At 51.4% G+C, this 125615-nt stretch overlaps 2 protein-coding genes and 4 long non-coding RNA genes across 9 annotated transcripts; 2 read left to right on the top strand and 4 right to left on the bottom strand.

Moving 5' to 3' along the window:
* Positions 1–4020: 4020 nt before the first annotated feature.
* Positions 4021–13210, bottom strand: LOC131378697 (uncharacterized). 3 transcript variants are annotated; one of them, XR_009208474.1, is made up of 4 exons: positions 13108–13210; positions 8838–8942; positions 5054–5211; positions 4021–4326 (listed from the first exon to the last, which is right to left on the bottom strand). It is a non-coding gene; the product is annotated as an uncharacterized LOC131378697 (long non-coding RNA). The 3 variants fall into 3 exon arrangements; XR_009208476.1 differs by lacking the exons at positions 8838–8942; positions 13108–13210 and adding an exon at positions 6220–6339; XR_009208475.1 differs by lacking the exons at positions 8838–8942; positions 13108–13210 and adding an exon at positions 5598–5699.
* SC5D (sterol-C5-desaturase) lies at positions 5844–9171 on the top strand. Its single transcript, XM_040085300.2, has 5 exons — positions 5844–5889; positions 6494–6711; positions 7024–7156; positions 7562–7662; positions 7930–9171. Exons 2-5 carry the CDS (start codon positions 6502–6504, stop codon positions 8392–8394), a joined length of 909 nt encoding a protein of 302 aa, XP_039941234.1. The 5' UTR covers positions 5844–5889; positions 6494–6501; the 3' UTR covers positions 8395–9171.
* Positions 13211–13404: 194 nt separating the features above from the next.
* SORL1 (sortilin related receptor 1) lies at positions 13405–62046 on the top strand. Of its 2 annotated transcripts, none has more exons than XM_040085298.2 (48): positions 13405–13623; positions 22397–22513; positions 22816–22941; positions 23222–23383; positions 24091–24158; positions 24413–24593; positions 26435–26536; positions 27208–27377; positions 27518–27710; positions 27909–28026; positions 28512–28585; positions 30171–30259; positions 30377–30555; positions 31506–31692; positions 32670–32798; positions 33028–33113; positions 34694–34866; positions 35035–35166; positions 35296–35387; positions 36008–36254; positions 36667–36805; positions 37902–38075; positions 38233–38346; positions 39363–39485; positions 39839–39958; positions 41991–42113; positions 42360–42467; positions 42913–43044; positions 43257–43388; positions 44034–44168; positions 44439–44594; positions 44973–45122; positions 45496–45624; positions 47038–47164; positions 47681–47850; positions 48088–48200; positions 48492–48596; positions 49500–49572; positions 50685–50767; positions 51006–51102; positions 51700–51884; positions 52685–52804; positions 52887–53051; positions 54378–54552; positions 54974–55080; positions 55977–56169; positions 56666–56878; positions 57869–62046. In XM_040085298.2, the coding sequence occupies exons 1-48, from the start codon at positions 13405–13407 to the stop codon at positions 57934–57936; spliced, it is 6573 nt and encodes a 2190-aa protein (XP_039941232.2). In that variant the 3' UTR covers positions 57937–62046. The 2 variants fall into 2 exon arrangements, with proteins under 2 accessions (XP_039941232.2, XP_039941233.1); XM_040085299.2 differs by having other exon boundaries at positions 13571–13623; positions 41988–42113.
* Positions 16924–20359, bottom strand: LOC131378698 (uncharacterized). The gene is made up of 3 exons (XR_009208477.1): positions 20265–20359; positions 19649–19724; positions 16924–17969 (listed from the first exon to the last, which is right to left on the bottom strand). It is a non-coding gene; the product is annotated as an uncharacterized LOC131378698 (long non-coding RNA).
* Positions 62047–86372: 24326 nt separating the features above from the next.
* LOC120762524 (uncharacterized) lies at positions 86373–92826 on the bottom strand. Its single transcript, XR_005703915.2, has 4 exons — positions 92349–92826; positions 89001–89059; positions 88034–88087; positions 86373–87382 (listed from the first exon to the last, which is right to left on the bottom strand). It is a non-coding gene; the product is annotated as an uncharacterized LOC120762524 (long non-coding RNA).
* A 2732-nt stretch (positions 92827–95558) lies between these two features.
* LOC120762523 (uncharacterized) lies at positions 95559–113139 on the bottom strand. The gene is made up of 8 exons (XR_005703914.1): positions 113070–113139; positions 110218–110423; positions 106804–106864; positions 105908–106152; positions 103695–103877; positions 100855–101201; positions 97646–97931; positions 95559–96517 (listed from the first exon to the last, which is right to left on the bottom strand). It is a non-coding gene; the product is annotated as an uncharacterized LOC120762523 (long non-coding RNA).
* Positions 113140–125615: the final 12476 nt, after the last annotated feature.

Genomic DNA, 125615 nt, shown 5'->3' with positions numbered 1-125615 from the left:
AGGACACCAGGGCTGCAAGGAGTCCCTGGGAGGGATGCACAGGGAGCGTTGGGGTGCCAGGCAGGGGCACACCAGAGCTGAGGGCACGGCATGGGGCTGGAGTGCGGGTCTGGCAGGTTCTCCATGAGGCGGGCTGGGATTAGGGCAGAAGGAGCAGAGGAGATTTGGGTTCTGGGGCAGGAGGGCAGCTGGTTCCCTTGCCTCAAGAGGTGGGTAACAGGATGTCACGGGCTCTGCTCTGCTTGTTCTCGGCCTCTCAGCTCCCTCTCTGTGCCTTTGTGCTCTGCGTATTGGCTCTGAATTCTTTCCTTCACCCCTCTTTTCTCCCCGTGACTGCCTCTCTGCTGCTTCATCCCCCCGTCTCTGTTCCCAGCCTGTGCCTCTCCTGTCTCTGCTCTTTCTGTGCTCACTCTCTGCCCTCTCTGTGCTTTTTTTCTGTCCCTCTCCTGTCCCTGCTGTCTGCTCCCTCTCTGAGCTCGCTCTCAGCTGTCTCCAGCCTCTCTGCCTTTGGTCTGTTTGCTCTTCGTGCCTCTTTGCCCTCTCTCTCCCCGGATTTTCTCTCTGCTCTCTCTGCCTCTTTGCCCTCTGCACTTCTCTCTTTGCTCTCCAGCTCTCCCATCTCCTTCTCCAGTCTCTCTCTGCCACGTCTCTCACCTTTATTTCATCATTAATTAATGACCTGCTGTGGTGGGACACCCCGAGGATGGAGAGGCTCCCTGGGGCACTGGAGGTGCTGATGGCGCTGGCTGGCCCTCGCTGGGAGAGCAGGTGGGTAAAAAACTCACGGTGGGCTGGTGGGGAGCACTGCCAGGGGGTTGTGGAGATGTTAATGATTTTCCTTTGGGTCTTTAAAGGATTTGATGGATTGTCCAAGCAGCGATGGTGAGAGCCCAGCTCTGGGGATTGCACTGACCACTGCACTGACCACTGCACTGACCACAACTTCATGGGACTTAATTACCATGGAATCACACAACAGTTTGTGTTGGAAGAGACCTAAAATCTCATCTCATTCCACCCCCTGCCATGGGCAGGGACACCTTCCACTGTCCCAGGCTGCTCCAAGCCCCTTCCAGCCTGGCCTTGGACACTTCCAGGGATCCAGGGGCAGCCACAGCTTCTCTGGGCACCCTGTGCCAGGGCCAGCCCACCCTCCCAGGGAGGAATTCCTTCCCAAAATCCCGTCTCTAACTCTGCCAGCTTCACCCCGAAGCAGAGCTGGCTTTTGCTACTTGGAACCCAGACTAGTCTGTAAAACTGGTCCTGCGATACCAAACTCTGATCTTCGTCAGGTTGTGATTCAATGTTTCAAAATTGACCTGCTCGTAAGCAGAAGCAAAATTAGCACCTGCAGCTGGCCCAAGGTAAATCCAACCATGGGGGCTCAACTGGGGGGATGTAAACACGACCTCAAGGCTTTCAAATACTACAGCTGTGTTTAAAAAGAACAAATAAAAAACAAAAACTCACTATCCCAACTGCATGCTTTCTTTTGCAGACTTCTGGCTGACTTAGCCCAAATTTATTAAAGACTGGTTTCTTAGCTGTGTATTAGCGATGATTAAACCCAAACCCCGGGTGATGTGTGCTGTTAATGCCGTCAAGTCCAATAAAAATTGGTTTAAAGTTTCAAACAGCGTTGGTGTCTTTTAAATCCATCCAAAATCTGCAGCTTCAGAGGGAGAAGGTGTGGGGGGGACAGAGGGAGATTCAGCCAGTGGAGACACAGCCGGAGACTTTGAGCCGCTCCAAATGCGCAGGAATTTCATCGTCTTGGACTCAAACGGAGCACAAGAGGAGCTGACAAGCAGGGGAGGGCCAGGGACTCGTCAGGAATAATTTTAATTAAGAATTTTGTTGCCTCCAGATAACACAAATGAGCTGCAGAAACCCCAAATCCTTCCTGATTAATCTCAAGTATTAACAATCTTAATCAGTTTGGGTTTCTTGAAGGTCAAACCCGCTCTCTGTAGACCACTTTGGTATTATTTCGTATCGTGTTTGGGGTTACTCGAGGTCACTTGGAGGTCACTTGGAGGTCATTGAGGTCATTTTGAGGTCACTGAGGTCACTTGAAGGTCAAAACTTAGAATTTGGGGTTACTCGAGGTCAAACTCAATTTCCCGAAAATTCTGGGGTTACTTTAGGTCACTTGGAGGTCACTTGGAGGTCATTTTGAGGTCACCGAGGTCACATGCAGGTCACTTTGAGGTCATTGAGGTCATTTTGGGGTCACTGAGGTCACTTCAAGGTCAAAACTTAGAATTTGGGGTAACTCGAGTTCAAACTCACTTTTCCCAAAAATTCTGGGGTTACTTTAGGTCACTTGGAGGTCACTTGGAGGTCATTGAGTTCATTTTGAGGTCACCGAGGTCAATTTGAGGTCACTTGGAGGTCATTGAGTTCATTTTGAGGTCACCGAGGTCACTTGGAGGTCACTTTGAGGTCATTGAGGTCATTTTGGGGTCACTGAGGTCACTTCAAGGTCAAAACTTAGAATTTGGGGTTACTCGAGGTCAAACTCAATTTCCCGAAAATTCTGGGGTTACTTTAGGTCACTTGGAGGTCACTTGGAGGTCACTTGGAGGTCATTGAGGTCATTTTGAGGTCACCGAGGTCACTTGGAGGTCACTTTGAGGTCATTGAGGTCATTTTGAGGTCACCGAGGTCACTTCAAGGTCAAAACTTAGAATTTGGGGTTACTCGAGTTCAAACTCACTTTTCCCAAAAATTCTGAGGTTACTTTAGGTCACTTGGAGGTCACTTGGAGGTCATTGAGGTCATTTTGAGGTCACCGAGGTCAATTTGAGGTCACTTGGAGGTCATTGAGTTAATTTTGAGGTCACCGAGGTCACTTGGAGGTCACTTTGAGGTCATTGAGGTCATTTTGAGGTCACTTGAAGGTCAAAACTTAGAATTTGGGGTTACTCGAGGTCAAACTCAATTTCCCGAAAATTCTGGGGTTACTTTAGGTCACTTGGAGGTCACTTGGAGGTCACTTGGAGGTCATTGAGGTCATTTTGAGGTCACCGAGGTCAATTTGAGGTCACTTGGAGGTCATTGAGTTCATTTTGAGGTCACCGAGGTCACTTGGAGGTCACTTTGAGGTCATTGAGGTCATTTTGGGGTCACTGAGGTCACTTCAAGGTCAAAACTTAGAATTTGGGGTTACTCGAGGTCAAACTCAATTTCCCGAAAATTCTGGGGTTACTTTAGGTCACTTGGCGGTCACTTGGAGGTCATTTTGAGGTCACCGAGGTCACTTGGAGGTCACTTTGAGGTCATTGAGGTCATTTTGAGGTCACTGAGGTCACTTGAAGGTCAAAACTTAGAATTTGGGGTTACTCGAGGTCAAACTCAATTTCCCGAAAATTCTGGGGTTACTTTAGGTCACTTGGAGGTCACTTGGAGGTCACTTGGAGGTCATTGAGGTCATTTTGAGGTCACCGAGGTCACTTGGAGGTCACTTGAAGGTCAAAACTTAGAATTTGGGGTTACTATAGGTCATTGCGTTTATTCGAGTCCAAACTCACTCCTCCCGAAAATTCTGGGGTCACTTTTGATCATTGGTGTTCTATTTCTCCCTCTCAGGGGACCAACTTTCATCATTTCATCACACACAATATGATTTTTTTCCCCCCGTACCAATTTTAGTCGCTTTTACCATTTCCTTCCCAATCTAGTTTGTTCTCTGATCCCACCTCCATAGGATCCCTGTTATCATTATAACTTGAGAGGGTTTTGGGGTTTTTTTTTTCAAGATTTAGTATTTCTATTGCTTTGGGTTTCATCTCTCCCCGGCACCTCCATCCAGCCACTCTGAGCCACCAGCTTTCCCCCATAAGTTAAGGATTTATTTAATTCTCTGCCTCAGACTTCCACCCTACATTTGTGAACATCAGCAGCACCACCCCATAAAAAAAAAACCAACCCCCCCCCCCATTTATTTTGGTGGAAGCCCCACTTGTGTCAAAACAAATAAAAACGTCTCTATGTTCTAACAAGAAGAGCAAACAAGACTGATTTAAAATAATTTTTATTGAGAAATAATAATTATTTGCCAGTTTGTCCCTGATGAACCTGATTTTTAACTTAGACCAAATACTTTCCCCCCGGCTGAGCTCAGATCCATTTTATTCTAATGGTTAAATAAAGATGATTCCAGAAGGAATGAACGTTCTGGACGGGATTTTCTCATGGAGCAGTTATGGATTTTCCCTCCACCATCTTTCCACACCAATATCCTGCATCTGTGCCAGACAGATAAAAATGTGCATCAAAGGCAGGGAAACGTGCTGGAGCCCCAAACACAGGAAAGACCTGGAGCTGTCGGAGAGATGAGCACAAAAAAACATCCTAAAAACCCACCCAAAGTCCCTGCGCCACCCAACCCACCCTGGTTTTTGGTTTATTTGTTTATTCCTGGGGATTTTAAAGCACTGCAGGATGCTTAAAACAGCACAAGGTTTAAAGCCAAGTGATATAGCTTGTGCTGCCCCTGAAATAAAGTGGCTACAGGGACTTGGTGATGATCTCTTTTTGTTAAAATTCCATTTGTAAGCATGGTTAGTTCAGGAATAACTACAGCTTTACCAGGGAAAATTACTTCAGGTCAAGATATAACTTTTTGATTCAGCTGTCTTGCCAAAAAGCCCAGCTGGAAATCATTTCCCCCTTTGTCTCTGTCTTACACTACTCTGTATTTATGACACCAGCAGCTTGTAAATAACAAATGGGACTCAAGTTTCCTTATAAATCAGCGTTTCTGTCAAAAAACCCCAGATTTAATGCCTATAACTTCAACAAAATATAATCTTCTGGACTGACTTTTATATTCTGAACTTTCCCTTAAGTCCTACTGGGAAAACAATCAAAAGAATTGACTGTACCTTAATAAAAATAAGCTCGGGGGGTACAATTTTTGCTCACGTTGGGAAAAGTTCTGTGATTTTGGTGGCAGAGGCAATGTCAGAAATGCAGTTTGGTGAATCCCTCCACCCCTCCCTCCCAGATTTGCTAAAGCAGAACTTCACAAGAAAACACAGTAACAGACCTTTCCAGCTAAAAGCACTCCCAGCGCTGTGCAGGCAGGAAATTCCCATGGAAGCAGGGATTCGGGTGCAGAGACCAGCAGGAAGGATGATTCGAGCAAATCCCTTGCTGTGCTTCTCTGCTGGAGTCCCCATCCCTGGAGAGGTGGAAAGGTGGGACCTGAAAAGAGGAAAAGAGATGTGTTAACCGGGGAAAAAAACCGGGGAAAAACTTAGGGAAGAGCTCGGGGAAATTGGAGAGGGAGAGAGGAGGTGGGTCTGGAAACTGAGTAAAAGCTGCTGCAGTAAAAACTGCGGGAGGGGGGGAATAGAATAAAAAAATCGTTAAAAGAAAGAGGGTTGCAAACTGTCCGCGAGGGTGGGGAAGCACAGGATGCCCAGAGAAGCTGCGGCTGCCCCTGGGTCCCTGGGAGCGTCCAAGGCCGGGCTGGACGGGGCTTGGAGCATCCCGGGACAGTGGAAAGTGCCTCTGCCCTGTATAGAGTGAAACCGGATGGTCCTTAAGGTCCCTCCCAACCCAAACTGCCACCAGGGATGTCCTCCCACCTTCGCGACCGAGGGGACAGCGGGGAAGGGACACGGAGAGGGTAAAATTCACCCTCGGGCAGCGCTGGGAGGCACCGGGGAGGGACCGGGGAGGGACCGCGGAGCTCTGGCCCCGCCCCACCCGTGACCACGCCCGATTCCAAGACACGCCCCTGCCCGTGACCCCGCCCCTTTTTACCCGCTGACGTCACCGCCCGAGGTGGCGCGAGCTCCTCCGCCGGTGACGTCACGTGGCGCTACCGCGCGGCCCCGCCCCCGCCCCCGCCCCGCGCCGCTCCGGGACCCCGGGCAGGTAACGGGAGCCGGGATTTGGGGTATCGGTGTTGGGGTACGGGATGGGGGGGGGGGCACGGAGTTGGGGGACACCGCCGGCAGGGCCCCGCTGGCCGCTGCGCTCCCCGCCGGCGTCACCCGCTCCCCGTTTCCGGCGCCCCGCGCTCGCGTCCCCGCCGCTGGCCGTGTCACCTGCGGCTTCCGGACACAGTGACCCCCCCCCTCGATCAGCCACCCTGCCCGGGGACCCCCGAGGAGCGCGGCGGGAATCGCCTCGCAGGGCACGGAGCCCCATGTGCTGCCCCAAAAGGGGTTTTGCACCCCAGACCCGCATCCCGCTGTCACTCACTGCGCGCTGTCCCCTGGCGTAAGTGCCCCCTCCCACGGCAACACAGCGCAGAATTAGGCGGCTCCCCCACTCCTGCGTCTTCCGCGCCTTACACCCACAACCTGCGTGTCCCAGATTCGCTTCCCAGTCCCAGCTAAGGCGATCCAGGCAGATGGACAACATCCCAACGCTGCCACTCCCCTGCCCACAGCCTGGCGGGCACCCGATGTCCCGTGCCCCTGTGGTGCTAGGGAGGGACATCTCGGAGCCGTCACAGCAGCCCTTTTCCCTGCAGGAGCCACCATGGATCTGGTCCTGGAAGCCGCGGACCGGCACCTGCTGACACCCTACGTGTACCCGGCGGGGTGGCCCGAGGACGAGCCCTGCCGCCAGCTCCTCAGCCTGTTCGTCATCACCAACCTGGGCGCCCTCGCCCTCTACCTGCTCTTCGGCACCCTCAGCTACTACTTCATCTTCGACCACGAGCTCAAGAAACATCCCCAGTTCCTGGAGGTGGGTGCGCCTTGCTGACTCCTCACCCGGCCCTGCTTGGCAGTGTCCCCTCTGGCACGTCCACCCCTCTCAGCCTGATCCTCCCTGACCAGAAGCAAGTGCCACAACCCCCTAAAAACCCAATACCCAGCGTGAGCCCTGCCCTGCCCCAAGCACAGCTGTCCCCATATGAGCAGCACCCTGCATCCCACCCCATGGCACAGATGCCACGACAAAGGGGTGGCCAAGACGCCAGCCCTCCCGGCCTTATGAGGGGCGTTGGGGCTCTCAGATGTCCTCTGTGCCCCTGACCCCTCTTGCCACACCCCACAGAACCAGGTGAGCCGGGAGATCGCCTATGCCCTGCGCTCCCTGCCCTGGATCAGTGTCCCCACCGTCGCCCTGTTCTTCGCCGAGGTGCGGGGCTACAGCAAACTCTACGACAACATCGAGGACTCCCCGTATGGTGAGTGACCTCCCTGCACCCCCTGCCGCAGCAGTGTCCTCTCCCCACCTGGCTCACCTCCCTCAGCCCCCATTTCTCCTGATGACAACCCCGAGAAATCCTCCTGGGTACCTCCTGTCAGCCAAAACCCCAAGTTCTCTTTAGGGGAGGCACCCATACGCCCTCACTCAGGGTCATGTCCCCCTGCTTGACACACTCCACACTCGATGAAAGAGATCCTTCCCTTCCCTGGGCGTGGCTCCCGCTGAAACAGCACCTGACTCACCTTCCGAGCCACAGCCTGACACTCTCACCTCAGTGGGGCAGACCCTGACATGACTCAGATGTGTTTGCCACCACAAGGACCACTGTGGAGACCCTCACAGCCTCCTGGTGCCACCTCTAACAACCCTGTCCCCTCCCCAGGCTGGTCTGGTGTCTTCCTCAGCATGCTGTCCTTCCTCTTCTTCACTGACATGGGCATCTACTGGATACACCGTGGCCTCCACCACAAGCTGTTCTATAAGGTATGGGATGGGGCAGGGGGCTGTGGACGAGAGTCCTTCTCCTGCTCTGGTGGCATTTCCAAGCTGCTCCTCCCAGGGGGTGCATGCTCGGGTGGGAATGGCTGAACAAGGCGTCACCATGTGATGGGAGCTGAAAGCCCTTTAGGGCACACGTCCCCCTCTCAGTTTGGGTGCTGATGGCCCAAACAGCTTCTCTCGGGGCCGTGAATCTGACTGGGGGACCCTCCAAAGGGGCCCACCCCGGCTGACAGCCCCCTGTCCCCGCAGCGCTTCCACAAGCCGCACCACCTGTGGAAGATCGCCACGCCCTTCGCCAGCCACGCCTTCCACCCCGTGGACGGCTTCATGCAGAGCCTGCCCTACCACGTGTACCCCTTCCTGTTCCCCCTGCACAAAGTCACCTACCTGGGCCTCTACATCTTCGTCAACGTCTGGACCATCTCCATCCACGACGGCGACTACCGCGTGCCGCGGCTGCTGCGGCACGTCATCAACGGCTCTGCCCACCACACCGACCACCACCTGTACTTCGACTACAACTACGGGCAGTATTTCACCCTCTGGGACAAGATTGGGGGTTCTTACAAGAGCCCCACGTCCTTCGAGGGCAAGGGCCCCCACGATTACTTGCGCAAGCTCCGAGAGAAGGACCCGGGAGCGTCCAATGGTGTGGTGGGCTCCAAGAAAGACCCGGGAGCATCCAACGGCATGGTGGCCTCCAAGACTGAGTAGGCTTCCTCCAAGTGTGTCCCTTCTCTGGCTGGATCTTGTCCCATTCCTCACCAGCCACCCAAAACTCTTTTCCACGGACAAAGAGCCCCTGTCCCTGATGATGTGACCAGCGTGGGGTGATTTTTGGTGTGCGTCCGACCTGCCCCGGTCCCAAAACGGCGGAGCCCGGCCTTGCTCCACACCACAGATCTGCCCTGATTTTCCTCCTGCTTCCCCTCCCAGCTGCCTTTGGATCTTTGCTAAGGTCCCTGCGCTGCTTTAGTGCTGTGCTGATGCTTTACAAGAAGAATAACATGGCACAAAATAGAACATGGCACAAATTAACGTGACTCGTGGCAGGGTCTTTGCTCCGCCTGCTGCGCCCCTTTGCCAACGATTCGTTGTTCCCATCATGGTGTCCATCGGGACGAGCCGTATTTTGGCAAAAAAAAAAAAAGCCCTACCTTTTGGAGGTGGTGTGGCTTCTTCTGATGGCTCCCTCGGTGGGACTTCTTTCACTCAAGAACCTCCTCCCTCTTGCCCGGGGATGTCCCATGGAAACATCATGCCTGTAGGACAGAGGTGTGCCTTGAGTCTTGTGGGTCTCTCGAGCTCCCCGGGAGCACTGAGGGGGAAGGGAGGAGGAACAGGCCCCCAGATGTGAGGGGCAGGGCCTTCCCCTCGCTCAAGGGTTCGTGGCCAGCTTCCCCCGTTAAGGGCTTGTGTTTTTCCTGCTGAAATCTGGTCACCCCACCTTTGGGGTCGGCCCACGTTCAATAAATCGCAATTGCCAACTCGGCTGCTGTTTCATCCCTTCTCCCTGGCTCGCACAAAGTCTCCTGGGGCAGCCTGTTTCTGCCCCACGGCGCCCACGAGGGGCTTGTCACAGACCCGTGCTGTGCTGGCAGCAAATTTGGGCCAAAACAGCAGAAGATGGGCAAAATACAGAGTGGCCAGAGCCACCTCCAGTGCCCCAAACCTCCTGAGGTGTGACCATCTCCCTGCACAGCGACACCTGTGCTGTCCCATTCCCTGGTCCCCCAGTTCCACCAGTCCCTGGAGCCCTGCTGCTCTTACTGGGGATGGAGACCCTTCCCTGAGCCCCTTGCTGTGGTGACAGCCCCTCTGCTCCTCATCCATCTCAGCTGTCCCCAGGCAGGCTATGGCCCGAGGCCAGCACACCGGTGGCACCTGGTGAGCACAAGGGACACCTGTCCCACGTCCTGCCAGCACGGTCACGCTCTGCTTTCACCTTTCCACCTGCCCAGCTCGCTCTCCCCACGTGCACAGGACCCCTGACCTCTGTTTGCTGATTAACCCGGGGCCTGGAGCACTGCCTAGGCTCGAGGCACAGCCCAGATCAAACACGGTGACATCATCACAGCCTGATTCCCAACCTGATTCCCAGCCCACAGGAGCCCCTCGGGAAAAGCCCCGGAGTTCTCTTCGCCCCATCCTTCCCCCTGAGCTGAGCCTAATGCCCTGGGCTCCCAGCTTTGGGAGAGGCGGTGACCCTGGGCAGCGGGGTCCCTGCAGGGCACTAAAATCCTAGGATGAAATGCCATCCCCCTCCTGGTGCCCGGTGCAGCCTCCCGCGGCCCTTCTGCGGGACAGCTGCCATTCCCACCGGGATGGAGGTGCAGCACCAGAGCCTGGGCGCAGGGAGATGTGTCCTGCCGGTCACAGGACGCGTCCCCCGCCCTGGCCTTGGGGCACCGAGGCACGGAGAACAGCAGCAGCTCTGCCTCTGGTCCCCTGATGCTGCTGTTGCCACAAGATGGGGATGTTGCTCTCGGCAGCCATCGCTGGAGCTGCACCTGCGTGGATGCCCTTCCTCCTCCTCCTCCTCGTTCCCCCCGACGTGGGGCAGGAGCGGCTCATGCAGTTCCGTGACCCCATTCCTCATGCCTTCCCTGACACCAGAGCCTTTTCTGCTGATTTCGCTGCAAGAGCCTCCCTGTCCCACCCCACAGAGAGCGTTTCCTTTCCCTCCTCACACGGTGCTCTGCCACACATCAGGGCAGGCTTGTACCCCCACACTGAACATCCTCCTCAGAGAGACCCCAGAGCACAAAGCGACCCGTGCTGTGTGAATGGGGTGCCTCTGACACAGCCCTGAGCCCTGCAGGACACCCTACGACCATCATCCTCCTCTGAGGAAGGCTCTGAGATCAGTGGTGCTGTCTTTGCCTCCTGGCTTCCCTGCTTTGCCCCCTGATTCGACTCCAGCAACAAGCAAAGGTTCCTTTCAGCAGCTTTACTCTCTCTGTGAGGCTTTGTGGGGAATGGCTGCTCCAGCCCCTCGGTCCCCCCAGCCCTCTGGGACCTCTAAAGCTGAGGCAGGGAAAGGTCTGAAGGAAGAGGGGAAGGAAAACCAGGGGGCCAGGGGCTCCTCACCTTGCTCGTGGAGCTCGCAGCTTTTGCTGCTGATGAAATCCAGATGGACCTTAAAATAAACTCTGCACTGTTCCCCTCTCCCCTTTACGCCTCTTTTCGAGAAACAAAAAATACCTTGGCAAGGGAAACGCGTGTTTCCCTGCACAAAGAAAGAGCCATTCATCTGTGAGCGTTTACCAGGGCTGGGCTCACCCCAGAGCTCCTGGCTAAAGCTCTCTCCCTGTGCCCAACACGGGGAGCTCGCAGGGGGACAGGGACCCCTCTTGCACCCTGCAAAGAGTGTGAAACGAGGGCTGGAAGAGAGACAGCAACCCTCCAAACACCATTTCCCTCCTTTTAGCACCTCAGCAAAGGCAGCTCCTCGTTTCCTCCTGTTTCTTATTCTATTCCTCATCTCCAGGTCCTTTTCGAGTCCTTCTCATCTGGCCCAGAGTGCAGCTGCCCGCAGGGATTCCCGCACGACAAAACTCCCTCACTGGCTCTGCCCACAGCCACGGTGACCTCTTGGCCCCCAGGGGGACATTTCTCTGAGTCAAGACCTCTAAAAGCTTCATTGGGAGAGCTTATAATTGTATTGACCCGATAACTGAAATACACTAACTGGGTTTCTAGGTGAAAGCACCTCGGGGAAAGCTCGGGACAACATTCCTGCTATTAAGGCAAGTGGAATAAGGGGGAGCAAGGCTGCCTCGGGGCTGTCCATGGGATTTATAGGCTCCCATTCCTTCACTGCTGGGCCACATCCATTTTCTTGGGTGGAAATGGAACGGTGCACGTGAGGCAGAGGGGTTGAAAGCCATCAGTGTGTTCTCAGTACCTCGGAGACACCAGAGGCCTGAGCCATTTCTTAACAGCAAGATCACACCTGAAAAACCACTTCTGGCTTAGCTGGGGCTGAGCAACAGGCACAGCTCAGCTTTCCTATCATTTTCCATTGTCATTTCAGGCTCCTGCCTCAAATCCTTGCTCCCCCTTCCCACCCTGCTGTGTAACTCCCGGGACACACAGGAGCCCCAGGCAGGGATGGGACAAATTCCTTTCTGAAAGGGGTGCACAGCGAGCAGGGCAGCAGCACCGGGGAATCCCCACGCCTGGGAGTCCAGCACTTTGAGCTGCCCCAATAAATCTGAGTTGTGGCCACTGGCACTGGCCCCGAGCTGTCCCTGAAGAACCAACCAAGCATCATCTCCTGCACCTCGGTGAGTTATGGACAGGTCACCCATGCCAAGTGTTCTGTGGGAAGCACAAGGGTGCTGGCACAGCCCAAACCCACCAGCCGTGGGTGGGAGAGGTGGCAGAAGGCCCTGGAGAGACCCTGGGGGTCTCTGGCTTCCCTCTTGCACCATGTCTTGCTCACTGTCCCAACTCTGCCCTGGTAAAAAGGTGGCAGAAATTGAGATAAAGACCTCTGAGGGCTGCCAGGAATGTACCAGGGGGAAGTCTGTCACAAAAACCTGTGGAATCATTTACACTTTTCCTCTTGCCATCCATCCACACCTTTACCCCCCCCATGCAGAAGCAGCCTCAGCTCTTCATCACAGTCAGCAGCAAGGACCTGAGCCTCTGTTTCCATGATTTTACGTCTCTCACCACTGTGATTCTATCCAACCTCAGCCTGGGCAACTCTGCCACTTCCCACCAATCCTGGGGTGTTTTAGGCCCACATCCCACACTGAGGGACACACCTGCGAGATATAAGTGGGAGGAAAAATGCAGCTTGGCTCCTTTGGGGAAAACCTCACTCATTCCCCAGAGAGAAGCAGCTGCAATGCTTTTCTTTGAGTTTGTTTTTCAGAATCCCAGAATGGTTTGGGTTGGAAAGGACCTTAAAGCTCATCCAGTTCCACCCCCTGCCATGGGCTAGGACACCTTCCACTGTCCCAGGTTGCTCCAAGGCCCATCCAACCCAGCCCTGGACAATTCCAGGTATGGGGCAGCCACAGCTTCTCTGGGCACCCTGTGCCAGGGCCTGCCCACCCTCACAGGCAAGAATTTCCTCCTAATATCCCATCTAACGCTACTCATGGCCAGCGTGAAGCCCTTCCCCTTTGCCCTGTCACTCCACAGCCTCCTAAACAGCTTCATTTACTTCAACACAGTTTCCTTCCGTTCACTCTTGCTTGATTTCTGGCTGCTTCGTTTCTCTTTAGTCCATTTCACAGAAATTAACTTGAACTTATTCTTTTGCTCCATCTCAACGGGCACCCGAGCATCCTCCAGAGACGGAGAGGGGGGAAAAAGAAGAAGAGGAGAAAGAAAGGGGAAAGGAGAGGGAGAGGAGCCGCAGGGAGGGGGCCCGAGCTTTAGCCCATTTCGCAGAAATTAACCAAAACTTACCCCGCTCCATCTCACCGAGCACCCGAGCATCCTCCGGAGAGGGAGAAAAAGACGGAGAGGGAGGAAAAGAGGAAGCAAAGCAGCGAGAAGGAGACGATTAAAGAGGGGAAGGGAGGGGGTGGGGGGGGTGGCCCGAGCATCCGTGCCCGCGGGGAGCGGCGGGGGGGGGGGCGGCTCGCAGCAGCGGCGCTGCCCATGCACATTCTCTCCGGGCGGCGGCGCGGCTGCCGCTCCTCCCGGCCCCGGCTCCGCTCCTCCCGGCCCCGCTCCGCTCCGCCCGGCCCCGGCGGCACGAACATGGCGACACGGAGCTCCGGCGGGGCCGGCCGTGCCTCCCCGCTCCCCCGCCGGCTGCTGCCGCTCCTGCCGCTGCTGCTGCTGCTGCCGCTGCCGGCGGCCGCCCGCTCCCCGCTGCTGCTGCTCCGCGCCCCGCCGGCCCCCGCCGCCCCCGCCGAGCCCCCGCGGGGCCGCCGAGCCGCGCCGCGCCCGCCCGAGCCCATCCAGGTGTACGGACAGGTGAGCCCGCAGCGCCCGTGGGGAGGCGGGGGGGGAACACACGCGGGGCTCGGCCCCCGGGGAACGCCGCGCTCCATCCGTGCATCCATCCGTCCGTGCATACATCCGTGCTTTCCATCACCCCCCCCGTCCCCGTCCTTCCCCGGGGGTCGCGGCGCGTCCCGCCTGGGGAGAGGTCGGTGCGTGGGTTCTCTGCTGGGAGCAGCGCGGATTTAGGCGCCGCCGGCGCCTGCCCTCGGCGCTGCCCGCATCGCGGCTCTGCCCGCATCACGGCTTTCCCCTCGTCCCCGGTTCTCCCCGGTCACGTTCGCGGCGGTATCGCGGGCTCGTTCCCGGCGAGACGCGCTCCCAGAGGGAGCAGCCAAGGGCACGCGGCAGGGATTGGGGCCGGGCATCCCCGCCGCTGGGGAAGGGAAGGGAAGGGACAGGATTCCCTGCGGGCAGCGGCGCCTCCAGGGATGCTCGCGGTGAGCTCGGGCAGGGAGAGGTGACGCCGGAGGGAGGCATGGCTGTTTGAGAGGCACCGTGTCCTTCCTTCCCCGTGAGAAGGGCTCCTTGCGTGTCTAAGCCATCCCCCCAGTGGTCCTCGGAAAAGAAGGGGAGCAGAGTTGCTCATGGCAGGAAAGCACAGAAACTGCTGTTTCCGAAAGTATCCCTGCTCGGGCTCGATCCACTGGCAAGTTTTGCTGCCAGGACCGTGAAGGCTCCCCCTCATCCCTTCTTTTGCATCTCTTTTGCGTGGCGGTGACAAATTGCACTTGGACTTTCGGCTGGGCAAAGCTTCAGCCTTTCAAAGGTTCTACTTTATTTTTGATGTACCCACATGCTGCGGGCACTTCGCAGCCCTGCTTGCCCTCCTTGCTGACGCTGCCTGTGTCCCCATCACGTGCCCAAAATGCTGATGGGGAGGGGACCAGCCCACGGAGGGACACGGCGCACTCGGGGAGAGGCTTTGAGCTTTCAGTGACATCTGCCTTTGCCTCCTTGGATGGTGCTTTCCCCCCGGGTGCTCTATAATTTCCCCTTTTTGCTATCTGTAGGGTGAGGAGGAGCCGGTCATGAGGCAGGGCCTGCCCTGGAGGGGCGCACGCAGGGCCGGTGCTGCTCCTCAAGCCCTTCTCTTCCCTTGTTTAGGGAAAAGCTGTTCCTCCTCCCCTTGAAAATCTGCTTCGCCGCCTCTACCTCCTCAGCGTTTGGCTGTTTTTAGCATAACACAGCTACCCCGTTTTAGAAGAAAACATGACACTTGTCTCTCATCCACGGCGAGGCACTGGTGGCTCTTTCCCTCCTGTCTCCCCGTGCCTTGGGTCCAGCCCACCTGCCAGGTGGAGAGCTGCTCCGGCAGGAATGTCCCTGTCACCTGCACACGGAGCTGCAGATCCAGGAGGGCGCAGAAACCCTGTCACTATCCAGGACAGGACTAATAAGAAGCAGTAGGAGTTCAACGGTTTCCCACTGTTGGGGCTTTTCTCATTCCCTCAAGCTTCCAGAGGGGATCTGCCTGGGGAATGGAGATGCTCTCACTGGCAGCAGAGCCCACAGCACCCATTCCTTCCTCTGCTTTTGGGCAGGACAGCCAAATTTTACAGCCCAGGTGCGTCAGCAAGAAGAGCTACTCGGCACTAAAGAACATTTCTGAGTTCTCCCAAGTGCTACAGCGCTTTAAGTCAGGGGTCTGCTTTAATCAAAGGGATGAGGGGGAGCCTGCACGTCCTAGGCTGCGTTACAGATCTGACCACACAAGTTACTAACGCCCGGGAAGCCGGCAAAGCTGCGCAGGACCGTGCTCAGGGGTCTCGTGCCTGGTCACAAGCACCCAGCGATCCCCGTGACCCTCCCTCCCCCAGCTCTCTGGCACTCCGACACCAGCAGAAAATCGTGCAGTCAAAGCACTCCTCTCTCAGGGCCATCGGCACGAGGGGCAGTGCTTGGAGCGAGCATCCTTGTGCCGTGTCACTGCGGTCCCTTATCTGGGACACATCCCGCTCCCGTGCCTTTGGCAGGTCGCTTGGCCATATGCTGCGTGCTGGCTCGTGCCCCAAAGCTCCCTGCCCTTCCCTGGCTCTCCATTGTGGTCCTGAAGCGGGCTGGTGGCACAGCTGGGAGCCCAGGCTCAGCTCAGGGGCGGGGGAAAGCGGGGTTTGCTGCTGGCGTGGGTGATGTCATCAGGGGAGCAGAGGGAGGGATGCAGCGCTCTGTCTGGAACCGAGCAGGGGAAGAACATCCAAACCCTTTGTAGCTCCTCAGGAGCCAAACACAGCTTACTCAGCACCATCAGGAACAGGCTCAGAGAGCCCTCTCGCCTTGGACACCAAAGCACGAGCACAGGATGTTACTTGGATTTTTTTATCTGGACCCTCACTGCTGATCACACCCTTGCTGGGCAGGCTGCAGCAAATCTTCCCAGAACATCACCAAATAGCAGGACCAGCAGCCTAACCCCCTTGGTGGCTTTTCCTTGTTTTTTTCTGACTCTGAAGCAGCAGCAATCAGGAGACCAAGTGCCCAACTCTGGAGTCCGTCAGCTTTGAGACAGAGCAGGTTTTGTTCCCTTGCGCAGCCCTCACCTCTCTGGGGTTGTTGGTGAGGGTTACAATGGACAGGCTGTTTGAAGCAGGCACTGACACGAGACAGGACTTTTGCAGGATGACAGCAGGGAAGCATCCCCAGGGCAAGAAAACTTCACTCTCGGGGCCAGCAGAGCTCCCTGAACCCCTTCCACAAGCGTGGCACCCTCACCTGCCCTCCTGCTCCTGCCACCGGCCACCAGCACAGCGGCTGCTCTGCCACCCACCCTCCTGTCCCCTCACAATCTTTCTGCTCCTGCCTACACACCCCTGCTCAGACCTGGCAGCAGGGCCTGGCTCCAGGATTTTCCATTTCCATGGAACCTCCCCACCATCCCACGGAAATCCCGGCTGCAAACCAGCCACAAACCACATGGACTGCCACAAACAAGGGAGGGAAAAGCAGCCACACTGCATATGCTGAGGGGAGACCATGGGGACGGGTGTGCAGAGGGTGTTGTGTGCTGGCTGTGGCACACAGAGAGGGAAAATGCAGGGGCAGGAGCCCAGATTGGTTCTGCTGGTCCCAAGGAGCCCAGATTGGTTCTGCTGGTCCCAAGGAGCCCAGATTGGTTCTGCTGGTCCCAAGGAGCCCAGATTGGTTCTGCTGGTCCCAAGGAGCCCAGATTGGTTCTGCTGGTCCGAAGGAGCCCAGATTGGTTCTGCTGGTCCCAAGGAGCCCAGATTGGTTCTGCTCTGGTCCCAAGAGGGAGAGGGGAGTTATGAGAGCATTTACACTGCTAAAACATATCTAAGCTTTACCTGCAGACATCCCTTCCCCTTCTTTGGAGAGGGTTTATCTAAAGCCACCCCCTAAAGCACACAGCTCGCAAGAAATCTTTGCCTTAAACCACGCTGGGACAAAAGACACCTTCTCTGAGTGCTGCTGGCTCCTGGGGCAGCCACTTCCCCTCTCTGCTGTCACTGCAGGGCTGGAGCCTCTCCCTGCGCTCATGACCTGCACGTGGCTGTCACCTCTGTGCCTCCCTGTCCCCTGAACCGGTGTTAGTGCCTGCCCTGACACCATTTCTCTCTTCCCCTTCTGGGGGGAACTGTTTCATCGCTCCCAACCTTCCCGTTTGCTGGTGATAACCCACCCTGCCTTTGAAGAAAACCACTGAGTTTTCATCATTTCCAGGCCATTTACTACGACCTGACCTCTAATCAGCCCACCGCTTGACCTTGACCCTGCCCACCCCTGTGTGCTGATGGGGACCCCAGATCACCTCCTCCCGGAGCGTGCAGGCCTGGCAGAGCGCCTCGCTCCTCTCCGGGGAGGCAGAGATTGCTCTGCAGGGTGGACTCCATCCAGCCCTGAGAGCGCAGACATCAGTCACGCCGCATCGCAGTTGAACCGTACTTAATTCTGACCTACTTTGCCAGCCTGGCAGAGCCTTCCCACATCAGACTTTAACCTTCTGGAAGTGCCCTGGGTGGTGACAGTGCCTCCCAGCCGTGTCCTTTTCCTCCTTCTTTGTGTTAGCAGCCCCCCCTCCCCATTGCTGGGTCTTTCATGGCCATCCTGAGAAGGTTTCCCCGCTCCTGGCATTTGTTATTTGCCAGAGCTTGATCTCTGGAAGCCACGCAGTTCCTGCTCCTGGCACCATGGTGGCTGGGAGAGGCTTTTGTGTTTTTATTCATTGTTTTTCCCCTCCAGCAGATTCCTCACAGATCCTTCCAGCCCTGTGGTGTCCCAGGGGCATCGCTCAAGCTTTCCGGAGCTGCACTGACAAGCTCATGGCACACTCTGGACCTCTTCTGCAGCCTTCCTCCTTCATTCTGGGGGAGTGAATTTCATCAGCACTTCCCAAACCTGCTGGGGAAGCCTTCATTCCCATCGCATCCCTGCCCCTCTACCAATACAGGGGAACCCGGGTTGTTTCTGGGGTTGTTTCTGGATTCCTGCCCTGATCCCAATCTTCCTACTCCCCCTACCTTTTCCATCTTCCTGGAAACAACAGCTCAGGGAGAGCTCTCTTGGCGGTGGCAGAGAGAAAACAGCCCTGCGAGCAGATGATTTCAGTATTAACTAAATTAACACGGGGCCTGGCGCTCTCCGAAATGAGTCACCCGTGTTTCATATCAATGATTTCAGACCCTGGCATTTTCAGTCCAAGCCACAAGCAGCGCCACGGCAGGCACAGGCTGTATTCTAAAATACCGCGGCAGGGCTGGGAGCAGATGCTCGGGAGCAGAGCAGAAGGTGCAGTAATGAAGCTTTAGCAGGAGCGCAGGGAACGCGGCGTGCCGGAGCCACCCATGGCACTCTGGGGCCGGGCTCTTGCGTAAGCCCTGCCGGGGGCAGGACGGGGAATGGGGACAAAAGGCCTGGCACTTGTCCTCTGCAGCTTCCAGCGAGCTGGAATGAGGAGGAGCACGGTCAGAGCACCTTTTCTTTTCCTGCCCTGTGCTATGCGGGCAGCAGCTTTGCTTCTGACCCTTTCTTCAGCCCCATCCTCACTCCCACAGTTACTGGGCACAGAATTCCCCTTCTCCAAGCGTGTCCTGGCAGCCCTGGAGCCATGATCCAAGCTGATGGCAGCACGTGGATGGTCCCAGCAGCTGCTCACAGCCTCAGAGGACCCTTGCTCTTTGCCACCCTCGCTTATCAACAGTGGTGCTAACTTATTAACTGCTCAGAAATTCCCTGCATTTGTTTGTAGGTCACTTTGAGGATGGGAAAACACCCAGTGATCCCTAGGAATCGTTGTTCTGCACTCAGTTTCACAGCACTGAGCCTCAGCCCCTGAGCTGTCACAGGACATCATCACCTCCCGAGGAATCCCGAGCACCCGGCCTGAGCTGCAGCCCCAGCCCTAGAGCTGGAGCATTAATCCTCAATAAAACAAAGCCAGGCACACACACAGCCAGCTCCCAAGCCCGCTGGACACCCAGAACAGCCCCAGTGCTGCCCTGTCCCTTGTCACTGCTGTTACAAGTCAGGCGGCACACGGCATTCCTGCTGGCAGCTGACCACAGCCAGCGGTGGGATTCCTGCACGGGGAAGTCACGCTTCCCACACAGAGCAGGGGCTCCAAGGCTGGGATTTAGAGTCCTCTGGTGAGGGAAGAGCTTGAGAGCAGCTCCAGAGAGCTGTCCCTGCCCGTCACTCATCCCCTGGCCAGCCTGCACCGTGCTGGAACCAGGGGCTTCCATGTTTGTCACGTGCCAGGGGTGAGCCACCCCCACAACCGAAATCCTTCTCCAAACTCCAAATCTGGACATAGGCAACTGAGAGGGATGTGACAGGAAGGGAATCTGGTGTTTAGGTGCCAAAGAACATGGATCAGGGCTCTTCCCCCAGCCCTGGGCACCCGAGGAGTCAGCCCTGCACTCAGTTCCTGACATCCATCACCTCTCCGGGCTCAGCAGCACATTTCCACCTCAGCTCCCAGACATTCCGTCTGCCAGCCCAGCCTGGAGCTCCCAGGCTCCAGCTGCATCCCTGAAGCTCGTACCTGCTCTCAGATGGCAGCTCCGGGGGCTGTCTGCTTCCCGTCCCATTCCTGCAGGGCATTCGTTTGTTGGAAGATGCTGTTAACAAAGAGAGAAATACACAGCAAAGCTAGAAACATTAACTCCGTTACCTACAGCAACAAGCAGCCTCTGCTTGGTCTTGGCTCCACTTTTCCCCTCCTGGACTTCATTTGGCACCTTACATATTAGGAGGACAAATTAGAATTTCATGCATATTTCATATATACTTAATCACTTGGCAAAGACCAAAACACTTCCCCATTAAGTGGAATTTATGCTAAATGCTGTTTCCATTAGGCACCAGTCGCTGCCTGCTCAGAGGTTACACCAGCTCCCCTAGGTGTCCCCTGCTAGGGGAGGGGGGGACGCTGTGGAATGCCACGGCAGCAGGGCAGGGTCCCTAGCAGCAGCCTTATTCCAAAGCTATTCCACAAAGCCCGCCCTGGCTAACGGGACATCAGCTGCGGGGTCCTGCTCGGTGCTCCCCTGAGCCACCCGGGGCCCCACGGAGCTCTGGAGGGCTGCAAGGCAGAAAAACCAAAATGTGAGGCTCATAAACCCGAGCCACTGCTGTACAACCCCTTCAGGGAGACTTACAGAATCCTTGTGCTGCCTCCTCGTGCTTTACACCCTCTAGTAAGAGCTTCTCCAGCAGCTCCAAACCTTCCTGCTGAGCTCTCCTCCTTCCTACCAGGGAGCCAAACCGTGCCTGGCTCCAGTTTGCCTTTATATAGACTCTGCCATCCTCAAACTGCCTGAGCTCACCTGGCTCCTCAAGGACTAACAAAGCTCAGCTGGCTCCCCTGACTCCAAACACGCTGCCCTTGTTTTTTCTGTATTTTTGGGGGGTTTCACTACACTTCCCAAGCATCCAAAAAGGGATCTTCCTGTCTGCTTTATCTTACAAGAAAAAAACAAACCAAAACAAAACAAAAAAGCCAACAGGGATTTACTGTTAAACCAAGGTGCAGATAGGAGTCGCCTCTGGTTTTCCTGCTTTTGAAACTCCAAGTGTTGGATTTCTTGTGGGGGGGAAAAAAAAAAAAAAAAAAAAAAAAAAAAAAGAGAGAGAGAGAAGTACTATTGAAATTGATGCTGAGGTAGTAACAAACCCCTCTTGGCTGAGAGGATCTCAAGGGCCAAGTTCTGTGCTCCTAACAGTGCCCAACTCCAGCCCGAGCACAGCTGGACACCCAAAAAAAGCTGCACCCAAAATAACCAACAGAGATGTCGGCGATTTAAACGGGGTTATTCTGCTTCCAGAGCAGGGGAGAGGGACTGGAAGCGCCGAGCTGAGTTCCACACCCAGGGCTGTCTGTCGGCTGTCTCAGTGGGCAGCAGCAATTCCTCCTTCTCCATCCTGTCTCCCCGCATCCTCAAACAGCGTCGCTTCCTTTAATTTTTTTTTTTAAATTTAATTTTTAAAAATTTATTATTATTTTTTTTTTTTTTCACCAGCGGGCACTCTGTCTGCCTGGCTTTGTATCTGCTGCTGCTGCCTGACCTAAATCTGCGCCTCGTTCGTAGCCGGGAGCTCCGGCGGGGTTTGCCCGGTGCGGGGGTCCCTGCCCGGGCAGCCGGGGGGCTCCGGCCCCGGGGGATGCTCCCTGCCAGCCTCCTCTCCTTCCCCTCCTCTGACCCTATGGCATAAGAGGGATTTGAGGGCTTCCACTCGGCTCTCCCCGCCCTCAGCCCCGTCTCCTTCCAGAATAAAGACCTTGTTTTTCCAAGCGTTTCGCTTTGCTGGAGGTTAAAGCAGCTCCGTCTTCCAGGCGGTGCTGCTCGCTGATCCCGGGGTCAGCGAGAGCTGCAGGGTATCAAGCCTAAGAAGGGCTTATCCCTGTATTTTTACAGCTCCCCAAGGCCCCGAGCTCTGGGGTTAGAGTCCCTGGGCTGAGCCGTGGCGTGCGAGGGCTCAGGCACGCACATCCCCTGCTGCAGGGAGCGGGGCACCCATCCATGGCCGAGCGGAGCCGCTTTCCCGGCTCTGCCAGCGCTCCTGGCTGTCCCTGCTGGCTGGTGACAGCCACTCGGGGTTTGTCCTGCGCCCTCAGCTCCCACCCTGCCGCTGCTGCCGGAGCTTCCCCAGAGAAACCAGCGCTTTGCTGGCAGACAGAGCGCACCCGGGAGTGACGGCACCGCGCACGGCTCCGCGTGTGCTGGGGACCAGCACAGAATCGCTGGATATCCTGAGCTGGAAGGGACCCAGCCTTGGCTCTGCACAGACACCCGACAATCCCTCCATGGGCATCCCTGGAAATGCTGTCCGAATGCTCCTGGAGCTCTTGGGGCTGTGCCCATTCCCTGGGGAGCCCGGGCAGTGCCCAGCACCCTCTGGGAGAAGAACCTTTCCCTAAAATAGACCCAAACCTCCCCTGACACAGCTCGAGGCAGTCCCTCAAGTCACCAGAGAGAAGGGATCGGTGCCTGGCCCTGTGCTTCCCGTCAGGCAGAAAGCTGCCTCTGTTTCCCTGTGGCCTCATCAGCCTGGATCTGAAAACACTTCTCAGTCCTTGGGTTGAGTTTTCACTCTCATCATCCCCTGAATCCTGTTTGTCCAAGGGAGAATAAACAGAAAACTCGCCCTACTGGGCAGATTCTGCCAACGTGTTCGGGAGGGATGCTGCTGTTTTCCCAAAGTCTGGTGTTTCCAAGGAAGGGTGGCATGAGCAGGTGTTGGCTGTCCCTGTGGGCGAGGCTGTGACTCAGGGTGTCCTCTTCCTTGGCAGGTCAGCCTCAATGATTCCCACAATCAGATGGTCGTCCACTGGGCAGGAGAGAAGAGCAACGTGATTGTGGCCTTGGCCAGGGACAGCCTGTCCTTGCTGGGTCCCAAAAACAGCGATGTAAGTAACACACTCTGGGCTTCTCCAGGGGCATCTTCTACTTCTGGGCCAGGCAAGGTGATGGTGGCTGCTGAGCTACAGCCTGGCTTGCTCTTGAGTCCTGAGGAACACAAAAAATGCCCACAAGTTTGGGTTCAAAAGCACAAAAATATTAAATATCCTCTGCGTTGCCCCATGGGTTCAAGGCACGGTTGGGAAATCTCAAATCTTTCTCCTCCTTGTAGTTCACTGAATTTTCACCAAATCTGTCAGAAGGAAGCTCAAAGCTCTGTGCTTCTCATTGTGGGGCTTCTCCTTTTCAGGTTTATGTGTCCTATGACTATGGGAAGAGCTTTAAGAAGATTTCGGAGAGGTTCAGCTTCGATGGGGGGAACAGCAGCGAGGTGGCCATCGCCCAGTTCTACCACAGCCCCGCTGACAACAAGAGGGTGAGGGGGTCGTGGCAGCTGGGCCTTTATTCCCTGCTGTCACAGGGAGCCTGGACACCCCTTGGGCTGTCCCTGGGGCAGAGGTGGCGTGTGCCAGGCACTTCTTGTATGGCTTGGTGACACTCAGAGTGTGGCGGCAGAGGGGTGGCTGGGACAGCTGAATTCTCCTCCTCCGAAGTTTGCCCTCCCAAAGGCTCCCCTGCGATGTGCACCTTCATTCCTGCCAGCCTGAGCCCTGCTCTGACCTTCTCTTCTCCCCTGTCTGTCCCTCCACTGCCAGTATATCTTCGTGGATGCCTTCGCCCCGTACCTCTGGATCACCACCGACTTCTGCAACACCATCCAAGGCTTCTCCATTCCCTTCCGAGCAGCAGACCTCCTCCTGCACAGCAGGAACCCCAACCTCCTCTTGGGCTTCGACAGGTCTCACCCTAAAAAACAGGTGGGGAACCAGCACTCCACCCCTGCCCTGCTGTGATGTTCCCGTGACCTGTTTTGCCCCCCAGAGTCACCATGCCTCGTGCCAGGGCCGTGTGGCTTCATGCTTTGGCCATTCAGGGTGTCTGATCTCACATGCAGAGCTGTCCAAATCGGCCAGGACACCCCCTTCCCTACAGCCTGTCTTGTTCTTACCTCTGGAGAACGAGGATGAAATACCTGCAGGCTGCCTGACTTATTCCCCTTCCTTTTTCCTCCATCCTGCTGCTCCCGGCCGTATCCATCACCCCCCTCTCGTGGTCATAACTCACCACAGAGCGCTGGCAGCTGAGGCAGGGTGACCTCTGCAGTGTTTCATGTGGGCCTGTGGTTTGGCTTTGGGTCCTGAATAACAAATTGCTGCTTGAATACAAACACTTTTTTTTCTCCCTCTGGAGCTGTTGGATAAAGATTGAAAATAGTTACAGCACCTTCAGGTAGACACAGTGAGTAAAACCTGGAGGTGAAACAGTGGGAATCCTTCTGGTAGAAGGCTAAAGGTTATTTTTTTGTTGTTTGGGTTATTCTCTTAGAAAAGTTGCTGTTGCTCCAGGAGCTGCCCCATGAAAAGAAGTCATGAGAGTAGCCATGGATGGACACACTGGGTCTCTTGAAGGACTGGGTCTGTTCGTGTCCCAATCCTTCTGGCATCTCTCACCTTTGTTGTTGCAGCTCTGGAAGTCAGATGACTTTGGCCAGACCTGGATAATGATTCAGGAACACGTGAAGTCCTTTTCTTGGTGTGTATTTTGTGCACCCAGCTCCTGTCTTCTCTCCCTCCTCACTTCTCGCACTGTTCTCTGCCCTGTGAAAATCAAAAATCTGGGTGCCAGGGTGTGTTCCAGCCCTGCCCCCTGCTCCCCTCACCCTGCACTGTGGTGACAAGTGACAGCCACCCACACTGGCACCCAAGGGTGCTGCCCATTCCCCCATCCCCATCTCCTGGCTCCCGCTGCTTCTTCTCCCATCCCACCTCGTTCCCTGTCCTCCCCAGGGGGGTTGAGCCCTACGACAAGCCCACCACGGTGTACATCGAGCGGCACGAGCCCTCGGGGGCCTCGACGGTCATCCGCAGCACAGACTTCTTCCAGAGCCGGGAAAACAAGGAGATAATCCTGGAAGACGTTGAAGACTTCCAGCTCAGGGACAAATACATGTTTGCAACCAAGTCTGTGGTGAGCGACAACGCGAGGGGCTCGCCGGGTTGATGCGGTGCTGAACCTCAGCGGGCAAGAGCATCTGCCAGGGATGGTAGACGCCATCCTCAGAGCCCTCCGAGCTCACTGGCTTGTCACAGAGGTGTCACCCAGCCTGCCAGCAGCTGCCACCCCCCGTGGGCTCGCAGCAGCGGCCGCCCGTGCCGCTCTCCCCGCGGTGTTTCCATGCCCCTGCCTCCGGCAGGCTGGGCAGAAGTAGGTCAGCCTGCAGAGGGCTGGGACCCGGGAAGAACCACAGGAGGGCTGGGAAGGACGTCGGGGCGGGGGTGGCAGGGGAAGGGGGACGTGGCTCGGTGGTTAAAGGAGGCCGCTTGTCAGAGGAGATTACCATCAAACGTGGACCAGGTCCAAGCGGCCTTAATGTGCTCCAGCCTGGAAAGAAAGCTGCATTTTCAGTCTGCTTTCCTAGGAAAAGAGGATGCGAGTGAGCAAAAGTGGGCTTTTGGTCCCTCTGCAGCCAGAGCCTCTCTGTGCTTTTTACAGCTCTTGGCCAAATTCGACCAAACCTGAAAGAAAGCAAGAAAGTGTCCGTGCTTCCTCTGAGGGCCAGGCCTTTCTAGATCAGAAACAGCATCAGAGGGATAAAGTCCTGATCCTTCTAGAATTTAGGGAGCAGCTTTCTTTTCCGAAGATGCATTTCTCCCCTGCAGCTGCCATGGAGTGTTTTAAGAAGGAGCCCTTATTTAGGGGTGACTGCTGGCAGAACCAGGGAGGCTTTCCTTTTCCTAGGCAGTGAGTGACGGGTGCGTCACCCCCGGCGCCCCGAGCGATGTCTGACAGAGGCAGGGAACGTTTGCAGAGCAATTTCAGCTTCTCAGAAGTCTCCCTTGCAGGTAGTACAGCCTGTAACTCCCAGGCCCGGCCCCTTGGCGCCGTGCCTGCTCTGTGGTTTGCAGGAGATTTTTATCGAGGGCTCGCTGCTGGTGGAGGGTGAAACACTGTGGGTTGTTTGTGTCTCTGCAGAGAAGCCACTGAGCTCAGGGACAGCATCCTGAAAGCACGAGGAGGGTTTGGGCCCCATTCGGGGGGTGCTTTGGAGCTTTTCCTGCTTCTGGAACACTCAGGGGCCACCGGGCAGCACGCCCCGCTTCCTCCTGCAGCTGTCATGACTAACCATCAATAAAATGAGCCGTGTTCCACACCACGGCAGGCGCTGCTGGGAAACCCTGGGACACAGGGAGGCCAGCTGCAAAGCCCTCATTGGGGAATCACATCCCCAGGTCTGGAATGAGGCACTTGCCTCCAAGGCAGCAGGGGAAAGGACAGGCTGGGTGGCAGCGGTGCCCAGGGCTCTGACTCCTGCTCCTTTCCGTGGGAGGCACGGTTGCTTAGTGATGCAGAACCTGGGGAAAAAAAAAAAAAACAAAAAAAAAAAAACCAACAAACCAGGCTGCTTATTTTTGGAGCCTAGATCTGGGTTTAGGTCCTCACCATCGGCATCCTGTATGAAATAGGTTGCCCCCAGCTTTTTTGCTTTCTCGGCTTCGCGCCGGCGCCTTTCGTTTTGCGCAAATCGGTAAAAATAGGAAGGAAAGGACAGTGCGCTCTGAGGAAAAAGGAGGAATGAAAGCCAGCCTCCTTAGCCCCACCTGACTGACCAGGAAGGACAGTTTGTCTCCTTGCTGAGCCCTGGCTGTGGCAATTTGAACCCTGAGTGGGGATCACTGCTCCCAGCGTCGGGCAGCTGTGCCAGGCTTTGCAGGGAGGGGGAAGTCCCAGGCACTGGGAGACCCCAGTGGAGATGAGGGTGATTTTTGGGGGTGAGAGCCCCTCCTAACGTGTCCCTGTGCTCTGCACAGCGTTTGCTCGGCAGCTCGCAGCCACCCTCGGTCCAGCTCTGGGTCTCCTTCAACCGCAAGCCCATGCGGGTGGCACAGTTCGTTACCAAGCATCCAATTAAGGTAAGTGGTGCTTCCCGAGCAGCCTCCCAGCTCCCTGCCTTGCCAAGGACACCCTGTGGTGCCAGCTGCAGCTCCAGGTGCTGCAGGAGTGGGAAAGCACCTCGCATGACGCTGCTGGGGTGGGGGCAGAGTAAAGGCTCGCGTTGGGATGATCTTGTGGTTTACACAATGGCACCCGGACACCAGAGAGGTGCTGATCCCACTGCCCTGACTCTGCTTTGGGGGACTTTACCTCTTCCCATGGCGTGGGGTGCGTTGGCATGACCCGGAGCATCCAGTTCTTGCCGGCTGAGCAAGCCCAGGGCACCGCCAGGGCTCGTAAAGAGTCCCTGATCCATGAACCAGACCTGCTGTGGTGTCCCCAGGGTGGTAGGGATGAAGAAGGGCACGAGAAGCAAGTTCTTGGTGCTTGGCAGAGCAGTGGGGAGCACTCCCAGAGATCCAGCACGCATGGGGCTTGGCAACCAGTGCTGCTTCCAGGGGGCTCTGCAGGGCGGAGGACGGGAATCACTGTGGGGGGAACACAGCAGGAAAAACAAAGTGAAGATTTTCCACCTGCTGAGCGGAAAAAACACAAAAAGGTGGAAGCAAGCTAAGAGGAAATCCAAACCAGCCTGCAAACCCTTCCCTGCGTGCGCACACACACGAAGCCCGTTCTTTGTGTCCCAAAGGAATATTACATCGCCGATGCCTCGGAGGACCAGGTGTTTGTGTGTGTCAGCCACGACAACAACCGCACCAACCTCTACATCTCGGAGGCAGAGGGCCTGAAGTTCTCCCTGTCTCTGGAAAATGTGCTCTACTACAGCCCAGGGGGAGCTGGCAGCGACACCTTGGTCAGGTAAGGCAGGACCCACCCGACAGCGAACGAGAACATCCATGACTCTTGGCTGCTGGATCCATGCCTTGCCTTTCCTGACGATCCCCCACGTCCCCAGACCTGGAGCAGGGGGTTCAATTCCCATTTTGCCCACCCCACAGGTACTTTGCCAACGAGCCCTTCGCGGATTTCCACCGCGTGGAAGGCGTGCGGGGCGTCTACATCGCCACGCTGATCAACGGCTCCTTCAGCGAGGAGAACATGCGCTCCGTCATCACCTTCGACAAGGGCGGCACCTGGGAGCTGCTCCAGCCCCCGGCGCAGAGCCGCTATGGGGAGCACATCGACTGCCAGGTACCACGGGGGGGCCTGGGACAGGGAGGAGACCCCCAAAAGCCGCATCTGGGTTTATTAGCGAAGGGCTGGGTGGTCTTGGAGGCGTGAAAAGAGGGTGAAACAGCAATGCTGCCTCGAAGGAGTCCTTTCCGAGCAGAGAGGGCTGGACTAGACAGGATGAGGAGTGGATGTTAATCCGCTGTTCTGCTTTCCCAGTTGTCCCAGGGCTGCTCTCTCCACCTGGCCCAGCGCCTGAGCCAGCTGCTGAATTTCCAGCTGCGCAGGATGCCCATTCTCTCCAAGGAGTCGGCGCCAGGACTGATCATTGCCACTGGTACTGCTTTTTCCCTTGGCTTGGGGGGTGTTGTTGTCAGGCAGTGTTCAGTTTGTACAAGGTTATAAAGTGCAATTAAATGGCACATTTTGCTGTCCTTTCTCTGCTGCAGTCCCCATACAGTAATTACAGAATGAGCATTTCGCTGCAGCGCAGAGATGTGAGAAACCTGCTCTGTTCTGATCCTCTTTCCTGATCCTCGTGAAGGGCTGGCTTCTTGAAGATTCAGAAATTCCTGTTTGTCTCGCTCTGTTACTGAAGAACGCACACATTTTGTTTAATCATGTTTGTAGCCATGGGTTTTTCCCCCATCTGCTTTTAGAACTTGTAATAGTCCTTGAAATATTTGCTTTTGAAGGGATTAATTTACAGTGTGAAAAATCATCTCCTCAATCACAGATAAAAATAGTTTGGAGGTGTCTGGCTTCCTTTTAAGCAATCACTTTGCATTTCCTCAAGAAGGATGATTTCTCCCATTCTCCCAGGCTCCGTTGGCAAGAACATGGCAAGGAAAACCAATGTTTATATCTCGAGCAGTGCTGGAGCAAGGTGGAGAGAGGTAAGGCTGCCCTTACACCTGCCAGATCGGCCAGCGCCGGGGGGGAACGGGAAGAATTTTGGCAGCAATACAGATGAGTTACATTAAAGGTGATTTCATATGAATCCAAGGTGCTCAATGCCTTAAAACGAAGGAAAAAGGTTTTTAGATGAAGGGCCGGGCGTGGGCTGGCTGGAGATGAACCTCTGGTGTGGGTGGTGGATTTAGACACAGGCGAGCTCCCTCTTCTGTTTTTCCTTAACGCCTGGCAGGAGTTGTCCTCAGCACAGGTCATTTGGTGTCTTTTAGATGGGACTGACAGCCAGGACTTGGTGTGTGACAGTGTTTGGAGAGGCTCTGGCTTCTTCCCGAAAAATGGGATGCTGCCCTTGGTTTGTAGGGAGCTTGCTGCTGTTTACTGAGTGGATGTTCTGGTCTGTGGCAGTGTTTGTGGTCTGCCTGTGCGCTCTGCAGCCAGTGTAATGTGGTTTTCCAACATCTGCAAGCTATTTAATCCTGGGAACTGAGTGGCCTCCTCCTCCTCCTGGAGTGCTGCACAGTCGGGGTGAGGTCTGGGCAGCTGCAGTGGCGCTGGGGACACGCTGCAGGTCTGGCTGGTGCCAAAGGTGGTTCAGAGGCTGCTCCTGGCTTCAAAACCCAGCTGGAGAGCAGCTGTGGGGACCCCACAGCCAGGCAGGAGCTGACAGATGGGGCAGGGTATCCAAAACCAGAGTCTTCCAGGTGCCAAGCTCCACAGGTTTGCCTTGGACTGCAATTAAACCCTTCTGAGGAAGCGTTGATCCGAAGTCACCAGCACCAAGCTCCTGACTGATCTTTGTGTCATGAGCAGAGGTGCAGAATGACCCAGCAGTGGAGCAGCACCACAGCTCCTTCTGCTCAGCTTTGGCCAGCAGCAGGCTGGGAGGCTCTGCAGATCACTGGGGCGATTTCACAGCCCAGAGAAGAAAGGAACAATGCATTCAGTGCCCTGTGTGGGACAGCACGTCCTGTGAGCAGGGTCCGGCACGGCCGTGCTCCCTGTTTTCATTCCGAGGTGCTCTGGGCTCCCTGGATGGGAAAACAAAGCTGATTGTGCGCTGCAGGTGTAGGCGAGTGTGAAATCCAAGCTTCTTGCCATGGGATGGATGGATGAATTGTCTCCAGGGCTTGCTCCTGCATGCCATGGCCCCACTTCTCTCTGAACATTCACAAGACCTTCCACAGCCTGAGAATCAACTTCTCTGCAGTCCTGGGAAGGCCACGAGTCACTGCTGGGTGTCAGGAAAGCCTCACAGAAGTGAGAGGAGCGACGGACTCTGGTTTTGTGTCATGGCACATCTTCCACTGATTCTTTCCATGCACAGAGCACAGGAGGAGCAGAGTCCAGGGCTCATGGCAGCTTTTGCACACATCTGTTAGGGGAAATGGGCTGGCTATTCTCATCTGCACACCGAGTCCCATAAACGCCTGAATCTCCAGTGCCTCCAGATACTTGATTTGGCCAAGGCTGAAGCATTAGCTTGAGTCAGGAGAGGATTTCTGACAAAGCCATTTTCCCTTCATTCAGCACAGCTCTGATCACCCCTCAGCACTGTTTCTCTTCCAGGCACTGTCTGGACCCCACTACTACACCTGGGGTGACCACGGTGGAATTCTGGTGGCCATCGCCCAGGGCACCGAGACCGACCAGCTCAAGTGAGTGTCAGGGCACAGGGACTGCCTCTGCTGCTCGGGCTGGGGGTGGCAGGGAGTGCCCTGCAGCAGGCAGGACATGCCCCTGGCATCTCTCCCAATCTCCTTTTTCTTGTGCAGGTACAGCACAAACGAAGGGGAAACCTGGAAAGTCTTCACGTTCTCGGAGAAGCCGGTGTTTGTGTACGGCCTCCTGACCGAGCCCGGCGAGAAGAGCACCGTTTTCACCATCTTTGGCTCCTACAAGGAGAACGGCCACAGCTGGCTGATCCTGCAGATCAACACCACTGACGTGCTGGGTAAGGGGACAGGTGACATCTCTGGGGTGGCTCTGCAGGTAGGAGAGAGGGCATCTCCTCATGCCCTGTCCCAAGTGTCACACCCACATGGACACAGCTGCTGAAAGCACTCGTGTGCTCTGTGCTCTCCCTGTATTCCTTCCCTCCTCACTGAGGAATTTGTTGAAAAGGAAAAGGGAGAAAAAAAGAAAAAAAAATCCTTCTGAAGGCTTGTGCCTATGAATGTTTTATAACCCATTTCAGCTTTGATTGCGAGGCAGCATTTTAATCAAAGCGCAGTTAAACCCAGCAGAGGAATTTGCTTGACTAAAATTTATCACCGATTCCCTCGGCGTTTTGTTGGGGACTGGATGTGTTTGGTAACCAGAACGGCTTCATTCAGATTCCCTGTCACTGCCGGGGAGCTGCCTGTTCCCTCCTGTCACCGCGTGCCGCCGCACGCTCCCGGCTGGAATGCTCCTCGCCTTGCCTTTCCCTGTGGGACAGGGCTGGGGCCCTGCACTCTGGGGGAAGCTTTGTGCCAGGGGAGGGTGGAGAGGAAATCACAGAATGAACCAGCTTGGAAAAGAACCTTTGGCTGGAAAAGACCCAACACATCCTCATCAGCTAAACCACAGCACAGAGCGCCACGTCCAGTCTTGTTTTGAACACCTCCAGGGACGGTGACTCCACCCTTCCCTGGGCAGATGATCCCAGTGCCCAATCACTCTTTTATAATGAAGAATTTTCTTCCTGATGTCCAACCTAAATTTCCCCTGGCACAGCTTAAGGCTGTGTCCTCTCGTTCTGTCGGTGCCTGCCTGGGAGAAGAGACATTCCTGTGGTGTGGGGCTGGATGCCAGCACGCCTGCGCTCCTGGGCACCAGGGACACCTGCATCTCTCTGCATTTAAACCCGGGGTGCTGCAAAAGCTGCACCTTTCTGCAGCCCAGCCTTGTTTCTCCTCTCAGGGGTCCCTTGCACGGAGAACGACTACAAGCTGTGGTCACCCTCGGATGAGCGAGGCAATGAATGTTTGCTGGGGCATAAAACCGTTTTCAAAAGGAGGACTCCTCATGCGACCTGCTTCAATGGGGAGGATTTTGACAGGCCTGTCATGGTCTCCAACTGCTCTTGTACGAGGGAGGACTTTGAATGGTAAAATACCAATTAATTTCTTCTAGTCTGGATTGTAAATCCAAGATAAGTATCTGTGACCAATCGCTCCGAGTGAACAAACATCCAATTTACATAGCACGGAGTGTCGCTGCTTCATTTTATAGCGGGGAGGAAACTAAACAGACTGAAAACATCCTTTCATTAATAACAGGGCATGAGACTTAATTAATGTCTTTAGAGCCGTTTGGGAGCTTCTGAAAAGTTCCACGGAAGAGGGAAGTATTGTTAATCCATCACCTTCCAAACAATAATGGATAATTTCCCATCACAGACAGAGATCCACTAAAAATCTTGGTGATTTTGTGGCCACTGGGGTGCAGCTGGCCCTGCTATTGCCCTTTGACTGCAATTCCCACAATCCTGACGCTGCACAGCTGTCAGGAACGGGAAACACGCTCTGGCAACCCGATTTAAAGGTTTGGGGTTAGAAAGGAAACTGCCTTTCAGGGACTGGGCTTTCAGTGGAGCTCACACCAGACTGCTCCTGTCTGATGCTGAGACCAAGTCTGGCTCGCCACAAGCAGACTGAGAGCAGGGCTGGTGGGATCCAGGCTCAGAGTTCAGTCCTGGGCTCCCTACAAAATCCCACGGACAAAACCTCTCTCCCCCACAGCGTTTTCCAAAGAACAGCCGCACTGTAACTCCCATTTTAGCAGCAGGACCAGCCAAGAGACAGAGCAGTGACCTGAGCCAGCTCAGCAGCAGCGCTGGGGCTTGCAGCCAGCTTTGCAGAGCACACTGGCTCAGCTCTGCCTCACCTTCCCCAGCCTGCCCAGCCACTGGCAAAGCTGATTTACAAGGTGTTCTTGAAGATGTTCTGTGCAGCTAACTACTGATAATAAATGAATGGTCACTCTGGGTTCTTAAAAATTCGATGCACAAACAGACTCAAGGTATAGCATGGCTGCATTTTTTGGTTTTCCTTGTCTCTCCCTACATCCTTCTTCTCCTTGCAGCGATTTTGGCTTCAAACTGAGCGATGACTTATCCTTAGAAGTTTGTGTCCCTGACCCTGAGTTTGCTGGGAAGCCCTATGACCCACCAGTCCCTTGCCCTGTTGGCTCAACCTACAAGAAGACTCGAGGGTATGTGCTGTGCTTGGGAGGGCAACGTGATATCCCAAGTGCTGGAATTTATCTTACTGGTGATTAAAAAAAAAACCCCAAACAACCACAAAACCCACAAGAGCGGCAGCAAACACTCGGCATGTTAGGGCACACATGGCAATTAACCACCACGGCTCATTCTGGCTGCACGGGGTGGTTTGTTCACAGTTTTTCCGTGGAATAAACTGCCTGGCTCTGTGTGTTGCAGCTACAGAAAGATCTCCGGGGACACTTGCACGGGTGGAGACATCGAGTCGCGGCTGGAGGGGGAGCTGGTGCCGTGCCCGCTGGCGGGTGAGTGTGTGCAGGATCTGCTCTGGGCACAAGGGCTCCATTCATGAAGCCTTTGGCTGGTGCCTGAGGGACCAGGCACAGCGTCCCAGAGGGCTCTCAGACAAAACCTGTGACACAGGAGCCTGGGTGGGTTACAAATCGCCCTCTCCTGTCCTGAGCCAGAGCTCCTGAGCGTCCTGCCCAGGAGCAGCGTCTGCCCAAGTGCAGAGCCCTCTGAAGCCCTCAGGGGCAGGCTGCAAGCAGGAGCCCCTTCATCCTGGTCACGTCCTTGCTGCAGCTGGCCTGAACCCAACCAGAAAGACTTGAATTAGATCAAAGACACCCCCATCCTTGGGAAGGTCCCACTCTGAGACAGCCACCGTGTGCAGCTGAACGATGGCCCTTTGGGGCCAGACCAGGGCAGACCTTCAGCCCTCACACCTTTGCCTGCCAGAATTCACCCCCCTCCTATCCTTATTTTTCTCCTCTGGCACTGTAGCAGTCCCGTGCCCCTGTGCTGCCAGAGTTATTTGCATTCTGCTCATTACAGCTTTAATTTAATCTGCCGTCACGAGCTGCGTGATCAGCATTGCTGCCGTGCTGCAGCTCCAGAGCCTCAGGCAGGGCAGGGGCTCCTGGAAGGGCCGGGGAGCTGAGCAGAGCAGCCAGACCCACCAGCAGCAGGTTGCCCTAAAATTTTTCGGCCCGAAAATTTTTTTTGGCGCCCAGAAGATACTCCAGGTGCGAAACAGCCCGGGGAAGCATCCCCTGTGCTGGGACTGCTGCCAGCGCTGCACTCAGCTTCACTCCTGACACGTTATTCACCCCTCCGAGCCCTCTTGAGCTATTTGGAGAGCTGTGTTGGGCACGCTGAGAAGGGCCCTGCTGATTGCAAAATAAACCTGCGGTCCCCACCGGGCCGGCCTTTGAAGTGCGGTGTTCCCAGAGTGTTTGCGGATCGTCTGCGGATCCGTGCCGGCTCGCTCCATGGTAACACTTTCATGTACAGTATCTGTTTCATATCTCCGTATAATCTCATTAGGGATGCACAGCCAGAGTTACTTACTGACATTAGCTCTACTCATTAATAGCATTATTGGACTTGACTGGTGGTGGGATAATGCCCGGGAGACTTTGTCCTGGACCGGGATCCCGTTACCTGGATTCGGCTCCACTGGGAAACAAAACCCACTCTGGGATATTTCCTGCGGGGCCGGTGTCCCTGAGGACTTGCAGAATTGCATCACTCCCACTCTTTTTAATATTTTTGGGGGTTTTTTTGAGGAAGAGCAGATCGGTATTTTGTTTCCCACTGGCAGCGCTGAAGCAGGAGGAAAGGGGTGGTAGCAGGTTCTGCCGGCAGTGCCTCCTCCACCTCCTCCTCCTCCTGGACCAGACAATGCCCACAGTGTGTGCCCGGTCCCATGTGAGGCTATTGCCACATTCCCATTAACCTAATCCCGCTGAGACAAAGGCTCTTTGCCTCCCCGAGGTGCTAAAACCAGAGGCGAAAAACACCTGCTATTTCCCTTTTTTGTTTGTTTGTTTTTTTCCCCTGGAGTAGCCGCAAACGGCCACCAAATAAGGCTCTGTTGTTTCAGAGGAGAACGAGTTCATTCTCTACGCCACCCGCTACTCCATCCACCGCTACGACCTGGCCTCGGGCGTCAGCGAGGAGCTGCCCCTGGCCGGGCTCAGGGGGGCTGTGGCCCTGGATTTTGACTACGAGCGCAACTGCCTGTACTGGGCTGATGTCACTCTGGACATCATCCAGGTGAGCCGGGAGCAGGGAGGCATCGCCTCCTCTCACGCCCTGAAATGCAAATGTTTGTCCTGGTTCTCCTCCCCTCCGAGCTGTCTGACACCTGACCTTCAGGCTGAGGCAGTTCCTCGTCTTGTATTATGATTTTTTTTTATTATTATTATTTTTCCCCCCCGCCAGCGTCTCTGTCTCAACGGCAGCTCTGGGCAGGAAATAATCATAAGCACTGGGTTGGAAACAGTGGAAGCTTTGGCTTTTGAACCTCTCAGCCAGCTGCTCTACTGGGTCAACGCTGGGATTCCCAAAATCGAGGTACAGCTCTGCCCACCGGTGGCAGTGCATATTTTATTAAGGAGAAATAATTGCCTGCCACAGAGCTTGTGTCACTTCAAGCGGTGCCATGAGCAAACACAGCTGTCCTGGGTTTGGTTTTGGCTCTAGGTTGCCAATCCAGATGGAGACCTGAGACTCACCGTCCTCAACTCCTCGATACTGGAGCGGCCCAGAGCCCTGGCTCTGGTTCCCCGAGATGGGTAAGAAAGAAAACGTCACAAGTATCTCCCTGGTTTTCCCAAGGAAACTGCTGCTCCTTCGCCACTTCCTCCTCAGGGAGGACAGCTTGGTGAGGTGAAACTGGGGACAGGCACAGCACAGTCCTGCCCTGTGGAGCCCACGGTCACCACTGCGTCCCCAACTAAGGCACCAACTCCCTCAGAGCACCGATCACCAACTGTTTATCCCTCCCTACCTGCACATATCCATTAGTAAATCTCTCTTCCTGCCTGTAAAACTGGTCTGGTCAGCTGCAGTGATGCGTGAGAAACTGAGCTGCGCTCAAATTCAAGAGCCAAACGCGAGTTAAATCTTTCTGGGGTTTGGCCTCGGCTGCAAATGCAGCTCTGGCAAACCAAAGCAGTTCACGGCAAGGTAACCTGCAGCTGCACTCCCACCACAGAGCCTGCAGCTCAACAGCCTCTGTGCTGCTCATAAATCTGCTGGTGGCGTTCATTCGAATTGCAGAGCTCCCTGTTGAAAGGCATCTCGTGCAAGGGACGTGGAATGCGAAGCATTCCAACCTCTGCCTCTCCTAACCTGCTTCCTTTTGAGGAGCTGCTCCGTGTGGATTTGGAGTAACCTCTCTGCCTGCTGCCAGGTTGATGTTCTGGACGGACTGGGGGGACTCCAGGGCTGGCATCTACAGAAGTGACATGGACGGCTCGCTGGCTGGGCGCATCGTCTCGGAGGGCGTGCGGTGGCCGAACGGCATTTCTGTGGATGACCACTGGATCTACTGGACTGAAGCCTACATGGACAGGATCGAGAGGGTGGATTTCAATGGGATGCAGAGATCTGTGATCCTGGACAGCCTCCCTCACCCCTACGCCATTGCTGTATTTAAGGTTTGTTTTCCCCGTTGTCGTTAGCGTGCAGGCTCTGGAGGAGCACGGAGCACACTGAATTTGAAGGATAGGGATGAGATTTGGAGCAGGCACATTGCTTGCTCTCTTTCTGCTTCCCTGAAACATTGCCACAAATCCCTGAAACGAGCAGGCAAGTGCAGTCTCATCCAGGACCAACGTTCCTAAGCAGCTGCACTGCAATGTTTGCCACTCAGCAAATCACTCTGTCACTCTCATTCCTGCTCAAATCCCACATCAGGCCTTCCTCTTTCTCTCCCCCTTGGGCTGGGGACACTTTTCACTCTCCGTGTCCCCCCACATCTGGTATTTAGGGTGATTAGTGCAGGTAGCAGTGATGAGCACGGCCCTGGTGCTGCCTCTCCTCACACTAAGAGCCGAGCCTGTGTTTCAGAATGAGATCTACTGGAATGACTGGTCACAGCTGAGCATTTTCAGAGCATCCAAAAACAGCGGCTCCAGGATGGAGATCTTGGTCGGCCGACTGAACGGGATCATGGATATGAAAATCTTTTACAGAGGAAAGACAACAGGTAATCGTGTAGATGATCATCCCCTGGGGTTTAGGAATGTTTTCATCCCCCATTTCCACAGGTTCTCAGCTGGGCCATCCTGGCTTGCATTTCCTGAATATATCCCCATTCCTGCAGGGCTTGAGGCTCACAGTCAGGAGGAATGAGTTTCAAGAGTCGCGTATTCTGTTTTTTGGCTGCCAGGAGAGAGAGAGCTCTGAGGGCACTGGGCTGTGCTGGCACCTCGTAGTTTATATCACAGATCCTGGCTTTCCCATCAAAGTGTTGTACAGACCAAAAACCCCCAGGATTTCAGGGCTGCACCAGCTTTGTCCTCCTTAAATCCTTTGTCTGCGTTGTGACAAGGCAGTGCTGGCCCCAGTGTGCTGTTCATACCCATTTTCAGATGGCTACCAGACCACTGAAGGGCTCGGCCAGTCTCTGCAGGAGACTGGAGGGACGAGAGGCACTCTGGGGGCTGTAACTCACATCCTTTGGTAAATCTCCAAAGCCACTCAGATGAGCTGTGTCCCTTAAAGGCCCTCAAAGTGCCTGGAGCAGACGGCTCTGGGCATTCCTGGGGGTGACCTCAGCACCTGCAGAGCTAGCTCCTGAACCCAAGGCAGGTGACACTGGCATTCCTGTGCCTCTGTCCTGAGGTGGCAGGTGACACTGTCACTCCTGTGCCTCTATCCTGGGCTGGCAGGTGACACTGGCACTCCTGTGCCTCTGTCCTGAGGTGGCAGGTGACACTGGTACTCCAGTGGGGTGGCAGGTGACACTGTCACTCCTGTGCCTCTGTCCTGGGGTGGCAGGTGACACTGGCATTCCTGTGCCTCTGTCCTGGGGTGGCAGGTGACACTGGCATTCCTGTGCCTCTGTCCTGAGGTGGCAGGTGACACTGGTACTCCTGTGCCTCTGTCCTGAGGTGGCAGGTGACACTGTCACTCCTGTGCCTCTCTCCTGAGGTGGCAGGGGACACTGGCACTCCTGTGCCTCTCTCCTGCGGTGGCAGGTGACACTGGCACTCCTGTGCCTCTATCCTGGGGTGGCAGGTGACACTGGCACTCCCGTGCCTCTGCCCTGACATTGTCCCCTTCCTCCTGCCCTGCTCCAGGGCAGAACGCCTGCATGTCCAAGCCCTGCAGCCTGCTCTGCCTGCCCAGGTCCAACAACGGCCGCAGCTGCAAGTGCCCCGAGGGGGTGGCCAGCACCGTGCTGCCCAGCGGGGAGCTCAGGTGTGACTGTCCCCACGGCTACGCCATGAAGAACAACACCTGCAGGAAGGAAGGTAAAGTCCTGCCCGGCTCTCGCTGCCGCTCGGGGCTGAGGTGGCTTCTGCCATCACGAGAGGTCGGCGTGCCCTGTCCTCTGCTGGGGAGGAGAGTGGCCCGTTTCTGGGGGCACAGCCTCATGCCAGCTTGTTCCTGTTGTCCCTCCTGCCCCAGAGAACACGTGCCTGCCCAACCAGTACAGGTGCTCCAATGGGAACTGCATCAACAGCATCTGGCAGTGTGACAACGACAACGACTGCGGGGACATGAGCGACGAGAAGAACTGCCGTGAGTGTCCTGCCGTGGTGGGGCTGGCCAGATCCAGCTGTCTGCTGTGCTGGCGTCTCAGCTGGGCTGATGTCCACGCTCCTTCCACAGGCAGGGAGAGCAGGAGGTTCTCGGGGGCTGTAACTCAGCTCCTTTGGTAAACTCCCAACGCAGATTGGATGGGTTTTGTCCCAACCCCCTTGACCAGATGAGGCGTTGGTGTCTAAAATTTGGTGAGGCTGATGCCAGCTGTCTCTTGTGTTAATTGAGGGCACAGCCAATGAGGAAAAGAGAGCAGACAGTGCTGACACGGGTCTCTAGTGGAGATAATAAATCAAGTTCACACATTAAAGACGGAGGTCACCTTTCTGAGCAAAGTTAGGAACTGCCAGTGTGTGCAGGAGGGGGAGATGTTCCACAGCTCTGCACATCCTGAAGGGTTTGGATTAGTGCACTGTGGGAAAAGGACTGGGTTTGAAGTCAGGAATCACTGCAGGACCAGCAGAGAGGCTGTTAATGCCCATTTTGTACCAATTAGGAACTTATTTCCCTGACAAAGTTGAGGTACCAGTCAGCAGAGTCGGAGTTTGAGCTCAATGACTCCAGGTGTGGGAAAGCCTCTGTGGGTACCCATTCCTTGGAGGGAGGTCACCAGCCTGGCACAGAGCTGCTGCCTTGGGTAGCAACACTCACTCAGCTTCTCCCCTGCTTTGGCTGCCCTGTCTCATCCCACCACCTGGGGTTCCAATCCCCGTTGTGGGGAGCAGATAGCTCTACATCCTTGGCCTCTTGCTCCCTGGCTTGGGAGTGGACGTGAGGAGGTTCAGTCCCGATCCCCAGACAAAAAACTGACCCCTATGTCCTCTGCTTTACAGGCAGTGCCTATAAATGGCATTAAAATACAAGAGCAGGAGTTCAGGTCGGACTGGCAGGATTCTGTCCCCGTCCCTCCGCTTCCCTGCACTCAGTGCACACCCTCAGGCAGCAGAAACCATTTTCTAACCACCACCTTCTCCTCCTCCTCTTCTCCCCACCAGCAACCACGGTGTGCGACACCGAGACCCAGTTCCGCTGCCAGGGCTCGGGGACCTGCATCCCTCTGTCCTACAAATGTGACCTGGAGGATGACTGTGGGGACAACAGCGACGAAAGCCACTGTGGTGAGTGACACTCAGCCCTCCTCCCCTGGGCACGGGGGCAGCTGTCCTCCAGCACTCTCTGCTGCTCAGAGGTGATGAAGGGAGAGATGCCCCTGCTTAGCCAGGCTGTCTCCTCCTCGTTTACTGGGGACTGGGAAACGGGGGACAGGGCCAGCACTTACAGGGTATTTGGGAATTAGGGACAGGACCATCGTGTCCTGGGGAATGAGGGACAGCAGAAGAGAGCGAGGCCCTGTGCCGGTTCTTCCCCTTGCCGTGCTCCAGCTGGGAGATTCCTGTGCCACTATTATCCAACTTTCCCGCTCTGCTCCTTGGGTATTCCCGGCACCTGAAGGCCAGTGTTTGCTTTGCAGAGGCTCACCAGTGCAGGAACGATGAGTTCAGCTGCAGCTCGGGGATGTGCATCCGTCTGTCCTGGATGTGTGACGGGGATAACGACTGCAGGGACTGGTCTGACGAAGCCAACTGCACTGGTGAGTGCTCAGGTGCTGATCCAGAACCTCCTGCTGCTCCTGCTTTTTACTTCCAACCTGGGAGACATTAACCAGCGTCTTGTGCCTCAGTTTCCTTGCTTGTTAGAGCACCGTAGGGTGCTGTGATGCTCCAAATCCAAGGATTTCTTTCCCCCAGGAATTTGCTGGCAGCTCTGAGATGTTCCCACGGTGACCCAGCTTTGCTTTTCACCTGCAAGACTGCACCCAGAGGCAAAGCTCTGTGGAATGGGAAGTGGCTTTTGTGGCTGCTCTTTTGGTCTGAAGAGGAGGCAGATTTAGTTTGGGAAGTTTAGTTTGGCAGTTTTAGCCCTCCCTTGGCAGCCTCATTGCTCTACCGGCTCAAAAACCTAAAGAGGGTGCCCTAAGTAGGGAGTCCCACGTAGAAAACCCAATCTTGTTTTTGCTTGCAACTTGTATTAAAGCAGCCAGGCTGGCAGAAACAACCTGGCTCCTACTTCATGCCTCCTGTGCAGCAGGTCCTGTGAGCCTCACTGTGTGTTTGGAGCAGAAAGTCGCAACACTCCACCCTCCTCACCACCACAGTGATGTTCCTCAGCAGCTTCCTGAGGTTAACACCCACACAGAGCCTTTTTCTCATCAGAAAAAACCAACAGATAGCAGCGCATTGGTCTTTTCCACTGCAAACAATCAAGCAAAAACATCAACCAAGCCAAAAACCTCAGTGCTTGCACGAGAAGAGACTTCTCAGAGGGGGCAGGGCGCTAGTCCATCAGTGAGAGACACAAGGTTGTATTCATCCAGCCCCGGGATATTTCTAGATGAAAGCAGAGCTTTCCATGGCATGAGGCTGAGATCCGTGGGGAGCCTGTAGGGACCAGGACAGCCCCTGGGAATGCTGGCAGCAGCTTGGAGCCTTTGGTGCAGCCTGGAGCCTTTGGGACAGAGAGTGGCACCAGCTGCTGTCCTGGGGCTCTGGCACCAGGATTTGAGAGATCCCTTTCAGGTCTTTGAGCTCCTCTTTGCTCACCCCTGTGGCATTTGCTGTGCCTGGAGCACCCAGGGCTGATCCTGGTCATTAGTATTCCACGAGCGTGGCTTTCTGAGGAGGTTTAATTTATATTGGTATCACTTATCTCTCATATGAGTGTCTCCAGAGAGAATTACTACAGGAGAGGAACCTACTTCAAAAAAGCACGTCGGGTTTGTAAAGCCCCAAGTTGGAATTATCTAAGAGGATCACAATTATTTGAGGAACATTCCGTCTGACTTCACCGGGCTGCAATTATTGCTCTTATCTAAAATAATTACATTTCATGCTGAATACCTAATAGAATATTACTGCCACCAGACTGCACTATTTCGAAATATCTGCGAGTGCACGTCGCTCTCTAACCTAAAACTCAGGATCACGCCATCTAATTAAGCCGAACGTTGCTTTTCTCAATAACTCTGAGCGCTCTCCTGCTCGAGGAGCAAGATTTGTCTCTGAAGTGACAACACAAACCAGGCTGCAACCCAGATACCCCACAGGCAGATATTTTCCTGACAGGAGCCTAAGGAAAACCCCCGGGGAGAATCGTATTTCTTGTTTGCTTTGGCAACATAGAAGAGCCTTGTTTGCCGTAATTAAAAGCTCTCTCTGGCTGTGTCCTGCCCTGCACGGGGGACTCTGCAGCTCGGCCAAGCCTTGCTTGGTCTTGGTGACATTTCTCGCCATCTCTGGCACGATGCCACCGCTGTCACCTTTGCCCACACACCCCAAGGACTGCCATCGAGGGGAGAGAGGCTGCTGACTTTGGGGAGAGCTTTGGGAGATCTCTGCCCTGCAAAAGCCATCCCCGAGGCACAGCAGGCTTGACCAGGGAAAGACCATGGAAAACTGGGGCTCACGGAATTCTCCTTCCTGGGGTCCATGGGGTGGCTGATGCAGTGGGAGATCCTGGTGCAGGGGGAGGAGCAGCGTGTGGTGGTGTGGCCTGACTCCCTCTCAGCTCAGCAGGGACACGGTGACGCCCCACCCTCAGGTGTCCCCCTGCTCTGGTTCCAGCAGTTTATCACACCTGCGAGGCCTCCAGCTTCCAGTGCCACAACGGCCACTGCATCCCGCAGCGCTGGGCGTGCGACGGCGACGCCGACTGCCAGGACGGCTCCGATGAGGACCCTGCCAGCTGTGGTAACGTGTCCTGTGTGTGTGTGTGGGGCTCTGCCACGGGTGGGAGGGATTTCTGTACACACACACCGAGCTAAACCAGCTGCAAACTCAGGAGAGAGCCCCCACCCCTCCAAAAGCAGTCACAGTGCGAAGGCAACCGTGGCATTTTCTAGCTATGGTTAGATTAATTAATTAAACAGCTTAACTTAAAACAGCTTTAACAAAACCCCGAAAAACGCATGACACCCACCCAATTCTGGATTTCAGAGAAGAAGTGCAACGGCTTCCAGTGCCCCAATGGCACCTGCATCCCAACCAGCAAACACTGCGACGGCATCAACGACTGCTCCGACGCCTCGGATGAGCAGCACTGTGGTGGGTACCGGGCTCAGGGCGAGCTGCTGGGGCCCAGCACGGAGGGCTGACAGCATTTCTGCTCTATCCCACTGGGAGTAAAGCCCTGGGAGATAACGGGAATGCCTTAGCGGGCAGCGATGAGCTCCCTGTGAAATTGGCGGGTCAGAAAAAGGCACAGAAAAAGGTCAAAAAGGAGGGCACTGCCAGGGAGGTGACCAAAAACCCCTCCTGGCACCTGTGCCCACCCTGAGGGGTTTATTTGGTGAGGGCAACCTGTGCCGGGACGCAGCTCAAACCATTTGGGAACTTTCTGTAAGCTCAAAACCATTTGTCCTGGGAACTTTACTTCCCTACAATCCGCCCTCCGCGCTCAGGTCAGCGCGGATCCCGGGGGGTGACGCTGCTGTTTGCAAGGGCGGCAGAGGTGCCACCCCCTGTCCTCCTGTGCCCCTGTCCCCTGCAGAGCCCCTGTGCACCCGCTACATGGATTTCGTGTGCAAGAACCGGCAGCAGTGCTTGTTCCACTCCATGGTGTGCGACGGCATCATCCAGTGCCGGGACGGGTCGGACGAGGATGCCAGCTATGCTGGGTGCTGTAAGTGTCACACCTCTGCCAAGGGATGGGTGGGCACAGGAGGAAACAAGAGGTGTGGGCAGAACCAGGCTACCAGGAAGCTGCCAGCTCTCCTAGGAGGTGGCTCTAGACCGCAAAGCTCTGCTTAGAGAACCGTGATTGCCCCGGGTGAGCTCCTTCCTGCTCAAGCTTTCCTGAAGCCCTTGATCTTTACACCAAACCTCTCCCTGCAGCCCAGGACCCCGAGTTCCACCGGACCTGCGACCAGTTCAGCTTCCAGTGCCAGAATGGCGTGTGCATCAGCCTGGTGTGGAAGTGTGACGGGATGGACGACTGCGGCGACTACTCTGACGAAGCAAACTGTGGTGAGCAGCACCCCCAGGGCCTCCTGCCCCTGCACCTCCAGCTTCCCTTGGATTTCAGGAGCACGGAGTACTGTCTTGCTCGTGTTTTTACTCGTGTATGTGTGAGTGTAGCTCTCCCTGTGCACCTCACAGTGCGTCCTGCCTGGGGATCGCTGTCATTTCCCTTGTACTGCAGGCAGGTAAAGTGAAGCACAAAGAAAACCTGGCACATCCTGTGCTTGACTAACTCCTCTGGGCCGTGTTTGCTGCACAGACTCCCAGCCCTGAGCAGACAGGCAGTTTTCAGCCAAACCCAATATTTACCACTGTTCCCTGGGTGGCTGTAGGAGCTGTACCCAGCCAGGAGAGGCAGCTGCAGCCTCGTTTCGGAGTTGCAGGGTTTGCTCCTCCGTTTCTGCCATGCTCTGGTGGATTCTGCTCTGGTTCTGAGATCAGGGGTGGTGTCTGGCCACGAAGGACACAGACAAAGCAGTGGTGGCAACAGAGTGAGGGCTGGGAGGAGTGGGAATGCTGGGGATGGAGAGAAAGGAATGTGCTGCTCAGGGTGATGCTCTCTGGGCCAGCCTGAGGTGCCCCCAGCTCTCAGCTGTGCTGAGGGCTGCTGAGGTGACCCTGTGGCTCACGGGACTCTGCTCTCCTGGCCAGAAAACCCAACAGAAGCCCCGAACTGCTCCCGGTACTACCAGTTCCAGTGTGGGAACGGGCACTGCATCCCCAACCGGTGGAAGTGCGACGAGGAGAACGACTGCGGGGACTGGTCTGATGAGAAGGACTGCGAGGGTAAGGACACACTGCTGAGGCTGTGACGGGGGCAGGATGGGGTCTGGGACATGCTGAAGGATCACTCTGCCTTCCCACAGCCCTCCAAAATACCCCATGAGTGGGTTGGGTGGGCACTTTCCTGCATCTTTTTACTCTGTAGATATCCTGATTGCAGACACAACGCCGGGCTGGTGATGCCTCACCTGCCTCCCCGTGGGTCAGCAGGGAGCAAGCAGAGCTTACACTGGAGCAGGGAGCTCAGCTCAGCTCTCCCTGGTGTATTTTTAGGATCTCCAGTTCATCCCATTACCACGCTGATCCCCCCGACGTGCCTGCCCAACCATTTCCGCTGCAACAGCGGCGCCTGCATCATGAACAGCTGGGTGTGTGACGGCTACAAGGACTGCACTGACGGCTCCGACGAGGAGGCCTGTCCCACCTCAAGTGAGCTCTCCTCTCCCTCACCCCCTTCCCTTTTTCCCAGATCCCATCTGCAAGGAATTCTGGCCTGTCAGAGCCTTGCCAGGTTGCGGGGTTAATTTACGCCGTGGGTATAAAATGTCCTCTGGCACCCTCCTGGTCACCCTCATCCTGTCCACCAGCTGGGACAGCGCTCCAGAGAGGGACATTCCCTGCCCAGCGGAGGCTTTTCCAGCCCTCTGCAGTCAGGAGGGAGGATGTCTTAGACGTCCTCCCCTCCACCTGCTAGATGGACGGACATTGCCATCTAGCGGAGTCGGGGCCCGGGAGCGCAGCCCGTCCATCGCGGCGGTGCCAGCCCGGCCGTGCCCGGCGCTCCCCTGCCCGCCTGTCTGTGTGCAGGACCCAACGCCACGGCCACGGCCACCGCGCTCCCGGGGCGCTGCAGCCGCTTCGAGTTCGAGTGCCAGCAGCTGCACAAGTGCATCCCCAACTGGAAGCGCTGCGACGGAGTGAGGGACTGCCAGGACGGCACGGACGAGAGGAGCTGCCGTAAGTGTGGGCGAGGGACAGGCTCCCGCCTGGATCCTTCCCTTGTGAGGGCAGGGAAGCCTCGGAGGAGGCTTTGATTGCTGGGTAAAATCCTTTACAGAAAACAGAAATCCTTCACAAGGGAAAAAAAAAAAAACCCAAACAAAAAAGCCACGTATAAAAGCTAAAGCGCTGCTATTCCTATTACAAGTCCAGTTGTTGTTTATAATGGGATGAGCTCCAGGTTGTTCTGAAGGTGCAGCCAGAAGGAGACACCCCAGTGTCTGGCACATCAGCCTGCGCTCCATCCCTGACATGCAGCCACCTGCAAACCTTCCAGTGCTGCTGAGGGAACTTCCCTGCCTGGAGTCCTGAGCTCTCCTGCCTTTTTCAGCCACTCCGAGCAGCCTGTCGTGCCCCGGCGGTTTCAGATGTGAGGATGGGGAGGCCTGCATCATGCTGACAGAGCGCTGTGACGGGTACCTGGACTGCTCAGACAGCAGTGACGAGAGGAACTGCACAGGTAAGCAGCAGCCCTCTCCCATCCCTCACTCCCTGTCAGCACACAGAGGTGCTCTCCTGGATGTGTGACCTTTCCCTCCCAACAGCCTTGATTTATCTGTCTCTGCTCAGTTGTCCAAGCTCCCTCCTCACCCATTTATCACCAGCTGGGACAAACTTCCCAGCAGCTTCTACACTGACAATTTGTCTTCCAGCAGCCTCAGACAAAGGGGAAAAAAAAATCATTTTAGGATGGATAGGAGCAAAGCTGTCCATTTTACACGACCCAAAGGTGAAGCAAGAGTCTCCTGCTCTGCCCTCCTTTGCAAGGTGACCCTGGGGGATGTGGCAGGTGCCCTGCTGCCAACCCTGGCTGGCCCTTGGTGGCCCTGTGGGGGCAGAGGGACAGAGCCCGCCCTGGGCTGGTAGCAGCGATCGATCACTGCCTCTGGCCAGCCGTGAGCTCCAGCTGCTCCCCCACTGAGCTGCTGGAGGGGCTGGGCATCAATCAAGTTTAGTTCTTTAATTAAATATCGATTGGGAGAGGCTAGTAGGTTAAGGGGAGAGGGAAGGAGACGCGCGACTCGGCTGCCATGCCAAGGAAAACCATCTCTTTTCCCTTGGAAAAACTGTCCGTGGACCCGTGTACCTGCTGGATTTAATTCCAGCTGTTTAGGGAAAGCAGAACAGCAGCAATTTGCCTCTGCTCTGCTGGGTTTCTGTTCAGTGCCCCAGCAGAGCCAAGCCACAGCAGTGGAATATGGGCTCCAACACGTGCAGAGAGAGAAAGAGAGAGCAGGAAATGGCCTGGTGGGAGCAGGGCACGGATTTGGGACATTTCAGATCAGCACCTCCATCTCCAGCTCTGCCAGGGCTGGGTTCCTCAGTGCTTTTATCCCCTAAGTGCCTCCGTGAAGGTCAGGCAGTGATTCAGAGCTCACGTCAAGGCAAGCCCCAAACTTGAATTACCAACCTTTGCTTGGGTCCTGCTGCTGGACACAAGGTGTGATAAGGGGAAACACACAAAGAAAGGCCCTGGGTGCTGACAGGGACAGCACAGACTGATCACAGCAGGAGAAGGGTGACACTGAGCAGTTTGCACTCACACACTGCCAAAAATTCCCGGTATTTCATCAACAGCCTCTCTTTATCTTTCCTTAGGGGAAAGGGGACGCCTGCCTGATTCAGCATAAAGATATTTTGGGTAGGACTAAGAGCACCAGGGGTAAATCCCTGCTCTGAACTGCCCTCTGTGAGCCCAGTCTTCTCCAGAACTGCCAAACTCCATCTCATTTAAACGTGGGTGCAGACACCCCTTCAGTCAGTGCTGCCGCACCTCCCCTGCCGCTGGTGTTACAAACAGAGCTCCTGTTTCTCTCCTGGGCGCAGGGTTTGTTTCCCTGCACTAAATTACCTTTTCCCGTTCTCCGCTCAGATGACACGATCGTGTACAAAGTCCAGAACCTGCAGTGGTCGGCTGATTTCTCTGGGGATGTCACCCTGACGTGGGCTCGGCCAAAGAGGATGTCCTCCACCTCCTGTGTCTACATCATCTACTACAGGTACCTCATCCCTCCCCTGCTGTTGTGGCAGGTAGGGAGGACAAGCGTGAGCACACGGTGTGCCCGCACAGGATCGGGCCTGAAACATTCAGAGCTCCTTAACCAAGTTCTGCCTGGAAAAATCTAATATTTGGTAGCAAAACAGACACAAAATAGGTGCACCCAGAGGGCGTTTGTGACAAAATGCATTGCTTTCCTCCTTGATTTACTCAGATGGTAAAGTTGTTATATTCATTTTTTTTTTTGCCACTTGGGCTTTGTCTTTGTGGGACCATTACCAGCAAGAACAAAGTTAATAAATTTGAGCACAAGAGTTATAGAAAAGCTCAGGGGCTTATAAACCACCAAGCCACAGTTAGTTCAGGCTTTCCAACAGCATCTTTTCAAGATTGGTGGCGTGGCATTGCCAAAACGAGCAGAGACCTTTCAAAATGGTTCCATTTTTTGGGGACAAATCTGTATGTTGTGTGCTAAAAAAGCCTGTCCTGACCGGAGGCGTGTGGCTCTGTCACTCAGGGTGGTCGGTGAGAGCATCTGGAAGAGCTTGGAGACCCACAGCAACAAAACCAACAGCGTTTTGAAGGTCCTCAAGCCCGACTGCACCTACCAGGTGAAAGTGCAGGTGCAGTGTCTGAGCCGGGTCTACAACACCAACGACTTCATCACGCTGCGGGCGCCCGAAGGACGTAAGCACAGTGCTGCTCCTGCCAATGCCTGCCAGATTTGTGCTGCTTTGGGCTCAGAAGGAGAGCTGTCCCTGCTCTGAGCAAAAAGGGTCTTTTCATGGGCTTGGGAATTGTGCTGGAGTGGGAGAAAGGGCCGTCCACGCTTTTGTCCTGATTTTTCAGGGAGATGCTGCTTTTCCCCGCACGCTCTGGGCACAGCACTGTGACTGTCACTGATATTTCTCTTCCTCTCGCTAGTACCAGATGCACCCCTCAACCTTCAGCTGTCCCTGAAGAGAGAAGCTGAGGGCGTGGTGATGGGCTGGTGGAGTCCCCCCGTGAACGCCCACGGCCTCATCCGGGAATTCATCGTGAGTCCTGCTGCCCACAGGGGCCGAGCCCGGCTGGGTGGCACGGGGACAGCACCACACAGCCAGCTGCAGGGGGGATTGGGCCTGGAATGGGATGTTTTGGGGGAGGAAATCTGCTGGGAACATCAGGCAAGATGGGAGAAGAAATGCTGCAGGCAGCGCCACAGCCCTCGAGCTCCTAATTTCTCCCTTTCTGAGATGTCGTGTGCCTTTCTGCTGACATTTTGTCTCGGGGGCACCTGCTGACCTGTGGTGTTTGTGAGCCCTCACGCCTTGTTTTGGTGCTCCTAGGTGGAATACAGCAGCAGTGGATCCAAGGAGTGGTCGTCCCTCAGAACCACCAAGAACTACACAGAGATCAAGAACTTGCAGGTCAACACTCTCTACACAGTCAGAGTGAGTATTTCCAAAGCGCTCTCTAGGTGAGCTCTGAGTTACTGACTGCCCTAAGTCCTGCACAGCCAAGAACTTGCTAAAAAAAAATCTTATTAAAAAACCCATCATGTTAAAGCCCTGCCCTTTAATGCCAACCCACAGCACCACTGCTAATGTCTATAGTTCCAAGGCCCTTGATTTGCTCCTCTGTCCCAGAAGGCTGGGCTGGATTACAAAATCCTCCCTGCTAATTGCCCATTCCAATGTCACTGCAATTGCACTGGATTTGGGCCAGAGATAAATTCGGTCCTCGGTGTATCGGTGGGAAAAGCAGCAGCTCTGCCTGTGGGGAATGTCTGCACAGGGGAGAGGCTGGGTAATTATAGACAGAAGTAATAAGAATAGGAAATGAAAGTCTGCCCAGCGAGCCCTGGGAAATGTGTGCTTTGCCATCGTCCATCCTCCTGAGTTCTTGGGGAAGTTCTCGAGGATAAACCACCTCCTCTCGATCCCTGTTATTCTCACAGCTGGTTGGAGGCTTTCCTCCCGTGGCATTCCTTCCCAATATAACCCGTCCCCAAATAAATCTTTGGAAGCAGATTCAGCGCTTGGACTTCCCTGGCGTGGTTCTCACCTACTTTATGGCCCGTGGAGTCCCAAGCTCCTTATCTCGATGGACTCCTCTAAGATCTCATAAGAGAGCAGTTATCTGCAAAGAGCCTGCACCTCCCTCCTCTTAGATTCCTTTAATTGACTTCAAGCAGTCGGCTTTATCTCTGCATTAAGCATTTTATTGCCAAGTAATTAAGCTTTTGTTTGCTTCCGAGTCCTTTTCCCAGGGGCCCCGCCAGGTCTGTAACCTTGCTCTAACCTCCCACTCTGTTTGCCCCGTGCAATGTTGCTCATGTTCCCTCATTTCCAAAGGTTGCTGCAGTAACCAGCCGAGGGGTGGGAAACTGGAGCGAATCCAAGTCCATAACCACCGTCAAAGGCAAAGGTAAATGTCGCTGTTTGGGTCAGCTCAGAGAAGGTGACAAAAAGGCAGAGTATCAGCCTGAAACATCAGCAGCAGCATCCAGAGCCGCCCCCCTGGCCTTTATTCTCCCTTTCACACTGTTCAACAGCTTTGCTGTTCACAGTGACCTGTAAAAAGTGACATTTGCACTCGGCCTGAGCTGCCTCAGGGTTCAGTGGCGTGGCTGGAGGGGTCACTGACTCCTCTGAGCTCTGTGGCACAGGGGATGGATGTGCTGCCCTGCAACTGAGCAAGAGCCTGTTCCCTCTCTCCCCGGCTGCAGACAGATTCCCTCAGACTTTTGTAGGCCAAATCGTGCCTCCAGATAGACAAGAAATTACCAACTCCATCACTCTCACTCTAAAAGGATGCTGGCTCATCCTTCTCCCTCTTAGGTCACCATTACTGTGGCTCCTCCTGCAGGTTTAGACCATGAAAAACAACCACAGCTCCTGAGAACTATCACAACATCACAGTCTAACAGCAGATAAATTCAAACAGCACAGTAAATCATTTCCTTCCCAACCTGTTGGTTTTTTTTTTTCTTTAAAGAAAAGCCTTTTGAAGTCGTTTGTATTCGTGCCAATTTTTTCATCCAAACTTATGTCCCCTGTGTCAAAACTGCCTGCTAATTTGTCAGATGAAAGGAGGGAAGGGAAACGCCAGGCTACTCGAAGTGCAGGATTCAGATAATGTGAATTACCTGATGGTTAGAAAAACAGAGGCAGCAAGAACAGAAACAGCTTTGACGTCAGGTTTAGCACGAGTGTTTGGCACCGACAGCTCCTGACCTCCCTCAGCAGCTCCTCGGAAGGCCAGGAGCTGTTAACTGGGATAGGAGCTCACCCTACTGACTTCAGAGGGAAATCCCTTTGCCCAGACCCCTCCAGTTCCAGCCTGCGCTGAGCAAGGCGCAGATAAAGCAGCTTTTAGGTGGTGGACTTAAAAAATGATGTCAGTATCTTCTCTGACATGATGTCCTGTTCTAGGAGCTGGGTGTTACCACAAGAAGCTGTGTTTTATCTGCCCCCTCTCAGTAAATATTTTTATTTCTTTGTGCTGTACTAACAGGTCTTTTCTCACTTTCCTCCCAGTCATTCCTCCCCCTGTCATCCACATTGAGAGCTACAGCGAGGATTCCATAAGTTTCAGCCTAAAAATGACCACGAATATCAAGGTGAGAGTTTTTCCCTTTCCATCTGAGCCGGGTAAATGGTGAATCGTGGCTGGGAGAAGCTGTCACCCACTGAAGCATTGCAGTTACCAGTTATTTCACGCCAAATCATTTCTTACTGCTCTGGGGCTCTTAATTGGGATGGAAAATACCATGCAAAGACTGTCAGGGGTCTGCCAGTAACGCTGGCTCCCTGTGTGCATCAGCTGAGCTGCTGGCTCTGTGTCCTTGGGCTTGACAGGTCAGTGGCTACGTGGTCAACATCTACTGGACATTCGATACCCACAGGCAGGAAAAAAGGACTCTGGTCATAGAAGGAGAAAAGTCCATCCAGAAAGGTAAATTCTGCTCAAAGTATAAAGTTTTGCTTTGGTTAACACTAAGCAGAAGGATTTATGAGAGGTCATAGGATTTTTTTATTTTTTTTTTTTTAACTAGTAGTTTCTGTTTAAACAATTCTGTTTAAATCTGGACAGGACAAAGCAGCAAATTCTCTGTTTTGAGGACCTGGAAATTTCAAGCAGATTTGGGATTTACCCCCAGAGCTGCACTGGTCCTTTCTCATCACATGGGGTTTTGTTTGTTGCTCCATTTCTAATCTGCCAGAGGGAGTAGAAGCAGAACAAGGATTCCTTGGGCTTGCATACAGCACATGTCCCTGTTAATCACATTTCTGGTTTGGGAAAATCTCAGTGTGGATATGGGAAATCATCTGGGCACAGAAAAGCACAGGCTGGGTTGGATTCCAGAGTCCCAGGTGCTTCTGTATAAAGGAAATTACTGCAAAAAGTACAAAAGCAGAGCCCAGGGGAGGCAGGCTCCTGTTTGCTGATGCTGACCCTTCGCTTGTGCTCCCACCCTCGCCGTGCTTTACCTCTTTCTCTAATAGTGCCCCTTTCAATATAATAATAGTGCCCCTTTCTCTTCTTGCTCAGTGGCCAATTTGACAGCACACACCCCCTATGAAATTTCTGCTTGGGCTAAGACGGAGCTGGGTGACAGCCCTCTGTCTTTTGTGCATGTGGTGACCAGTGGCACAAGACCTGTGTCCCCAAGCCTCAAGGCCAAGGCCATCAACCAGACAGCCGTGGAATGCAGCTGGACCGGCCCCAGGAATGTGGTAAGGCACCAACCCTTCCCTCCCTCTAGCTCAGAGCCTCAGAGCGGCTCAAAAAAACCCCTGAAATCAGGATTGTTTGTTTGGATTGGATTCCAAGGCCCTGAAAATTTGGGGGATAATGAGGGAAAGTGTGGGGACTGAAACAGAGAGTGTAATGGAACTGATAAAGGAGTCTGGTGTCTTATGACTGATCAAGCAGAAACCATGGGAGAGACAGACACGGATAAAGCCTCCCTGGGGTAGGAGTGACCAAAAAACATGTTGTGAAACTTTGTGATGATCACCAAGCAACTGAGGTCATGAAGAATGTATAACCAATGAGAATTGTTACCAAAACCAGAACCCTATATAAGTGCCATACAAAAAAAAAAAAAAAAAAACCAAAAAAAAAGCAACCTATATAAACGCCTTGTATACTCAAAAAATATTTGGCTTCTGATTGGAACTCAGAATGCCCCCAATAGGAAAGAACTGATAGGAAAGAACCTCCTGCTTTTAAATAGGAACAAAGAAAGGCTTCTTGTCTGCTTGTTGCAGTGAGAAGTGGCTTAAATACAGACAGCACAATGTTCCAGCAGCCCCTGAATCAACTGCTGTCACCTGAGCAGAGCTCAGGGGTTTTGGGTTGGGAGCTCAAAGGCAAGTGGGCAGATTGAACTCGGGCGAGACAGAGGGAAAAGCAGGAACAAGGCTCCAGAGGGAAAAGGGTCTTTGCTTCATACCCCTAAAAAGTGTCAGCCAGTGGATGCTCTAAGCCATGCCAAACCCTGCTCCACCCCCTCTGTGCTCTCCCTCCTCAGGTCTACGGCATCTTCTACGCCACGTCCTTCCTGGAGCTGTACAGGAGCCCCCACAACAGCACCACCAGCGCGCACAACATCACGGTGCTGGTGCAGCGGGACGAGCAGTACCTGTTCCTGGTGGGCTCCCCTCCTCCTCCGCCCTCTGCCCGCCCCGTGCCTCCACCAGGACGCAGCCCTGACCCCTGTGCCTCCCCCCCAGGTGCGGGTGATGTCTCCCTACCAGGGGCCCCCCTCTGACTACGTGGTGGTGAAGATGATCCCGGACAACCGGCTGCCCCCGCGGCACCTGCACTCCGTGCGCACCGGGAAGACGTTCGCCGTCATCAAGTGGGAATCGCCCTACGACTCGCCCGACCAGGACATGGTAACGTGATGGCTCTGGCCTCTTTTTCTGCCAAGGTCGGCGGTGATACGCGTCAGAGCTGCGCGTTCAGACTTGGATGTTTATTATCTCTTATCTACGCTACAGTCCCACGAGCCGTGAGCTCTAACTCTAATGGAGCGCCTCTAACTCTTTCCAAGGTTATCGAAGCGCTAGTCACCCAATAACGAGGTGGCACCTGTATTATTTATATTTCTGACCCAATAATGACCACCCAAGGTCTGCAATGCAGACCTTTTCCACCCAGTTACAGAAAAGCACCCAAACCCATGAAAAAGAAGGATGAAGAAGGTAAAGAAGAAGGACTTAGACAATGCCCAAAGTCCTCCATCTTGCCCCATATATTACTATATACTAAAATCTCAAATCTAAGTTTTTCACCCTGTGAAATCACACAATATCATTCAAATTAAACACCCACAACCGCAGCGCTGTCACTCAATTTCAGAAGCCTGTTCCACTGCCTCAGGTCAAATGTAGCACCTGCCTGAGGGTCAGCGTCCTTTAGAACAGAAGGCCTGAAATTTTCCTCCTCCAGTGTTCCGACAGTAACGCCTCACAGAGCCTTCTCCTGTCCCTGTGCACACAAAATCCTGGCTTAAAGGCCTTTCTTCTGCCGGAGGAAGGCTGAGATCAGGTCTATGCTCCACATCAAATCATTGTCCAAGTAGTGACACCTCCAACATGTTCATTTCCTCCCTGCTGGCCATTAGCTCAGGACTGGAACATTGAAAAAGAGCCAGGTCTGGGGTATCTCTTGCTGACCAAGTCTAGAAAACAGCCCTGGGCATGTGCCAAGGCACCTTTCTGGGCTTTGGCTCTGCCCAGGCGGGCAAGGCTGAGCTGGGACACTGCCTCCAGCCCCAACAAAGCCCGCTTCTGTTCTCTGCCACACTGGAATACGCTCAGGTCTCGCTCCGTTGAAGGCCAGTCATTTTCTCAGCAAGCTTTCCCCTCCCATTCTGCTCCAGAGACTTTAACTGCAAAGGTTTGCAGGTTTAAACCTTCCCAGCAGAGCTGGAGACTGACAGGGCAGGGGTTTGTGTTACATCCTTGTGATTCACTGAGAAACACAACCTGAGGTTTTCCTCCTGCCCTCATCTGTTTCTCCAACTGCATTTTCTGTATCAGTAAACACTGATTTGGGGCAGAGATCCAGAGAGAGGCTTGGAATTTTGCTTCCCAGGCTTTCTGTAAAGCTCAGCCTTGGTTTAAAGCAAATTTTACCCGCCCTGTCTAATGTCTTTCAGCTGAAATTCTGCAGGAAAATGAGATTTTTTTTTTCCCATCCATTTCCTCCCCCTCCAGCTCTATGCCGTGGCAGTTAAAGATTTGGTGAGAAAAACAGATAAAATCTACAAAGTGAAAAGCCGGAACAGCACGGTGGAGTACACCATAAAGAAGCTGGAGCCAGGAGGGAAATACCACGTGATTGTCCAGCTGGGAAACATGAGCAAGGAATCCAGCATGAAGATCAATACAGGTACGGGACACACCACTCATCCTGCGCTGCCTGGGGGCTGCAGAAATGTTCCTGCAGCTCTTGGTCCTCTCCCACAGCCAAAACCCAATTTTGGGAGGTGATTGCACCTCCAAACAGCAGCAGCGGAGAGGAAGCTTCTCAAATGATATCCAGTGTTTTTCTCCTGATAAATGGAGGTGGGAAAGACACCAGCGTGGCTGGGTACACATCATCAAGTACCATTACAGCCCTACCACTGAAAAATTCCTCCCAGCTTCCACAGCACAGCAGCCTCTCCCCAGCACCTCCCTTTTCCAAGCAGAGTACTGTGCTGATCCCTGAAAAACCCGATAAGTTTCAGAAGTGATTCCTTTCCTGTGAGAGGGGGGTGACACCGGTGCTACGACCTCACCTGCTGCCACTTTTTTCCCCCCATTTGCAGTCCCCCTGTCTGCACCAGACGCCTTAAAAATCATCACTGAAAACGACCACATTCTGCTTTTCTGGAAGAGTTTGGCATTGAAGGAAAGTAATTTCAATGAGAGCCGGGTAAGTTTCGCTGTGCCTCCTGTCCTACAGAAAATCCCGGAGCAGAGTCAGTGCAAGGCTCCTTTCCCAGACTCAAATCCATCCTGTCCTTGGCGAGCCCTCCAGAAGAGCTCACTAAAATTCACGTCATGGCTGAGGCTCTGAAGCTGATAGATCCAATCAGTCACCTTTTAGGAACATAATTACCCTGCTAGAAAAGGACAATTGCCCCATGTGTGAAAGGACTGGGAATAGGACACTGCCCTTGCTGTGCCAGGAAGTCTGAGAGTTGCCATTATTCAGACTTGGACAGAAAATCTGTGAAATGTTGTCTGTCAGAGCGTGGGCAGTCAGAAAACTGCACCAAAAAAACCCCTCACCCTCGTGGACTGTGTGTTTGGGTGTCTGGGGTGAGTGCTAAGGACAGAGTGGACCAGACAAACCAAACCAGAGTCATTTAGGATGGAAAAGACCTCTGAGATTGGGTCCAAGCTGTGCCCAATCCCCACCTTGTCACCAGCCCAGAGTGCTGAGTGCCACCTCCAGTTGTTGCTTGAACACTCTCAGGGATGAGAATTCCAAGCATCCCTGAGCAGCCCTTCCAATGTTTGAACAACACTTTTAGTGAAGAAATCCTTCCTGATGTCCAACCTGAGCCTCCCTTGGCACAGCTTGAGGCTGTGTGTTCTCGTCCTGTCACTTGGGAGAAGAGAAATCTCTCCTCCCTGAACTGGACAAGGTCAGTGCACACCAGCAGGGGTTCCTGGAGGAGGCTCCACATTGCTCCCTCCCAGCTGACAGCCCAGCAGAGTTCATCAAAGCCAGATCCAGGAGTAAAAACCGAGTTTCAAAACCCTTTTGGAAGGAGCAAACCCGCCCTCTGCAGCCGAGTGATCTGGGGTTTGTGTTTCCCTCAGGGCTACGAGATTCACATGTTTGACAGCCTGATGAACATCACAGCCTACCTGGGCAACACCACAGACAACTTCTTCAAGGTGTCCAACCTGAAGATAGGCCACAACTACTCGTTCACCGTGCAGGCCCGGTGCCTGTACGGGGGGCAGATGTGTGGGGAGCCGGCCACGCTGCTCTACGACGAGCTGGGAACGGGTGAGTCACAATTTCCCAGAATCCCAGAATCACCGGGTTGGAAGAAACCTTCAAGGTCATCGAGTCCAACCCACCCCTAACACCTCAACTAAACCCTGGCACCGAGTGCCACATCCAGTCTGTCCTTAAACGCATCCAGGGATGGTGACTCCACCACCTTCCTGGGCAGACTTTATCCCTCTTTATCCCTATTCCAGTATTTTATCACTCTTTCTGTAAACTTCTTCCTAATATCCAACCTAATATCCCTGTAACTTGTCCCTAATATCCAGCCTGAACTTCCCTTGGTGCAGTTTAAGGCTGTGTCCTCTCCTGCCTGGAGAGAGACCAACCCCACCCGAGCACAGCTTAACAAACACCTTTCAGGGAGTTGTAGAGAGTGAGGAGGAGTGATATTTTCTCCTCATCCTCCTTAAAAAATACTCAGGGAAGCCTCATAAATTCTTTAGGGGTGCGCTGCTGGTACAAACAGCACTCGTGTCCCTCCCTCCACCAGGTAAAGACTCCTCTGCCACCAAATCCGGCCGAGCCACGGACGTGGCCGCCATCGTGGTGCCCGTGCTGTTCCTGCTGCTGGTGACCCTGGGCATTGGCTTTGTGGTGCTCTACATGCGGCACAGGAGGCTCCAGAACAGCTTCACCGCCTTCGCCAACAGCCACTACAGCTCCCGCCTGGGCTCGGCCATTTTCTCCTCGGGGGATGATCTGGGTACGTGGCCCCTGGCGGCGTCTGGGGACAGCGCTGGGCGTGTGACATCAGGGCAAGAATTAATTCTTTGTCGTGGTTTGGGCCACTCTGGCATCACAGTCTCTATGGGTTTGGTCTAAGAGTACAAATCATAGAGTTACAGAGTCGCTAAACTTGGAAAAGATCTTCAAGATCATCAAGTCGAACTGCCGAAAGTTTTCCCGGCCAAATATTTTTATCAAATTAAACCTCTCCTTCCAATGCAAATCATGTAGAAATGCATTTAGGATGTGAAATCAGGGCAAGAATTAACTCTCTTATCATGGTTTGTGCCACTCTGGCATCACAATCTCTATGGATTTGGTCTAAGAGTACAAATCATGGAATTACGGAGTCATTAAACTAGGAAAACCTTCAAGACTCTCACGTCCAACTGCCAAAAGTTTTCCCAGATGAATATCTTTTTTTCAAATTAGACCTTGCCTTTCAAGGCAAATCACTTAGAAACGCACTGAGTCTGTGTAATCAGGGCAAGAATGAATTCTTTATCATGGTTTGTGCCACTCTGGCATCACAACCTCTATGGATTTGGTCTAAGAGTACAAACCATGGAATTACGGAGTCACTGAACTCGGAAGAACCTTCAAGACTATCAAGTCCAACTGCCAAAAGTTTTCCCAGCCAAACATTTTTATCAAACCTCTCCTTCCAACACAAATCATTTAGAAATGCACTGAGGACGTGAAATCAGGGCAAGAATGAATTCTTAGTCATGGTTTGTGCCACTCTGGCATCACAATCTCTACGGATTTGATCTCAGAGTGCAAATCACAGAATCATAGACTAGCTAAGGTTGCACAGACCTTCAAGACCATCAAGTCCAACTGCCAAAAGTTTTCCCAACCAATATTTTTATCCAATTAAACCCCTCCTTCCAATGAAAATCACTGAAAAGCAGAGTATAAAGTGCTGAGGGCCCCCTAACAGCTCTCTTTTTGGTTTGTTTTCCAGGAGATGAGGACGATGAAGCCCCAATGATAACTGGATTTTCAGATGACGTCCCCATGGTCATCGCCTGAAGCGCATTTCTGACTGTACAAAACCAAATGGTGTAAATATTTCATTTGATAAAAATAGTTGATTGTTTATTTTAAAAAATGCACTTTGAGTTGCAATACGTTATTTTTATATGGGCCAAAAAAAGAAAAAAAAGAGAAAAAATAATAATAATTTTAAGAATACACTTTGTAGTAATCAACTGTGAATTGCAGACTAGGTTGGTTGAGTAACAAATTGCTTTGATTTAACATTAATTTACTCTTACAAGGCTATGCTTGCTGGGCATGCTTTTAAGTCTGTGAGATATTTTCCGTTGACTAAATTGGCTACTCATTTTATTTTTCTAAGACAAGAAAAAAATTTATTTAAAAAAGACAAAAAATCAGGAGATTATATATGTAGAGAGAGATAATATAGTCCCTGAAGGTTTTGCTTTTACTTTAGGACAAAAAAAAAAAATAATCCTTTGGACTTTGTTTTATATGAAAGTATTTTTGTTGTGTTAATTTATTGGGAAATCTGCTGCGGAACAGATTTCCAGAGTCGTCAGACATTGTACACATTCTTGTGTAGAACATGTGCCACTTTATCTTGCAAGGCAGTCGTATCTTGGCATCCCCATCGTTGTCCTTGCCATCATAATAAAACCCCTCATTTTCACATTGTTTTTTCTCCCTTTTAAAGACCCAGTCTTGGAGCAAACTTAAGGTACAGCAGCACATTTTTGTTTTTAGGGGTGAGTTTTAGCTTCCTGCTCAAAAAGTCGAAAATATCCCCCACACCAAGATGTGCTGCCCAAACCCCTCCTGCTGCTGCCCCTGCCCTTAATTAATCTGGAGCTTACAACCACCACATCACTGAAACAAAAAATTTGCCACTTTCACCTTAAAACTCATTTCCCAGATATTTTTAGGTTACACCTCCTCCGTGGAGCTTCTCTCAGACGCCAGCACGGTGGTGGGACGGAAGGGGGAGCCTCCAGCGCATGCAAATCCAGATTTTCCACCCTCACACAGAGCAATAATTACTGAAAATTTAAATTAATTTGGCCCACAGCAGGGATTTGATGCTCCCTCATCGGAATTTCCTAAAAGCAGCTGTAGTTTTACCTACAGCTTTAGAAATAATATAAATACACACACACACACACTCACGCATACGTGTTATTTTCTCATCTCACAATCCCAGCAGACACAATACTGGCTGCAGAGCCAAATGCAAAAAAAAAAAAAAAAAAGTCTGCTTTTGCCACTGTTTGGAGCTTTGATTTTGTGACAGCAAAATGTGAATTTCACCAAAAAAAAAAAAAAAAAAAAAGTGAACCTCACTACCTGCCAAGCCAGGAGCACGACAGGAGAGGATGTTCAGGGCTCTCCCCTGGCCGTGCTCGATATATGCAAAACTTCTCACCAGGAAATACAGCACACTGTCTTGTCACACTGTTTTTGTGGGGAAAAAAAAAAAAAAAAAAGGTATTTTTGCTGTGTAAATTAAGTTATAATTGCAGTCTTCCTATGGATGAAAACGAGAGAGGCCAACTATGTTTTGATACGCGACTGATCCGTTTAATTTCACGATAGAAAAAAATGTATTAAAAAAAAAAAGAAAAAAAAAAAAAGTTGAAGTCTGGATGGTTTGATACTCTAGAGAAATGCTGACTCTATTTTCAATTACTGCTGTTAGCATTCCTGGTGACAGATTTTTCCGCCCCCCCCCCTCCCCAAAGCTGGGACCAAACTAGAAACAGATTTTTATAAGTAGCAGCAAGCTCGCAGAGTTGCAATATTTTTACCTTGTCAGTGGATCGGGTGATGTTCAGGAGTTGAAATTTTGAGTAAAATCAACCCAGTACACACAGCTCAGTTAGCCTGGAGTTACAGCTACACAGAGAGGCCAGACTCTGACCCAGAGGCTAAACCAGTCTCAAAAACATAAATCAAAAGATTTTCTGCAGGAGACGAAGCCTAATAACAGAGATAAAGAGTATTCAACCCCTTCTTTATAAAGTCCTTTTTTTTAGCACAGGTAACAGAAAATCACAATGTAGCACCCCAACATCTGGTGAGAGTTAGGAGCAGTTAAATTCTGATGTTTTACTCGTCCAGGGTAAATCCTGCTGCAGTAAAATGAGCAGGATTTAGAGTCTAGCCCATCTCTGTCTAGCCAAATGCCATGGGGAACCCTTGGAATGATTTTATATCACGCAGAAATCCCTTGGCTGGAGATTTCCAAGCATCACCTAGGGGACAGGTCACTCCTGGCCACTCTGAAAGGCTCCTGGCTTGGGGACACTCGTGCAGAGCAAAGCCTTTTGTACCCCAAAACCCAACACTCTTGGTTAACTCCCAAACGCAGCGTGGGCAGGGCAGAGCCCTCTGTGGAGCCACCCCTGCGTGCCCAGGGGTTTGGGGACACTGCAAAGCCCTTGTGGGGACAGCACTGCCACTCAGAGCTGTCCCCAGCCCTCCCCTTCACCGCAGAAATCACCACTGTGCTCTCAGCAAAGCAGCTTTCACAGGGCTAGTGTATTTTATATAGAGATAGAGAGGGCTGGGCTCCAGGTGGGGAGCAATCGATGCAGTTCTGGGGTAAATTGTATATTTTTTATGAACTTTTGAAGCACGGAATCTTGTTCACGGAGACATACAGGGGGTGGGAGGGTTCTGCTGTAAATATGGCACGTGGATGTGGATGTATATTTTGTTCTGGTTTTGTTTCAGTAGCCTTGTGTGACGTGACTTGCTGCCCTAAATTTTGGGAGGTGATTTGGGTTCGCTTTATGGGAACCCGGTAAAACATTTGGATCCCTATGGAAAACAAACAAACAAAAGAAAGGGTATGAAAAATACCCTGGTTAGGAGGAACTTCCACCAGTTAATTTGTGTTTGCATCCATTTCAGATGCCCATGGGTGCTCTCAAGTCCATTTGAACGAAAGCCTAAGGTTGAACATGAAAATCTGTCGAGGTTTTGGACCATGAGGCTCCTTTTGCTTTGGCTCAGGCTTTTTGTGAGGTTTCCTTTTTTGTGTTGGGGGTTTGGTTTTTACAAGAAAGGACAAGGAGGTACCATTTCCCAGGCTGGAGACCTATTAAAGGTCCAAAAAAAGGCTCTTTTCAGAGCAAACAAACCCCAGCCCTGTAAAAGCTCCCTGAACCCAGCGAGAGCAGAGCCCACGCAGGAAGCAGCTGGAGCAGCTTCCAGCCCCTCTGGGGTTTGGCTGAGGACCCAGGAAAACTGCAAGAGGATTTCAGAGCGGCCTGAAATTTGGGGTGAAAACCTCTGCCTGCAGGTATTTAATGTGCAGAAGAGCCGGCGTGCTGCGAGTTCACGCCCCGGCTCGCCCTGCCCTGACCCGTTCCAGGTGCTCCCACCTTGACACAGCCCAGGGAAAAGCCTCTTTTCCTTGGACACAGATCGAGTTACGGAGATGTTTGGGAGCACAGAGCCAGCCGGGAAGGGGAGGGGAGAGCAGAGAGGCAGAGCTGGCTGCCAGCATCCACGCCTCGTGGCCAAAGGAGCTTTGTGTTTGGTGGCCACCACGTTATTTCACTCCTCCTGTTTCTAGAGCATCCAAAAACCTCACATTATCCACCAGGGAACCCCCACCTGAGCCAAGGAAAGTCTCCCTGAGCAGAATTCCCATTCCTGGCAGGGCAGAGCTCAGTGTGAGCATCTCCGTGCTTGGAGTCAGAGTATATTTAACAGCAAACTTCACCTACCCACCGATGGAAAAAACAAATGTCATTTTTTTTTCAGAAAAAAAAAACAAAACCAAACCCTTTTCTGAAACAGCTTTCAAGTCTCCTTCAAATGGACTTGAGGAGGGAAATGGTGCAATAACTCAGCTACTCTTGGACCCCAAGAGCATCTTCGTTCCTGGAAATAGCTGCAACATTATAATTAATCCTTCCAAACCTGCATCAGTCCACAAGCAGCCAGCCTCTAATGGAGGCAATGTCACCTTTTAATCAGGTTCTTTAAGTGGAGTTTAATGTTAGGCTATTTGAATTGCTACTCTGTGTCCTTTATTTGTTTTGTTTGTTGTTTTGTTTTGGTTTTTTTCATTCACTGATTTCTGCTATGTATTATTGCACAATTTTGAAGGAATTTTTGTCTGTCCACCCCCCCCCCCCCCAATTTAATTATGACAATAAAAATGGATTGGGTAAACAAAAGAGTTTCTAGTTTCTGAAATTGTTATTCAGCATCTCTGCCTCTAGTGTAGGAAAAAGGAGACTTTTTCTGAACATTTGTTTTACAAAACCTAACAGGATTATAGAACCACTGAATGGTTTGGGTTGGAAAGGACGTTAAAGATCAACGGATTTCTCCCCCCTGCCACGGGCAGGGACACCTTCCGCTATCCCAGGGTGTTCCAAGTTCCATCCAACCTGGCCTTGGCCACCTCCAGGGATCCAGGGGCAGCCACAGCTTCTCTGGGCACTCTGTGCCAGGGCCTCCCCACCCTCCCAGGGAGGAATTCCCCCTGATATCCAATCTAACCCTGCCCCGTGTCGGTTTGAAGCCGTTCCCATCCTGTCAGTGCTCCTGATGAAGCGGCAGTGACAGGACAAGGGCGATGAGGATCAGGAAAATTGAGCTTTGTGCCGAAGGAGCAGCAGATCCTGAGAGGTGCCACCCTCATTCCTAACGCAGTCACGTCTGCCTGTCCCTTCCCTCAAGGTCACCGACACCCCCAGACACCAGATATCACTTCCAGCCTGTCCAAGCCTCACCTCCACATTTGCACGCCACCACCCCAAGCGTTCTTTTCCATGCTTAAAACCCATTTTCGCAGCAATCCCGTCCCTGCACGGGCTGCGAGCAGGCACACCTGAGCAGCCGAAATCCAGCAGGATTTCTCCTGGCAGGGAAGGTAATGAGCAGGCAGCAGCCTCCTCGCACGTACGTCCCTCATTTCCCAGCCCAGATAATTGGAAAGGCAACATGTGATCTTGGTGGACGTAATTGAAGGCGTGCGAGCATCTTAAGTGTTGCACTTCATTAACATTTCGCTTAAGGCAAAGTTAACAAACATTCGTTCGTTCCTCCTTGTCGCCCCCTCAGTCGTGAACGAAGCTGATTTTTTTTTATTATTTTTCTTTTTTTTTTCCCCCTACTGCCTCTGGACTAGTTTGTTCCCCCCGGGGAGGTACAAGGACCTCCACCTCATTCCCAGGCACTAATTTCTGCTGGAGGAACCGACCTGACTCTGAAGCCTCAGCGTTGTCACCGGGAAAACTTAAATGGAGTGAAAGTTTGCCTCCTCTCCTAGCAAAACCTGCAGGTTTCTGTGGACAGGGAAGATTCCCACCCCGAGCCTTCACTGCCTTCACCACAGCAAGTTGTAACGTTTCCCTCACTGTGATGAGAACCCATCAAAGAGGAGGATTGCAGCTCCTGGAGGAGCTTTGAACGGAGCACAAGGCACAAACCCATCCAAGAGCTGGATCCAAGCTCCCCTCACTCTGCTGCTCCTGAAAAATTCACCTCTTCATCCCAAATAACATCAGGGGCTGCTTCCTGCAGCCACAGGGAGGGGGAGATGTGGATCCTGCCAGCAGGATGAGGAAACCTGGTGGAAATACAGCGAAAAATCCCTTCCCACCACGGGTTAAGCTTTTCACAGAATCGATGTTGAGGGAGAGCAGCTGAAGTTCTGGCTCACTGCTCCTCCTTTGAGCAAGCGCTCCCAGTGCCTTGTGCCAGACTCCTGAACGATTGTGTTTAGCCTTTCTCAGCTGGAAAGATGAAATAACTGAGGATATTTCACAGCAGAACTCGAGCTGGATTTTGGGACGGAGGAGCCAAGAGCTCCCAGATAGCCCAGCCGAAGGAAGGAAGGAAGGAAGGAAGAGAAGGTCTGTGGGAAGATTCATGCTAACCATCAACATCTTGGCTCCTGCCACAAACCTCCCAACCTGCCAAGTGTGGGATGCAAGAAAAATGGCATCTTCCAGGATGTGAGGTTTATTTCTTTCCTGTAAATTACAGGCATCCAGAAGCCCACAACCTCAAACTCTCAGAGCTGGGCTGACATCATGCCCAGAAGATTTTCTCTCCCTGGGCTCTGCAGACCTGGGATGGATTTAGGGAGCAGACCTGACCTCTTATTTTTCAGAGCACCTGCTTGGGGTTGTGCTGGGAAAAATCCCAGGGTGAAGGAGGATCATAAAAAAAGGAACTAGACAGCAGTTTGGGAAAGAAGGAAAGACATTCAGTGAGCAGGAGGTCATTAAATCCATCCTGAAGCTACAACCTGACACTGGCTCTGCAGGAGGGGAATGTTTTAGGGTGGAGGACTTGAGGCAGAGGTGGACAAGAAGCAACATTTACACCACCAAGCCCCTCATCTCCAGGCTGGCCTGGCCAAAAGAGAAGACTCATTTTCCCATGATCTTTCTGTAGCCGGGGGAGGGAAGCTGCTTCCCTCCAAGGAGGAATTTGGAACCTGAATGGAAGTTTGGGGCTTGAGTGAGCCATCCTCAATCGCTTTTGTACACTGGGAGAATGGCTGCCGGTGCATTTTGTGTCTCCCCAAGCCTGAGAGAGATCCCAGAGGGGAACGAGAAATGGAGAAGAAGGTTGGAGGTTCCTCCTGGCCTGGGCTCTGTGTAACAGCAGGCAGGATTCATCCCTGCCCAAGCTGAGAGGGTCACTCCAGGCCTCGTCTGCAGCCAAGGATGAGGCACGGCAGTTCAGAGAGTGCTTCCCTCATCCTAAAATAGGCCAGACTCCCTTTTGCTATAACGGGAACTCAACGGCGACTGCCTCACACTGAGCCCCGGGACTGTAAGACACCACAGCCTACGTGAAACGAATCCCAAACCCGAGATCTGGGTGAGAACATCCCCCCTGCAGCCAGGCAGCTCCTGAAGCACACACACCCTGCAGGCTGGAGAGGAGCCCTGGCCAAACTTCTCCTCTTTGTTAGCACCCCTAGCCCGGCTCCAGCGGAGAGCAGCGCTGCAGAGCTTCTCCCAACACCCTCCCCGCTCCCCCTTTGAGGCTGCTGGCCCCTTCTGGCCTTAGCCTGGCTCTGAAGTGACACAGCTTTCCTTCCCCCCCGCTGGGCCTTTCTCGGGATCCCTCAGAAAGCCAGGAACAGAAGCCTGGAGGCCAAATCCCAGTTGTGTGCTCAGTCACGGGACCAGCTGGGTTTCCCATCCAGCTCCACTCCGCAGTAGCTCCATGGAGCCCGCAGCCAGCCTGTCTCTGTACCCTGCAAATCACCGCGGCAGGCTCGGGGCTGGTGAAGACAATAGCGTGTTTGGCTCATTCTTCTGCATCAACACCATTTCCAAATGTACTTTTCCCTCCTAAACTTATTTAACCTCGCAAGAAAGAGCCACAAGGATGGCGAGCTGTTTGTTCCAAGCCCAGATCTCCCGGGAGCGCAGGCACAAAGAATAGAAGGCAGCCTGGAGAGATGGGAAGAGGGAGAATCCAGAGAGGGATTTGAATGCACCGCCCTTGGAGACCGTGCCAGTGACCTGCTAAGGGTCCAGCCATCATAAATAAATAGGCTGCTTTTATTGTCTGGCCAAGCAGGGTAATGCTTGAGCCGCTTCCAGCGGGTGGGGCCAGGGCCGGCCCCGCTCCTCCGTGCGGAGACAAAACAGATGTCGCTCACCCCGCGCCCGATCTGGCGGGCGATTCGTGCTGCAGCCCCTCCTCGCCCGCCGTGGGTCAGGGGGTTTTGGTAACGCCCTTCCCAAGCCCCCAGAAATGGAGCCAAAAACTTCTGCCTGGTGGTGGTGGTGAATCCTAAACGAGGGGCGACAGTGCCAAGGGCGACAAAGCCAAGGGGGCAACAACGCCAAAGGTGACAATGCCATGGGGGTGACAGTGCCAAAGGTGACAAAGCCATGGGGTGACAGTGCCAAGGGGGTGACAGTGCCAAAGGTGACAAAGCCATGGGGTGACAATGCCAAGGGGGTGGCAATGCCAAAGGCGACCATGCAAAATGGCACAGCCCAAATCCTGCTGCGATTAAAGCACCGTGTTCCTCTCCCTCTGCACAGCCCCACCAGATGCTCTGCCACTGGTCCTAAACGCCCCCAGGCCAGACCCCAGATCCACTCATGGGAGGGTAGAGCTGAGAAGCAGCTCCATCTCTACCAGAAGCAATAATTCCCTTTTTAACCTGTTTTTTTGGGCCGGTTTGGTCCAAAGCGAGCTGTTCCCAGCTGGCCCTACTGCCACCCATGTGCAGTAGATGGCAGCAGAAGCTTTAGTCATTGGCCACCAAACTCGAAAGAATCCCTCCCTCCTTCTCCTCCCCCCACCTTTTTTTTTTTTTTTTTTTTTTTTTTTTTTTTTTTTTTTACTTTTTACTTTTGGTGGCCTCAAAAATTATTAGTTCCAGATGAGCTCCCGCCATTGTAATAGTCCATTTAACCCGATCCACTCTGGGCAGAGTCAGTGCAAGTTCAAATGCAGCGTTTTCACGTGTTAAACCACACATCAGAGACATTTTTTTTTTCCCCCCCGTGCGGCTCTGGGCATTCCTCGTGCAGCAAGGAAAGGGGAAATGCAGAAGGTTAAACCTCACACACACGGCCCCGGCCATGGGCAACAATGGCACTTTGTCAAGGCAGCGCTGCCAGAGCGGGGCTGAACTTCTGAATTGAACCAGGAACCTTCAGCGCTGCTTCTCCCTTTGAAGATTAGCACTAATAAGCCAAACCAGTGGGTATTTTGTTTTATAAGGAAAGAGCATTTCAAGTCACGTACGCCGCTATTGTTGGACACAAAACATGTTCTGTCTCTGCCTGTGGTGACTCCAGCGACTGCTCCACGCTTGTTTTTTGCGGGGATTACCTTTATTTTTTTATGCTATATTAAATTCACCTCCCACCATCTTTGAGGCCTGTTAAAACTGATGGGGTTTCCCAGAGCTAACTACATACATATAGTTAAAAAACCCCATTTTATGACCGTATTATTTTATTATCATATTCAAATTTTATGCCTTTTTTGGACGAAGTATTGAGAAACAATAATCAAAAGTACCAGATTTCCCTCCTACTGGAATAACAGGCGCATCTCATATAAACAAGCTCCATGTAAGAGGTGCATTAAATGATTTGTTTCTGGTAAACGAAGACAGCTCTAGCACAACACATGGAAAATTTCATGTTGTTTGCTTTTGTAATTCACTGTACACACAGCCTTTAATCTGAGGATCTCCGAGCACCCTGCACAGTTTAATTAAGGCCCACAACTGCCATGTTGGGGAAGTACATTAAGTGCTGTTATGCTGATTCTTTACAGATGGGCAGGCTCAGGGGCTGAGTTGTGCACTCCAAATTTCCCCTCTCCCCATCCTGGATGGGTCCTTAAAGTTTTTCCATGTGGCCTTCCCAACGACAGCCAGAGAAAATAGCTGAACTTAAAACCCCAGCCAAACAAGAAAACCTGCTTTCATGCAGGGCTGGGCCTTCCAACGACATGTTGTACCTGCAAAGCATCTGACTGCATTCCCACTCCCTCCATTCTGGTGGAAAACCGTGTTCCAGCCGTGTGGATCAGCACAGGGCCTGGGCGATTCTGTGATTCTGCCTTAAACACCCCCTGCGCCAGCCTGCCTGCAACGGGTTAAACCCCAAACCCATGCACCGACGTGACCCCAACATCAGGTCAGGAGCCAGACCCCGTCCCAAACAGAGACCTGCCGGGCCCCAGATCGTCTGTTTTGCTGCGGAGCTGGGAAGAAGAACATCCCAGCATCTTGGCTCCCAAAGCCCCATTTTTCCACGGTATTCTCTCCTGCGGGATCTGTATGGAAACCGCTCGCAGTGCCGAAGCCACGGGACAAATGAATGGGAATTCACTCTGCCAGTGATATCCATCATGAGACACAAGGCTGCACAGGGGAGGGGCACGCTGCTGAGCCCTAACCAGCTGCACATGTACAGTGTCTGCCTCATCCAGCCCCTGGCCTCGGGGGCTGAACGGCTGCTAAACCCTGGGAGCGGGATCAGGAGCAGCCAGGTCACCCCCTGCTCCCGGCTGGTGCCTTCACACCTCAGCCACTCGAGGCCACCACTTCCTCGTCGGCCTTGGGAACGGGCAAGCAACCAGCTTTGGCCAGGGAATGAATAGGTGCTGAAGTCATTCAGCTTTTCCCAACATTGTTCCAGCTTTGGCTGCGGAGCAGTTCTCCATCTCTCCCTCTCCCGTGTTCCTTCCCCCTCTCCTCTGCGAGCTCCTTTGTTCTCGTGTTTACAGCGGCATCGATTTGCTGTCAGAAAGCAACATGGCCTTGGAGTTTCTGTACACACAGCCCAGCCCCAGCCACCTGGAACCTGCCCCTCTCGCACCCCGACTCGCTGCCGCGGGCTGCACTTGGCGTTTCGGATGTCACTGCCCCTTCCTGCTCCTCTCAAACCCGCTGGGGTGAGTGGGCACACAAACCACGGCCCCACACCAAACCCCGGAGGAACACCTGGGCAGGACCAGCTCCTTCTGCTCCTCTTTCCCATCAGCTCAGACATCTCAAAGGTTTCGGTCATGTTTTGCTCTTGTGATTTGAGGAAATCCCCTCCCTGCTGCCCGAACAAAAGTCTGGGTTGGTTGTGCAGAGTAAGCAGCCCCAGGACTGCTGTCCTCGCTGTGTTTGCAGAATAGACAGAAAACATGAAAGGACAGGGCATAAACCATCTCCCTCCTGCTCTACCAAGATGAAATCCAGCTTCTGGCTCTCTCCTAAAGAGCTGAGGGATTGCTGCCAGCCCTGCTAATGCTCTAAACAGGACCATGGGCTGCATCTCACCTCATGAGGGCACCTGGGGGAGAAACTGCCAGCAGTCCCCATGCTGGGTGCTGCACCAATTTCCACGACCTGTTAAGAATTCCCTGCCTCTCTCAGCTTCCAGCAAGTGTTGCTCCAGGTTTTAGAGCAGCAGCCCTCTGCTCAGCTCTGTTTATTGCCACCTCACAACCCTCCAGCCGAACCTCTCGTGGCCATTCCCCTGGCAGGTGGTAACTCAAGTCCCTTCAGTGGCTCCTCTGAGAGGTGAAGCCCCTGTTTTCACTTGGTTCCTATTTCCAGATCCCCCCTCTTTTCCAAGCTCCATTGCTTTTACCTGCTTTTGTTCAGCTCTCCCGTGAAAGGAGGGGTTGGAAGGGGTGGCAGGTCTGTAAATATATCGGATTGTCTCTGGGAGAAAAAAGGTAGAGCAGAAAGAGTGATGGATATACTCTTCCCCTCCTTGCACTTGGGACAGATGAAGGAAGATGGCAGATAATTGCTCTTTATTGTGCCCCGGGTTCACCTTAAGATGAAGGAAGTGATAAGATTTCAATTAATGTCATTTAAGATTCCCTGCAAGCTGTCCTGTTCCTCTCTCAGCTTCTTCCCTCCTCTGAAACCCTGGTCCTCAATGCTGCTTTTGTAACCCCACGGGAGCTCCCTAAATGGGCCACATCCTCACCTGGTGAGCACTGTCAGGGCTCCACCGACAGCAGTGGAGCAATGCTAATTTAGACCAGATGCCAACCCCCCTGCAGCCCCGCTCTGGATTTATTGTAGGGCAGGATAGATAACATACTTCATTATACAAAGCAGGGATCGTTTTCCAGCTTGCCCAAGAATGAGCCGAGGAGCTTTTCTAATCAGCTTAAACTGATCAAGATATCCAGGCACGGAAAGCCTGATATGATATCCAGGTTTCTGTGTAAGGCACCTAATGCTGAGCCTGCTGACCTTCCCGAGTAACTGCATCAAATTCCTTGGGATTGCTTCCCTGCAAAAGGAGAACACGGGGAGCTGCAGCCCAGGGAGCTGGCGCCCTGTTGAATAACACACAAACATGCTAGAGCAGAGGGAAACCTTCACTAGATATTGGTTCTTTCAAAAGAAAAAAAATCAGAGAAAAGAAATACACTGAAAGAAATAAATGGGTGCACGAAGCTGCTGGTGAGATTTTGCATACCAGAAACATTTGAATTTCAATCGCATTTTACCTAAAGCCAGAAGAAAGCACTGAATCACCAAGGTACCCGAGAACAAGCCCCAACATCTTGAAAACGTTCCCTTCAGATTTTCAAAATGTCTCCTTACACATATCTGCTGGCACGCAGTCACAACATCCTCCTCTCTGACTGTGCCGCTTCGGCATAAAGCAGAATTTCCACGTGAAGAACGACTCCTGCCTTCCACAGACTTCCTAATTCCAATAAATTATATGTATGCATTTATGGCTGCAAACAGCAGTGAAGCCCCCACCCCGACAAACATCCACCAAAGCGGCGCAAACAGCTGAAATTCTTCGCCCCCCCCCCCTGCAGATACATTAATGTTTATTGTACCCAAGAGCATCCATTTTCGCTCCTCTTCTATATATACACGCATGACGTTTCCATATGTTCTGCAGCTCAGCTCCCTGGTAACATCACACCCTCCAGGGGAGAGGGAGAAGCCTGGAAGCAGAGGGGGAATCTCAGCGAGAGACCCCGGGTCGGGTGGGAGCAGGGTGGGGAGGAACAGCGGAGCTGAGATTTTGTGCTTCCTCCTCCTCCTCCTCGAGCACCTGAACCCAGCCCGGTGCTGCCACATCAAACACTGATTTTTCTGCCCCTGCCCTGCAGCAGCAAACCTTCCTCTGCTCCTGTTTTTTTTTTCCTGTTTTTTTTTTTTTTTTTTTTTTTTTTTTTTAAACAATAGCCATTCCCAAGGTGTGAAATCCGCGGGAGGGGTTGGGGTGGGCAGGTTGGGGAGGGGGTGCCGCATCTGTGAATATGATTACAGGTTTAAAACGTGTGAAGTCTTTTCAGATTTAATGAACCAGAATGCGACTTTCATTTTGGCTGTGCATATTTTCAACCCTAATATATGTTTATTTAGTCTAATTAAATGCCTTTTTTTATTATTATTATTTTTTCCCCTCTGGAACATACCTGCTCAGCTCTCCCAAGTATTTTGCAGTACCCACACACAACAAAGGCTGTTCCTCTGCAATACCCGGGCTGAGACCTCCTCATTCCCGGGTTCTGCATGGGAGGAGGAGGCTGATTTGAGAAGGAAACACTGCTCTCCAACAGATTAGAAACTCGTTTACTCCTCCTGTGTTGATGCTGAGGTGCTGCATTTACCTGACGTGGTTTGAGCAGGTGCTGTGGCTGGAGATGGAAAATCAGACGGGGGTGAGGAGTTGTGCAGAGATGTGGGATTGAGGAGAAGCAGGGACAGAATGAAAGCCTCACAAGTGACCCCCTCAGAGGAAGGCAGGGCTTTACATATGTCCTCTGTGATTTCAGTCCTCCAGCTCAAGACAGGAAAATAATATGGCAAAATAAACCAGGAGGAGGAGGAAGTCCTTGGATGCCAGCAGCAGATATCAGCATGTAACAACCCACTGAGCCACAAGTCTTTGAGGAGCAGGTAGCACAGGCTGGCAGCTTGGAGATGGAAAAGCTGGCACAACCATGAGGGAAATCCTTCCCAGCAGCTCCAAGACAAAGGGCAATGCCAGCCAGGGCAGGGGATGGGAATGCTCAGCCGAGCCCATTCTGAGGCATGAGGTGATTAAACAGGAGATGGTGGACAGAGATATATACAGTGCACGTACAGAGCCTTCCATCTGGAGACCTGCTTGTTCCTCCAACTGCCTTTGTCCTGCCAGGTGATGTAAAAACCTGCTCAAACCCCTTCTTTATTTACCTTTTCCATCTGAACATGATGCAGTAGACAAAACCTCAAGCCCTGAGCATAAATCCGTCCTGCTGGAGTGATTGCCATTGATCACAGATAGAAAATCTGCCTGCACTGATGGACAGGATGATCCATAAACCCACCCAGCCAGGGGAAAACTGCTGACCTGCAGTGAGTATTTGCAAGGCCACATCCCTCCTCTGCTCCCTGCAGACCAGGGGGCTCAAATCTGAAACCCTCATCAGGCAGTTTCTGATCACATCTTCCTGCCCTCGAAACCCTTCACCCCAAACATCAAACAGCTTTTTTTCTTTTTTTTTTCCCCCTCTACTACGAAAAGTTTTTCAGGACAGGAAAACGGTTTCCTGTCCAGACCAGACACCGGCTTCCTGCAAGCTCTCCAGCAGATCATGTAATCCTACGCCCCTATTTGTAAAATGAAGATGATCGATTGCCTTTGTCTCCTCTACTCAAACGTCCAAGCTGTGGTCCTTAAAACACCCACGTGACCAGGCATAACTCTGCCCTGATCTCACACAGCACTGCAGTAATACTCATAAATAATGGCAGAGTTACGAAAGTAGGATTTACAGTAATGCGTCAGAGCGCAGGATGACAAAATCGCCTGGGTTTACTCTGAATTTACATGAGAATAAACAAGGCCAGACTTCTGCCCTCATTCCGCAGAAGGGCCCCAGGTTGTGTGTCTGTCTTCCATCTCCTCACCCCCACAGGCTCTTATGTGGAATTACATTTATTTGAACACGATGAACTTGGAAACTGAAGTTTGCCCCAGCCACGCAGCTCTGTGGGCTCTGCCCAGAGGTGGCCGTGGGTGATGGGTGGGGGATGTGGGGAGGGTTTTGCTCCATGGCTCAGCCAGAGCGAGCTTTGTGCTGCCCCTACGCATCCACGTGCACCCCAACAGCGACAGAACGCTCAGAACACCTCACCCCCTGGATAAATCCATACAAACCCACCAAAACCAGCTCTGCTTCGAGAGGATGGAGAACTGAAAGGGTTAACTGGCTGCTTTAGGGATGAGCTCTGGTTACACAGGGAAAATGAAAAAAAACCAAAAAAACAACAAAAACCACAAAAACCAAAAAACATTTTGGACATAGGCCATGAATGCAAATGCTCTGAAAAGTGGAATTGATGAGGTCAGACCTGGTGCTTCTGGGCTGGTAGGAATGACACGGGGGAGTCCCCAGGGACCGGTGGGGTTTCTGTTGGGGCTGCAGAGCAAGAGCCATCCTCCAGTGGAGGAAAGAGCTGTGCTGGGCAGGTTGGGGCACTTCTTCCTTCCATCCTACAGCCCTGACACCTTCTCAGCCCTACAGCCCTGACACCTTCTCAGCCACCAGAGGCTTCTAACATGAGCCAGTGCTGGCCCTCATGGTACCTGCTGCACCATCTCCGAGGAGGTGCCCATGAGGAGATGCTCCTGACTCACCAGGAGAGCCAGGAGTCACCGCTCTGAGCCTGAACCCCACAGGAATCCATGGAAGCAACCATCAACTTCCAGACCCCCAAAATCCCATAATTTTGTTAACTACACCACTAACCCCCTGGGGCACCCCCAGCTCTGACAGAGCACCCCGGTGGTGGCCGCAGAGGGGGTCCAGGAGCCACTGCAGAGCCGTGGGAGGCAATCCACGTGTCCCCGTGGTGATTTGGGGGCTCCTGGATGACAAGAGACAGGTGGGGATGACTTTTTAGGAAAAGCAATGAGTAGGAAGAGATGTAAAGAAGAGGCACCTGCCCCAGGGAGGTTGGAGAAGGAGCTCCATCCCTCTTGGAGATGGGCTGTAGCTGCTGGCAAGCAGAGGGCTGGGTTTGATAGCCCAGGAGGTGCCTGGGGAGGGGGATTGCTGTGGAAAAGCTGGGTGGTTACATAAGAAAATCATCTCTGCTGTGCAGCGTCGGGATAGCAAAGGGTTCAGGAGGAGAGACAGGAAAATCTGCTGACCTGGCTGTTCCTCTGTCACTGCTGACAGCACAAACAGGGACGGGTTTACGGCCAGGGGCTGAAACAAGGGGCTCCTGCTCAGTTGAACTCTTCTAAATTGATACTTTCTGCTCAAAGACCTCTGCACAGAGCCTGATCCAGATGGATTTTCTCCAGGGCTGGGAATTCAGCTTTCCCACCAGCTACTCTCTCATCTCCTCCCTCCTGAATGGAATGGTTTAGGTGGGAAAACACCTTGAACATCATTGCTCATCACGGAGTGATGCACTTCCCTCCCTTTCCGTGGGGAAAACTTAACGGACTTAACGGCAGCGACCACAGACTCACAGTACCACAGAAGAGGATGGGGCAGGACCCGGGGACGGGGCAGGATTCCTGGGATATCTCACGATTCCCAGGATGGAGCCGGACTCGGGCATGTGTCAGGACTTAGGAATGTTTCAGGATTCCTGGGATATCTCACGATACCTGGGATGAGGCCAGACTAGGACCTATCTCACCATTCCCGGGGGTATCTCCTCTCCCCATTCCCAGGAACATCTCAATATCATCTCCCCCATTCCCGGGAACATCTCCATATCTCCCCAATTCCCTCAATATCATCTCCCCATTCCCGGGAACATCTCAATATCATCTCCCCATTCCCGGGAACACCTCAATATCATCTCCCCAGTTCCTGGGAACATCTCAATATCATCTCCCCATTCCCAGGAACATCTCCCCAATTCCCGGGAACACCTCAATATCATCTCCCCAGTTCCTGGGAACACCTTAATATCATCTCCCCATTCCCAGGAACATCTCCCCATTCCCGGGAACACCTCAATATCATCTCCCCATTCCTGGGAACACCTCAATATCATCTCCCCATTCCCGAGAACATCTCGGTATCTCCCCAGTTCCCGGGAACACCTCAATATCATCTCCCCATTCCCGAGAACATCTCAACATCTCCCCAATTCCCGGGAACACCTCAATGTCATCTCCCCATTCCCAGGAACATCTCGGTATCTCCCCAATTCCCGGGAACACCTCAATGTCATCTCCCCATTCCCGAGAACATCTCGGTATCTCCCCAATTCCCGGGAACACCTCAATGTCATCTCCCCATTCCCGGGAACATCTCAATGTCTCCCCAATTCCCGGGAACACCTCAATGTCATCTCCCAGTTCCCGAGAACATCTCGGTATCTCCCCAATTCCCGGGAACACCTCAATGTCATCTCCCAGTTCCCGAGAACATCTCGATGTCTCCCCAATTCCCGGGAACACCTCAATGTCATCTCCCCATTCCCGAGAACATCTCGGTATCTCCTCAATTCCCGGGAACACCTTAATATCATCTCCCCATTCCCGGGAACATCTCAACATCTCCCCGGTTCCTGGGAACACCTTAACATCATCTCCCCATTCCCGAGAACATCTCGGTATCTCCCCAATCCCCGGGAACACCTCAATATAATCTCCCCATTCCCGAGAACATCTCGGTATCTCCCCAATCCCCGGGAACACCTCAATATCATCTCCCCATTCCCGAGAACATCTCCATATCTCCCCAATCCCCGGGATGGGGCGGAGCCCGGACCCCGCCTCGGGCGCGCGCCCCGCCCCGCCCCTCCTCCCTGCTCTCCCATTGGCCGGGGGCGCGCGGCCGCAGCCAATCAGCGCGCGCCTTCCCCGCCACGCCCCGGCAACAGGGGCGGCCGCCGGCGGGTTCATCTGAGGTGCGGCGGCGGCGGCGGCGAGGAGCGCGGCCCCGATCGCCCGTGCCCCGATCGCCCGTGCCCCGATCGGCTGTGCCCCGATCGCCCGTGCCCCGATCGCCCCGGCCCCCGCCGAGCCCCCGAACCCCCGTCCCGACCTCTCCCCGCCGCCGCTGGGGCTGCCCCGGTAGGATAAACCCGCCCCGAGCATCACCCGCCAAGCGCTCAAAGCAGCACGAGCTCTTTGGTTTCCGTGTCACATCCCCTTCCTGGGGTAGTTAATATTGTTGTGTATTTAATGTGCTTCTATATTCAATGTACGTCCATATTTAATACGCTTCTATGTTCAATACACTTCTATATTCAATGCACTTCTATATTCAATATACTGACATATTCAATACACTTATGTACTCAATATGCTTATATATTTTAATACACTTATATCACCAATATACATATATATTGAATATCCTTATAAATGGAATATAGTGGCATATTCAGTATACTTATAAACTCAATACATTTATATATTGAATACACTTATAAAATCAATATGCATATATATTGAATATACTTATGCACTGAATATATTGACGTATTCAATATACATGTATACTCAATACACTTATATATTGAGTATATCCCGGCAAAAAAAAAAAAAAAATATATATATATATATATGTGTGTGTGTGTGTATGTATATTTAATACACAGATGCAGCCCGCTGAGGTTGCAGCACGAGAGAAGAGCTGAAATCCGTGGCCAAAAAGGTCTTAGAAGAGGCTACAAGCTGCCTTTCCCATGTAAAGATCAAACCCCTCTGCTCGCTCTCCTCCTCGCTATCATTTTTAATTAATGAGGGCAGCAATGCCTGCGGATACGGAACCGGGGAGAGAACGCCCTCCCCATCCCTCTGCTGTATTTCCTTTAAGGAAAAAAAAAAAAAAAATGGCAAGGAATGATAATAATAATTTTAAAAAAAATCTCATAATCTGCAAAGATTGTAATCGCGCAACAGATGCAGGTGATCGAGCAGACCATTTTCACGGTTTTTGCAGGCGCTGTGGACGGCGGGGATGAGGGGGTTACGGCTCGGGGCTGGTCCCTCTGATTTATGTAAAACATTTTAGCGCACCGGAAAATAGACAGCGGAGAAAATTCAATTCCAGATGATTCAAATGGCACAAAGACAATGGGAGACAAGGACCGAGTTCAGCTCATTTAAATGCTGTTAATTGTCCATTCCCATAGTGAGACGGTTTCTTCCGCAAATGAGAGAACAAACCCCTTAACGCCGGGTTAGGTTTTTGATTTTTTTTTTTCAAAATTATTTCATTAGCAGCGTGCCAGGACCGAAGTGAACCCAAATAATCTTAATCACTGAATAGTCCTCGCTGTTTTATGGCTTTTTTAAAGAAAGAGGGAGAAGAAAAAGAAGGAGAGGCGCAGATAATGCCCCGCTGGCACAAAGAGCCGGAGCGAGGTTGGAAGTCACTGCAATCCGCGCCCAGACCTCTTGGAGGTCTCGAGCACCGCCAGAAACCCGAAAACGAGGCGGGGGGAAAAATTAAAATAAAATAGAACAACCCTTCCGAGAGGGAACACGGTTCCATTTACCGCTCACCGGTGAGGGCTGCAAGGGGGTTCTGCTGGAGGTGCCCCTTTATTTATCCCGTTATTTATTTATTCCCCGGGCAGCGGCTGGGGATGCAGCGGGTGCCGCAGCAGAGCCGGCGCTCGGGATGAATTTTTGGGCTCCCGACAGAGATGGGCGCTGGCAGGGGAGGTCGGAGGCTCTGGCGAGCTGCCCTCGCCCCTCCGAGCCGTGCCTATAAAAGGCGAGAGGAGGGAGGAAAAAGAAAAAAAAAAAAAAATAAATAAAAAGGGGCACGAAAAGGAGAAACGCCGCAGGGGTGAATGCAGCACGTTTAGGGGAGGCACAAGCGCAGCTGAAGCCGGCAGGGGACACAGACCTGGCTCTGGTCCCTCCCTCCCCTGGGCTGAAAAACCCCGAGATGCTCGTAGGGATGCGGGTGAGGATTCTCCTCCTACCTCGGCAGCAGTGCCCTATGTCTGTCCCACCTGCGAGCTTCAGATCCCCGCAAAAAAAAGTGATTAAATTCCCTGTGGGCTTCAAGTGCCCACGAAAAGCGATTCAATTCCCTGCCCGTGCCTCGGTTTAGCCTCTGCAGAGCAGGAGTGGCAGCGCTGGTGCAGCCAGCTCTGCTCTTCCCCAGCCCCGCGAACACAAATGCGATGAGGAAAAGTGAGTTTTTCTGAGGAAAACAGAAAAATCCACATCCCAGGTTGGGAAATGCGGAGGGAAATCAACCCAGCTTGGCCATTCCTTGCCCTCACACCGCGTATCTGGGCTCCCAGAGGAATTCCTGGGCCCAGCCCTGCTCTTGGACCAGCTGAGGGTGCGGCACTGCTGGGACAGGAGTAAAGGGTGAGGTCCTGCTGGCACTGTCCTCAGAAACGACCCCAAAACCACCAACACTATTTTTCCTGCTCGTTTCCTAGTTCATGCTGCCTTTTGGTGTGGCACAAGCTCTTCCCTACCTGGACTAACCACAGCCTGGCTGGAGTCACACGCTGGATGTGCGAGGAAAGGGCGTTTCCCAAGCGGGAATGGCGCTGCAAGTGAGGAGCCTTATCCCAGCCATACTCCCACTGCACTGCTGCCAGGATAAGCATCCCAGCACGTTCAGGCTGTAGCACAGGTCAAGACTCCAGCTCTTCTCTAAGGACCTGGCCACTTCCTCGAATTTTCCATCCTTCAATTCCCACAAAATGGGAAATACATTCAATATTTGCAAATCCCGGGGCTCTCCGCGGAATTGCTGTCGTTAAGGGCTCCACACATCACGGGGAAAACATTTGTTTTCGCCATTAGGAGAGCCAGTCCCCCCTCAAACTGCAAGGCAACATCTCTGTTGTGTGCGCCTGACAGCGTTTCTGCCCTGCTCCAAAGCACGCCGAGGGAAAAAACGGGAGCCTTTCACTCCATTTCAATGGACTTTGGAACAGGCCCCTCATGCAATATGCATTCACTCATATAGTGCTGGCAGAAAAAGCTCCTGAATGAGACAAAATATCTAATCAGCTGCATTTACCCCATGCTTCAGTCCCCCACCTGCACCAGGATTATATCTGAGAGCGTGCAAACTGTACCAGAGTCGCCTCTATAGCATCAATCACCACATTCTGCGTTTTTGCATCGGCGAGGGAAAGCAATTTATAATTTGAGGCGGCTTCGAGTTAGGAAGCAACGGATTGCGGCACGAGGAGCTTGTGGCTCCCCAGAACGCTCCAAACCCCACGGCTCGTGCGTGGGTTTAAGCGGTGCAGCATTAAAATGGCTGCTCTACCTCCTCCTGGAGGTAGGAAAATATTCCAGGGAGAGCCCTGGCGGATTTGGAGATCCTTATGAATGGAAACGCCATCTCCAGTACCTAGGTCCCGTTTCTTGAGCGGGGAAATGCGCTTTGTAAAAACCCCCAAGTCGCTACAGTCCTACAGGGGAGGTCTTTTGTGTTTTAATTTTAAGGTGAGACACAGATCTGAACAACAAAGCAGAGCTGGAAGTGTTTGGGAGAGCTGTAAGCTTGGGATTTTTCCAGGCAGAAATGACATTCCTTCCATGCTGAAACCAGCGCAATTTGAGGAAAATTTTGGTGTGGTGGGTGTCAAACTTAAGCAGGGTTTTGTGCTTCTGTTTCTGTTCCACGTTTTCCATGCTGACCTTGACAGAGAGAATGTTTATTAAATTTGTGGACAGCACAGAGCTGGGAGAGCCCCGCCAGCACGGTAAGGTCAGAATTAGCCTTCAAAATGATCTGGATAAATTGAGAAATCGTCTGAAATAACTGGCTGAAATCCAACGGGGATAAAAGCACGGGGTATTGGACAGAGACAGGAATATTCCAAAGCATAAATAAGACTCAGGGGGATTGTGAGCTTGGCAGAAAGGGACCCAGCAGTGGGTGATGAGCTGGACAGGGAGGGGCGGTGGGGCAGAGCCTGGAGGATTTCTGTCCTTTTCCTAAATGAAGAGGAAGGTGGGAAAGGGTGCTCACATCCCAGGAGCGTGATGGACAAGGAAAGCTGGGAGTAACACAATGCACAGAGATAAATTCACATTTAAACAAAGACTTGGTGCCACCATGCAGGTCAGGGAAATTCATCCTTCCCTGAGCCAAATCCTGCCTGCCTTCACTCATTGGGTGCTTTTTTTTTTTCTCCACAAATGAGCCAAGAGAAGCCAAGACTGTGACAAACTACGGAGAAATTCCCTTTCCATGCCAAGACAGAGGGCTCCAGTAGCTTTGTCCTCACTGGGAATTCAGTGCCCTGAGTTTACATCCCTGTGTTGCCCCCTGAAATTCCTGCCTGCTGATCCAGACTCTTGCCAACCTCCTGCTGGAGAGCTCTGCAAAGGTGTGGAGACCTCCTCCCTCACGGAAATTGGGATAATTGCGGTTTTACAGGTGCTGCGCTGCTGCTCGAGAAATGCTCAAAGAGCCGGAGTGCTCTCAAAAAAAAAAAAAAAAAAAAAAAAAAAATTAAAAATATTCAACCACAAATCTGCGTGTGCTGGGGGTTAAAGCATCTCCTGGCACTTGGAGGGTTGATGATTATTTTTCCTACCGTGCCACCAGCTCGGCAGATGAGCTTGGGCTTCTCTCAGCCACATTTCCCTCAGCCCTAGAGGAGACACCACACCACCAGCCTGGTCCCTCATGAGAAGAGCACCCTGTGAGTTCAGGGTCTTATCCTTCCCCTTCACTAATTATCCTCATTTAGCAGCAGAACCGCCTCAGCATTTCTGCATCCTCCTCTCCAGGCTAAACCCCCCACTTTATAAATGTGTACAAAGCTTTATGTTCCCTGGCAGGTTCAGACAGCATTTTAGGATTTTGAGGTAGCCCTTCATGGATGACATTTCCAGGAGGGTAGGGAATGCTTCCCTCTGCCTTTATTTCAAAGGAAAACTCGTGCTGCCCCAGCACGAGGCCTCTGTGGGCTTTGGTAATGCAGAAATAAAGCACAAAAATGGCAAAATCCTGAGAAATTCAACCAAGTGTCCAAGAGCTGCACTCCCACTTCCCTGCTCCACAAGCACTCTCATGGCTTTGGGGGCCAAATTAATGTGAAATCTGCTTTTTCTCAAGGCATCGCCATCGCCTCAGAAGTGAAATACCATGAGGAGATCATAAAAGTGTCCTTGAGGTGTAAAAGAAAGGCAGCAAAAAATATGAGCCCAAATAAAACCACTGGCTCAGGCTGCACACCCTGAATATTGATATTTTTCTTTTCCACAACAGTGTCTTCCTTTCAGGCTGAAGGATGCATTGCTCTATAGGTAACCATTAACCTGACACTGACTGGTAAAAAGTGATCACAACTTGGGGGCTATTCTCTTCCACAGAAAGTTTAAATGAAACCAATAATAATAACAAAAAAAATACAAATCACTGGCAGTTTTCCCAGGGGAAATCCTGTTCCAGGTAGGATTTGCACCCAGCTTGTGCACATGGATTTTTTGGGCACGCTGCAAATTCTGGAATTCAGTCCTGGAATCAGGGGTCACATCCACCCCACCTTTAGCAGCCACAGGTGAGCTGGAGCTCGGGTTCTCCAAGCCAATTTTGTGGGAACACTCTGGCGTTTCCCAGCTCGGAGGATCCTTGTTCCCTCCCAGACCAAATCTCAAGCCAGAGGCACCAGTAAACCCAGTGTGTGGTTGCTGGTGTCTCACCTCTGCCCTGCTTGGAGCCAGCGGGGTTTAAATCACTTATCCAGCAATTCTGGCTGAGAATCACAAAATAAACCCGACCGACTTCCCCTCCTTTGCCGGGCTGTTGTGTTAAACCAGGTAAAAATTACAGAGATTTCCCCCCTTTTTTAAAAATCTGCCTTGCTTGGGGTTGCTTTTATCGTTATTTCTCACCCAGAACTTTGTTCAGAGCGTGTTGTTTGGGGTCGGAAGCCCAGCCTGCCAAAACCCAAACTGCCCAAACTCCATCCCTGTCCCTTGGTGCCTGTGCAGGGTGGGACAAGGGGAAGGATCAGACAAGGCTTAATGGCAAATTAATCATCATTATCATAATTGGCCCCGTCCATAGCACACACATTCCAAATGATTCCGAGGGCTGCGCTCCTCCTGGAGTCACTGCTCCTTATTTTACACACAAGCCCCGGCACGGGGAGAGCCGGGAGCATAAAAAAAAGCACAAAATCCTCAAGATTAACTCCTGCAAACTCCACGTGGACAGAAGCATTGCCCGCTCTGGGATTTCTCTCTGAGGGAGACAAAAGAAACCCCAAAATGTCCAATTCTGCGCCTGAATATCCAACTCTGTGCCCCAATGTCAAATTCTGTGCCCGAATTTCCACCTGGGTGGGTGTAACTGGGGTGGGTGACCACCAAGCTGGGCAGAGGCTGGGAGAACTCTCGAAGGAAAAGCTCGGGACTTTTTTTTTTTGTTTTTTTCCCCTGCTTTTTCTCACAGAATAAAAAAAAAAAGAAAAAAAAACCAAAACAACTTAAAAAAAAAAACCAAACCAACTGCCTGGCCCGGCTGGCTGTGCCAGAGCCTGCCCCCAGTTTGTGTGTCCCCACTATTCATGAGTGATTACATGCCCCCCGAACACCTGCGAGAGCGGCTCATAAAGCACGCATTCATGGGCCCTGGCAGCACCAGCATGGGAACTGCAGGCTACAGGGCGACAGTCATTGTAACTCCAGATAAAAAACATTCTCTCGCCGAGCCCTCGGAAAAATAGAGGCTGGCTGCGATTTCAGTTTGGCACCACAGGGTATTTAAAAGAAAAAAAAAAAATAATAAAATAAAATAAAGTAAAATAGAAAGAAGGGTTGCTTCACCTCGGTCGCTTTTACAGTCAGTTAAGAGCGTGGCTGGGGTGCTGTCGGTGCAGCAGCGGCCTCTGGCACGCAGCAGGGACAAATCACAGGGTCCCCAAGTGTTTCCTTGCTGGAGCATCTGGAAAGGGTGCTGTTCCATCCCTTGCACTTCCCATTTGTTCCCCCTCCTGCCCGCAGCAGCTCTGCCAGGGGCTGCAGTGTCAGGGGGTTCAGCAGAGAAAGGCGCTGCCTTCGGGGTTCCCGTTGGAAATATCCAAACACCCAAAGAAAATAACAAGGCCATTAAAATTAAAAAAAAAAAAAAATAAAAGCACCTACAACACTTAAATAAAAAAAAGGTAGGAATCGTGGCAGTGAAATGTTAGAGCACACTGGTGCCTCACATGGGGCAGGGTGCGCTGAGAGGTGGCTGGGTGCTGCCAGGGGCTGGCTCCAAACGTGTCCCCAGCTGCGGGCTGGGGGCCAAAATGCTGCCAGGACTTCCAGGTGCTGGCTGGAGGAGAGCAGGTCCACATCCCACCCACCCTCACACCAAACACGTGCAGGAAACGTCACTGCCAGGGCAGGGGAGCCCTGCGCTTCAGCATTTCGCTGAGGAGCCACAAAGAAGCCGAATTTTGAGGAGCTCGTGAGTCCACTGCTTCCAAAAGCAGCAGAAGGGTGCTGGGGTGGTTTCAGAGGGGACACAGCACACGGGCAGGGAGGGTCTCTGCTGGCACTGAGATCTGGGTAAATGCAGCACCCTGAGCACTGGGATGAGCCTCTGCTCCCAGCCCGGGAGAGCTTTGGGGTGCTGGCTGGAAGTGCAGCACACAGGGCTCTGAACAGCCTGTGCTGGAAACAGGGCCGGCCCTGGAGCTCAGGCTCCATGTGAAATATCCCTGCTTAGCCTCCTGCACTGGGCACCTGAAGGAAAACGAGGGTGAGGAATTGTTCCCTGCAGCCTTTGCCTTCAGCCACGCCGAACTGCTCACACAGGAGCAGAGAGGAACTCTGCTGAAATGACTTTATTTGCTGCTGAAGCCTCAGGGGCGAAGGAGAGGCTGCCAAAAGAGCCGGTGACACTGCTCCAAGCTGCAAAACAAGCAGCAGAAGTGACACCTGGGTATGTCAGTGGGATGGAGCTGGGGTCTTGCATCACTGCTTCCACCAGAGCAGCAGCCAAGGAAGGCGACTCAGGACAGGTGAGCACAGCTTTTGAGTGGGAACACGCCTCTGCTGGCTTATCCAGCTTCTCTGTGGGGTGTCAGGTCTTTCCAGAGCATCCCCTGCCCAGGGTAAACCTTAAAGCTGACAAAGTACTCAGCACATCCTCATTTCTTAACTCAGATCCTCCCCTCCCGCCACACAAACGCCACCTGCACAAAACCCAGTGCCAAAAACCTGAGAGAGCCAACCAAGAAGTCCCCCTGTGCCGAGTCCCAGGCTGACAGGAGATGTTTTAACATTTATGATGCTCGTCGAAAACAACTGCATTTTTAAAAACCTCTTCAAAGATTTGCTCGACACAGATTTCCCAAGCAGCCAACCTGGGGTTCACCTCATGTAAATTTTATTCCCCTAAAAAATTAAATGTCTAGTCTGAAGCAGCTATTTCAACTCCCTCTGCCTCCAGAGGGTTGCTTCTCCCATCCTAAGTCCCCCCTAACCGTAGGATTATAGCGGGAAGCAGCAGTGGAAGCGTGTCAGGAGCATTGCAGTTAAACCACAATTCAAGAGCAGCACCAGAGGGATTTTCACGGTTGCACAGAGGGCAGAAAAGCTCATTTTTCACCTCAGAAGGGAGGGGAAAACCAAGGCCTGGCAATGTCTGAGAGAACCCATCCCGGTTAATTCCCCTCTGCCTTTCCAGAAGGAGCCGCACCGAGCTCGGAGCTGCTGCTGGAGGCAGGGGGATGCTGGAATGCACCTGCCTCTGCTCATGAGGCCTCTTCCAGACCATTCCCACCCTTCCAGGCTCCTCTGCACATTCCCAAGGTTCCACAGGCTGTGGTGGGACGCTCCTGCCAGAGCCACCCTCCCAGAGCGGCCCTTGGGATCACCTCTGGTCCCACACCGGCCTTGGATCCCCAAGGCTCAGCCTTTGGGCTCGTCCCTGTGGCTTTGAGGATTTGGGGGAAGATGCTGCGTGGCTGGGAAGCCACAGGAGGACTGCAGGCACAGTGACCTGCATTTCAAAGCAGGGTCCTTTTGCAGGCTGGGGAGGAAGGACCCAGGAGCTCCAGTCACAGAGCTGGAGGCTCCAAGATCAGAGCCTCACGTCCTACACCCCGAGCTGCCTCAAAATCCCACAACTTCCACTCTTTTGCTATTCAAGAAAGTGAAGAAAATACCATCTTCTTTCAAAGAACAAAAAAAGGGAAAGGAAAATATGCAGCAAACTCTCCTGCGTGTGTTTTTTGACTTAGTAATATCTGTAGCCAGTTTTCCCAAGAGACACAAACAAACACACGCCGAACCCGGAATATCAATGAGGGCTTTTTTAGAGCAGGCACATTAAAATGCAAAACAGCAGATAATGAGATAAAGCAGCGACTTACAGGTTCCTTAATTCCAGATTTTGCAAGCCCGGGAAGTAGCTGGAGGAAGGGAACCGCGCTGGAGCTGGTGGAGGGCTTGTCTGGAGGGCAGCTCGTGGGGCTGGAGGAGAGACTGAGGGTAGGAGAGAGGAGCAGAGAGAGGAGGGGGGACCAGGGAGCTCACGAGAGGCAGGTGAGAGCGTTTAACAGCCGAGAGGTTGAGCCCTCCTCCGAGGGATGCTGTTCTGCACCTGTGTGCCCTGGGTTTGGAGGGATGGGAAGGGGGAGAAGAAGCTCGGAGGGTGAGACACCCTCACACCCAAGCCATTGATTGTTCCTCACTGTTCAACACGAGCTGCAACACATAAAAATCACTCTGGCACAGGAGGGGAACCCCAAGAAGGGGGCAGAACACCCTCCTGCACACACACCGTGGGGTGGTGGGGGAATTCACGCTCGGGGAGAAGCCTGAGCTCCGCTGACCACGGAGCAGCAGCCTCGGAGGCTTTGCTGGACCCGATACAGCCATGCTGAGCAGCAGAAAGGTGGTTTTGTTCCTCCTTTCAGAGCTCCAGCCCCGCTGAATAACAGCTCCGTGTTTTCCCACCCGTCTGCCTCGCCCGCGCTCCCGCAGCCCCCGTAGGTGACACTGGAAAATTCGGGGTCGCTTTGAGGAGGTGACATTTTTGGATGCCGGTGCCAAAAAGATCATGAAAGGAAAATGAAAAGAAGAATGAATGAGAGGAAATGGAGAGAGGGGGAAAGTATAAGAAAGAGCCATTATTTAACCAGACCTGGCCAAGGGTAAAGGTTTTAATTCTTTCCAAGTGCCATATGTGGTTGCCTGTGGGGGAAAGGCAAAGCCATATTTATCTGACTGAACCAATAATTCATATCTGTTTCAGAAGCCGACTTTGGTGGATTGTAGATCTACAGCTGTTCCTAGTCTAGGCCCAGACTTTCCCGGTGGGAATCACTGTAGCAACACGTCTGACTTATAGGATTCATATGGAGGGGGGATAGGAGACCCAGAACTGTAAATTCAAACCGTGTGTACGTTACTTCTATGTATTCAATTCAAAAGCATTTAGGGCTTTTCAAAACACTCCTTTCACTACAGGAAAACTCCCCCACACTCACAATTTAAAGGAAACAGATCTTTCATGTTTACCCTTCCTGTTTCTTGTAGGAGGTCTTGAAATAAAGGTAAGAATGCGAAGCCGTTTTATATTTTTCCAATAAAATTTGGAGCAGTTGCCCTGGTGGATGTGTGTGTGTGGAGGGGGATGGTGGATGTGTTGCTGGGGAATAAATCACGGTGTCAGGATTAAACAAAGAAGGCTCAAGAAATACTTTGACTTTCCGTTGCTTTGCTAAGGACTACTCAAGATTATGTTTCTCCTCAAATCTGGGGTTTTTTTTGACAAACACACGCCCCTCACAGCTTAAGAATCACCAAAGAGTGACAAGAGTATTTTTTTAGTCCATTTTCACAGCAGAAACTCTGGCGTTTTACCTGCTTGAGGAAGAGCCCCCTTTCTCCCTGGGGACACTCAGAGCTGGTGTCACCGCTGGTCACCTGGAGATGGCCAGGTCTGCATCTCTCATTGCTTCTTGATGAACTGACCCAGACCCAAACACAGAGACGGGAAAAGGAGATCCTCACTCAAAGCCCGTCCTGCTGGGAATGTCAGGAAGGTCCATGCACCAAGGAAGAGCAAATTTCCTTCAGGGATGTGCAGCTGAATCCACGGCAGAGCCCTGCAGTCCCTAAGATATCACCCTCTGGATAAATTGGTTCTGCCAAAGGGCCAAAGCACAGGTCTAGCTTAAAACTGACTCTCCTGACAGGTTTTATCTCTTTATTGATTAGAGCAGCAAACCAGGTGCTTCACAGCTACTGCAGGAGTCTGAATTAGGCACAGAAATCCATGGAAAGGAACATTAAAGATCATCTCATTCCAACCCCCTTTCCATGGGCAGGGACATCTTCTGCTATCCCAGGGTGCTCCAAGCCCCATCCAACCCAGCCTTGGACCCTTCCAGGGATCCAGAGGCAGCCACAGCTGCTCTGGGCACCCTGTGCCAGGGCCTCCCCACCCTCACAGAGAACAATTCCTTCCAGTATCCCATCCAGCCCTGCCCTCTGGCAGTGGAAGCCATTCCCTGTGTCCTGTCCCTCCAGCCCTTGTCCCCAGTCCCTCTCCAGCTCTCCTGCAGCCCCTTTAGGCCCTGGAAGGGGCTCTAAAATCTCTCCAGAGCTTCCCTTCTCCAGGCTGGGCACCCCCAGCATCCATTCTTCCATTTCCCTGTAGATGGCTGCTGGGAGGGCGATGGATTTGGTTTTGTTTTCTGCACCCTGCCTGCGGCTCCTGCCCTGGAAGGTGCAGAGAGGAGCTGCTCTCAGCCCCACGAGCCCCGGGCTGCTGCATTTCCTGGGCATTTGATCTCAGTTTTGTTTGCTTTCTGTCTCTCTGCCCGTGTCATGTATAATGTATGATTGCCATGTAAGCTCTCCTTGCTCGCCGCGCCAAGGAAAACAAGGAGTTTGGAGCGCTGAGTTAATCCGTGCTCTGTGCCTTGGAAAAGAATCGCTGCCGAGCTCTTCGTGGGGCCAGGACACGACAGAAACCTCTCCAAACCAGGCATTCTGTGCTCCTTTTACACCAGTGGAGGCTTCAGCCCATCTTCTCTTCCCTCCTGTCCTTCATCGAGGGCTCACTGTAAAGCAAAGGAACGGGACGTGAATGAGGATGGAGACAACTCCACAAATTCCACACCCCAGAACAACATGGAGAAAATGTTTTTCTCCTTCTAACACATGAACTGGGATTTTTTTTTTTCCCCTCCACTGTGCTCTGGAGCACAAAGCCTGGCCAGAGGAAGGACAATTCGGCACCTGGGAGCACCCAGGGAACTGCCAAGAGTGAGGTTCATGGTAGGGGGATTTTAAGCCCATTGCAGTTCTGATCCAGATGTCAAATCTCTGCTTCCTGTAACATTGCTTGCCTGCAGTTTTTGGCCTGGAGAAACACAGGGTTTACTCAAAACCATCTGAGAGCGCTGCTGTGCTCCTGGAACCAAGTGTCTGAGGATGGAACACACTGGGGATGATGTAAATGCATTTTAACAGGGGCATGGAACCCGTAACTGCAGCAGGCTCAGCCCAAATCTTCACTTTGTCTGAGCAGGATGAACTTCAGCAATTCAGGGAGCATCCAGCACTTGGAAGGATCTATAAAATTCTGGCTGCAGCAGCCCTTAGCTATGGATTCATATTTTCTACAACTGATCTTAGCACCTCCCCTTGGAAATGTCAATGACGAGCTGCTGCTTAATGTTAATAACTTTTTATTAATAACTATTTATTACCTCAGCAGGGGCCTGCTCCAATGCTAGGGCTCAGATGAGCGCTGGGACTCCTCCCTAGGTGAAGGAAAGTATTTCAGGACCATCCCTTGACTCTCAAAAAGCCAAAATCTTGTGGTACTCTTGACCCAGGGGGTGGATGGTGGTAGAAAAAGCAGGGGAACACTTTTAACTGAGCTTTTGATAAAGAAAAGCGTCCTGTTACATTTCCTAAAAGAGGTTCTCTCACAGAGAATGCAGTCATTTCAAGCCCTGCTCTCAAAGGCCTTGTTGGTAAATTGGAGCTGACAGAAAACTGCTTCTCTCTGAATTTCCCTGGCCGAGGCGTCACGTTGTGCTGGGTGACAGACGGGACAGACAGTGACAACTCACAGCCATTCCTGGCTGGCTCCAAAGGCTTTCCTGCCTCTCCTTGGGAAGGCTGCACCGAGGGAAAAAGCCAGCCAAGGCAGAGCTGGGGACAGCAGCTCTCAGCACCCACACCAAGCTGCAGGTCCTGGACCACACGCACAATTCCCAGGATCATATCATCAGTCTCTCATGGGATGCTGCAGAGAGGGACCAGAGGTGGGAGCTGAAGAGGTCCAACAACACCACAGGCCACTGAAAAACTGTTTTACAACAGTTTTGGAGCCATATTTGAGGACATTTTAAGGAAAAGAAGCAATATTGTGTGGAAAACCGCCTGCTCTGGGTGTGGTTTCCGCCTCACCTGAGCCAAAAATGAGGAGTCATCCACCCAAACACTTTTGTCTCTGCACAGAAACCCTCAAAAGCTGCCAGCCACCTCTTTCCATCCTCCTCTCTCTGTTTCCTGCTCAGCAGCATCTTTGCTAAATGCATTCCAGCAATATTTTATTGGGTTTGGGGTCTAGAGTTTGGGGACCTCCATGGACCTCCTCCTCCTCCTCCAGCAATTTTACAAACAAAATGCTGGCAGAGGGCTGGAAAAAAAAAAAAAAGAAATCACCTTCATGTTCTGTAGAGGATCTGCCCCAGAGTGCCTACAGCCCACACTTAGGAACCATGCTGCAAAATCACAAAAAAAAGAAAAGGGGATTAAATGGTTTCCTTTCCCTCTCTGGGCTCAGCTCTTCCCCACCCCCTCCGAGGCTGGCCCTGGAAGGGGTTTTTGCCTTTTCTCAGGTGATGGGGGAGGGATCCAGGCTGGACCCAGAGGCCCCAAACCCTGCTCTGACTTTGCTGCCTGAAGCACAGAGCTCTCAGAAAACACAGATGAAAGGGAAGCTGGGGGAGGGCTCCAGACTGGGAGAAACAACCCTCGTGGCAGGTCCTTTGGCAGGGGTCAGGCTGCAGGACACAGAGGAGATATATTAAAAGGGGAAACTGAAGGAATCTAAATAATCAGGCTCCCCACTGGATAATGCCTTGACAAGAGGAGATGCTGCGGGAGCCAACGAAAACTGACTCGCAGAGAGGGGCAGAAAAGTAAAAACTCCCTGCACAGAGGGGCTGGGGCTGGCCACGGAGACCTGGGAGGCAAGGGGGAAGGGCTGAAAGCTGGAAGGAAATTAAATAATAGCCTGAAATTCCCAGGTGAAGAACAATGGAATTGAAAACAGAAAGGCCCCTGAGAGATAAACAAATCAGCACGGGGAGGCCGAGCGCAGAGAGAGAGACCTGGGGGCTGAATTCTGCACCCTGCCCTGCCATCCCACCTGGCTGGAATGGGGTACAGCCCTGCCAGGCACCCCTCAAGGTTAGGGGAGCTCCTAAGTGCCTGCCCTGAAAGTTCTTACAACCTAAACCAGCAAAGCCACGCAAAAAATATCAGCTATCCCTATTTATCTGAGACCCAGAGAGATTGAACCCAATGCTCGTACCCTAAAAGGCTCTTTTACTCGCTGCTTTTCTAAAAAGGAGGATAAGAAATGTCCCTGCTTTCACTGGGGAAAGCCAGCACAGCCCCATGCAGAGTTTGCTGCAAGACGAGGAATTAAATCCGGGGAAGATCCCTGGATGTGCGAGGCATTCAAGAGGCGTATTTCATGGAATATCCATCAGGAAACAACCTGGGAGAGACAGAAATCCATGGAGCAGCTCTGAATAACTTCTGACACAGGTGTTACAAACTGCTGGAGCCTCGCTGGCTGCGACAGATGTGTTTTGATTGAGGACACGGTCCTCGGAGGGTGGGAAATTATTGACTTGGAACCAAACAGCAGATTTTTTTTTTTTTTTTTGTCTTGTTTTGTTTTCTTTTTGGCAATTCTGTTGCATTTTAAAAATTCATGGGCAAGCCCTGAAAGCACTTTACCAATAAGCATTAATATTCCCAGAGGAGAGACGGAGGCTTGGGGAGTGGGAGTTGCTGTACCACAACGCAAGAGCGAGGTAAAGAACCCAGAGAGCTTCCACAGGGTCTCCTCACAGCATCCACACAGAGTCCTGCTGGAGTTTACCCACTGCACTCATACTGGACCTGCCTGCCCTGCTGAATTCCCTACAAGTGGAAAAACACAGGAAGTAAAAAGGAAAATGGGAATTTTTCAGCTCCAACTGAAAACTGTTCCCTAATATTGAATCTCCTTTCACGCCCTGCATTCTTCCAGCACCAGCCCAGTTTGTGTGTTCAAAAGCCTTTTCTATTTCCTTTTCCAGTGCCACATGCTGCTGTGTCAACATAATGCAGGGTCTTCCTAAACAAAGGAATGTGTGTCTAGAAACCATCCACAGGGAACCACGGCCAGAGCCCCACCAGCAGGGGAAAACCAGGAGGTCCCACGCTGCTTTTTATGGCACAGCTTAAGAACTGGGAGAAGGTAGTCTCTGATAAAGGATGGGGGAGGTCTGACACCCTGGAGGTTCTTCCAGGAGGCCAAGGGTTATCCCTGCACAGGGGAGTTCATTTTTGTCCTCTTCTGGACCTCAGGAGCAGCTAAAGGTGTGCAGGGATGGGTTTAGATTCCTCCTGTGCCCATCAACCACAGCCACAAGGAACCTGCAGTGTCAAGAGAGCCCGCTCTGGTCCCGGCTCTGCTCCCAACTTGTCATTTCATCTGGGCCAAGACACTTCCTCTGCCTTGTTGACTTTGACTCAAGCTGGTTCCGAGGCTGCAGCCAAAAAGGTTTTCATCAGAAAATATGGTTCAGAGGGGAACATATGACCTGCAGCTGAGCTCTGTCGGGGTGTGAGACCATTGGATTGCACAGTGGCATGCCAGACCTCCTCATTTCCATGTAGGATTGATTCAGAGCACTGCCAAGGATCTGCAGGAAGCATATGCATTTGTTTAACATGGTGGGAGCACAAGGAGGAAGCTCAGGAAACATCGAGCCTTGTTGCAAGAAATCCCGGCCTAGGCTGAGCCGGGATGGAGTTTTTCCCCAGGTGCCCTGTGGGACACTGCAAAGGAGAAGTGAAGGCAAAACCAGCGCCCCCGATAACGAGGTGAGCCCCACCTTTCCTGCCCTGCCTGGCACTGGAGATCCAAGGGCGAGGACTGAGCCTTCCACCCAGCCCACTCCATTTGTACTTTCTATAGTTCTCTCTATTTAAGTCCAGAATGATTTTTAAATTGCACAGACGACCTGTGGACCGGAATCTCGGTGCAATTTGCCTCTCTCAGGAGAGCAAGGGAAGCCTCTTCACCCTGCTCAGACCCGCCAGACTTCCCTCACGAGGACTTGGCCCCCTCATTTAGAAGAAATCCTAAATATTTGTTTTAATTGCAAAACGGATCCTCATAAACCAGCAGGCCCCTGTGCTATCAGGCTTTGGATTGCATCGAGCCTGGCATGTGGGCTCATGAGGCAGATGGTCAGGGAAAAGCACCTTGGCACAGCCTTCCCTGGCATCTCTCAGACAAAGGGCTGCACCGGGGACAAGCATTTCATCTTTCATCGCCCCTTTCCAAAGGCTGCATCCAGCAGGGTGCTAAGCTCCTGTCAGTCTCTGTCAGCTCTTCGCTCCCAATGTCTTTCTCCCCGCAGTCTGGCTGCTGGGGGAGTGAGGTCTCTTGGCAAAAGCCAAGCCTGGGTCTGTTTTCTAGCCGTGGGCGAGGCACCAGCTCCGTCTGCATCCCCAGCTCCCTTTCCTGGAGGTTTTGAGTGCCTCCATCCAAAGAGCGCCCGGGCACACCCCTCAAAACCCAGACTGTCACAAGCGTTTAACCCTGGCTGACTCTGATCCCAAATTCAGCATTTGGGAGCTCCCCAAAGGAACATCTCTCACGCGCCATTGGGGACAGCGGTGGGGCAGCTCTGCTCCTCCAGGGAAGGGGAGTGGCCTACCCAGGAATTCCAGATGTTTCCCTCTCCCTCTAACTCCCAGAAATGAGCTGCTGCTGTTCCATACCTCCCGTGGAGACAGAGGAACCAGAAGAGGGTTTGTCCTGCAGCCTGGAGCAGGAGCGCTGATGAGGATTGGCCTCCTGCGAGCAACCTGAGCACGGCTCAGCACACGAAAACTCTGCCTCCATTTAAACTCTTCGAGGGATGAGTTGAGAAAGGAAAAAAAACCCAGATTCTTACGGGTGCAAGTGATATTCCTCCCTGTCCTCCCTAATAGCTGCTCAGATAAACTCCAATCCAAAATGACACCAGCAACCTTTTTACGCCTCCTTATGGCCAATTTAGCCCATTTTAGGAGATCCAGCATGGATGGCACGAGCACAGGCTGGTAAAATTCGAGCATTTAAGAGTATTAATTTAGCCCGGCACATTAAGTCCGCAAATCTTTCTGCCAATTATTTTGGATAATTGTAACTATCACCACAAACAGTTTGAGATGTACAGGATCTGCAATTATCTGTGTTTTCCCCCCACTGTAAATGAAAGGGATAAGGAGCAGACCCATCAGGGAGCAGCTTAAAGCTTCTATTTGCTGCCGGGAACATCTGAACCATTTCTCTGACACCTCCAAAAATTGATTAAGGAGAAAGGGGATGGATGAAGGGAGATTTGTTTACAAACAGGCTGAAAAGGGGGCCTGGAACTGGGGAAAGGCATGATGGAAAAAGCTGAAGAATGGAAAAAAAAAAAAAAAAAAAGGGGGGGGGGGGGGGGAATAAAGGAAAAATAGAAGAAATGAGGAAATGAAGAAGCCCGACACGACTTTTTCGCAGCCCAGTTGGGGCTTTGGCTCTGGAAGGTGCCGGGGGAGGGTGCAGACCGCGAAGAGCGCCCATCTCCAGGGCCAGCTGGTGCCAGGTCACCGCTGCCCCCGCAGCAGGGACACTGCCCACCCAGGGAGGAGCCAGGCTGAGCAGATCCAGCCGGGAATGCCACTAGAGGGCCCCTGGGCCGGCGGAACGCGGCTCACCCTCGGGCTGAGCATCCTCCTCCATCATCATCATCCTCCTGGAGCCGCACAGGTGACCTTTCACAGGGTGCCGCTTCCAGCAGCACCGCAATCGCTGTCACCCCGGGCTGCTGGAGATTAGAGAGGGAAAACGCTCCTCGCTCAGGCTCCGGGGCTGCTCTGGAGGTCTCCATCCAGCCCCAGCCTATTTAACATCTAATAAGCCAAGCACAGCCTGGAGAAGCCTGATTTCCGAGCCAGAGCAGCATCTTGCACCCATTCGAAATGTCCATTTGGAAATTCAGTGTGAATAACACAAACATGAGACAGATGCTGCCACTTACCCAAATGTCTTGGAGGAACAAATGGGAGGCGAATTCGAAAGCAAATGAAGCAACCAGATTGTAGCTCTTAAGTGGACTCTGTGCTACAGCGAGGGGAAAACTTGGCAGGGAGGGACCCAGTGATCACCACTTCGCTTGAGCTACATAAACCATAAGAGCACGTGGAGCTGTTCGCTCTGAAGCTGAAGACTTAATCAAAAGCAGGTGAAAAAAATCCTTTTTTTTTTTTTTTTTTTTTTGGACGGCGGTTTGTGCCTCCACGGGGACAGCTCGGAGCAGAAAAAGCCGCTGCCAGAGGCTGTGCTGGGTCACCACAGGTCCAGCGGCAGCTGCTGCAGGATGTGCAGCAGGTGCACGGGGAGATTTTGGACACAAACCTCTCATTTCACCCCACGCCGCTGCTCCGAGCGTGCGGCGGCGGCCCCGCTCGAGTTTTGGGAAAGAAACGGGGTGGGAATGGGGTGAAAAAGGTGGAAATGGTGGTTCTGTGTGCGAGCCCCGAGCCACCCAGACGCTGAGCATTCGCTGGGAGAGCGCATTTCGTGCAGCTGGCGTTGTGTCAGACTAGACTGGCTTCGTGCAGGAAATACTGAGCACTTGGACGCTCGGAGCGAGGGCTGGGAAGGCGTCCAAGATTGTGCTTCACATCTGCTCCTGCGAAGCCACTGCGAGCCCTGTTTGAGCGTGTGGGGTAAACAACAGCAGCCCCAGCAGAACACAAGCACAAGCAAACGTGGGGCTGCTCTGGGGGCCCCCAGGCAGAGCCTCGGGAAAAGGGAGAGGAGCTTTGTCCTGGCACAGCCAGCTGAGTGACCATGGTGAAGGTGCAACCTGACATTCAAATGTCAGCAGTTTAAGTCCTGACATCAATGAAATGCTGCAGTTTAATCCACGTCCAGTACCTTGCACCCATCTTCCCAAAAATGCACTTTTCTTTCAGCAATCTGAATTTGTTCCTAAGAAAACAAGTGGGAAAAAAAGCAGAGTGAGCCCCGTTTGAGAGTAAGGGGTGAACAACAGCAGCCCCAGCAGAACACAGGCACGAATGTGGGGAAGCTCTGGGGACCCCCAGGGAGAGGAGCTTTGTCCTGGCACAGCCAGCTGAGTGACCATGGTGAAGATCAGGCAGAGAAAGGTGCAACCTCAAGTTCTAATGTTAGCAGTTTAAGTCCTGACATCGATGAAATGCTGCAGTTTAATCCATGTCCAGTACCTTGCACCCATCTTCCCAAAAATGCACTTTTCTTTCAGCAATCTGAGTTTATCCTAAGAAAACAAACCAAAAAAAGCCATAGATGCACAATCCCATCCACCTCCTGACTTTCTGGTGCTTTTCCTCATCACCTCCATAAAGCACAAGCCCATTAAATGCTTCCATTGCTGGTCTTGGCACCAATAAATCTAAATTTTCAAGCTTGGCAAACCCAGCTAAACAACTGGCACAGAGATAAATGATTCCTCTAAGGTAATGTACAACTCTCATTATCCCAGGACTTCTTGGGATTTTTTTTTTTTTTTTTAAATCAATCCCCGCAATACTGGTTTGAAAATCCTGGAAAAAACCCACAGTTCTCTTCTCCAGCAATAAAGGTACCGGTTTTCCCTGTGGATTCTCAGGGTTTTTTTTTTCCAGAAAATTCCCTGTGATATGGCAGCTTTCCTCCAAACTGGGAACAAACTGGGAGCTGGAAAAATGCAGCCTCTGCGGAGAGCCTGGAGAAGAAACTCCTTAGCAGCCAGCACCCCCTCCCACCATCCAATAAATGGCATTCAGCTCAAACTCTCCAACACTGCAAGGGAACAGGAGAACAAAGGGATTTGAAGCATGGATTAGATCATTCCAAATGGTCTCAGCATTGGTGGTTTGGGGGTTTTTCTTTTTTTTTATTTTATTTTTTTCTCTCCCTCAAGCCGTGTGGCAAAGGCAGGATTTGAACCTTTGAGGACAATGTTTTGACACAAATATTTAAGCTATTTAAAATAAGTAATAACCTTCAGCTACCTTCAAGAGTATTATATGAAAAACAGAGAATGGGATTAAAACAGATTAGCTACCGACGTTCCTTAATGTGGCAAACAGCATCAATCAGATCATATCAACGCGAGCTGACAGCTCAGGGAAATCCAGAGGAGCAGATTCCCTTAGAAAAAAACGAGATATTTGATCAATTCTTGTAAATTCTTTCTTCTGAGCTGTTAGAAACTGCATTGACTTCATAAAAATGTAATGACAGCTCAGCCTTTGCTTAGCATAACATCCTGAAAGTGCCTGAGAACATCGAATTAAGGCGCCCCGGCAGCGCCGCGCGCCATCGAGGAGTAAATACTGCTGTCAATTTGCTCTCCAAATGCTGCTGCCCATCGATTTCCCACTCGGGGAAATCAGGGAAATGCCTGCCTTGCAATGCAGCTCTCCACCCTGCACTTTAGTGCCTGCAGACGAGCCGGTGCAGAGCCCGGGTGGGATCCATCAAGCCACGAGGTGTGAAGTGAGGGGTGAGGCAGCACAAGGGCCAAAGTTTAAGGAGGCAGAAATTCCCGTTCACCTGCCCTCACTCCAACCCTCCCCAGGGGAGCTGCTCCATCCTTGGGAATGTCCAAGGGCAGCCTGGATGGGGTTTGGAGCAGCCTGGGGTAGTGGAAGGTGTCCCTGCCCATGGCAGGGGTGGGACAGAACGTTCTTTAAGGTCCTTTCCAACTCAAACCTTTTTTGTTACCTGTCCCCCACTGGATGTGTTCGCTGGTCCTTAATTCCCCATCCCAGGAAAAGCTGGGCAACCTCCCTGATGAGTTTTCCTTGTGTTTTGTTGGATTCCCGTAAGTGATTCCAGGCAGAATTCCGACCAGTTTTGTTTCTTTTTCCTCGTGTTTTGGAGTCATCTGGAAAAGGAATGTATTATTTGTGAATCAATCACCACAGGGGGATATTGGGAAGGAATTCCTGCCTGTGCTGGGGCCCTGGCACAGGGCGCCCAGAGCCGCTGTGCCAGGGCCCCATGACCCTTGGAAGTGTCCAAGGTTGGAGCAACCTGGGATAATGGAAGATGTCCCTGCCCATGGAATTAGATGGAATTTACCATCTCTTCCAAGCCAAAGCAGTCCCTGATCCTGCATTTATCCCGTGGGGAACACGGGAAGGAAGGAATTCCCAGAAGGAACCCGGGGCCTGGCGAGAGCAGCCACAGGAGCAGGGTGGCAGTGCCACTGTCACACCAGGGACCCGGCTCCCATTTGCGCTGCAGACCCAGCCCAGCTCCCACCCTCCAGCACAATCAAATCAAGCATGAAGGAGGCAGAGCCCGGTGCTTAAAATGGCATTATCCGAGCGCTCCGTGGGAGCCGCCGTCCAAATCCCTCCGCATTAACTTGGCGTAATCTTGGAGAAATCTCTTCCCAACTGTTTTGAAATAAATCCTGTTAAATTCTGCAGGGAATTGGCCTTATCTCTCCACACCTGTGTGGGTTTTTTTTTTTCCCCCTACCTTTCCCCCCCTGTGCCTGGACAAAAGGGAGTGGGTCTGCATGTGGCAGTGTGTGTGTGTGTGTGTCTGATAGGAGCTAAAGAGACAATTATCTTCCGCTGAAAATAAACATCATGAAACTATAGATGCCTAATTTTTGCACCTGGAAGATCCTCTTACAGCTATTCACTACTAATCACTCTTAGCTAATAAATGAATAGAATAACTAATGTGATTAGAGTAATTTGCCTATTCATCAGGAATATTAAATGAATTGAATATTTTGTATTTGACTCGTCTCTCTCAGCATTTCCCTGATACTGTAATTAGCCCCTTGTCTGTTCCTGTGGCAAAAAACACCACGTGGCCTTTGGGACGGGACACTTGGGCTCATTCTGCATCCCTGGACAGATGGACACCTGCTTTTATAGCCCACGCTCTCACGCTAGAATTAAATAATCCCACTGGAAAAGGCTCTGGACACGTGGTGGAAGGAAGTCAGGGCAGAAAAGAAGGATAAAACTCTTGGTTTGGAGCAAGAACGTACCCAAATAAAGAGATTTTACAGAGCAGCCACTCCTGGTCAGCTGGGAGCTCACCCTAAGGGGTGACATCGGAGAGGTGGTGGTGACAGAGGAGCTGATCCTTGGCTGTCAGCATTGCTTAGGAAGTTGTCCAGGAAATTCTTGGCCACCCTGGCTCTTTTCCCTGTTTCCAGTTGGGAACGTGACAGCTCTCTGAAGACATCCAGGTGAACTCCCAGACCTGTTAATACACGCTGGGACGGTGGCTGTTCTATTTAAATCCCGCTGAGGAGTCAGGAGGAAGCTGAACTATGCAAATGATGATATAAAATAACCAGTGGGCAAATATTCAAATAAGGATTTCACATATAAAAATAAAGGGGAAAGAAAAAAAACAATCAGATCTGGGATGGAGCTTTCCATATCTATGCAAGGTTTTTCGAGAGAAGACAGCAAAGATTTGGAAAATTAATGCTGGTCCTTGTCTGCTTCTAGAAACTAATGGGGCTGTGCAGAACAACACAGAAAAGATGCATTAATAAAATTGCCAAAGATCATCTGTCACTTCCTCTTGGTAAGAAGCCAAAGCATTTTTTAAAATGCATTTGCACTTAACCAGAATGATATCATAATCTTCCTTAGTCGTATCTTCTCCTGCCTTCCTGCTACTCCACAAAGCAGACAGCGAGGTTTGCAGGAGACGAACTCAAAATGCTGCATTAAAATTAAAAAGGGAAGAGGCTGCACGGAAAAGCTGCGCAAACAGAATCACCTTGAGCTAAACCTTGAACAAGAAATACGCGGGGCACATTTGGAGCAGGGAAGGAAATTAGGAGGAGAAAACAATGAATTATTGAAGGCTTCAGGGTTCTCCAGTCTGGGTGGCTCTAAAATCAAGATATCACACAACCTTTTCAGGGTCTTTTGCCGGGTTTTGTTGGAGTGAGGCAGATGTGAGGTGGTTTTAATCTTTGGAAGGGCGTAATTAGGGTTTCATCTGGGTTTCACAGCTGGCTTCACACAGAACCGAGTCCCTTCTTCACATTTATTTGTGCCACTCGGTTTGGGGGTTGTGGGGTTGTTGTTGTTGTTGGGTTTTTTTTCATATAACTGCAAAGAAAGCCCAGACCTGCAGAACCTAAAATGTGAGTATCACTGGAATTCTGCATCAGCCTCCATCCTTGTTAATTATGCCATAAACCTCTACCTGAACTCCCAGATGTCCCCGTGCTGAAGCAAACTCTGGGCTCCTGCTTCAGAGCTGAGCTATTTTGTATCACACACAGATACCTGGAGAGCACCCTCCAAGGCAGAGACGAGGCAAAGTCTCTTCTAAATTCTCTTTCATACCTTGTTACACAACAAAATTTCTTTCCCAGCTACCCACAGCTCTTCACCATTATTTTTCTGCCTTCCTACTTAGACCTGGAGTTTTCACCGTGAACCTGAAACCAGTTTCCCAGATTAATTTAGGTATTTTTAACACTCCCCACCCCGCCCTTAATTTCTCCTTTCAGATTGCTTTCAGACAGCAAGAGCGTAAACCACTTTGATTCCTGGGTTGTTGTGAGAAAAATGCTATATGAATGAATAAGTTATAATAATAATAATAATACATTACAGTGATAATGATGGATGTGTTTTAAACAAAGCCTCTGGCTGCCAGTGTGGAGGAGCTATGGAAAAATCAAAGATAATCTTGCATGAGGAGAATCGTAATGAGAAAGACCTGGAATATTTTATCTCTGAACTGCTCCTATCCGCTCGCCCCGGATCAGGGATGTCCCAGTTTGACTCGAGGAGCGCGGCAGCTAAATTCAGGCCCAGGTGCTGTGCTGCTGTCAGGAAAGGAGGGCTTGGAGCCATCCCAGATTCATTCCCAGCCCCGTGGGCTCCGAGCCTCGGCCCCAGCGTGGAGCAGGACGCCGTGGTGCTCAGCACTGCGCACACACAGAGCACACTTTACATCCTCAACGCCTCTGCCAGGCAGCCAGATGAAAGCAGAGAGAAGGAGATTAAAAGAGGCGCCCCAGCCACCCAACTGGTCACTGGTGGGGCTGGGAAGAGCTCTCCCACTGTCACACCAAGGTCTCCAGGAGAAACTCGCCCTGGCAGTCCTGTCCCACTGCTGGGAAAGGGCCGGGGCAGCTCAATACAGCTCATTTCCACAGAAAAACGGGGATATTGGGTCAAACTCGGTGCCTGCAGAATGCATCAGATCAAACCAACAGGAATGCTCTGGGCAAAAACTCCTGGGTTTTAGAGATTTTTAGAGGAAGGGCTCCACGATTTATCCTAGTGGGGATACACCCTTTTCAGTTTTATATCCCATCAAAATATCACCTCTAACACAAGCATAAATTGGGCTGGAATGACAACCCACAATTTCCTGCAGCACGTGCACCTGTACACTTGTTAAGGAGAGCTCCTCAATCACGGGGATTTTGGAAGTACAACAGAGGCACCGAGTCCAAGACAGAAATCTTTTCCACTCCAGTTTCAATCCCAAGGACTGCCAGACCTTGGGATGCTAAAAAAGCTGAGAAATATCCTTTAGAAGATATAAGGCAGAGCAATGTAATGTGTCCAAATTTCAGCAGCATCCCGAGATCTGGGTGACTGCAAAGCCTCTTCAGCCACACTAAATATAAGACACAAAGCAGCAGAGCCTTGCAAGCTCCCTAAAATGCTTTGGAGGCTCTGCAATCCTCAGCCTCTGCAAATCCCTGGTGTGCAAGGCTTGGCCTTGGGGGTCTCTGGGGCTGGGGGATTTACTCCTGGCCACTGATTTGAACGTGTGCTGAGCCAACATCCCGATTTCCTGCACTGCCTAAATCTCCCCACCCTCAGGACAGCTCCTAGGACAGACCCTGAGAAAGTAATCTCATGATTTATGAGGTTTTCTAACAATGGCAATAAGCAAGGCAGCGTTTTAAGCAGCTAACTGAATTGGGATGTGGGCTGGGTTTTTTTCTTTTTCCACAGCACAATGTGGATCTATTTAGCCCTTACAGCTTGAATTTCAGCCTTTCTTTGCCCATGAGAAAGCCTGGTAAATGGGATTTGGGCTAGGAGCTATAGGGGAGAATATCTTTTAATTAACCAGGAGGGTGGCTCAGGGAAGATCTAGCACTGCCTCTGAGCTGAGTTTCCAGCTCCACTGCGAGGCAGACGGGTACAAATTAAGGCAGAGCAATAACTGCAAATCAAATTCCCGATGGCTCTGATTTACCTGGGCTTGTGGAGGACAGGGATGACTCCAGTGCTGCTCTGCAGGCAGGGCATTGCCCCTCACCTGACCATTTCCACCTGAGCAGCTCTGGTGATGGCAATCCACATGGATTATTCCCCCCCTGAGCTCAGGGGAGCTCTGTCTCTCTCTTCAAGGCAAGGCAATCAAACCTCTCATTACGCAGCTGGTAGGGAAATCTTTTTCCTGAGATCACAGCGAGTTCCTCTGTCCAGAAAGCACAAACTGGGCACAGATCCTGCCCTCTCTGCAGCGGCAGCGTGGCTGGGGGTTCCTGCAGGGCAGAGAGGTCACGCTGAGCACGGCTCCACCCCTCAATCCTGTGTCACCTGCGAGACACCAGAGGTCACAGCGTGATCAGAGGCAGAGCAGATTCCTACCCGCAAAATATCCAAACCGTGGGGAGGTCGGAACAGAAGAAAACCTTTGAGGAACAGAAGAAACAAGGGCACAAGCCTCAGGAAAGGCCAGAGGTGGGACAGCACAGGGCACTTCCCAAGCAGTCCCAGTGGGAATTTGTGTCCCTGAGAGCGACCTGCGCTTCTGGGGCCTGGAGCACTTTACTAATAAAGGTCTGATGATAAAGGAGAGGATAAAGCCAAAATGGGGCCAAGGATGCAGGGTTATAGAGCAGATAAAGGGGTGGTGCTTGAGGGACAGGGTCCAATAGGGGTGGCAAAAAATGCTGCAAAGGGGTAAATAAGAACCAGGGGGTCTAATGGGGTTACAGGGGTGGAACACCGCAGGAAAATTAACCCAATGGAGTTCAAGGGAAGGAAGAACATTCTAGAAAGGGTACACGTATGGTGAACGGGGCTGAACAGGGTGACGTAAACTTAACAAACCAATAGGACAACGAAACCTAAGAAATATTAACGTGTGGCTGCAAAGGCCTGTGGGAGGAAGGTTTATCTCGCCTTAACCAAAAGGGTATCGCTCCTCTAAGCAGGCCCCCGGCCTCCACAGGAACTCTCACCTTGATAAAAAGGAAGAGTGAAGCAAAAACGAGGCACAGCTCCAAGAGAAACCAAACTTCCCCAACACCAGCACCCAGGGAACGGCTGTGCCTGCTCCCAGGATGGACACAGGGATGGAGCCGAGCCCAAAATCTGCGTCCTGAACCCCCCAGGACTTCACTCAGTGCTGGCCCACGCCCAGCGCCAGCCCTCCCGTGGCGCTCTCCCTCGCCAAGTCCCGCGGTGTTTCACCGGACAAGGCGTGCGAGTTAAATTTACATTTTATTTGAGCAATGTTTCATCTTGTTCCTGTGCGTCTCCGCTGGCGATGAGGCAGCGAGAAGCTGATGAAATTTATTCCTGCTCTTGCTGCCACGCTGTATAAATAAAGGGGAAGGAATAAAATACTTCTCCAACAGGAAGTGTGAAGGCTCTAATGCTTTGTTTAAATATGCAGTTGAGAGACTTTATTCATCACGCCGCATCTGTATGTGCCCACAGCTGAAATTTGCTCCCTAAAATTAAAAGATTTCCTTTTACATGTGTTTTTTTTTTACCTGTGTCACACCATCAAACCTGGTGGATTTACCCTTAAATCTGTGCTGGGTAAGAAAAAAGATGCCCAGAAATAGCATGGCCACCTTATTCATGTATCTCAGGTACTGTGAACTCTGGCTGGCTGCATTTCCCAAGAATAATTGGTGTATACACACACCCTGGGAGATTTATATTCCCCTGCATCTTGGGCTATATACAATATGATTTAAACAGCACAGGCACTGGAGAAAGTGGACAGCAAAGCGTACAGTATTTGAAAATAAACATAAAGCAAAATGGTTTGACATCCTATTTCACTTAAAATGTAAATGGTGAACATTCAGGGCGTGATTTATAACCTTTTTAAAAGCACAAATGTTTTTTGTGGGTTTGTTGTTTTTTTTTTCTTTTTTTCTTTTTGGCCCCCTCACTCAGATGCCACAAATCAGGAGAATTCTTTGCAGCATCAAGAAATCCCCCGTGGTGGGTTGGCTCCTTTCTGTTGCTGTCCTAAGGAATAGACATGGATCCCCCAGATCAGTTTTCCTGCCTCTCTTTTTGTTTTTCCCTCTGGTGTCCTGACTTGAAATGTGGCTGTATTGTGAATTTTAGGCTGTAAGCTCTCAGAGGGAGAGGAAGGGGATGCAATGTGTGAGGTGCCTGTTGCTCAAGAGCCCATTTTTGCAGCCTCTTGCCCAGGGTTAACACTTTTCCATGCCTTCCATCCTGGCTGTATCACTGCTCCCGTCACAAGCGCAATGTACGAATCCCTAAATTCCCTCATTCCTGCTGCTGCCTGGAGTCACTGACCCAGGACAGCATCCAGCTATGCTCACAAGCTCTGGACACGTCACTTTTTGGGTGTCCCTCCTAACCTGTCTCTGCTGTACTCCAAAATAACATCACTCTGTGCTGGTACCATCCCTGCACCACCTTTCCAGCCCTCCCTTCTCCTCACCCACCACCAGCACAGAAGAGGTGCAGAGAGAACCCCCCCTGCACCAGCTCTGCTCCCAGCAAAGCACAGGGAAGATACCTGAGAAGCTTTTTCAGGACTGAGCCACTTTTATTCCCAGAGCACAGAATATTCTGAGCTGGAAGCCCTTGAGAGGCTGCCTAGAACAGAGGCCAAGCAGAGTTAAAGAAATAGAGCAGGTATTTATTAAAAAGGCCTTCCAAAGATACACCTCGGGCAGTACAAGAGCCTGGGCTACACCCAAGATGGACCAGGGGTCACAAGTTTTCACACTTTTATAAGTTTTTGGTCCATTTCCATATTGGGGTTAAATGTCCAATTACACTTCAGGTCATGCAGTCCCATGAACTTACCGGTTATGAACTTCCAGATCGCTCTGCTCACTTCTCTGCTGTTTGCACTTTTTGGGCCCGAAGCTGCAGCGGTGTCCTTGGTTCTGGGGCTGGAGAAGGATTGTTCTGTGTGACTGAGCTGTGAGGAGAACTGGCCAACACTCTGTGTGAAGTTCAGAGTTATGTACCAACACAGTGCAGAATCTGGAAAACACGAAAGCTGAAACTGAAGGCATCAGAAGGGACCCACAGGCTCCAGCTCTTAAGGGAATGGGCCACATCAGTTGGGCAAGAACTGACTGGAACTCAAGCTCTAACACACAAACCCAAAGCATTGACAGTGTCTTGTGCCCCAGAGCCATCATCCACTGACCCCCACAAGGCACAAATCCATGAAACCAGATCTCCAGGAAATCTTCCTGGAGGAGGAGGAAGAGGAGGAGGCCACCCCACCAAAGTGGTCCTTGTGCAGCTCCATGGCACCAGCACATTCCGGTCTCAAACCACAGCTACACCACAGGGACGGCCCAAAAACCCTTCCCAGCACCTCCATCCTTTTCCTGAGGTGCTGGGATGCAGGATGCTGCTCTGAGCATCTGTTCTGGGCGCAGGGCTGGCTCACGGAGGACTCTGCACCACCTGAGCACACCCTGGCGCCTCCGCCCTCCTCCCGACCCTACAGCGGAGCCAGCCCTGAGTTTCCAACCGCACCATCCAGCCCTTAAATCTTTAATAACCTTTCCTTCCTTGACTCCGAGCACACGAGCGTGAGCCCATCTCCCCAGATCAAACCGAATCCTTAATTTCAGGAGCTGTTAATAAGGGTTAAATCCGCAGGCTGCGGTGGCCCCTCCGCTCCCTCTTCCCTGCTCTCACAATCAATGGAGCGGGAAGCCTGAAGGGTGTCCATTTTGAAAAGCCATAATGAATCATTTTTTTTTTTCCTCGGCAAATCTGGCAAACTTCAATCCTGGTTCCTGCAGCCTCCCTTTCACATGTCCAAGCCCTCTGTGACACATCAAATTTAATGAGACTGCACAGACCTCAAGAAAGGGCACTGTAGCACTGCTGGGATACTTTATTAAGGAGGATCAGACAGAATGTGTTTGCTGTTTAAGAGCCTTTAAAGGCAAATTACACTTCTTTTTTGGGGGGATGAGAGCCTCCCATTTTTGTTCAATCTCTGGCCCTCCTCAAACACATCCTGTAGGCCAATTCAAACACGGAGTTAAGGTTTCTGCAAACAGGGAAAGCAGCGAAATTGGCTGCGAGACCAGTGAGGCTCGATGAAGGCTGTGGGGTAGGACACACACAAAGGAATGTGTTATTTCACAAAATAATAATAATCATCATCATCATCATCACCTTCATCATCTGCCTCTGACAAGCTGTGTGAGGGAACACCCAAGCCTGCTCGCAGGTGCTGCCCCTGTTAGGTCCAGGGAAAGCCAAGTTAACCCTCTCTGGCTGGTGGAGGGGTGGGAAAAACTTTCTAGAAAGATCGTAAAGTCCTAGAATGGTTGGGGTTGGAAGGGACCTTAAAGCCCACCCTGTCTCAGCTCTCAAGATGGATGATGTGAGGTATGTGCTGAGCCACCCTTGGGGAAAAACTGGGGCAGCTCATGAAGAATGGGGAGAATTAAACCTTATTTTTATTTTAATGTCCATATAAATCAATAGAATCACCTGAACCAGGCAGAGTTCAGTCTGCAGACTCCAGATTTTGAGGCAAGGGAGGCTCTTGGGTTTTGCTTGTGGATGCTCTAAGAGGTACGAGACGAAATCCTGGATGACTTCAGGAGCTTTTTTTGGCCACAACCAGCTCAGGTTATGTCCTTGCAGGCTCTTTTCCCTCGGAAAACCCCATTCTGTGAGAGGACTCAGAGCTGTAACTTTTGTTGGAGACTGCAGCAGTCTCGTGGCTTAGCAACCTCCTGCTTAATTCAGAGCATCTCTTTTGAGATCATCGTGTTCAGCTCCTCTGTGTCCACCTCTGGCCACGTCCAGCTCTAAAAAGAGCTGCAATTTATTTCAGCAAGTGCTCAGGCTGCTGGACAAGGCAGCAGAAAGCAAAAAAAGTTCTCTGTCAGCTTATGGATTCCAGCCTAATTGGGGTTTACAGGGAAATATGAAAACTGGACTGGCTTCCAGAGAGCTCTCAAGGGTGCCCAAAGAAGAAGGTCTGTGTCTCAGAAGATTTTTATGTGACTAGAGGAAAATTATAACATTTTTACCTTGTTGGAGTGAGGACCCAGCCTTCCAAGAGGTGCAGTGAGGAATGAAATCATTTCCACATCACAAATGCTTTGGTTGCAGGATAAACCAAGAGACGTTTCCTGTGCCAGGACAACTGGGGCAGAACCTGTGGAAGGTTTAATTTGACTTTTCTCCTCCATCTTTGGCTGTCTGAGGAGGTTTGGGGCTCAGCACAACCAACTCAGCGGCGATCTGGATCCAGGTCACATTTTCTCCGAGCCACCTGCATTTGGAGCCACAGGAAGAGTGTGGTTAATGGATCAGTTTAATGACATCAGTTCTGATCCATCTCTAATTAAGGGCTCTGCCAGGAATACAGTCAAGCAATTCTAATGGCCCAGAGGAAAAATTGTGAAGTCAGGTAATGAAATTTGCTTATTAGACAAAATGGGAAGAAGGAGTGCAGGGGCACAGAAATCAATAGGGAAAGCAGGGCAGCAGCATTTCCCAAGCCCTGCACATGGAGAGAGCCCAGCTAATGAAGTTCGGCGCTCACCAGTGGAATAACAAAACCCTGCCCTGCTCACAGCCCTGAGGATGTTCACCTGGAAAAGGTCCAGTTTCTGCGAACTTCTAAACAGTTTGTTCCACACTCCGGCTTCCTCAGCTGGAGGATTTCATCCTGCTGGGTTTGTGTGTCTCCCAGGGCTTTTTAGAGACAGCTCCACATCTCCTTCTAGAGCCAGTTCCTTTCTAGCTGTGCCTGTGGTGGGATATTCCCAGGATTTATAGCCAGGATGGTGACACGACTCTCCAGGATGGAGAAAAGCAGGGTCACACCTGTAGCCTGGAAACTTCTTGGATAAATGCCATAATGGCCCCCATTAGATCCCAATAAACGTTTTGACATAAGTATCCCTGGAAAATTATTCACCTTTTTGTCCAAGGGACTCTTCAATCTGTTCCCACCTCATCCTTTCCAGTGGAAGGTGTCCCTGGTTGGAATGAGAGGATCTTTTAGGTCCTTCCCAACACAAACCGTTCTGGGATTCTGTGATTAGCACAGAGAAGATGCAAGTAAAAAGAAAAAAAAAAAAAAAAAAAACCAAAAAACCAGAGAGAAGCGTGGATGCCGCCAAAAAATTAAAACCTATTTATTCTGTGGTGATCTACAGAGTGCTGGGGAGAGAAATACTTATAGGTGTGATAGATACAGCTCCAAACCTTTCACTTGCAGGCTGGAAGGAGAGGAACAAACCAGATTCTTCAGTGGTTTTTTGTTTGGTTGGGGGTTTTTAATACTTTTTTTTTTTTTTTTTTTTTTAAGGGGAAAAGTTAACTGAAGTTTATGAGCTCGAGCTGTGGAGCAGAGCCTTTTGTGTCTCGCTAGCCCACATAATTGCGCTCCCCCCTCCTCTCACCCGGTGGCAAAGGAATGTAGGTGGAATGTCTTTACACGGAGAGCGGCTCACGCAGGGACTGCACAATGAGGGGAAGAAACAGGAGCCAATCTAAGTAAAGGATCAGGCAAGGAAAATAATATTGGGCTGTCTGCTACCACGTCTAACCCCGTGAAATGCCTCCATGAATCCCCTGCTTCCTTCTGTCTTAAAATGTCCTCCTCCTTCCCAGAGGTTCAGGGGACAGATCTTGTTTCAGTCTCCTTTTTAACACTTTGCTTTTCCCCCTTTTCCTTTCATCCTGCTGCCGCAGATATATTTACTGGCAACGGAAAAAATCAATAAAGGAGAAGGAAATGACTTGGCAGCCTTCCGAAGTGTTAAAATAATTCTCATCTAATCGGGCCCCATTGTTTCTAAACAATATTGCCAGCTCAGGAGCTCGGCCTCGATTTTCAGAAGCAACTGGTGATTTTTTTGGGGGGGGATTTTGGTTTTTTCGGGGTGTCCTTAAAGGGAGAAGTTTGGCACAGCCACGTGGGAAACACGGAGGCCTCTCCACCGCACTCCTAAATTTATCTGTCCCTCGAGGGATCCCACCCCACGAGTTTAACTTGGGGGCATATTTAAGTGAAACAGCCCTAAGAAAGGCTGGACATCCCATAAACTATCCCAGCTGCCTTTCAGCAGAGAAAACTGGGAATGATATTAGCGACCAACAGCCTGAACCAGGTGCATTCCAATCTGTCAATTCCTCCCGTGAGTTATTGCTACTTAAATACAGACTTTCTGTCCCAGCAGTGAAATATTCTGGCACGTGCTGTGCAAGAACATGGAGATCTGACCTTCACACTGAGCTGCTCCTTGTAAGCTGGAATCTCTCCTGGATTCCTGCTTTTCACGCATTTTGAGGTGTATTTTGGAAAATCAGAAAAAGTGATCCCCTTTTTAGACCTGGATATTTCCTTTTAAGACCCAGAGATGCCTTTTTAGACCTAAAGATCCCTTTTTGGACTTAGAGATCTCTTTTTAGACCCAGAATTCTCTTTTCAGACCTAGCTGATCTCATTTTAGACCTAGAATTCCCTTTTTAAACCCAGAGATCCTTCTTTAAACACTTGCACATCAATCCCATCCCTCCAAGAGCGTTTCTATCCCAGAAGCATCAACGCCAACAATCAGGAAATTATCCTGATGGAAAAAAACCCTCCCAAAGTCCAGGCGTGTCCATGCCCAGAGCCCTCAGCACGCTCCAGCTGAGAGCAGCCGCTCTCCTCCACCATCCCAGCTTTCATTCCTGCTGGGAACGTGAGCAAGCCACGCAGGGAGGGAATTCTCTGCTGCTCCCCAAGAGCCAAATGTGCACAAACACCCAGAAGCGTGCACCTCTGTGCCTTGGAGGTCCTGGGGAGAGGCCTTTCTCCGTCCCAGCCTGAGAGGAATGAATTTTTTGGGGTGGGAAACATCTGCCCTTCGGTGGGGTTTGCACATGGCGCTCATAATGGGGCCCATTGTGCGCGCCACGAGCACAAACTGGGGAAATCGCTAAAGCAGGAAAGCCTCCGCTGCTGGATCGAATGCCAGCCATATCTAATGCCTCCAGGATGCCTTCGGAGCCCACCAGGTCCTGCTCGTTTGATGCTGTCGCTTCCCAGCTATCCCAAAAGGAAAAACCCAAGATATTAACTTTCCTTCACGGAAATGGCTGCTGAGAACGTAGAGCTGGGGAAAAGCTTCGGCTTGACTAACCTGAGCGGATCCATGGGAGGTGTGGGATAAAGGAGAGTCCAGCACAGCGCTGTGGGAACACCAGAGGGGTGGGATCCCACACTGCCACCCCAAAGGCGCCGCCAGCACCCCTAAGGGGATGATATTGCTGTGCTACATCACAGCAACCCTCAGACGGGAGCAAAATCCGTTCAAATTCTCCACTGTGGAAACCACCTCCATCATCCCACAGCATGGAAAAAACAGGGATATTCCCAGCTAACTGAAAAGCAGGGAAGGGATTTAAAGGATCTTGGGAATCCTGTCCTTGTGCCACCAGTGCTGGGCACGGCCACTAAGTGCCCAGGTCAGCCTTCCTCCCATGCAGGCTGGCACCAGGGGAAGGAGCTGCATTTCAAACCAGCACCAGCCTTTGCCAGAGGGGCTCAGAGCAGAATAATGATGATGGGATTAAGGGGAAAAAAAAAAGAATTAATAAAAAACGAAGTTAAAAATCACACCTCGCTTCACAGTGGAAATTGGACTCGGCCGCCGCGCTGCGTTTGGAGCAAACCTGCTTAAATGCAACCCATTGTGAAGGGAAATTCTCCCCGGAGTCTGAGCTTCCAGCACGGCATTACTGCGGCTCCCCTGGCTCCTGAAATCCCCTGGAAAACTGCGGGGAAAGCAGCGTCCTGACAGGTCTGGCTGTGGAATGTGAATTTTTTGGGACAAGTCTCTGCAAGAGCTGCGGAGCTTCAGAGACAAAACCGCTGGCAGAGGGTGGCACAGGCAATCCCCTCCCAGCTCCTCCTCCTGATAAGGCAGGATCAGCTGTCCGGAGATACATTTTGGTTTCCTTTCTCCCCCAAAGCACATGTGCAGGTTCTGAGTGGCAGACAAAGGGAAACGAGTGCTGCTTTTTAAAATTTTTTTTTTGGTGTTTCCCTCCTTTCTCCTCATTTCCTCTTCCCAGTAGCAAAAGGGGAAATTGAGGGGACAGACACAACCGAGTTTGCACCGAAGGGGAAGCAATAAAACCTTCCTATATGCAATAACAACCTCTGCCACTCCTAAATATCCCCAAACCGCCAGAAATAGAGACATTGGAAAAGGCTGGGGGGTATTTTGGGGTTTTTGGTTTTGGTTTTTTTTTGCCCACCCATGATAAAATGCAGTTTTCCTCCACACAGATTTAGAATTGAGTAAAAGTAGGAGTGAACATGGTGAAAATTCTGTACCTTCTGCTCCTGAGATTCTCCTTTAACCTCACGTAGCATCCAGCAAACTTCATGGGATCATTCAGGTTGGAAAAGACCTTCCAAATCATCCAATCCAATCATCAGCCAGCTGCTAAAATAATAAAATCTTGCCAAATATTCTTTTTCTTTTATTCTTCTTATTCTTTCTCATTTCCCTCGGATTTATGGTGTCTGTTGTGAAGCACCTGCACACCAAGGGTGAAAAGGGAGATTTCATTCTGTGCCTGCAGTTTGTGGCACAGATTTAGGGAAAAGGGGGATTTCATTCTGTGCCTGCAGTTTGTGGCACAGATTTAGGGAAAAGGGGGATTTCATTCTGTGCCTGCAGTTTGTGGCACAGATTTAGGGAAAAGGGGGATTTTATTCTGTGCCTGCAGTTTGTGCCACAGATTTAGGGAAAAGGGGGATTTCATTCTGTGCCTGCAGTTTGTAGCACAGATTTAGGGATTTAGGGACTCTGCCATGGAACGTGGGCGCTGTAGGGTGACAAACAGGCACTGCCATCCCATGGGAGTGTGTCCCTGCAGGTGTTTAGGAGGACACAACCCCAGGGGTGTGATTTCATGGACTCACAGAATATCCTGAGTGAGAAGGGACCCACAAGGGTCATCCAGTCCCCTCACAATCCCCAAAATCCCTTTCTGTCTCTTATGCTTGTCCTGGTGGCCTTGGTGCCCATTCCCAGGGGAGCTGTTCAGTGCCTGACACCCTCTGGGGAAGAATCTTTTCCTAAAATCCAACAAAACCTCCCTTGACGTGGCTCCAGCTGTTCCCCCAGGTCTTTTGCCTGGTCACAGAGAGATCAGATTTGTGTCCTCGGCCTTTTGGGGCTTCCCATCCCAATCCTTCAGAAGGAAAGCACAGTGAGGTTAACTTCCATTTTTCCTTGGAAAGGACTGGGCTGAGGAATTCCTAAAGGGAAGAGAGCAGCAGGGTGTGGGACTGAAGCACTCAGGTGAGAAAAAACCCCAACCCCAGCACACTGCTGTGTTATTTGGGGGTGTAAAAACCTCCCCAAAGCGCCCTGACAATAAAAGGCCGTGTTTTCCACAGTTAGGCTGCAGCGATGAGCTGGGGGGAGCCCTTTGGAAAAGGGCCGTTCCTGTGTGAAAATCCAGTTGTGAGGGGCTGGGAGGCACAGCTGGACACAGCTGCACACAGCTGCGGGCTGGCACTGGAGCTGCAGCATTTCAGCAGTCAGCTCTGGCATGTGCACAGGAGGCCCGGCAAGGGGAAGTGCAGCTCGCTCCTGAGTGAGCCACATCCACCTTCTGCCACAGCTCCCAGCAGCTCCTCACTTCAGGCTCCTTCTTCCCCTTTCCTTTTGTACTCCTTTTCTGGATTTCATGGAAAAAAAAAAAAAAAAAAAAAAAAAAAATCCTCCCTTTTGACCCCTTTCTCCTGGCAAGTTTCCAAATGCTTCGAGCGTCCGATGGGGCGCTCAGTATCACCACAGGCTGGGATGGATAAATCCCACAGCTCCCAGATGTTCAGAGGGGAGAATGCTGCTGCTCCCCAATCCTTTCCAAGCTTTCAAACATTTTCCTGCTCCCTAAACCATCCCAGAAGGGAAGAAGCTGCTGCTCCTCAAACCTTTCCATGCTCTCAAACCAGTCCTAGAAGGGGGAAAAGCTACTGCTCTCCCAACCTTTCCATTCTCCCAAAACTTTCCATGCTCTCCAACCTTTCCATGCTCCCAAAAACCAGTCCCAGAAGGGAGAGAATGCTGCTGCTCCCTGAACATTTCCATGCTTCCAAACATTTCCATGCTTCCAAACCACTCCCAGAAGGGGGAGAAGCTGCTGCTCCCCAAACCTTTCCGTGCTTCCAAACTTTTCCATGCTTCCAAACTTTTCCATGCTTCCAAACCACTCCCAGAAGGGGGAGAAGCTGCTGCTCCTCCAGCCTTTCCATGCTCCCAAAACTTTCCATGCTCCCAAAATGTTTCCATGCTCCCAAAATGTTTCCATGCTCTCCAACCTTTCCATACTCTCAAACCAGTCCCAGAATGGGAAGAAGCTGCTGCTCTCCCAACCTCTCCACGCTCCCAAACCTTTCCATGCTCTCCAACCTTTCCATGCTCCCAAACCAGCCCCAGAATGCTGCATCTGTTCTGTCTTCCTGATCTTTGTGACGTAAGCGGACACACAGATATTTGGAACGAACAACTGCTTGGAAGGGTTTTTTGTATTTGCACAAGAAGCAAGGTCCCAGCAGAGCAGGGGAATGAGGGCAAAGGCAGATTAGGGTCTGGCCCACCACGTGGAACAGGAGCATTTGGACAAAATATTCATTCATTGTCTCCGAGACAGCAGCAAACCCTCGGGAAGTGGCATCTTGTGAGCACTCATTTCTTTAGGAAGCACGTGAGGTACCCAGTGGTTGTTGAAACGGGTGGCAAACACCAAAACGAATCAGCTTTCCTCCACTACGAGCCACCAGCTCTCCATCACCAACACACCTGATGCTCAAGAGACCTTTAACCAGGACACAACAAACCCTAAATTTGCTCCAGAACGGCTCTGCTGCCCAACAAAGCCCCATTCAGCCGCTTGCCAGCGGGGCGACGCAGCGCCACAGCCAACGGTAAAAAACCAAAAATAAATGTATTTTAGTGCTGGCCTCTGGCCAGATCTCTGAGTCAGTAAAAGGGGAAAGCAAAGTGGGCTGGCTGAAGAGGCTGTTTGAACTCTGCCCACTTACAAGGTGGTGCTTCCGTGGAGGTGCCGGCGGGGGGGATGAGGAGGAGGAGGAGGAAGAAGAGCAGCAGAGCCCCAGCTCCCTGCTGAAGGCAGCACCAGAAGCTCAGAGGTAAAGCAAAAGGAACTCACCAGGCTGACATCTGAAGGGTTAACGGGATTTAAGCTTTGATCTCCCAAGAAAACACGCTGAAAACGTAGCCCAAGGCGCGCTCACCATTTTGTTTGCCTGTAAAACAATGCAATTTGATTTTTGTTGGCTTGTTGTTTTTAAGTGGAACCTCATGGGTGTTCTGTTAAATGCAGCCCACAAAAGCAATTTGTGTCATTTTAATGCAGCTCCTGTGCTAGAAATGTTTGTTTTTAAATGCAAGTTTTATTGTTTTCAGTGTTGGCACATTAAAAGCTCGATCAATAGGAAAAGCAATTCATGATGTCGCCCTTCAAAATTCCAGCCTTATCTACCCCATAAACTGGGGCAAACTTGAAAGTGTGAGGAGTAACACGAGCTCATTCTTTTGGAATATGAAAAGAATAATTCCAGATCTTCTCTGCTTTGACCTGTCCCTAATCCATCATCTGTCTTAATATTTCCAGGAGAGTCAGGCTGAGATACAGCTCTGGGACAGAGGATGGAGCAGAGCTTTCTTTGATTTGTTACTGTGGCACTTCTATTTCAGCGCAGGCATCACTTTTAAAATGGAAGGGAAGCCTTCTTTCTGCAGGAAACATCCAGATCTTGACCAGATATGAAGCGTTTGGGCACAGATTAAAACAATTCTCCCCAAAATGGGGACAACTCCTGCAAAAAGGGTCAGAACCTGCAGAACCTCCCTCAGGTCTGTCTCCTGATCTGCTACTGGCTTTCCATTTCGCCTTGTACAATTCCTTCTACCTCTCAGGGCCTCCTCTCCCCACCTTTACCCAGGGGACAGCACTACAATGGGTTTCTTGCTCTCTGATATTTGAAACACGCTCAGAGATTCCTCAGATGGGGGCGGGAGAAAGAAATCGTTATTGTTATATTTTTATAGCCCGTTTCTCCCTGCAGGGTCCCGGAGGTATTTTTAAGTCTCCATAGTCTTGGGCAGCAAAGAAGGAGCAAAGTACAATCAGAGTAAATTTGCAGGAGCGGGAGCTGGGCATGGATGATCCCCGTGGATCCCTCCCAGCTCAGGGCATTCCGTGATTCTCTGCCTGATCATTGGGTGCGGAGCTGCCACTTCCATTTCCCCCAAAACATCCCCTCCTGGTTTCATTTTCCCCTTGAAGAGGTTGGCATTACGAGCAGGAACAGGGATAGTGTCAGGTACGGCTCTGCATGCCTTCACACCTCATGAAATCCCATCCAGAATGGTAAAATTAATGAGGAAAATTGCCTACTGCAGCAATTTCTGAAATAGCTGTAAATGTTTTATTGCCCAAGCATATGCAACAGCAGCTTTAGCAAACATGCTCCAGCGAGTGTGGTGGAGAAAGGACACAACAGGATCTTTTGGAGAAGCAGACAGCCATGGCCAGACTCTATTTCTAAATAAATTGGCATTAATCAGCTGATGGCTGCACAGCTTCCTGTAGCAAACCACGCTCAGCAAAGACAATCCCGCTGTATCTCCTCAGTTTCCTGATAATGCCACCAGACTGGCATTTTTCAGAATAATAAACGTGCCACAGGGGCTGCTTGGTGCCTCAAAATCAGATTGGGTTTGGGCTGGCACCCCAATAAAGTCTTCAGGGAAGTGGGCACTTGCTCGGAGTTCCCACCAGCAGCGGAATTATTTCGTTTGGGTCAAAGGTGTCTCTGCTTGAGAAATAAGAGAGAAGCGACCGCCTGGCAAATTTGGGGGTTCTGGACCAGCCCACAGCAGGAGGGGCTCCACCCCAGTCACCATGGCCGCACAGGTGGGGTCATTTCCCCACCCTGCCCACCCAGGGCCACTCCAGCCAGGCAGGCAGGGGACACCCTTTGAGCGCCCGAGCAAACCTCCCAAACCATCCCCAAACTCACTGCTGGTGGCGATGCGTCCCAAGGAGCCGCAGGGCCGGGCGCTGCAGAGCACTGAAGGTCAGGTAAGGGCACCGAACCAGCCTGGTGACCCCGTGCTGCTGCCGCACCTTGGCGTCCACCCCCTGCCCCGTGCTGCCAGCCCACGAGCAGGGACAAAGCGCCAGGGCGGCTCTGAGGAGGCGGCAGGAGTGAGGGATTTGGAAAGCCCTCAAGAGAGACACTGGCTGGGGGAGCGGAAGGGAAAGCACAGGGCTGAAGTGGCCACTCTGCACCCTGCAAAGAAGATTTGAACCCGAGGGGTGCAGGGCACCAGGAGTTCCCCGTTTACCCGGCCCAGGGTGCTCAAAGTTTTTGGCATCTTGCAAGCTCAGCTCAGAGCTGCAGAACTTATTCCTTAGACCAGCGAGTAGCTGGGGATAACTCATCTATATGCTGGAAGTGGCTCCCAGAAAACATTTGCTAAATAATTTAGGAACAAAACTCAGCGATGATAATAAAAATAAAACCCAAGGAGTTTGCTCCCAGATGATCTGCAAACACAAAAACAGCAATAAGTCTATCAAATGAACTCACCTAGTGCTACTCTCATATTCCCTACCATCCTCCCAATCCTGATTCTCCTCTGATTCAGCAGCTTTCCTCCTTTTGGCATTTCTGGCTGGCAGGGCTGGATGTACTTGGTTGGAATTCAATACCACGAGGGGGTTTAGTAACTGAAAGCTGCCTTTCTTTTCTTTTCTTTTTTTTTTTTTTTTTTCCCTTCCTTTTTTCCCCTCCTCTCTTCAGCAGCTCACAGGAGGTAAACAAAAGTTTAGAAGGGTGCCCTGCACGATTAAGGTCGGTCAAGTTTAAACTGCTTCAGCCCTCCTCAGGTTCCACCAGTAAAAGTCAAAAGCTCTTTTTATGTTCTTCAATTAAATTAAAAGAGGAAAAATGAAACTGCTGTTTGAAATCTCTAGGCCAGCTGAAAAATACGAGAGCAGAGCCCTTGCCAGGGTGCTGTAACATCCAGCAGGGGCCTGTCCCAGGTGCTGTGCAAAAGCACATTGCCTAAGACAGGCCTGGGCTCTCAGTAAAGCTCTAAATGAAGCACAGCAAGGAAGAGGAGAACGAGACCAAGGAAATGAGCACCGAGCTGGAATTCACTCGCTGGCCCCTCTCCAAGCCAAGGCTGGGCTCTGTGTGTTACTTTTCAGATCAATGTCACACGGGGGCCTTCAGCCGGACCCTGCTTTCCCATGGATGGACAGCCACGGTCATGGTCCCCCCTGGAGCCATCCCTCCATCCTCAAACCCAGCTTCCAGAATCGCCGCAAAGAGGGGAGAGAAATATTAACGGCCAGGAGACAGATGGTGCCATAATAAAATCCTCTCCCTCTCTTTCTTACTTTTTTGCTTTTCAGGACAGCTCCCCCAAAAGCAGATCGTGCTCGCTCTCCACGTGTTCATTTTGTGCCTGCTAGATGATCCAAAGGGAGGGCTGAAAACCTCTCAGAGCTGATGGCACTAATCTGATGACCTGAGGAAGCTCAAACCAAGAACCAGTTACTAGGAAATAAAGACAAACCATGGCTGCTCTCCAAAAGAACTCATCAATCTAAACATCTCCCGCTTGCTCTCCTGTAACAGCTCTAATATTTCTTCTGCTTTTACCTTGTGAAGGCTGTTCATTATTACTTTCACCTCTTAGCCTCTCTCAGGATGTCAGCTCCATCTGCCACAGCGTATCTGGAGTGAATCTCAGCAAGCACAGCTCAGGTGCTCACTTCTCCCCTCCTCCTGAATTCTCATACTTGACACAACCCTTCAGAATATATAGATTTTTTTATTTTTTTTTCAATCAGCACACTGCAGTCTCCTCACCTCTTGACTGTTTTTTTTTTTCCCCTCTGCCTCTCCATCCTCAATCACTCTCTGCTCATCCTTAATTTCATTCTTACCTTGGAATTACTGAGAGTGATACAAAGGGATGATGATGCCTCATTTTGCTTAGTAATGGTTTTGCTGAACATCTCAGCCTCCACTTCAGCTGGCACATTAGCAACCAGAGAATAAACTCTAATTGTTTTGACACTTCACCGCTTGCCAACGCTGAGCACAGGTAGGGCTGAAGGCTGCAGCGCTCAGCTCGGCTTCGAGGAGCAGAGAATCCCAGCCTTTGTTGACTCGTACTTGGCTTCTCCCGTACAAATGTTTTCTGAACTCCTTTCATCTTCCCCTCGCCGCTGCTGAGCATGTCATTTCCCATTCCCTGTTATTCAACAGCCTTTATATTCACACGCAGCCCAATTTTCTGCCAATATCATCTTTTCATTTATGTCAACTGGATTACATGTTGCTCCTACCTGCCTCCGAGTTACCGCTCATTTTCTGTGTCAGGTGAAGTTATCTCACAGCACACAGAGCGGGTTTTATTCCACAATTGCATTCCTTTATGCCTTCAAATTGCTTGCCACAAAGCAGGCTGCAATTCTCCTCTGGTGTAAAGCTCATCAAGACAAAATAGAAAGATGGGAGCTGGCACTGAGGGTTCTGCTCAGCTGTTCCTCCAGCACCAGCCTTTTTCCAGGAATTATAGGAACACACATCGCTGAGGAGGATTCTAACACTTGTGGGATGAATAACCTGTCACCAGGTGAGGCTTTCTCTCTTGTCACATTAATTAGCACTCGTCTCCTTCCTTTAAACATAATCCTTCCAAGACTCCCAGCCTTATTTATTTTATTTTTTTATTTTTTTTCCCCTCGGAGTTGGGTGTTCTCCCTCCACGCTCGGGGCTGGCGTCAGTAGATGGCACTGTGACATTCACTCTTCCAGCTCCCTTTTTGTTCAGCCCACGAGCGGAGGAGCTTCGAGTTTCCACTAAATTTTTGTCTGTGTGTGTGTGTGTATTATAATTAGTTTTTGTTTATGCAAGGTTCTGGAGTCCTTCGGGAGCAAACTGTGGAAGCAGGGAGATAATTTGCCTTTCTGCTTTCGCCCCGCTGTCTGATTGAGGTCAGTTCTTGAGCCAGAAGCAGTCTCTGGGTGCCAGGCGCTGAGGTGATGCTGAGATTCCTAGGAGAAGGGATTATCCTGCGTGTTATTCCACCACTCTCGCTCCGAGGCTGCCTCACCGGACTGATTAAAGCGGGGATGCAGGGGCAGCGCCCTCGGGCAGCTCAGCAATCCCCGGTGCCCAGCTCCTCTTGTCTCCTGGCTGCAGATCCCTGGGGCCGCCTTTGGGAGAGGACTCTGTCCTCCGGAGAGCGGCACACGCCAGCGGAAACCCATCCTTGGAGTCCTTTGGGTGAATTCCTCATGTTGGGAACCCAAACTGCAAACCCCAGATTCGTTAGCGAACCCTGAAGTTCAGAATCTGATTATTTGCAGAGATCTAGGCTGGGGTTAGTCCAACACATCCAAAACCTGTGGAATGTCAACACAAAAATGACTCAAAAAACAATAAAATTCGGTATCAAAACATGAAATTAAAAGCCTCCCATTTAGCTTAGTCTACACCATCAGTGTCAGATGAAAGTTTTTTTGCTGTCTTTTTGGAGGGAGAAAATAACAAACATTGTTCAGTTTTATCCGTGCTTAAGATTCTTGATCTGATGATACCTGGAAACCTTGCTGAAGGCACAAAGCCTTCAAGTGCTTTTCAAACAGGAGATAATAAATGGATTTAGATGAAGATGTTATCAACTGATTTCACAAAAACCCCTCTCATTAAAAAAAAAAAATTAAAAAAGAGTGAGCTGAATATTTACCAAGTTATTTTACTAAAGCACCTTCAAAATTTTCTTGCCTTTCCCCCTCTGTTTTGAGCAGCAAGTTCACCCCTCCCTTGTAAATTTTGGTCATGATTTAGCAATAATCCACATTTCATAGATGCAAAAAGACAGCAGCAAATGCGGGAAAGGAGAATGATAAAAAATATACCCCCCAAAAAAAGAAGTGTTAGCATAAACATCTCTTGCGAATATATAAACACGTGCCCGTGAATTCAGTCACACACACGCACAGAGCGCATTTCAGCGTACAAAATGTCCTTTTGACCTCCTAGGATGAAGTGTCCTTAGCAAGAATTACAATTATCATCAAAGGTTGATTAGCAAGTGTCAGATTGACAAGGAGTCATCAACAAATATAAATATAGGTCCTGGAAGGAATAGAAAGCCTTTGTGGGAGCTGATAGCTTCTTCCAGCACTGAACCTTGATGTTCTACTTCTCCGTGACTTTATTTTCACTCCAAGGATGTCAGAGAGAGAGAAGAACAGCTCAGTGGGCTTTAATAACTGCCCATAAAACATATTCCTCAGAGTGTGACTGACCAGTTGTAACACCCCCGAGACAAGGACAACTCCGACAAAAAGTTGTGAGTTACTTCAGGGAGGATTTTTGACATCAGAGACCCCCGAGACGTTGCAGGGGAATTATTTTCCTTTAATATGCTTACAGCTAAAGGATTGGCTTCCATTCAGCTAATAGAAGTGTTAGTGCTTCGAGCCTGCATGCCTGGCATTCCTGCAGTAATACAATTCTGCATTAAAATCTATTCCAGTTGCTTGATTTATGAAAATGGCTCAAACGTGCTGCACTCGGACCCAGCTCATTGGATCAAAAAGGGAGAAAAAAAAGAGAGAATTAATTTTTAAACAGAAAGAAAAAGCAAGTGAGAGAGGACATGCTGTAGTCCCTATCTTAGAAATGGAGCTTTAGTCCTTATAAAAGTTGCCTGTATCCAAAATGTGACAATTTTATTTCAGAAGGTGACGACGTTTTAAGAATTTGTTGCAACTTGCGGACAAAGCCGCGGTTGATTCGCTCTCCAGCTTTCCCTGGATTTTGTAATATGTCAATACATCATGTTAATGCAAGTTTTTTAAAAAGGGGGAAGAGAAAGCAAAAGCTCCCTTCCTTTTTAAGTATGAGTAATCTATCCAAATCCTACTGAGACGCACAAAGGAACGCCGGCAATTTTCCCTTTCATAAAATGCGGACTTTCTTTAAATACTTCCTCCCTACATTTTCAAAGCGGGGCTGTATGAAATGAAGGGGAAATGACACCCTTCCCCATTGAAAAGGAGATTATGTAAAACTGCCTGGAGAAGCCAGCCGTGTTAATGCAAATACAAGTATGATCTTATTCATAAGTTGCCATTGTGCTGGCAGAACACGCCTTGGCCCCGTGTGTCCACCTCCAGCCCCGGGAGAGGAGGAAAACCCTTTTCTTCCCACCCCTCTCCCCGGTTTGCAAATAAATATGAAACCCCAAAGATCACTTTAGAGAGGTGGAGGGCTCGGTTTGCCCATTGTGCCGAGCACTCGATGCCACTTGAAGTTAATGAGAGCAGTCAGCAGCCCTGACAATGAGGCACAGCGAGGGTTCTGTGTGCCCAAAGGTGCTGGGGACGCTCAGGGCTCCTTCCTCACCCCTGTGCCGGCAGCCAAAGCACTGAGTGGGGACAGCCTGGCCCTAGGAAGGGTTTGAGAGAGTCAAACCCACTGACTGCACTAGACACAGCCCCTCCATCCTGCAGCTGGACAAGCGCAGGTCGTTCCCAGCCTGTCCCAACACCCTCGGCTGCAGGATGTGCTGCACTGGTGCCTTGCTCCCCCTCTGAAAGGTTATAATCGTGCACTCATTAAGGTTGGACGAGACCTCTGAGATCTCCAAGTCCAGCCTTAGTCCATGTCCTAGGCCTGGAACTGTGGGATCAAAGCATAAATTCACCCCAGACCGCATCTGAGACCAAGGAGGAAAACAGAGCAGAAGAGTTGTTGCAAAGCTCTGAAGTCCAGTCCAAACCCTGCTTATGGTTGAAAAATTCAAGATATAGGTACATGAGTCTGGCCTTTTGAAAGGGAAGAATATTGCACGAAATAAGGGAGTTGGGATGCCCTCAGCCACCAAAAAGACAACTAAATAGAACATGGTTGGAGAAGCTGCGCCACTGCAAACACACACAGAACGTGACCCTGCCTTGCTCACAGTGCCCTTGAGGCATTTTACCCTTGTATGTGAACAAGGAAAGTCAATCCTGGCACATTTTAAAGTTACTTTACACAGGAGCTGACCCTCTTTCTTCTGTCGCCCACTTTTTAATCTTCTCTGCTTTCCATGGAAACTTTCTGGTAGTGTGAGGAAGCCCAAGGCCTTGGCTGTGTGTATTTAACTTCGGGCCGCTAAAGAAGGTCTAATTAATCTTCATCATGCGTGGCTTTTGAAATGGACGCCTCCATTGAGTGCCCTTCCTGTGCAGCTCCAGTCCAGAGCAGTTTCTGGCTCAGCCTGGAGGACCCTGGGGTCTTATCCTAGGAAAGGCTGTTCAGTATTTGATGGAGAAAAGATTACAAAGCTCTTCCTACCCTGTTCCACTCATATATGGCAGCTGTCACCAGTCAGAGAGGATTTATTTGCTAGCTAAAGGTAGACAATGACCAGGCTAATCCAAAAATCCTCATTTTTAAGTAATCAGTACTTCTTCAAAGCTGAAAAGTTTGATTCCCCCCAAAAACTGCAGCAGAGAGAATATCCTTATTTTAAAATAAGAGTGATACCAGGTCATTTGATAGAAAAATCTACCTGTTTTAATTCCTGAGGGGTTGGTTTTGGTTATTTAGGTGGGTGGTTTTTTTAAGGTAATACCTCCAAAAAACTTAAGAGGAGTTTACTGTTTGCATCACAGCAATCTGAGTTAACTTTAAGAAAACATCTAAACTACAAGGTTTTCTAAGGTACGAGAAACCAAAAACTGATGTAAGATGCATTTTAGCAGTGGCAGAGCAAAGCCCTTCAGAGCTTGCTCAGTTCAGCAGCCAGGGGCCAAACCCAACCCCGTGGTTGGAGGTCTGGCCTTTTGGGAATGTGTAAAACATCACAAACCCCAACCTGGTGGAAATTCTGATTTCCAGGAGTTTAATGACTTCGCTTTTTAGATCCATTTCCATTGGATAGAAGCACGTTAGATCACTGCCCAAAATCTTTATCTGAGGGGTCACATTTCCAAGTGTTTCCCTGCTACTCAAACATGACATGCATCAACACCCAAAAAAAAGAGGTGATGTGGGGAGAAGCCGACTAAATTCAGGGATTTGCTCTTTTTTTTTGTGCTGTTTACTATTTTGACAGAATCGGGGGAAAGAAAGTTAACTTCCTCTCCTCCTCCCAGCCAGTTTTATTCTTTAATCTCCCCAAAGAATTATTATATCTTTTAAAAAAGATCAAACGCTCGGATCCTTCACAAAGGTTGTCACAATGAATTCATTTGCTGAGCTTTCATCCCTCCTTCCCCACTGTGCTGAAATAATGTTGACTATTTTTCGCTGTCTCCCTGGCTTGCTGGAAAGATCCAGTGGCAGAGGTTGTTGCAAGGACTCGATCTCCCACTCTTTTCCCACCTGGCACTGAAATATCCCCGGGAACTGAAAATGCAGGTGGCAGGACCTGGCCAAGAACGAGCTCAGAAAAGGAGCCTTACTAAAGGAGGTTTATGACAGAGCAGGGAAAAGGGAATAGCAGGGAGCCCCAAAAGGGAGGGGGATCCCCAAAAATTCCATTTTTTAGGAGTGCTACTCTTGGTTTAAGAGAGCCGATCTGATTTTATTGCTTGGTAGCCCAATTAGAACCAATCAGTGCTGCATAGAACATCAAATTTCTTTGGTTTAATTACCAATATCTCAATTAACAAATGCACACACACACACCACAGAAGCAACACAGAGAGACACAATTGATGAAATGCATCATTTTGTTCAGTTTCTCACAGAGTCAGAGTCTTTCCTGCCAAAACTTAGAAAGCAAAGATGTTTTAGATAGAGAATATTCATCATCTTAAGGACTGGTCTGCTTCAAATGAGAAGGATTTAAAAATAAACTATTTTATACCAAACCAGAAATTTTAAATTGCTTCGTTTTCAAAATCCTCCCTGAGTTTTACCACAATGAATCCTCTCAGAGCAGCGAATGATTTTTTTTAATTCATCATTTTGCCTTTTAATGGGCTGGGGGAGCAAAGCCAGAGCAGGTTCGGATCAAGTTTTCAGGTTTAATACACAACAGGTCACACTGCCCCCATAATATTCCATGTTTTCCATGACTGAGAGCAGCCTGGGTGCTCCCAGAGAGGGGAGCAGAGGAGGAATGCAGGATCCTGGGTGTGATTCCAGGGATAAATAAAGGAGAGGTGCAGATTGTTGAGTCTCCCACGTCACAAATCCACGGCTCCCTGATCCCAAAGCACCGTTTCTGAGGGACTCAAAGAAGGGATCATTCTGTTTTGAAAACCCTGCTCTTTGATCTGGGGGCATCAAATCTCTCTTCAAGCTGAGTCCTGAGCTTGGGTGACACAGGGAAATATCCTGAGACCATTTCTGGGGCCGCAGCATTGTCTGGAAGAACTTCAGGTGCGGAGGAAACCACAAAATGTGATGGAGAACGCAGAGAATGACGCCCTTGAAAAGGGGAATTTACAATGTGACAAACATCTCCCTCCCATCAGCTCCTCTCTATCAGCTTTAAAAAGCCATCCAAACACGAGTTCACCTCTTGATTTTCCACAGATTCCAAGTTTTCCATGTTCTGGTCACCCTGAGCTCAGACATTTCCACAGCCCCATCACAGGGGGTGCTCCAGACTCTCCAACAACGACCACACCAGAGCAATAAAACAACAAATGCACACCTCCAAAACCTCCGTGAGAAAAATAAGCCACCCTCAGGCTAAAGGAGAAAACAGAAACCTTGGAAATAGGGTTTAAAAAAAAAAAAAAAAAAAGGAAATTCCATGATTTATGGAAGTACCAACACTTCAGCCCATCCCTTTCCCAAAACCACGCAGAGCTTTTGAGGAAAAGCAATTAACTTCTTTTCCAGATCGAGGACAAGGAGATTCAAATATCCATCCCACTGTTTGAAGGCCAGAAGGAGCAGATCCAGTGCCTGGAAGAAGCTGGATTTCACAAGGCTTTGGCTCAGCCTTGCAGCTCCTTGCACAACCCCGCAAACCAACCCAAACAGATTTGGTTTCAGCTGGCAAAATTGACACTGCTTCCTTAGAAAGTCATCAGATTTTGGGATTTTACGACCAATCAGCAAATTTAGCTGTGCTTGCCCAGTAGACAGAGTTATTAAAAGTTCCAAATTACCATCAAATCAGGGCTCAGTAATGAAAAATATATCATATTTGACCTGTGCATTAATTAAGTGCATTTTGCTACATGAGGAGCTTTCCATCTTTATAAACACCAATAAAACACCTTTTGAAGAGGTTCTAATATGTAGCAGGATTTCTATAAATCCTCCCCTTCCCCTCTAAACTATGGGCAAGTTCTGATCTTCTCTGGAAATCATCAGGTGTTTAAAGATGTATGAATTTTATGGCGTTTAACACTACCAAAGGCCACAGATTTCCAGAAATTACTACAAAAATCCAAGAAAAAAAATCCACATATCTCCAGAATCGGCTACAAATATCCAAGAAAAGAACCAACCTTGCTGCCTAACAACCGCACCAACAAATTCTTACGCTCCTGACTTGATTATTGTTAAATTGCTACTTTAGCAAAGATTATTGTTAAATTTCATGGAGCCATTCCACGGAGGTCTCGATTTCTTGTGTCTCTGTCCCCCAAAAATGTTGATTTTACCACAACCACAGAGGCTTTGCTTCCCCAAAGGTGAATTTGCACAAGAGGTGGGCACCACAGCAATGTCAGCAGGAGCTGCTCCTCCATGGGGAGATTAAAACTCATTTTTTTTCCTAAATCTTCCAGCTGATAGTGAAGAATGAAGTTGTGAGAGGCAACAGCTCACACGAAATCCTGGAGCCACAGAAACGCTCCTTGGGAATCAGTCTCGTTCAGCTGGTTAGAGACATTAGAGAAATTCTGCTAGGTTTTTATTTCGGTCAAAATTCAGAGCATAACAGCTCCTAGCTGATAATTTTTTACTGATTTTCCGAGGGACCCAGCGCGGAAGGATCAGAAAACCCCACAAGGTGATTTTTCAGCTCTTTGTCTTTGGCCAAACGGTGAAAACTGAGCTTTGTTCCTGCCCAGACTGCAGGTCTCTGCTTTCCCTGTCCCAGAGTTGGATGTGGCTGTGTTTTGGCTGCTCTTCCTCGGATTTTTGCTGCTCCCAGCAGCTGTGGGCAACTGTTTCCTCCCCACCATCTGCCCAGCCTGGATCGCTTCTCTCTCTCACGCTGTGCCTGAGCAGAGACCTCGCTCAAAGCTGGGGTAAATTGGCATCTGCAGCCCAGGGACCTTTGGAGGACAGACAGCTCCTGCTTCTGCCCATGCAGGTCAAATCTTTATGCCAATATCCAAAAGTTTCTGGATTTTCTATTTTTTTATTATTTATTTTTTTACAGCCCTCCTTCACCTGACTGTAAACAAAGCAGCTTTTGAGGTGTGCTGTGCTCACAGGGAGCTCAGATCTTGTTGTTGTCTCCCTTTCCAGCCCTGCTTTGTCATCCACATCCCCCTGCTTCCCTGGCATTCCCATCTGCATTCATCTTCCACATCCAAAATAACCTTTCACTGCACTTTCGCTCTTAAAAAAAATAACCACCAAGGGCGAGAGCTGAATTGTAACATTGGGATGTTGTAAGAATTCGTCATTATAAGACATTGTATTATTGAATACCAAAGGAGAGACCTGATCTAAAGCAGGAAGAAAATGA

This window comes from Hirundo rustica, chromosome 23, assembly GCF_015227805.2.
Source record: "Hirundo rustica isolate bHirRus1 chromosome 23, bHirRus1.pri.v3, whole genome shotgun sequence".
Taxonomy (NCBI): domain Eukaryota; kingdom Metazoa; phylum Chordata; class Aves; order Passeriformes; family Hirundinidae; genus Hirundo; species Hirundo rustica.
This window is presented reverse-complemented; position numbering and strand designations above follow the sequence as displayed.

What these genes read in the sequence shown, in the direction of transcription:
- SORL1 (XM_040085298.2), top strand. Translation starts at nt 13,405, where the DNA reads ATGGCGACACGGAGCTCCGGCGGGGCCGGCCGTGCCTCCCCGCTCCCC. An exon ending in GAGCGACGAGAAGAACTGCC is followed by an intron (nt 38,347 to 39,362) that starts GTGAGTGTCCTG and finishes TCTCCCCACCAG; the next exon opens with CAACCACGGTGTGCGACACC. An exon ending in GCCTCATCCGGGAATTCATC is followed by an intron (nt 48,201 to 48,491) that starts GTGAGTCCTGCT and finishes TGGTGCTCCTAG; the next exon opens with GTGGAATACAGCAGCAGTGG.
- SC5D (XM_040085300.2), top strand. Translation starts at nt 6,502, where the DNA reads ATGGATCTGGTCCTGGAAGCCGCGGACCGGCACCTGCTGACACCCTAC. An exon ending in AACATCCCCAGTTCCTGGAG is followed by an intron (nt 6,712 to 7,023) that starts GTGGGTGCGCCT and finishes CACACCCCACAG; the next exon opens with AACCAGGTGAGCCGGGAGAT. An exon ending in ACCACAAGCTGTTCTATAAG is followed by an intron (nt 7,663 to 7,929) that starts GTATGGGATGGG and finishes CTGTCCCCGCAG; the next exon opens with CGCTTCCACAAGCCGCACCA.